This window comes from Mauremys reevesii, linkage group 5 (genome assembly GCF_016161935.1).
Source record: "Mauremys reevesii isolate NIE-2019 linkage group 5, ASM1616193v1, whole genome shotgun sequence".
Classification (NCBI taxonomy): Eukaryota; Metazoa; Chordata; order Testudines; family Geoemydidae; genus Mauremys; species Mauremys reevesii.
In genome coordinates, this window is record NC_052627.1 from 111,572,030 (window position 1) to 111,716,208 (window position 144,179).

The 144,179-nt window shown below is 41.1% G+C and overlaps 1 long non-coding RNA gene across 1 annotated transcript; it reads right to left on the bottom strand.

Moving 5' to 3' along the window:
- Positions 1-8,661: 8,661 nt before the first annotated feature.
- On the bottom strand, positions 8,662-103,106 carry LOC120405790. The gene is made up of 3 exons (XR_005598881.1): positions 103,048-103,106; positions 61,370-61,446; positions 8,662-9,072 (listed from the first exon to the last, which is right to left on the bottom strand). It is a non-coding gene; the product is annotated as an uncharacterized LOC120405790 (long non-coding RNA).
- Positions 103,107-144,179: the final 41,073 nt, after the last annotated feature.

Genomic DNA, 144,179 nt, shown 5'->3' on the forward strand with positions numbered 1-144,179 from the left:
TTTTTTCTGGAAACGGCAGTTTGAAGTTTATACTTTCTGAGTTTTGACGTAGCACCACAAGACATTGAAAGCATTCCATTGTGTTGCAGTCAGCATGTCGCATGACCTGAAATATGGCATGGAAGAATGAGCTATGCTGCCTTACTCCAGGACACACAGTGCCTCAAAAAAATGGAACATGGAAACTTTTCCTCTAATATGTTGATGAAACACACACACACACACACACACAAAATATCTGTTCACATTTAGTGAAGTGAACAGTGTACAAAGCCAGGAAAACAAAAATCCATTCTTTATGTCTTCCCCAGAGATATTAAGGACTGAATCATACATCAAACAACCTTCTATACAAAAATTTAAGACATGATTTGAAACACCATTTTTTTAAAAAAATCAAGTAATTTCAGATATTACACCTGCCCTGAATCTCACTGTCTAGTTTGTGTTTTGTGTTGGTTTTGTGGGGCGCTTTAAGGGAGAGGGGAGCTTGTGTGGGTTGTTGTTTTAAAATTTTATTTGTTATGTTTCTCTCCTCTGTGGCTGCATGAATGACACACACAGGGAATATAGGAAACTAGCTGACTGTAATAGGGAAACAGAGCACATTTTTTCACCTCTGCTCTGTTACAATAATTTTGGGTACTTCTTGTAACATTGATAGTTTTAAAAAAAAATCAGGTACAAGTGTTTTTTTTTAATGGTTTCTCTTTAATTTTTAGTCATGAATAACCACTCAGATGAATTTATAATACAAAGAATATCTGTGATGCATATCTGACCTAAATATAAGAACTCTAGCTGTGTGTCATTTCTTCATCTTCTTACATGTAAAAAATGGTGTGTTCTGAAATTAGGAAATGTCAGATTTATTTTAGTGCCCGGTTTGCTATCGTTCAAAATGATATCCCTGCATTTGACACAAATATGATCTTTATCACAACAAATGAACACAAGATGAAATATAATATGAGTTATTGAAAGTCAGGGAGCCTGCAGTTGACCCACAGTATTTGTACAAGCCATTGTGATATTCAAGGTTGGACACTGCCAGTTTAGATTAGTAGTTTATTGGATGGAAGTAGCTGCTGGGGGCTGTGGAGGGGAAGGATGATGAATCACATGACACAGAGTAAATGTAACTTTGATTAATGGGACATTAGAAAACAACAAAAAAGAGAACCAACTGTGCAAAGAGATAACTACCACCACAAAGAGCAAATTATTGTCTATGGTGATGTAATTAACTCCAAGCCTCTGCATGGCTTGTATGGCAGATTCCACTGAGGCTTGCTTTTCTACCGACAATAATGACAAGGTTGTGTAGTCTCAGTTTAAATACTACCCTATTAAGCTTCATTTCCACCTCTTGCATGGAAATGATAGAATGTCAAAGTTGAAGATACGGCAATTTGTAATAGTACAACTATAATAATAAACTATTGTGACTCATTCAACTTACATTCTTTATAAAGAATACAATTGGAAGAAAAGCTCAAATATGGTGTATTGTGATGTCTGGGGTTCTTCAGATACTTACATTCAAGTAGAAGGCATTCATTATACCTTTTGTCACTGTCTGAAGTCCAAGCGATTCCCAGAAAGTGTCCTGTTACAGTAGCTGTGATTAAAAGTGCTTTTTGTTCTTTACGCCTTGGACTAGTAACATATCCTGCCTGGACAAGTTGTATTTTTCTTGTTCTTTCTAAGTAAATAATTGCTTTAGCTCTTAGAGACTAGGGTTAGATTATTCACTCAAACATTGATTCATAAGATATCACTTGGCTCTCTTTAACTAAACAAAGCCTGGCTTGTTTGAGAGTGAGCCTAGTATATTAGCTTCCTTCACTAATTAGTTGTTCCAAACCTTTCCTGGGAAAATTCAGCTTAAGCAAAGGTCTCCCTTTGATTTAGAATCTGTTCCCTGTGGGTAAAATTTACTTCACTTTTTCATCAGGTACCTAGCACGATGAGGCCCTGAGCTCCGATTTGGGCCTCTAGGCACTACCTCTCTCTATAAGTACCGTATATACGACGACTCACTCTAGGTTACTCAGTACCATAAATTTGATGTAGTTTTTTAAACGCATATTACCCTATCCATGAAACTGCGCCCATTTACACAGCCTGATTTTGGCCTTGTACGTTTAACTGTGAAGGAAATGCTTACACAGGTAACTGTTGAGATTTGCTTATGTTTGCAGCATCCTCTTATGGAAAAAAAAAATTGCCAGTAAACTGTTTACTTGCATTGGTTCTGCACTTTAGTCTTCTGCATTATTAATAAACAGTGCATAATAAACATGATTTATGAATGACTAGAACAGCAAGTCTACAGCGGGGTGCCTTAGTGGGTAGGTGATGTTATGGCATGTGCACATTATGTACAGGATATAGAATTGTCGTAGGCATTTTCTTACGCAGAAGAGAAATATTCCCCCTATCGCAAAATTGACATGGTACAGATATTTTATTCATCAATCTTAAAATGAAACAAATGCAGCTGGAAATCCAGTAGATGATGGTAGCTGGAGAGAACCCAGTGAGTGCTGTAAATCATGCTGGGGAAATATTGGGCATTTATTCTGAGTATTAAAACAGTGCCCTGGGGCTGTTTGAAAAATGTCCCCCACTGCATACAGTGTGTGGCTAATTCAGAGTAAAATTTTCTCTGTGGAAGCACATGGCAGGGAGAGGGTAAACTGACAAGAAGTAGCTGCCCTGCATTTCCACACATGGGCCACCAGGGACAATATCATTCTCTGGGGGAGAGGGGAACTCCCATTGAGTTAAATGGGGCCAGGATTTTATCCCCCAGGGTTGGAGGAATACATGAATATTTGCTACATGCACCTTAAGAGCACACACTGTCCCAAAGGAGACAGGGAAAAGGATCCTTCACTCCAGACAGCAGGGGCTGAATGCGCTGGGAAAGCAGGATTGACTATCTTTAAAGGTACTGAAGGGATATTTCCTATATGTTGGAGAGCTCTAAAACAGCTCTGTCCAGAGTGAGGTACAAGACCTCCTACTCTAAGGGTATGTCTACGTACCCTATGCTGTAAGGATTTCATCACCACAGTATCTGAGTGCAGGACTGTGACTTAAAGGCACAATCAAGTTTACAATTTGATCCTCATTCAATAAATAAAATCTTTCTCAACGTTGTAGTCCAAAAATAAAATGTTGACTCATAGGCAATTACTCTTTAACAATCTTTTTAATGCTAAGTACTCACTGATATTGCTCCTAATTCTTTCCCTCCTGGAGTCTCTTCTCCTAGAAAACAACACAGTTTTTAACTAGGCATTCTCCTTCTTAACAGAATAACCTCTAAATCACTGGTTCTCAGCCTGGAGTCCAGGGCACCCTGGGGGCTGCGAGCAGGTTTCAGGGAGTCTGCCAAAAGAAACATGGCAAGGCTTGGAAAGGGAGCATAACCTCCACCCCCGACTCACCTCAGTAGGCCACCCAGCCTGTCTGCATTGGGGGGGAGGGGGGAAAACCCAAAATTGCAGCTTCTGCCTCCACCCCCCCACCATCAGAAGGGGTTGCCTCAGCCATTGGCTCCAGGAACTGGCAGCAGCTAGTTTTAGTGTGCTTGCGAACCCATGCTAGCCTGAGTCTGCTGACTTAGGCTGGGAGGCTCGCTGCTATGGGCTGTGTAGACATATCCTGGGTTGTTCATATAGTAATTTCCCCAAAACAGTTTAACATCATTAAAACTGCTTTATATAAAGAAAACATGTTTTTATTACAGGCAAAACTTCAGATTTAGTAAACTATATTGTTGCACAGGCAGAAAAATATTGAACCTAATCCTGCTCCCTTTCATTTGAAAGGCACAACCCTCTTGGACTTCAGCTGGGTCCAAAACAGAATGGTAGCTTCCAAAAATAGCATCAGCCACTTCTAACAACATATTTTTACCAAACCCCAAACCTCTCAGGACTTTTACATGCCCAGTAATTCACATATGACACTTAACCTCTCCCCAAACAGGTACATAGCATTTTATTTCCTGCTCAAAGGCTAAAGAGACAGGAATAGTAAATCTTATTGGTACACCTTCCACAACAGCACACCAAGTTTGTATGTCATTAAGTCAGTAGTGAATGGTATTTATCCTTAATATTGTATTTGTAGTTTAGTTTCTGGTTAAACTGGAAAATTCATGTAAGGGTACTTGAATTTTCCTTAGGGGGTTAAAGTTGCAAAGGCTGATGATCCTTAGGGACATAGATTGTAGAATGAAAATTTTCCAGAGTAAAAGCACCTATTGTGTCTGGAATGGTTAATCCACTTGTTCTTTTTCCAAATGCTATCTGTCATTTTTCCATCAGAAAATGAGTATAGATATGGATAACGTGTGCCCTTGCTAAATGCCTTTTAGAGAGCACATGGTCTTCTTCCACTAATACACAGATATTTTCAGCATTATTCTCTATCCCTTTCCTAACACCCCTTGCACCTTGTTTGCTTTTTTGACTTCCACTGTGTGCTGGGCAGATGTTTTCATTCAGCTGTCCACAAGGATGTCTTGGTCTTTTTTCTGTGTTGTTACACTTAATTTAGACCTCAGCAATATGAAAGGATAGTTGAGATTAGTCATTCCAGTATGCATCAACTTGCACTCACCTACATCTAATTTAATTTGAAGATAAAATTGTCTACTCACTACATGAGTTACATATTTTACAAATGCTGCAGCTTGCTTATTTGGTTTTCCCCAAAATCTGGACTAAGATGGCACATTATAGATGGAATTCAAAATGATCCAACCCCAGTGCCTTCAGAATCCATTGGGGGACAAATACTAAGCCAACTAAATAAACAATTTCAACCTCACTTCTCTTGTCCTGGCTTTAGAAATCACAAAGTAGCTGACATTCCTTAATGTGCACTTCAATGTTCCCATGTAAAACTGATTGTTATCTTTGTCTTCAGTCTTTCACATGCCCTCCTGCAATGATGAACCAAGGTTCCAGTCTTCCTAGTAACTAAGGGTGAAAATCCCTCTTTTGTACCTATTGGGTTCCGGGAAGTGGGCGGGCAGAAGGGGGGGATCCACAGGACCTGGAAACCAAATGTCAAAAGGTCCCAGTGTGGAATGGGAAACTGAAAAATATTAATTTTTCCCAGGATAGGAAAACAAAACAAAACAGACCCCTTTTTTACTAATGAAGACATAGCCTTTGATGCACAGATCTTTTGGTGGCCTTCTGCACAGGGTTGAATTTCAGCCAGGTTTCCTTTCCTGATAAGTTTGCAAAAGACGCTCTCAAAAGTGGGATGGAGAATGAGTAAAAGGCTCAGGCTGAGTAAGTACTTCCCTGACCAGCAGTATTTAACAACATTATTAACAGAACGTTTAGTCCATCTCTAATTAGATAGTCTTATGAACAACCAGCTAAGCATCACAATTAAGCTTGTGCAGCAAACAGCTACAAGCTTGTAGTCAAGACAAATGTTTTGATACTGGAAGTAAACATACCAAAAATAGCTTCAACAATCAGTGGGAAAAACAAGTTGCTGTTTAAGTCCAAGAAAAATAAAAGAGACTAATGGAAGGAAACGGGGGAGTAATTTGTCAAAAATGTTAGGAAAATAGGTGGATTGTCCTTCTCCAATCTGATGCTGTTTTCATTAATTTCTATTGAAATGCTGCAGGGATAGACTGAGTTGGCATCAAGACATTTCAGTTTGCACCTTCACCTGTTCAAATATACAAGTACATTCTTATGAGTCATGTGCTGCATGCACTTTTGTGCTTGTGGTGACTTAAATGTGGTAAGATTGGCTCACATTAAAGAAAACAGGATATCAGCTTCTGTTGAGTATGGTTTAATCTAACTGCAACTTCCTAAAATAAACTGTAGTAAATCAATATGGATTAAAACCCGGAATCTGTTATGTGACATTAATTCCATTTATCAAAACGATCTTTCCTTAACAGACTGTTCTCCTTTCCTCTACTGCCATCCTAATAAGAATAAATTATATTTGTACTGTATTTTATTTTTACATTCAGTAAACGTTACCTTAGACTGGCTTTTTCCGTAGAGAAAAATGTAAGGAAAGATCTTTAATTTTTTACTTCACTTTTGAAGCCAACATTTAGGTTCATATATCAAAATTTGAGTGTAGCTATAGCAACTTGACAATTCAAATATTCCAAGTAGGCACACAGTTATTTTGATGTTATATCATTCAAGCAGTTAAACATACACCTTAAAAGATGCACACTTCTCCTCTCACACAAGTACTATCTTTCTGACCCATTGTCTCTGTGGAAATAAACATCAGAAAGTAACATCATTGCAATAGACTGTAGGTTTATTCTGTTATTTGTAACGGCCCAAAACCTGAGCTGCACCTAGTTGTGTTTAGGGGCAGCTCAGGAGAGATATGGGGCACATTATGGTCCTCCAGTCCTGGAGGTATCCTGCCCCCAGACCAGTCCTTGGTATAAATTAGAGCAGTCAAGGGCTGCTGTAACTTACCCCAGCTGCCGGTGGCCCCCAGGAACCTTTCCAGCAGTTGGGAATTGCTAGGCTGTAGGGATGTCCTGACCACACCTTCTAAGAGCAGGAGGAGAAGTTGGTTGCTATGTCTGCTCTAAGCCACCTGATTGATGAGTCTCCTGTGCAGGTGGAATTATCAAGGCGCTACTTAAGCTAATTTACAGTTGTTTTGCGACAGTGGAGCAGAGCTGAAGATCTGGGAGAGCAGCTCAAAGCAGATATAATGGACTGGAGTTGTACGGGGAGACTTTGGCAAACCAGTAAAGTGCCTAAAACCACTATGGCTTATTGTTAAAAAGCAACCTAGTCAGCAAGCTGTAAATTGATCATTCAGCAAACTCAGCTTGACCAAAGCAGGAGGGGAGAGGGTTTTGGGTGCCACTGAAAGGGCAGCTTGACCCCGCATCCTTCCTGATAAGACTCGTCTTGAAGTTGTTGATACATGGATTTTAAAAAGAGCAGGAATGTTTATTGGGGTCTCAGAGCTGCAGACTCTGGAAAACCCACACCTGGTTAATCAATAGTCAGAAGGAACCTCTTGCTTGAAACTGCTTACTTGACAAGGTTTCTTTAAGGGATATGCCATTCTATTACTAATGTATAAATAAGGGGAAAAAGCTTGAGATAGTTGGACTCGTTTGGGGACTCTTTTGGACTCTCCCTCTGGATACATCTTGCAGTCCCCACCGGCAGACGGAAGATTTGGCCACCGGAAGGCTGCCGCTGTGTCACTCGGGAGCCACACTCAGCTTTGGTAATTATCAAGGGTTGGAGGTGTTTTACTGACTTGTTGCGGACATGTGTAAGTGCTTGAGACTAAATAAAGTTTAGCTTTAAGTGAAAGCACTCTTGTGTTGTCCTGTTTGTGCCAGCCATCTATCAGTCGGACGGCCGTGTCTCCCCTGATTTATTTCCTGACACCTCCTTGCACAGAGTAAAGTTACCAAGAGCTTTGGGTTGAAAGAACCCTGGGTAACAGAGTCAGGCCCTTTAATGCTCTATTTTCCATTTCTTTGTATGCCAATGAAACATTAAGTACAGTTTGTAAATATACAGACTATTGTTACATTTATAAACAGAAATCTATTAATAACTGAACACTTGAATACCTGCAACAAAACACAAATGACTTACATTTGCTGTAGTGACAGGAATTATACTGAAGACTAATCTTGCATTAAGAAGAGTTTCACTTTATATAAACACACTAAAAGTCATGGACTTAGAGACACTAGATTTATTTCTTACCACAATCTATAACCCACTGTCCGTCTTTTGTCCTTTAGCTGTAGAATTAACTGCCCACTTCTCCTTGAATGGTCTCTTACAATATGTTAATTCCTTATTCTAAACAAGCTTTTCCACCTTGTATTTAGCTGTGACGTCCCGAGTACCTTTCCCAGACCTGGAGAAGAGCTCTGTGTAAGCTTCAAAGGTTGTCTCTTTCACAAACATAAGTTGGTCCAATAAAAGATATTACCTCACCCACCTTGTCGCTTATACAGACCTAGTCACGTGGGCCCAGATCCACCAATGGACTTAGTTGCTATTGAAATCAATGGGAGTTAGGTGCCTAAATGCGTATTGAGGATCTGGGTTGTGATGTCATTCTTTAGTACTCTGTACATCTGAATGATATGACTACTTGAGGTAGCTAATGCAACTGCTGGCTCATATCTCAGACTCAGACATTTGACCTTTAGTAACTAAGAAGAGAAAGGAAGAATCAGAAGTAAAAGACAGACATTTAAGAATTGAGTTACTGCTTGTAATAGTCAGTGGTTCCCTTTGGTGGCATGGTTTTCACCAGGAGAATGTTCAGCCAACACAAGAAATAGGCCAGATCCGTCACTGTGTAAATCGGAATGGCCAGTGAAGTGAATAGCGCTACGTTGATTTACACCAGCTTAGATTCTGGACCAAGGTTTTATTTTTGACATTTGAAAAATAGTGGAATGCAATCATAACATTGTTGAAGTAACATTGCAGAAGCATTGTACAGAATCTGTAGATACAAAATATTTTATTATTTCGTTTTTTTATCTTAAAGGTCAACAGACACATGCCATTGAGGTTTTTTTTCCCCTGAAGATACTGTAGTTAAGCAAGTTCCCCAAACAAATTTATTGCAGGTGATTCATTGTATGCTTGCAACAGCACAGCAGTGCTTTAATTCTGAATGCAATCAATAGACCTCTGTTTCCATAACAATGCACAACTAAAATACCTGAGATACATATAGAGTTGTGCTCATGGTTAGTGACGTTCTCCATCAACAGTGTCTGACAAATATCAGTGTGCTTTAAATCAACAAACCCAAATGTATTGTTCTTTTTATTTAAAACAAGTAACTATTTGTTTGAAAAAATGTATAAAACCAAACCAATTACAATAGTGTTTATTTCTTACGGGGAAAATAAAAACCAAAGGCAAAGAGTAGTCTGTTCTAGTGACCAGAGTTGTGCACAGTAATGGTCTGGAGCTAGATGTCTATTTTAAATTTCTTGCACTCTTCCTTCCTGGTTTTCTTGAAGTTCACAGCACTTTTCTGTAAGCAACAAAGATAAAATGAAAAGTAAAAAGTAAGTAGATTTTATAATGTGCTAGCTGGAAAACAGTTTATACTGAGCGAGGTAACATGAGTATTTTAGCAAAAACAACAAGGAGTCCTTGCGGCACCTTAGAGACTAACATTTATTTGGGCATAAGCTTTCGTGGGCTAGAACCCACTTCATCAGATGCATGGAGTGGAAAATACAGTAGCAGGTATATATACATAGTACATGAAAAAATGGGAGTTGCCTTACCAAGTAGGGGGTCAGTCTAATGAGACAATTCAATTAACAGTAGAATACCAAGGGAGGAACAATCACTTTTGTAGTGGTAATGAGGGTGGCCCATTTCAAACAGTTGACAAGAAGGTGTCAGTAGCAGTAGGGGGGAAATTAGTATGGTAAAATCAAGTTTTGTAATGACCTATCCACTCCCAGTCTTTATTCAGGCCTAATATGATGGTGTCCAGTTTGCAAATTAATTCCAGTTCTGCAGTTTCATGGTGGAGTCTGTTTTTGAAGTATTTTTTGTTGAAGAATTGCCACTTTTAAGTCTGTTATTGAGCGACCAGGGAGGTTGAAGTGTTCTCCTACTGGTTTTTGAATGTTCTGATTCCTGATGTCAGATTTGTGTCCATTTATTCTTTTGTGTAGAGACTGTCCAGTTTGGCCAATGTACATAACAGAGGGGCATTGCTGTCACATGATGGCTTATATCACATTGGTAGATGTGCAGGTGAATGAGCCCCTGATGGTGTGGCTGAGTTCTATGATGGTTTCCCTTGAATAGATATATGGATAGAGTTGGCACTGGGGTTTGTTGCACGGTTTGGTTCCTGGGTTAGTGTTTTTGTTGTATGGTGTGTAGTTGCTGTTGAGTATTTGCTTCAGGTTGGGGGGCTGTCAGTAAGCAAGGACTGGCCTGTCTCCCAAGGTCTGTAAGAGTGAGGGATTATCCTTCAGGATAGGTTGTAGATCGTTGATGATGCACTGGAGAGGTTTTAGTTGAAGGCTGTAGGTGACGGTTAGTGGCGTTCTGTTACTTTCTTTGTTGGGCCTGTCTTGCAGTAGGTGATTTCTAGGTGACTTCTAGAGCCACAAAGGGAACGTAGGCCCAGTGTTGCCACACCTAACTTTGCGGTGCCTTGCTGCCTACTGGAATCACGGGGAGAGTTATGTGTCTAATAATGGGATCCACAAAAGCCAGCATGCTGAGTGTGGAGCCAGCTATGCCAGCCAACAGGAAATGCTGAGGAAAGGGATGTGGCCAAAGTCCCACCCCTCAAAGGGACTTAGACACCTAAGTCTTGATTGGAGGGAGGTTCCTATCTCTGCTTGGAATTCACAGCTGTGAATCCTCTCCTGGAGAAAAAAAGGCAGCAGCAATATGGTGCTCCTCCACGTATGCCTTTTAGCCCAGTGGTGAGAGTACTGACCCAGAATACAGGAAAGCAAGTTTCAAATCCCCCCATGCCTGAGGTGGAAAAGAGACTTGGAGCTACCTTTCCTGTTTCTTAGGGAAGTGCCCTAACCCCTGGGCTACAGAATATTCTGCAGTGATGGGCTCTCCTGTTGAAGTTGTTGCAAAGTGTATACACAATTAAATATTCATTGGTGCAGAGAAAGAGTGAGAATGACTCTCTAGCCAATGGTGAGGGCACTCACCTGGGATGTAGGAGATTCGAGTCCTTGTGTCCATGACTATTTAATTATTTATACAAAGTGGAACGGCACCAAGTGTCAGGATTTAGGTGGCTGTGTGCAGGCTCACTGGTAGATTTTTAGGTGCCTAAGGGACTTTATCAGCAATTAGGCACCTAAATCCCTTTGTGAGTCTAGCCCCATAATACTACTATTTTAAGATGTTGTATTGTGGGTCACTACTATAAAGTGCTGCAAGTGTTAAGAGGATGAGACAGAAAGGTAAATTGTAAGGTAAGATGACATCTGCCTATTGAAAAATTTGCTGCCATCTCCTTGGATCTTGGAGAGAAAAATGTGATTCCCATTCCTTTCTACAGTATGGGAATCTCTGTATTTTTGCTGGCAGGAGGGATGGGAGAACTCAAGGAGCATCAGAGAGTGCTGTCATGGTATTGTTAAACACATAAGAATCTTGGGAATTTACAATATTCTTCCTCAAGGATTTGTCAGATAGGGATGGCTCAGTAGTGTTCATGTGTACAGTGGAGAAGAACAATGCCTTCTACTGCAAAAACACTGAGTGAAATTCTATGGCCTCTGTTAAGCAGAAGGTCAGACAAGATGATAGTGATTTCTTCTGGCCTTTTAGCATATGCATCTTTTTTCACTGCCGGATAGTAAAGTATAGCCTTAAGCTCTTCAAGACAAAATATTCAAACATTCAAAATGAGCTAGTGCACATCAAGATATAAAGATGTTCTAAACGTACAATGACAATAAGTCAAAATTAACCATGATTTCAATAGCATTCCATAGAGTGAGTAAAAAGAGAATGGTTATATTGAATTTCTAAAGTAATACTATAATTTTGGCTAATGTTCTCACTGCAACATGTCATTTTCTGAGCAAACACAAGTCATCAGAGAAACATGAAATTATTTGTGTAAAACAATATTTTCTAACCCAGAAATAAACACAGCCAACTGTCTAATTATATTCAGGTCAGGTATCGTAAACAGATGTTACAAATAGGAATAATATCAAAATGTATCATGATATCCCACAGTTGTAATTATCATCTAAATAAGCAAAGAAAAAATAAATAAAACAAAGTTATAGACAAAGCAATTTCAGAAACTGTAATGCAACGAAGATGACAAGCACACTGTACTTATATAGGTTGAGCCAAAAAGTTTTGTACCAGAGATACATAGTTGAAATAACACACAAGAATCACAAATATAGTCTAGAAGGCATGAGACTAATCTAGAACTCAATATAATAAATGATCAGTTATGATACATTTAAAGTATTTGAATGGGTCCAAAAAGAGAAAAAGAACACAGAACCATAGTAATATAGTACCAATGGGTTGACCTGATGGCCCGGATTCTTGCTGGCCACTATCTCCACCTAAATGTACCCGAGAACAGATCATGCTCTCCCGCCCAAGCCACAGAGGAAGGCTTAATACCCGGCACCTCAAGCTAGGGGAGAGGCTTCAGAGTCGGCCTGCTCAGGGTGAGCTTGGGAGTTCACACTTCTTACAATAGCTGATGAACTTCCAGGTGCTTTCGCATCTGAGCCCTCCCCAGGAAACACCTTGAGAAGCTTCCCGTGGGTTGCCTAGTTCAGCTGGTCAGAGTGTGGCACTAATGGAGCCAAGGAGCTCCCGGGTGGCTGTGGACCTGGGGAGGATGGCTTTTGATTTTCAGCCTGACTGCTGTAGACAGCTCTACTGCTTGAGCTAATTCCCCACAGCTGGCCTGACTCCCAGGCACCAGGCAAAAAAGGCAAGGGCCCCATGGCCTTAAGCAGAACACAGCCTGAGATGGGGGGCTAGCCAGAGTCGGGGAAGGGGCCTGAGTCCCAGCCACGAGCCTCAGCACAAACACCAACACTCCTTCCCTGGAGTGTGTCATGGAAGTGAGACTTAGCCCCTGGAACAAGCACCGAACTTAAGAGGACAACGCAGGGATAGATCACTTGGTGATTGCTTGCTCTGGCCATTGCCTCTGAAGCACCTGGCATCGGCTACTGTCAGAAGCAATGATACTGGGCTAGACCGACCATTGGTCTCACCCAGGAGACCGTTCTTATCTTCACCACTTTCCTCTAACCCAAGCAAAGCCAGGAGCGGGCCCAGCTCAGGAACTCTAGCCAGGCTCACACAGGCTCCCTGGCCCAGCATACAGCAAAACAACCCTGCCTCCGCCAGGATAGACACCCACAGACTCACTGTTCCAGAGCAACGCAGCCCTTCCCCGCTTTGGCTTTCTCCAAGCTGTCTGTGTGCTCTGGCCCACGGCTGCCATGCTGGCTGAGATCAGGAGGCTGGGTGGTTTACATGGTCTCAACTGAGCTGGTATCACGCCTACCCCCCTCCCCGCCCATCTCTGCATTCCCTTCATGGACCCCTGGGATGTGAGTAATTCTGTATTTGAGTGGCACTACCTCCCAGCCAATCAGCTTTGTGTACACTGGGAGGGAGGGGGAAAGGGATCGCGCTCTAGTGACAGCTCAGCAAGAAAGGGGCAGGTCCCCCTCTGCAGCAGAGCAGGCTGGAGAATATGTGTATCGATCTCACTACTTCTCCCATGTTCTTCCAGTTGAGCTAACTTCCCCAACCTGTCTCCAGCCTCCCAGCCACCGCAAGGCGGAGAAGGGCTGTGGACGAACAACTTTCTGCTCCGCAAGGGCTGGCTTTTTGGGAGACCAATCGGGGAGAGGGATGGAGGCCACTGGAGGAGCTCATCCTGCTGACTGTCAATGGCTTCGAAAACAAGGGCAAGAGAAGGTACCATCACTCCCTTGCTGCTGGAGAACGTGGGCATTAGTCCTGCTACCTCTCGCATGCAAAGCAAGCACTCTATCACTTGAGCTAATTCCCCTATCTTGCCTGCAAGCCTCTTGATCCACCCATGTCATAGTGGAGGCCACACTGTCCCTGGTCCAGCCGGTGACTCCTTCCAAAAAGGTCAGGCAAGCACACACTTGCCATGGGCTGGTTAGCTCAGCTGGTTCAAGTGTGGTGCTAATAATAATAAAGTCATGGGTTCAAGCCCCAGGCTGGCCACTCTGTGTGCTGGATGGAGCAGGTGGTCTCTGCTCTTTTGGCTGACTGCTAGGGCTCAGAGAGGTGAAAAGGAGATGGGCTGAGCGACTTGCAGGGAGCGGGCAAGAGCCCTGGTTGGGGAAGGGTCCAGCCAACTCCGGCGCTGGACAGGAGGAGGCTCTGGCCACCTCCTTTCCTCCCCTCTCTGGGCTCCTTGCTCGACCTGCTGGCTGAAAGGGACTTGGGCCTGGGGAGGGGACGAGAAGGTTGAGCCTGGCCAGCTGCCTTCCCAGCTCATAGGAGATGAGGGTTGAGCTGGCGGCCCAGGAAGCAAAATTGCAGGGCTGCTGGCTTGCCTCCATTATCCCCAGTGGGTTGACCTGATGGCCCAAATTCTTGCTGACCACCATCTCCACCCAAATGTACCCGAGGGCGGATCATGCTCTCTAGCCCAAGCCACAGAGGAAGGCTTAATACTCGGCATCCCAAGCTAGGGGAGAGGCTTCAGTCGGCCTGCGCAGGGTGAGCTTGGGAGTTCCTTGGACCCCATCCTCCCACTGCCCACAGGCAGCCCCCCAAGCCCACACTGGAGCCCAGAGCCCAGACAGGGAGGAGCAGGAGGAGCACTCTGCCCAGAGCCACCACCACTCTAAGTCAGCTTGAGGTGCTTTCTCTTCTACCCCTTTTCTCCCAAATTCTGCTGGCCTCACAGTAGCCATCCCTGGGACACAGGGAAGGCGCAGGCACAGGACTCTACCTAGCGAAAGCCAAACACGCCTACCGAGAGTTTATCACAGACTATTGAGGCACTGGAGAAACCCCATTCAGACACATTGACATAGCTAAACTTTACTTCCAAGGTCCCTACATGTGCAGAAAGCCAACTTTCTTGTGAAACATACTCCTCTTTCGGCTAACCTTCCAAACTTTCTAATGGGAAAACACACACACACTGAAACAACCAAACAGTCCTTTGCTCCCCATCTAAAAAGAAAAGAAAGGAAAAGGTTTCCAAATGGCCACCTTGCCAGAATTGTACAGCTCCACAAATGAAACCTCTCTCTTCAGGGTGACCAGAGATTTTTAAAGGGACTATCCTGTATTTAAGCCCTCCTGCGGGTGTCCCCAGTGTCTCTGCAGGCTGGATCCCTGCTCACCAGCTGTCTGCCCTCCAGCGGTGAGTGTGGGGGTCCAGTGGCTACTATGGGGATGGGTATGCAAGGGTAGTGGCGGGGTGAAGAGGCAGCGTGCAGAGCCGGCTGCTCTCCCTGCCAGTCCATCAGTGCAGCTCCTGCTCTCAGCCAGCAGGACCCTCTCCCCCCATTCCATTTCCGGCCAGCACTGGCTGCGTGCTGCGAGCCGCATTAGTCGGTGAGTGCTGGCAGGCGCCATTCAGCAGCCAGTGATGTGTCGCCTCTGCTGCCCACCCATCAGCCCTTTATGTGCTCCCCATCTCACTGTCCTCTCTCTGCTTTGCCCCCTCACCCCTCCCAGCCCCGCTGCTCCTCCACGTTCCCCACACCCCGGGCGCATCCCGCTCCCAGTGCTCTGCAGAGAACCAGCCCCTGGTCAAAGCGCTCAGCTCACCAACAGCCTGGCCAGCAGGCTCCTTTCTTCCCCCACTGCCTCTGGCTGGGCCGGCACCATGGGAAAGTCCAAGACCCTCTGTCTCGGGACACTGTCCAGGAGGAGCCAAGCCCCGCATGTGCCAAAGCCCTGCACAGCACTGGCACGGGGAAGCCTCTCTGCTCCTCAGCTAAGCTCTGGAGTGGTGATGGGAGGAAGTGATTTCCAGCCTGTTCACACCCTGAACCTGCAGGCTCCACAGCAGCTCCCTGGGCAGGGGCTTAGCACCCTCTTCACCTGACCTGACCCCACCCCACTCTATCCCCCGGGAGCATGGGGCTGCTCCATTCCCTAGTGACCTTCCTCTGCTGAACCACCTTTCAGGCTGGGTTCACTGAAGCCCTTGCAGTCAGGTTCCTTGGGCCCTGGTGCACAATGAATCCTTAGGGCTTAACCCCTTCCTGCCTGTGCTGTAGCCAAGGGACAGGTGGCAGCTGGATTATGTTAGTGGCCAGCAGCATCCTGGAGGTGTTAGCTGCCTTTCGACACTGTGCCAGCAGGAAGGGACAAGTTGCTTCCAGCCAAGGGTGAGGCTGGAGAGAGAGGAGCTCTGCAAAGACATAGGCAGGTCATCCCTTCCCCCTCCTCCTTCTTTAGATTTAAATAATAATAGGAAATGCCCTATCTGTTAATTAGAATTACAAAATGACCAGACAAAAAACAATCACATACAAATAGTGAATTATCTCAGGCAGCTAATAAATCCAACAAGCAAAACTGCCCTTTTAGTCCCCACAGGAACATACCTTCAACCTGCCCCAGAAGCTTGTCAAATAAATGACTTTTGAAGCTTGCCTGGAAAGTCATCGAGTAGGTTGTATAGTTTGTGTAGGAGTAATTAAGGGTTATATAGCAAGAGGGTCAGAAAATATTTTTTTCCCTGTGAAAAATTTCAGGGACAATGAAATATTGTGTTTTCATTGACATTTTCCACTCATATTTTTGACTTTTTGTTGAAAAATTGAAAGACAAGTTTTAGGGTTTTTGGCAGAAAAGGTTTTGACAAAAGTCTCAATTTTCTGTTGTGAGCAGACACACTTAGCGAACAGATTTATTTAGTTTAAAAAAAATCTATTGAAAAAACACCTGTGCGGGAAAGCTATATATTCTTAGTAAGCTCCAGCCACTAAGCTGCAACTTAAGGCGTTCTTATAGAAAAGTCCTATAGAATTGAACAGAGATTATTCTTTCTATAGGAATTGTAAACCAACCTCTAAATTTTTATGACAGGAATATAATTGTTATATGGATATTAAAAATTCTACAGATTGGATATCATGCTCCATCAAATTCTATGGGCTTGTAGAGTAATATCTATGGGATACTTCTAAATGTCTTCAGACCCCTCCTGGTTTCATACTGATCTGTATTGTCTGTGCTGGTGTTCGAGTGTAAAGTTTTGGAGCAGGAATCATGTCCACCTCTGTGCAAAGCACAAAAACAAAGCTTAATAAACAGGGCTTGATTTGTAAAGAGGCTTACATTTATTCTCTTTACATGCATGCATAAAGTTGTATGTGGAAGCATCTTCACACACCTACTTCTGAAGCATTAATAGCTGTGTGCACAGTTTCTAGAATTCAAGTGCACAAAGAGCCATCAGGCTATACATGCACATTGAAAAGCATTGGTGTCAGAAAACTGCATGAAAGAGCAGTGGAGGGAGTTAGGGATGTGGAGATGGGGAGAATAAGTAACTTCTCAACACTTATCCTGTCCAATGTCTCAAAAAGCTATAAATGGAAACATTCATGTTCACCAACTGTCATGGTGGATTCTCCATCACTGGCAATTTTGAAATTAAGACTGGAAGTTTTTTCTAAAAGATCTGTGTAATGCCAACAAACCTCAGTTACTGGCAGGTGGAATTGAACCTGGGGTCTCAAGAGCTTAGTGTAGGATCCTCTACTGCATGCATAGGCACTGACTTCCCTGCTTTCCTGTGGGTACTTAACCCCCACTGCCCTGCCCCCATTCCAACCCCTATTCCAACTCCTTCCCCAAATCCCTGCCTCCTCCCCTGAGCGTGCCACATTCCTGCTTCTCCCCTTCCCTCCCGGAGCATGCTAAGGCTGCCAAACAGCTGTTTCACGGTGACTGGGTGGGAAGTGCTGGGAGGTAGGTGTAGGAGCGGGGACGGGCACATGCAGGGGAGGAAGAGGTGTGGCAGAGGGTGAGGGGAGTGTGGAGCACCCACGGAGTCAGCGCCTATGACTGCATGAGCTAAGGGCCAACTGGCTGTTAGCTAAGGCTATAGAGCAGACTCATAATATCTCTCTTTCTCTGTCAGTGGTCTCGGTGCCACTAGCTGGGACAGAACAGCACACCTAGGATGTCTGTGGTTTACATTTGCTCTTGGAATTATTTTGGAGAAGGTCTATGGCCTGTGTTATAGAGAAGATCAACCTAGGTGATCAAAGTAGTCCTTCCGGCCTTGGAATCTATGAATACAGTAGCATAAAAACAAACCAACCCAGCTAATCAAAGGTGTCTGACAGCTAAAAGAATTAATATGGACAATTGAACTTTGCCCAACCCAAGGAGATCATTAACTACAAGGCCACCATAGACTTCATACCACATCCAATCCTGAAACCCAAATGACAGGGATACAGGAAATCTGAGGAGTTTAGAAAATGTTATATCTGGCTCACTTCTGCCATGCCAGCCAATTTCTGTGTCATCTAATGACAGTTTAGGGAGGTATCACAACAGTGTCAAAAACTGGTATGTTGATCAGGGTCTTCTGAATCACTTATTTTAATTCTAAGGTTGCGCAAACATTCTGCGTCATCAAAATGGCAGAGGCCTCAGAGGGTTCCAAATTCTAAAGACAGACACAAACCCAGTATGCACATTGGCTATGGCTGGGGTAGTGGTGAAAAGCCTCCAAATATTTCTTCTGAAGAGAAGGAGTGAGGTACTTCTCTCCCAGAAGTCTCCTACTGTGGGAGATAAGGACATGAAGCCTTCGTCAAAGGTACTATGCAGGTACAGTAGTGAGGAGAACTGATAAGAGTATTCACTAGAATGTCTTGGCTAGTGCAAGAGCGTTTCTGCAACATAGAGAGGGGTAACATGTTCTGGTGGCCTGAGCAGAGGACTAAGACCCAGGAACTTCTTACCTCTCCTGGCTTCCAAAAAAGGTGGTGGAGAGGAAGCAGGGTCATGTCAAGTTGTCTCAGGCAGTGCATGAAGCAAACTGTGAAGGTTTTTAGCAGTAGGCAAGGCATCTTCCCCTTGTGCATCTGGGAGCTATGAGAGGCATTCCTCTCTGAGGTTAATGTCTGTCAGTGTGCCACCTAGGGACAATATGACTCCCCACCATATTCATTGTGGAGTTGTGTCTGAATGGCACAATCTGGAGCTCTGTTTGTGTAATTTTACTATATACTCTTTGAGGCACACAAACTGAGTTGGATGATTTATATTCTTTTTCAAAGTGCTTTCATTCAGGTGAAATGTTGTCTGTAAATGAAGAAATAACAATATATAATGATATTGTCTATTTTGTTTATTTTCGGTGGTAATTTATACAAGAGTTTGGTTTTGTAAAATAAAATGGAGATTAATCTTGAAACCCTTCAAGTGTCTCTTAAAGGATTGGAATAGTCAGGGTCATGTCTTCACTTTCACTTTTACTGTTTATCTTCTTAGACTGTTACAAAGTCAACAACCTTGTCAGTTTGTGTTAAATGTAATGCTGTGCTAAACGCTATCCTTTCACTGGAGGCAGGCGGTTTGATGCATCTTTCAATGTTGTCTGTGCGACAAAGGGCATAGAGGACTTTAAAAATGCTTTGATGCTGTTTCTTGACAGATATGTTTATTAAAATGACTTTGTCTTCCTTTCAAACATATAATCATAAATACAATTTGTCATCCCCAGTTTTTTAAGCTCCAGCAGTGGTGGTTCTATTTTGTTTCAAAAGCCACATTTGCAATTATTTCAGTATTGAGGTTTGTACTACAGTAAGCTGTGATAAGATAATGGTAGTACAATCAGATCTGGTTAGTCTGAATCAGTTTGAAAACCATTAAATATTAAAAAGAAAACCCTCTAGATTAACAAAGCAGTAACACAAAGTACTTGTTATTGGACAAACTGCCAGTGAAATGTTTTGGGTACTCAGACATAATCAAACACAGATAATCTGGTCTGACTGAACTTTATTCTAGTTAAGTCCTTATGTTCTGCAACATTAATTTCAAAGTCTACTTTAGTTATTTCACATATCTTAAATCTGCATAATTTGGGACCTTTTGAGTTCTGTAAATCCTTAAAATACTAGTTTATGCTTCTTTTAAGGCAAAACTTGTGCAAGGTGTGAGCATGAACTGCAAGGGAAACTTTTGCTAATTTTGTTTTGCTCACACGTGTGCTGATCTGATACTTACAGCTATCTGTATGTAAGTAATTGACCATTGTTTTCATTCAAGTATATTCTCAGGATAGATCCTCATTCTTGCACATGTGCTCTTGGCACCAAAATTAGGATTTTCTAGAACAGCTGTTTCTAAACTGTGGTCCATGGGCTACAACCTTACTTAGAGATTAGCAGATTTCTGAGCTGTTAGCTTTGCCCCTTTAATTCAATTCCATCCAAGACATGTATGGCACGAAGGAGGAGCTACCACAAAGGATCATTGCTTTTTTTTTTTAAAGGGCCCCTTTTTTCACCATTCCCACCTCAAATCAAACTGCTACCACCTCTGATATTAAACCCAGGAATGACTCGCCCAGAATAAGCGGCAAGTCACCAATCAGTGATGCTGGTGCCAGACATTATTCCTAGCTCAAGAAATTACTTTGGAGAACATAGGGACAATGGTCTGGGAACAGCAGGATGACTCAAGAAAGTCTGGGATTAGGGGAGACATGAGATGGGAATTTGAGGAGTGTGGGATCAGGCAGGTGGATTAAAAGGGCAATGAACTGTGGGTGTGGCCAAAATGGATTGGGAGTGAATTTTTCACAGGGGAATTTGTTTTGTGGAAGGGTGGAATGGATTGGCACATAAAATGATTTTGAGTCAGTGGCATTAATATTTGGGAGGATTGGAATTGATTTAGTGTGTGCATGGAGGAGAATACTTATAGCGCATGCTGTGTGAATGAGAAAATATTAACATAGGTAAATGGAGCAAAACGGTGGACACACTGTTGAAAGCTCTGCAACAACAGGATATTACAGTGTTGCCAATTTTGTGATTTTATCTTGAGTCTAATTGTATTTGGTCATTTTCTAAAGCTCCAGCTCCTGGAGTCATGTGAGAACTTCATGGTTGTGGAAAAACCTTGAACCCTAAAGGCTCAAAAAAAAAAGGCAAATAAAATGAACCCAACATTTATTTAATTTAAAAAATTTTTTTTAGTAAATCTCATACGTTTGGAGGCCAGATTAATGATTTTTGAATGACATTTGAAGGGTTTTTTGCTTAGTTTTCTCTCTCCCTTTGTCAAGTTGTCTGAATCACATTCTCTCTTTCCATTTCATTTCACACGTGTAAATCTTTCCAATTTGTTCTTCAAACCTTTCCCCAGATCTTCTTTATCATTTGACCTCTTTTTGACTTTTTTACCCTTCTTTATCTATTGCTCCCCATTGGTACCCCAGTCAGCCAAGCTCCCCAGCCATTTCTTGCAAAAGAAAAACAATATGCCCCATAACATGGCAAGGAAAAAACTCCTAAAAATATAGCATTCTTTACGCATCTTAGGCCCATTGTCAGTTGTATTTTCTTATAATTTCCCTCCCTCACCAGCTCCTCTGGTACAAGCATAAGCATTGCTGTTCATGCACCTAATATTTAGACTGAGATCAAGTGCTGCAGCACACAAGATTTACTTACATTTTAAAATGTTAAGTGAATTTATTGCTCATGAAAAGTGCCAGATTGATAGCCTGGAGATTAAAGTTTATTTGCCCTTAGACTAGATACAGATACTAGATATAGGCTGTGACAGCTTCCTTAGGGTAGGAGCGTTGCCATTTACTTCAGTGGGAACAGGCATGGGCCCCAAGAGAAGAATTTAGCATTTTCAACCTTGAGAATTCTAAAGGCAAAAACAAAGGAACATAGAGTTCCATAGCGTTGTTTGCTAAGTGCTCAGTATCAGAAGCATTTGACCTTCCCTAGGGAACACAGATAAGGATGAAAATGTTTAATTAAAATTATCCTAAATGACTGGATTTTGTTTCAATCCCCCATATTTATTGATTATTTGAAAAAGGAACCAATTCATTAGCAAGTTCATACAGTTATCTCAAGGATATTAGTGTTCTCAAAGAGAAGAAAGGCATATGATCACATTCAATATAGAGAAATAATGAATAGGTATAAAAAAACTACTGTATGTATTTCAAAGGCTGGAACATGAAGCCCTTACATAAGCAAACTTCTACTGATGTCAGTTTGAGTTTTGCCTGTGAGAAGACTGCAGGATCCAACCCTTACTTGAAATAATCACTGAACTCCTTGGTATCTTTTAACCGACTACCATCTGGACATTATTGGCAAGACTGAATTGTTTCCCTATAAGGAGTATGTAGGAATAAGGCATCGCATTCCACAATGCAATAAAGGGGAGAATAGCCTTTGCACACTGGTACTCGCTTCCTATCAGGAAGGTGGGTGGGGCTTTAGCTCTGCCCCCGAACACACCAGCAAGCAGAGCTGAGCTAGATAAAATAAGATAAAGATAAAATAAACTGCTACTGGGATTGGTTAGTAGCAAATACTTCACCCCTGGAACAAGTGAGGAAACAGGGCAATTGCGACTCTCAAGGTCAGGATTCCCTCCTGGGGAAACACAGCTGTGCACTGCCCCTTATTGTCAACTGACAATCTAATCCTATCAACTGAGGCATTAGGTTGGTTGATGAAGGTTCAGACTCTGTGGCTATTGAGTATATGCATACAGGTCAGAACTCATTGTCTACCCTTTGAAAAATCTTTTATATCCATCTAGGCAGGGAGAATAACAAGATGTTTTTCTGACTAGTTTTTAAAAATGCTGAAATATTAAAAATGCAGTGAAAAAAGTCAGAGGTTTAAAATATTAATTGCTCAATTTTCATAGCTCAGAACTCTGTTTCTGAGGAAACAGGAGCAGAAAGGCAGCAGGTAGCCAGCAGCAGAGAGTCAGGACTCTCACTTGTCTCTGTCAGCTGCCTGCTGAGCAGTGAAAATGCAGGGTCGCAACAACAACAACAAAAACCCACCACACAAAACCCAGCAAAAGCTTCAAGTAGGCAAATTATTCCTAAATGCAATGAAATTTTAGAACCAACCAGAAAAATTAAAAGGATGAAAAATGAATTGGTTTGTTTGTGCACCCAAAAGGGCTTTTCCTAAAAAATCCATTGATCTCTTTAATTTAAAAATAATTTGAAAAGCATATTTAAAAGCAATAGTACTCTTCATATAGTGAAGCTGATGCCTGCATTTCTCTTGTGGTTACTAACCAGGGCAAGGACAGACATACAGAATAGGGAGGATCATCTAGGGCAACAAAATGTTCCAAAAAGACAGATCCAACCATTGAAGTCAGTGACCCAAACCTGGACCCATTGAAGTCAACAGAAGCTTTGACATTGACTTCTGTAGCATCAGGTTTTAGCCAAGTGTGTGGCTGCTTTATGTCAATAAAGTGGTGTAATGCAGGTGTAGTGTACCAGTTAATCTAATGAGGGGCAAACCTCAAAAGGTTTCGGGTTTGTGGGTTAATTTGTCCCCCAGATAGGTCTCATCCTGATCTCTAATAGTTAGAAATTGGCCCGAACCAATGCAGATTATCAGAACGTTTTCAGTCTTTCCCCTACACCTCAGTCAATCATCATTCAAAAGATTTGGGCTTCCAGTGCAGTTCAAATAAACCTCCAAATAATATCTCCCATTCAGAGGTCCCCACACTGTGCTCCATGGTGCATTAATCTATACAGAGCACTTGTGGATGGTGCTGCTTCTCCCCCTTGTTTTAGCTTTTAATTGCATTAGAAGAGGATAAAGATACATTAAAAGGTAGGATTTTCAGAAACGCTCAGCGTTGGCCCAACTCTGCACACTTCTGAAAATTTCATCCTAAATACTCTCCTATTTTCCTTTTCTAAGTAAGCAATCATAGTTGCCATAGGGCTGTCATATGATTACAAATTACAGGAGAGGTGATGGGCAAGATAATCTGTCTGTTAAACTGTGGCCCATCCTATGAAAAAGTTTGGGAACCCTTGGCTTGATCAAGTTATTTGAGCCTTGAGTTGTTCCCTCATTCCCACAACTGTGTGACTCATCTTCCTAGATTCAGAGACTCCAAGGCCAGAAGGGGCCATTTTGGTCATCTAGTCTGACCTCCTGTAGGCCATAGAACTTCTGTTCCAAGAGGCTATCTTTTAGAAAAACATCCATTCTTGATTTAAAAACTGTCAGTGATGGAGAATGTTTTCTCGATTTCCACAAAAACTGGAACTTCCCTTTTCAAACCCCACAAAACCACTGTCTCCCCATGCCCAGTGGCGGGTTTTCCTGGGGTGCTGTTCTCTCTAATGGGGGGAGCACTGCACTTTCTAGCAAGAATCAGTAAATAGGCTTGTTCCTCCCTAATTCACCATTTCAGGGCCCATTACTTGGCCTTCTCCCCTTTGGGGTCTTCTGGGGTGGGTGGGTGGTATAGTCTCCAGTGTTTCACTGGATTCTTGGATAGAATCAGAACTGCTCACTTTTCTCAAACTCGTGGGCCCTATGCATGCCAATACCCAGCAAAGATTTTTCTTCAGCACTCGTGGTAGACTCCTGTCTTCTGCAAGAAGGAAAACTGGAAGTCTCTCCCCACTGTCAATGTGACATTCCAAAAAGCCATGTTGTGCAGCATAATGCCAACTGGGAAGTTCCTAGGAGTCCGCAGATTTGATACAGCATTCATAGTGTTGCCTGATTTCTGTTTAATAATCCTGCTTAAGGTGGCTAATAATGTCACTGGTAAATATTTAGATAGGTTGATACAGCTCGACAGGACAGTGCAAACAAGCCATGGTGTATAGTGTAACAGTCAGGTATTGAATACAAAGTATAATTCCTTATTTGTAAGGCAACAACATAACTTGTATCTTCCTCAAATCTTTCTTAAGGCTATTTCACACAGGTGTGTCAGGCAACTGTCACTTTAAGAAGCAGTTTAGCCTATCACATATAACACTCAGCATGAAGCATTATATTGTGCCAGTGACTGGAAGCAGAGATTCCCTTTGATAAAGCTCACTATATTATTTAGACTTTTCTATAGCTGAAGGACACCCCAAAGTTGTTACATTTTAATCAGCAGATATAATCTTCAGATTTCTAAACAGGTTTGTGAATGAGTCAATATGTCAAAGTTTCAATATGAATTTAAATATAAAGTAACTATATTGCCCATAGTTAGCTGACCTCTTCTGGTAAGGATCGATTACACACTTTCTTGTGTGCTTGTGAATGATCACATTATTGTAAAATCAGATGTAACAGTAAACAATTAATTTTGACTAAATGGACAGGAATAACATTCTAATGTATTGTTTTAATTCACTGAAAGAATGTTAAAGGTATATGAATGCAGAGGTAACTGAAATTTCCGTATGTTAAATTACAGCATTTGGGATCCTCAAATTAGAGATTATGGATGAGATTAAAAAAAAACTGAAGTGATTTAGGAGCCTAAATTCCATTGTCAAAAGTGATATAAGCATTTAGGAACCTAAATCCCATTGATTTTCAGAAAGAATTTGGCTTCTAAGTGACTAAATAACTTTTGAAAATGGGACATAGGCACCTAAGTCGTTTAGGTACTTCTGAAAAATTTACCCAAGAACAAGAATGGGCAAAAATCATAATAAAAAGTAAATGGATATAATTTGTTCACATTGCCTCATTTTTATAGCTACTACAGTAGAAATGTCAAGTCTATATATTCTATAAATAATGCAATGCATCTAATATAATCTTTACATGATGCAAATTAATGAATTATTATTTTGACCTCTTCAGCAATCTATAGCTTTACAGTATTTATTAAGAGTTAATTTCCTATCTTGATTGCATAATAAAGAAGAGGGGAAAATAACCATACCATTAACCTACTGAAAGTTTCATAACAGGGAAGATGGGGTTCGATGTTGGAAATAGCTATTTCCTGTGGTTGGTGAGCACTTTTCTGAATCAATAAGAGCTGTAGAGCTGGTCAAGATGTGACTTTTTTTCACCAAGAAAAAACTCAAGAAAAACTATGTTTCTCTTTTAAATTTCTCAGGTTTTCCTCAATAAATGCAAAATCCACAAATGTTTAGAAACGAAGAATATTTTTGTGAAAACAGAAAATAAATGCGTTGACATAAATTGTTCACCAGCTCTAGCTACAAGCACTGACCAATAATTGACCCATGGCTGATAACTAATTTTTATGAGAAACTGTAATGAGATCAAGCTTCACCCACCCTTTTTGTTGTGTAATCACTGGACCACAATGATATTCCCCTCTTCTGATGCTCTGCCTTCTGAACATGCTCAAATGTTTTGGCTACAGTCCAAATAACAGGGGAATCTGCAGAAAACATTTGGTTTATGACACTAATAACTAGAAAACAAGTTTGCAAAGAAAGTAACAGATGCTAATGTTAACAGAAAACAGACAAATGTGGAGAACATATTAGCAACACATGATCGGCTAGCATGAGTGTGAAAAAAGCCATCAACCAAAAAATAATTTAAATACCCTTTATTTAAACTCTGAGTCAAATTCCACCTTGATGTCTACTCATGCAGACAAACAAAAGGCATGCAAGTTATTGGAAAAGGAGTGCTTGGATATGTGCTCCAAATCTTATTTGTGGAGAAAGCAATGGCTGCTCTTATCACCTGATCCCCTCCAGTGGAGGTGTAACAGGGGAAGAAAAAAGAGTATGGGTTCAGAGGTAGCAAGCATGTTATATCCACAAGTCACCTCCTCGTGTTCTGATTTTGTCTTTCTAGCAACCACTTTCCAGCCCATCATTCATTTTATTACGCCTGGAGTCTCTTGGGAACACTTGTCTATATATTTATTGAAAATACAAGACAGCTCCTTTGAAGTGTGCATAGTATGCTGATTCATTTTAGTTTGTTGCTGTAGGACCTCTTAACTTATCTACTCCTTTGCTCAATTAATTTAAAATTCCTTTAAATGGATTCAGATTATGTGTCTAATAGTCATGATGCCAAACACTTGGGACCATATTCCGATCTCAGTTATACTCATGTGGACATGGCCTTTGTTTCTACATTACCTTTGTTATACTTCATTTGTTTTTTACCATTTTCTTCTATATAAACATTCCCATCAGAGTGGAACATCAACATTCATGGTTCATCAGATCTTAAAACTTCGTTCTAGAATTTTTCACTCTTTTGTAATGGACTTGAATCCATTGCTTGTGTTTCAGATATGGTTTCTTAAAAACTACTCTTATTAAGTCTTCATTCTTTATTGTTCATTGTTATAAAGAGGAAGACTTTATTTTTTAAGGTGATTTATATTTTTTCTCATTGTTTCTGCAGTGACATCAGCAATGATGGGTCCATTTAACTTGTTTTTAATATTCCAGGATCTGCACCTGTTTCAATATTACTCTTTTCATATGATCGATTACCTTGGTAACACACAGTATGTGGTTTTCATGGTCTACTTCGGTACTCAAAGCTGCTGGCTTATTTTTCTTAGACATGTGGTATTGAAAAAAAATGTATTACTCTGTTTCTCAGGTCAGAACTCAGTTTTTCTTGCCTGTGGGGATATCCACTCTACACTTGTTTTTCTCATTCTTCTATTTCAATACAGAATATGCCCCACAGTACATGATAATTAATACATCTGTTTCCCTTGCTGAACAGCTGATGCTTAAACTGTGCTTCACTTTTTTTCTTTTAACTTTTCAGCATAGTCACAGCAATTAGAAAGCAAATAGAAGTTTTCATTTTCAACCCACTATCTGAAAACTTTTGTGGGCAACAGTGTTTGCTCTATGCAGGAACATAAATTTTGTGGCCAAAATTGCAAAGTCTGTGGCTATTCAATACATAGCACAAGTAATTTCATAAGCAGTGGTGAAAATAAGGTGGAAAAATTCATTGCACTACTTCACCACATATAATTCTTTCACAACAAAGATGACACCAACCACAACTGCCATGTCCCTACCAACAGTCATAAGAAAAAAGAAACATCTGACTGGATACCCCAGCGCAGACAAAACCACACACTTATTCATTACATTGATTGCTTCAGGAAAAAGATTGACTGTGACATTCCTAACAAACATCACATCCACTACAATCCCGTAGCCATCAAGAGGACAGTGATACAGTCCCTGAAATCCAACCACCAGATAGTGATCAAACCAGCACACAGAGGGGACACCATAGTAATCCTCAACTGTGAGGGCTATGTCAATGAGGCCAACCAACAACTCTCCAGTGTCATCTACTGTAAAGAACTCAAAGAAGACTACACACCCAGAAATTTAAGGATATCATCAAATCCTCCCCTAAACATTCCAAGGCAAACTGTACAATCTCATCCCCCGGTGACCTACTACATGTTTCCCAAGATACACAAACAGGGGAATCCAGGCAGACCCATCCTATCTGGCCATGACACACTTACTGAAGGAATATTCAGGCTCATAGAAACCATCCTCAAACAACTCACCACATAAATGGCCAGATTCCTCCAGGACACAAAAGCTTCCTCCAGAAACTCCTTGACATTAACGACCTTCCTCAGAACGCCATCCTTGCCACCATGGATGCCTCCTCCTTATATACCTACATCCCTCACAATTGGAATTTCTGCCTGCCTCATATAGCTACAGGGCAATGAACAACACTCAGATATCCACCCCAGACACATTGCCAAATTCATCCATTTCATCTTCAACCACAACAACTTTACATTCAACAACAAACATTTTGTCCAAACCATGGGAACAGCCATGGGTACTAGGATGGTTCCCCAGTATGCCAACCTCTTCATGGGCTTCTTTGAAGAGGACTTTCTGGACAAATGCACCACAAAACCAGTGATATACCTGAGATACATGAATGATATTTTCATCCTCTAGAGAGACAACCTAAACTCCCTCATAGATTACAACCACAACTTCTACAACTTAGCCCATCCATCAAACTCTCTCTAGAAGACTTCAACACCAGCACCAACTTCCTGGACATCATGATCAGGTCCAACAATGGAACCCTACAGACTGTATAAAGAAACCACAGATCACCACACTTACCTCCACAGATCCACTAACCACCCCAAACACAGCAAGAAATCTGTATCTACAGCCAGGCACTCAGCTATCACAGAATGTGCTCTGAGGAGAAAGTCCAGGATACACATTTTAACATACTTAAAACTGCCTTCACCAAACAAAGACACTCCACCAGAGAAGTAGATTGCATCATGGAATGGGCCATCCAAATACCCTGAGAGAACCTGCTGCAATACAGGACAAAAAAACTTCTCTGACTGCAAATCCTACCACCACATGCTGGAACCCATCCAGGATATCATTTAACAATTACAACCCATACTCGATGGGGACCATGTCCTGAAATAAATCTTTCCTGAACCCTTTCTTCTGGTCTTCAAACAACACCCCCAACCTCACCAAGCTCACCATCAGATACAAGCTTCCCACAGACCAAGACACAACAACTCAAAGTGGCACTAGCTCCTGCCATAACAACAGATGCAAAACCTGCAGACATATCTCCACTGCTACCATGATCAATACCCCCTACAACACACCTTTCTAGATGAATGAGTCCTACACAGCAACATGTGGTGTACTTTCTCCAGTGCATTAAATGCCCCAATAACAACTATGTGGGTGAAAGAAGACAATCACTACACTCTCAAATGAGCTCACACAGAAAAATGATAACAGATTAAAACACCGTATCACCTGTGGGCAAACACTTTTAACAAAACAATCACTCCCTATCTGATCTCTGAGTCCTCATTCTCAAAGGAAATCTACACAGCATCTTCGAAATATGAGACTGGAAACTTAAATTCATAACTCTGATAAACACCTAAAACATGGTCTTAATAAAGACACTTGATTTATTTCTCATTACAACAATCTGTAACTCAACTAACCCGCACCTGCCCTGTGACTGCTGAGGTATTAACTGCCCACTTCACCTTGAATAGTCTCTTGCAACATGTGTTAACACCTTATCTATTCCACCTTGTTTTTAACTGTGACACTCCACATACCCTTCCCAGACCTGAAGAAGAATTCTGCATAAGCTTGAAAGCTTGTCTCTATGACCAACAGAAGTTGGTCCAATAAAAGATATTGCCTCACTCACCTTTGTCTATCTAAAGTTTTGAAAATCAACTCTAGCAGTAAGGAATGAATAAAATAGAGGAAACACACTGCAAGTGTATGTACAGAAAGTGTACAAATATTGCACAGATAAACTAATAAAGGGCCTGAGACTTTGAGTTATTGAGTATCTCCCACCTCTCATTAAAGTCCATTGCTGATGAGAATATTTACCCACCTTGAAATATTGGACCCATACTCTGCTACAGCTGCAGGCATTCAGATCAGATACTTTAGGGGACACACTTATGTACATAGATCATTATTGCCTTTGCTTATTGGCCAGCCTTTGCCTTCTTTCTTCAGAAGCTTCTTTTCTGAGGATTTTCTGTGTAGACATGTTTATGTTCAATACTGAAACTGTTTTTAACAACTGTAACATATTTGTCACACTTCTAAATTATGTCTGTTAGGTTTGGCACTGATATAGTGATTGAATTTCAAAATTATTCTGAATCTCAAACATCTGGGCTGTGATTCACTACATTAGCAAGAGTGTGAGACTTGGGACTTCAGCCCGTTTAGGAAGTGAAGCATAGTCTGATATGTAGGGCATGAAATAAATCCAAATTCTTCATTGCTTTCAGGAATCTGGATCCAGTTTGCTAGAAATTAATGATATCCCTCTCAAATGAGAGTTTTATTGATTTCCATATTGCATAATGTCAACAATAAACATTATTTACCTGCTGTGTTATATTGTGAAACTGTTAACCAAAAAATGTTACACCATATAACACTTGTAATGTAAAGCAAGGAGTTCTGGCTGCAGTTATATTATTCTATGCAATGTTTTTATGTTTCACGGTTCCAGTGAAATAGCAACAATGAAACGGAAGCTCCATCTTGTTGGATGAAGATCTGGTGACCTAAACTATTTGTTGGGCACATTTTGCCACATATAAAAGGTGGATATATCATTCATTGATTCCAAGGCCAGAAGGGTCCATTGAGATCATCTGATCTGATCTTAACTTCCCCCAAATAATTCCTTTTTCAACTAGAGCATTTCTTTTTAGAAAAACATCATGGAGTGTCAGAGGAAAAATGACACTCAAAAACCTCACTAAAATTTAACTTGATGCCAAGACTGAATTGCATACACTTTGAAAATGCAAAATGTCTAAATAAAACTGCTAGTACAGTGTCTGCAAAATAAACCCAACCATACTGTTAGTGCTGTCTGAATTTAAAAAATAGGCTGCCACAACTTGTCCATAGTACTCTCCTCGGTGCTTTCTTTCTGGTCCTTGCTAGTGCACACAAGAGGTGAGGCCATGGTTCTGCATAGACATCCCTCAGTCTGGGTACATCTGGCAGTGTTGTTAGGTCCTCACTTGGACTCCCCAGTGCAATCATCCAAACACTAGCTTCCTCAATCCTGCATAGGTGCATCAGGGTATGGTTGGCACTTTCTATACCAACTCCTCTGCTGTATCCACCAGAGTCAGTTTCCTTGGGTCTAGTTGTGATAAAACCATTTTAGATGCAGCGTGCCTTTGATTAAAGGAAATGCTATGCACATTCCTGCTGTCAGTACGTTTGCCTCAGTCATTGGGGTAAGAGGCTTTATGTACTGTTAGGTGTCCTTATGTAGCACCCAGATGGTGGACTGTTTGGGCACAGTCCTGATGCAGTGTGTCATGCATCCATACATTCTGCAAATTTACGCTGAGAGCTGGGTGAAAAATTTCAAATGAAACATTTTCCCACTGGGGTTTTGTCAAAACTGACATTTTCAATGTGATTGGGTTCAAATTAATATCAGTGTTGGCCTGAGACTCCATAGTGCCTTGTTGACATTTATCTTAGCTTTTGCTTTCTGCAATTTAAAAAAAAATGGCTAAATTTTTCAGAACTGCATACCATTTTTGTGTGCCTCAGATTTTGGGAGAACGTTAGAACCTTGGGCCAAAGGAAATTAGTGGTGTTCCTCTGATTTACACTCGTGTAGTGTCTGGTCCCTAACGACTGATTTTAGAGGTTTGAGGACTCCCCGCTACCAAGGTCCAAACTGGAGCTCTTTAAAAATCACAGTTAGTATTTTAAAGTGAGAAGTGAGCGTAAAGTGAGAGGTCAAAGGGCTGCTGAGGGGCAGGCAGGGTGGTGCAAATGAGAGGTGGGGATTTTAATACTGAACTTTTCCCCTCTAGGTCCTTCCCTCATGCTCCTCTTACCCAGGGCTCCTTTGCACTTGCCGTGGTAGGTTAAGTAAGCTACCAGCACAGCTCTCCGCAGGTAAAGCACAGTTTAAAGCACCTTCTTTAGTTCTTCTTTAGCGCTGCACATCTGGGCCAAGAGGGGAAACAGCAGTGTTCCTTCAAAATGCTGCCATTAGTGCTCCTGCTGCAGCGAGGCTTTTAAGGTGAAACTCCCATGTAGCTTCGCAGCCCAGCCACTGACCCCAGCAGCTCTTAAGAAGCACCTGGGCTGCTTTGAAGTGAACTTCAGAGAGCTGAGTTGGGAGCTTGTTTAAGGCTTCCAACTCAGTATTTAAACCACCATACAAAAGGATCACTGACAGTAAGATGATGATGAATGTGGTGGTAAGGGAAGGATTTGAGGATAAGCCAGGAGAAGAAGGAAGGAGTAAGTTAGGGTCTAGCCTAATTTAAAATGAGGAAAAGATAATTACTCTCTTTGGGTCCTATTAATTTCCTCCTTCCTCATCCCACATGAGATGCTGGGGTTTTCCTTTTGGGGCTGAGGTCTGAACCATGCACTATGGCACAGTGTGGCATGAGCATCACCCCAAAAGCCCAACTGACCAGTCAGAACATACTTCTGGTCATTCACTGTCCCTCTAACTGGACAAACTCTGAAAAACAAATGCATCATCATCATCATCATTTACTTTATTAATTTTGACATTTGTTATAATATACAGCACGGTTTTCATGAAATGGGTCATCTATAATTCTTATGGGAATCACAAAAGTCCCCTATTGTTGCTGTATTTTTAGCAAAGAATAATGAATAGCTGAGAAGATGAAATATAGTGCTACATAATTGGCAAATGGAGAACGTTTTGCAGAAATCACTCAAACTATTTTGAATTTCATTTTTAGTCATGGTTTATTTAACACCGGCAGAGTGCTCAAAGAGTTTCACAAAAGATTGATGATCCCCTACTGCAATTCCTAAGTGTAATATTATGTCTTAAAGAATTATGTCACTTTCTTTAAGAGTGCCCAGAAAGATATTACTATGCATCAATAAAAATTCAAGTTTTACCAACCATCTGTATTGTGTAAATCAAATAAAGGGTAAGGGTTTCTCCAGAAAACAATTATGGAATGGAATGAGGTTGCCCAAAAGGTATATACTGCACTAAAGTGTGTCAGTAAATATATTATACAGCAGCTCCAGTGAACTTCAGGATAAATTTTGAGGAGCACATTTCCAAGCATTGTGCCTAAGGCCCTGTCTATATGTGGGGAAAGGATGGGGTTTTTTTTTCCAGTTGCGTCAGGGCTTATCTACAAAAGACAAGTTAACTTTAGATGTGATTTTAAGTTGATTTACTTAAACCAGTGGAAAAGGCTATGTGCATACTCATTATTATGGTTAAACCAGGCTTATTTCAGTTTAGTTTGCATTGATTAGAAATTTGTTTAAGCTAAACTGAAGGAAACCACTCAAGCCAAAATGAAAGAGTCTGCACAAAGGGTTTGCGCCAGTTTAACTACACGAGTTTAAAAAACAGTTTAATTTAAACCCATTCAACTTTCTCATGTAGATGAGGCCTTAGCTCAGTCAGATTAGCATAACACAATTGGAAACCCTCCTAAACTTAAGTTGACACAGTTTAACATCTTTTCAGTCATGTTGGCTGGTCGTGTTGTAATGGAGGACGGCGCCTAGGCTACCATGCAACCAGTTCAAATTTGTATTATTATTGGTATTACAGTAATACCTAGAACGTCAGAGCCCCATCGTGCTGGGTGCTGTATAGTCAGAAAGACAGTATCTGTCCAGAAGCTTATAATCTTGTAATGTAAAATGGTTCCAATGTTATGCATCTAAATGTGAGTGTATGTATATGTTGCAGTGTTTGAAAATGTACTCAGAAATGTTTGCAGAACGGAAACCAAGGGCTATAGCCTTATTGCTTTATGTTTACTTTGCTCCTGCTAGGTTGCCACAAAAGGGCTTTAGGTCAGTCTGTCTCCCAAGGATTCTCCCAGTGCTGGCTCTGCACTGTCTCCACCGACTATTAAGGCATCCTGAGACAGAGGTGGGACTGAAGGAAAGGCAAGTAGATTGGGCTTAGGAGACAGTATGGTCATGGCATTTTTATGCACCAGCTATTCTGCACCCTATACTATCCCACTGGTTCACTGAAACAAGGGCAACATTTGGACTGCAAGTTTCTTCCCCCTCAGTCCTATCACTAGTGCCAGTGGAAGGATGACTCTGGCTCCAAATTTAAATTAAAAACATAGAAAGTAAAATCACACTATAACTGTACTTAAACAGCGGCCTTGGAAGTTAAAAAACAATGTAGATAGTAGAATGTACACAGTAGCATTTGTTGGCATCATAGCCTTGCAACTTAATTAATTCTGGCCCTAGGAGATCCTAAGGGATCCTAAGGCAAAAGAGCATTAGGCTCATTTGGGCTTTCTGTCACCAGCTTCCTTCCTGAGTCCAGTTCCAAATGACCTATCCCACTGCTGCATCTTTGTGGCCATACACTCAGGTCAAAGCCACGAAGTGAGGAAGGGAGTCACCCAGGCAGCACAGGTCAGATAGTTGCAATGGCGTTGAATCCTGAGGAAAGACTCTGCAGGATTTACTCCAGATAAGATTACACCTTGTCTTCCCACCTTAGAAAACTTTCACCACAGCAACTATAGTCCATAAAGCTCCCCCAGATCACTAATTTCATATGTGAGGGTTACAACAATTACTGGAACAATACACCTACATCTCTGTCTCCATGCTGTTTTAGACTACAGGAGTTTTGTTTGTACATTGAAATTAAAAACATCTCCAGTTGAGAACATACATGACAAATTTCCACTCTCCTCAATATTTATTATGAAACTAAAAGCCTTTGGGGTTTATAATTGAAATAGTGACTGAACCTTGTACAGTAGAAAAAGAGGCAATTTGGCATTGTTATCTAAATTCTACACACTATTTTCTGACTAATACACTTGTAAAGTCTGGTCAATAGTGTCTATGTTGGCTGTGCACAAAATGAAAGCATATATTTAGGAATGACAGGAATCACTCAGAGAGAATGTCATTTGGTTTTATAGATATTATTGATCTGGTATTTCCCAAGGGCTTTACAAAGTATAGAGTCAATTTAAAGAAGTGCAGTGACTATGTAGGCCAGCAGAACTGCCACTATCCACTCAATAGCAGATCACTATCATCAATGGGCATTAGAGCCTGTTATACTTTAACAGGCTTTTTAGTGCATATGTTAGGTACCTCACTGACAAGCCTGCAGAGAGAAGTCTGCTGTTCAGCCACAGAACTGACTGTGGAAGTTTCTCCCCACTAGGAATTTCACTAAGATCACAAAGTCATTTCACAGTCATCATATAGTAACTGCTTTTAGTCACTATTGATGGGGGCTGAAATTAAGCAAACATCTAAGTGACAAAGGGTTCTACATTGCATTATCAATACCCTGAGCCGTCCAGCCCTCTCTTAGAATACATTATGTCAACAGCTGTTTGTCAAATTCTTGTGGTTATACCCCACTCTTATTGAAAGTGTCATAGGATGCTAAACTTTCTCTGAGGCATCCACAGAGAGCTTATCAATCACATTTAATTTCCAGCGAAATTTCAAACCCACTCTAAGTGCCTACTGAAGCATTCCGTTATTTTAAGCAGTATTTATTCAGAAAAGATTACTCCACAATGCTGAAGGCCCTGAATGGCCTGTTTTAAAAATTCAGAATGTCGTTCTTGCTAATAAAACTTATTCTTAAAGGCAGTTATTTTAATATTAACCATTATCAATACTGTGCCTCCTGACATCCATTTACTGCTCACATGGATGCTCCACTACTCATGATAAGTGGTCTTGATTTCAATTATGCAGCCTCATCTTCAGCCCAATTGTCAAAGTCAGATGATAGATCAGACAGCTGGAAATTTGGACATTGTTTCAAGGTCATTTTCTGTTCAGGCAAAGAGTGACATTTTAATACGTTTATCCTATTTCTCACTCTTGTTAGCTCTGCAGAGCTAATATTGCTAAGAGGAAATGGACATGATCCTTGTCTAGACCATTAACAGAAGTGTTAATTAAATTCCAACTGTTGGCCAAAATTGGCCCCCATTTACATCTGCACAGTGCCATACAGGGGTTGCAGAGGTGAAGTTTACTGAGGGTAGAATTTGGCTAGCAGAATCCTTACTACTGGTAAAAATGTATGAACCAGTAAAACAATACAGCTTGACTTTCAGATTCCAGGTTGAGATTTCAAGGCTGGGAGTTAGAAAAACATCTTTTCATTTGTAAACTGAGCAAATCTGGTCCAGAGGTCACTGTGACATGATAAATATGAACCCCACTGTTCCATTTATTCGCTCTCATTTCAGAGCAGAGCTGAACTTTAAGATTTACACCAATAGAAACCTATCTGTGATTCCCATTTAAAGGTCTATTTGAACAGAGCTATTAAGAAGCAGTGCCATCCAAAATCTAGTTTACTTTTTTCTATGCTCTGAATAAAGAAAGTGACTAATAACCATGAAAACAAAGATGGACAAAGGGCCAGATGGTTTCCTTTGAAAGCAAAAGAAATTCTTAAGCTGGAAAATTTGTCAGCTACCAGTGTGCTCTAAAAGGAGCAGAATTTCTACTCTTTGATTTTTTCCTGCTCGTTGAATGAGGGTCTGGCTGTAGGAGAAATGTATAGATCCACACTTCAAGAACATGTATTTCAGGCAACAGCTAATAAGGGCGAACAAATTCTCAGTATGATACTTTATTAACATAGACAGATCTTTAATATAAATTAGATGGTAAACTCTTTGGGCGGGGGCTGTGTGTCTGTGTTGTAGCCAGCAAGATGGGATCCTGAAGTCAGCTAGGGCCTCTTAGCACCACCATAAGACAAATAATACTGATAATTAGTAATTAACAGTCTCTGACCCAATGATGTTATAATCTAATTAGAGAGGAAACAGAGATGAAGTTACAGTCCCAGCATCGGACAGCAGGTCTGTGACAGAGCCAGGACCGGAACCCAGGTCTCTTAGGTCTCCCCGTTCAGTGGCTGTTCTACCACAGCACACTGCTTCTCTAATTAAAGGGATCTACCAACATATACAAGTATCATTATCCTCATTATTTCAGCTAAGGAAACTAAAGTACAGCAAGATCAAGTGACTTTGTGATCTGCTCAGTGTCATGCATAACAGTTCTATGTCCTAATCCATGGACAATACTGCTTTGGGTAGTCCTTTTATTCCCTGATGACATGACACGTCCTTGTTACTCATTCAAAAGCTGCCAGCAAAGCAACCGCAACCTCAGGCATGAAGGTCTCCCAATTTTGACTTTTCTGGGGTAGAATGAGTGATCAAAAGTGGGGCATAGGAGGAGACTTTCTCAGTGTGACACAGATCCAGCAAATTGTGTAACTGCAAAATTCCTTGTTCCAAGATATAGGTGCCTTGGGGACTTTAATGGCAGAAACGTATGCACCTAGGGACTTCAAGTACCTACATTGTTAGCCAACAGGGTTTTATGAATGTCAGTGATGGCAAAATGCTGGATTTAGGTGCCTAAACTGGCAGGTAGCCACCTCAGTGCCCAGTAATTAATAAAATTTATGCATAATTTCAACTATTAATTTTGTAATTGTGTACAGTGATAAACACAGCATATACATGCAAATTGTAATTATTCTAAGAGAATAAGAGAGCAAAGTTTGCTCAGAAGAAAGCAAACTCCTGGTAATAATTATCTTGCTTAAGAAATGTCCAAATGTTGAGCCCCTAATTTTTCACAACTCTCAACTCCCCATTGAAACAACAGAATCAGATTGAAATAATTATTTTGGGAAAGTAAAGTAACATAAAAGAATCCATAAAAACAAATGGCTGATTATTGGCATTCTAGTCATCTTCCTATGGTTTTCCTCAACTACTCAGAATAAATGGTAACATATATTTGATAATTAACTTCACATGGTAAAAAGTACTGAAAAGGTTATATGGGTCAGAATAAAAGATACCAAAATTATAGAACTGTGGACAAGTAGACAAGCACATAAGACAATTTATTGCAATTTTCTGAAGTATGGGACATGGACTAAATGGATTGACCTTAAGGTTAGAGACCTTTTTTCCATAATTCATGTCAAATTAACACTGAATTATTATCACTTTACATTACTAATTCATATTCTTAATTTACATAATTGAATTATTAAGGTATAGGCTGCACTAGGAGTTATTTGAACATTTTTTCCAGCCAATCTCTGGGGCAATAGAATCCCTTCGCTTTTAGTCCAGGTCTCAGAATAAAGAGGTAGCTAAACTAAACTTTAAAGTGGGAAAAAAGGTGCCTTCACCTTAGTCTTGGAACTTTTCATACAATTCACACAATGTAAATATAGCATCATTAGCAGGATTTTACTGCTAATATGTCTGCAGCTGAAAAACGATGTATTCTCTCTCAACACCTAAAAGCTCATCAAATAAAATTTTTTATTACAGTGAGGATAGTGTGTTTGTACATTTCTTTACAGAGTCACTGTATTTCATGTTTTACAACATATTTAAAATTTTACATTTTAAGGGCAAAATTGTACACAAAGATCTGCTTAGTCAGTCTCAATAATTACCAGTCATCTTTCCTTCCTACATGTGTGCAACTCATTGATATGCAGGGAGTGCAGATTGTTGGACTTTGCCCTAAAACAGTGGTTTTCAACCTTTTTTTTCATTTGAAGACCCCTAAAACTTTCAAATGGAGGTGCAGACCTCTTTAGAAATCCTAGACATAGTCTGAGACCCCCAGGGATCTGTGGACCACAGACTGAAAAACACTGCCCTAAAATAGAGACTTTTGAAATGCAAAATTGCAGCAAAAGAACTTGCTTAAGATTGTTCATACCTTTCTGTAGATATATAGGCATATGTATACAATCACACATCTCCACTGAGCCTGTGAGTTCTGGGTCCTCCTGGGAAATTGGTAACACAGGAATTGCCAGACTCGATCAGACACAAGGTCCATTTAATTCAGTATCCTGTCAATGACAGTGGCCAGCTCCAGATGCTCCAGAGGAAGGTGTAAGAAACCCTGCATATGTCGGATAATCTCCTCCTCCCGCACCTGCCCCCCCCCATGAGGATCTCATCCTAATCCCTAATGGAGAGATTGCTTTAAATCCTGAAGCATGATGTTTAATATCTGGAGCTGTGCAGAGAAAGGTAATTCTGTTTTGTGGAGGATTTTGATATTTTGAAAAAAAATTCTGTGAAAGGTAAAGCTCCACGGCCCTTGGCTCAGATGCACTCTGCATGGCAGGCCATCTCTGAAGTATGGACCCTCTGAGTTCAAGGGTCCCCAGCCCCAGGCCAGTCTGTCTGGCACTGTAAGACCCAGCAAGGCTAGAACCTAGGCCATATGGGTTTTGGGCTACTGACATCCACACCACTAGGGTCCTACTAAATTCACAGCCGTGAAAAACATGTCACAAACCGTGAAATTAGACATCCTCCATGAAATCTAGCTATTGGAGGGGTGGGGCTGTGGGTGCCCCAGCCAGGAGCTCCTATTGTTCACTGGATTCCAGCTGCTATCCATAGGGCTGGGGAGGGGCGGGACTGCCTCTTCCTCTTCCACTGCAGGGCCGCTTTCTGGGGGAGATCAGACCCTCCTCCAGGTACCTCCTCTGACTGCAGGAAGCTTTGTGGCTGTGCTGCTTTCAGAATCCAGCTATGAAGGCAGCACCCATGGAGCGTCCTGCAGCCAGGTGAGATTCCCAAAGGTGGAGGTGGGTGTGATATCACATGCTGCTGGGAATGCCCCTGCCAGCAGCTCCTAGTTGCTAGTCCTGGCTGGGCTGGGGAGGAAAAGGACTTCCTATTTCGCTTCATGGCCACTCTTGAGGGGAGATCAGACCCACCTCTGGCTACCTCCCCAGGCCTCAGGAACCAAAATGGCTGCTGCCAGCTCTGAAGGCTCCATGCAATATGGAGGAGATCAGACCCACCTCCATCTCTGGGAATCTCCCCCAGCTGCAGGAAGCAGGACTAAACCCACTCCATCCCCACCCACCACTCTGTTCTCTAGCCTCTCTAAGACCCTTCCTGAGCCACCAAACAGCTGTTTGGCGGCATGGCCGAACAGCTGTAGCTGGTGGGTGCTGAGCACCCATTTTTTTCCATAAGTGCCCCAGCCCCGGCACATCCACAGAGTTGACAACTATGGACTGGTTAGAAGCTTATGGAAAACAGTACTGGGGTGTCATCATGATAACAAAATGGTAGAGACCTGGGATATGAAAATATACTGAATTGGATATCAAACTCATTTTTGGCTGAGCTTGGCTGCGGATGTTAAGGACCTGGTACTTTCCTGCCTTACTTGTCAAAAGAAAAGAAAGTGCCAGCAAGGAGAGGTAGAACTCCTTTAGGGGAAATGCCCCAACCTAGTAAGCCCTGGGAGTTCATACAGATTGACTTGACAGTCCACTACCAGAAACAGTAGCTGGAAATCAGTAGTTGTTGGCAGCATATGATGCCTTCTCAAAGTATATGGTGGCATAGCCACTGAAGGATAAAAGGACTGAGACAGTGACAGCTGCATTGATGAAACATGCAGTGTTGAAGTTCTTCCTACCACACTTAATCTGAAGTGATTAGGGGAATGGATTTCAATCACTGTTATTACATGAGATTTGTCGACAATTCCAGATAACCAAGGAGAGGCCCAGTGTCACCCAACCTGCAAGTAAATGTGGGGAATGGAAAAGCCAAGCTTAGAGTCTTAGACAGTGAAGACAAATGAGATTGGGCTATGAAGACATCTTTTGTCATCTTTGTATATAACACCAGCCTGCACTCAGCTGTCCATTACTCTCCATATGAGATTATTGTTGGATGCTGCAAATGCTTCCCTGTGACTTGATGTTGAGGCAGCAAAAAGTGGCGAGGCCCCTGCACCTACTCAGGTGAAAGAACAGCATTCCAGGAGGTGGAGGAACAGATGATCAGGTAAGTATGTTCAGCACAAGATGCCAGGAAGAAGGAGAATTACATGTTGTGATGAATGGGAATGTCTGTACAATTTATTAATTTGGCGCAAGATTATGAATCCTATGTTTGTGTCACGCTGCAAACTCCATTTTGAATATGCAGCCCTTTGCCTTATTTATGGTCTATTTTCCTCCATAATGGGTTGAAAATTACAAAGGCCGGTGGCAAAAGAATAATAGAAGGTAGTTGACTTTTAAGTACCCAATCATTATAGACAAAAGACTGGTCTCTCCCAGAAAAACTGGTTTAGCAGGAGGGAAGTCACCTTGACCACAAAGTCACCTGACAGGGGTGTGTACTCATTTGGGGAAGATGGTAAAGGTTTCACCTGATCCAGGGTGCTGAAGGTTTTAAAAAGTCAAAGGCTGGTCTGCTCAGGGGCCATTTTCTGCAGTCTGTGAGGGGGAGTCATTTTGCACCAGACTAAGATGAGGAAGGCTGCTACAGGGGCAGAGTAGGCAAGGGGGTGGAAGACCTTGCTTGTCTGACAGATCACAGATGATCCCCCAAGGACTTCTAAGGAAAGGGTGAGCTAGTGAGGGACACTGAATTTAGGACATTTTATTGTTTTATGCAATCTGTACTCTCCTGCACTTTACATGATTAAGTATAAAAGAGCGTAAACGTGTTTGTTTGGGCAAAGTATGTGTGATTGCTTCACAACAACTGCTTCATGATAGTTAAATTGTAACCAGAAGCTTCACACCTGTAAGGTGGAGGTCTGGGAGAGGGGTGTGTCTAAGTACCAGGGAGTCTGAAGGGTCAGCGCTGCTCCCAGAGGGGCTGGATACTGGGTTCCAACACTCGGGGAAAGTGGGGGACACCCAGATGGAAGGTCTATGCTCTAAATCTGCCTAGAGACCCTGATATTGGGGCAATGGCTGGAATCTGTTCAGGCTGCAGGAGCTTGAAACATCCCAGGGATACAAAGCATCTGAGGCTTGGATTCCCCTCACTTCAGTTCCAGCGGGTAGACGGAAAGGGGTGCTCACTGGGATCTGTGACACGTGCCCATCCAAGAAGGAGAAAAGGTGTGTCTACAAACTGGAAAAAGCAGCCTGGAAAAATCCCAAACTTATTCCTTTTGGGGAGGGAACCTTGCATGGTAATTAAAGTACTAAACAACTTATCCTTGCTGACACAAACCAGGAGCTTGCCCATTTGTATTGCATTGAGAACTGGTGCACAAATTCATTGAAAGATAGAGGAGGGCAAATGCCAAGGATACTAAACCACCATCTCAGAGGGATGCACAAGAGGATTTATAGATACTCTAGCAAGTTCCTGTAGCTTCCAAACTGTAATGTGATGCCAGTTTGGAAGAGGAATTGCCAGTGTGTCCTTAGGACCCCAGCACACTGAAATCTTCAACTTCCAGTCTGTTCAGAATGGATAGACCTAATCTGGAAGACATGAACCATTCATTACTGATAATCTAGAACCATCTAGAAGCATTGTCTCCATGGCAGGATAGAAGACTCAACCAGACAGACCAACATGTAAACCTGAGTGGATGGCATCCTATCTAGATTTCTAGTAGTTACTCTTGTATGTTTTTATTTAACTGGTGGGGAAGGGTGGTAAGGACCAGCCCAGATCTCACCTCTATCAATAGATGGTACTGCAGCTTTATTTTAGTGTTAAGTTGTTGTACGTTATGTGGTTGGATCTGACCTGGGAGGTTCACTAGGAAGTTCAGTCCTGACTGTCTGTGTGTTGGAGTTGTTACATGTAGTGTTTCAATAAATCCCTGTGATTCTACAGCATGTGTTAAAATACACCTGTAGTGATAGATAGATAGATGGACTAAAGTTGGCATTCTACAGTACATTAATTTTGTTACATTTATATATGATCTCCTGCCAGTAAATAAAATAAACATTTTATCTCACCTTTTGTTATGGCTTTCATTTATCCTCTTCCAGCTTGCTTTTTACATCTCTTCACTCAATCTCATTTATTACAATTCTTCTTTGTATTGCTTGTCTTTCTCCAGAATTCCTGTAGGAATCCAACCCTCTTGTCTTCTCTTTCTTTCTTCTTTCTGGGCACTTTATTATTTCTTATATATTCTGGACTCAACTTATAGGACACCACACTAAGAGTCACAAGATCTGGATTCCATTCCCAGTTTTGCCGCTCACTACTTTTGTGACCTTGGGCAAATCAGTTAACATCTCAGATTATGCTTAATGACGTATATTCAGGATACTTCCCTTCAGTTTACTAGATTTGACATAACTAATGAGCTCATCTTTCAGCATAATTGGGTCAGGATTATCAAGGCAATTTAAAAAATAAAGCCATGTCATTATTATATGCTGACATTTGATTAAGAAAAGGTTTACTTTAAGTTCATGATATGTATTAATGCTATATTATCTAGCAGACAGACATTCTTTCCCCCAACTCAGTGAGGCAGATCCTCGACATCATCATACCTCCAGTTGTCACAGTTCAATTTGCTCCAATCATTCCAGATGTGGACAGCTCCCATTAGGCTCTCGGTCTGTCTAATGCAACTGATTCCTTGCAATAAACCAGTTTTTATTTCTTATTTCCTTGCAACTTATAAAACCAGCATCAACTATATTTTGCTTTCCAATAATGTGAGAGTTCCAGTTAATTCATTTCCCATTCTTCATTTTCAGGCTGGTGTTGAAATGAAACACTAATTCACAGAGTTTTAGGAAGTTGCAGCAATAAAGTCAATATGTACGTTAACATTACTGCTAGCAAACTGCAATTTTTAACACAATAGACCAGGTCACCCTCTGGCAATAGATGTTGAAGGTAGTTGAAGGCTGCTATCAAATCCCCCCTCACTCTTCTGCAGACTAAACAAGCCCAGTTCCTTCAGCCTCACCTTGTAAATCATGTGCCCCAGCCCCCTGATCATTTTGCAACCAAGTAACTCTAACTTGAAAATCAACATTCAGTTTGAGGCAGCCTTGAATCCCAACCTTCGAAAAAGATTGCAACAGAAGGAAGTGGAAGAACAAAAGTTCCTTATTGCTAATTCTTCTGGAAAACAATCCTGCCATACATAACATTTTCAGATTACCAGAAACCAACGTTAGGGACAAGGCAGTTCATTTTTGAAGGAGAATGACCGAGGGTTCCACAATATGAATAAAACAAGGGAGTTTCCATGTTAGTTGATTTGGAAGAGTTAGTAGTAGTTCAGATTTACAATTACTTTTTTCTTTTCTTTTCTTTTCTTTTAATCTGGGTTGGTTATATAAGTTTAGTGACAGGGAGACAGTTTACTCATTGTAAATTGTTACTTTTCTCGGACTAGTTTAAGGTACTTATTTACTAAATGCATTAATTGCATGAAAAATAAATTGGATAAGTATTTTCCATATTTAATATTAAATGGGACCACTTGTACCAATGTTTCTTTTGTTGAATGATAACTGGGTGTTTTATTCCAAAACTTACTACTGGGATGTTGTTAGGAAATAAGATGTTCATGGGTTCTCTGGATCAAAGTGATCTGAATCATTTCCCACCTTTGCCCCCTCCTGTGCCCCCCCACCTCCTCCCGATCCACACACAGCATGAACCGCACGTTTGGATCTCCCCTCTACCATGGCATTGCTTCTCATGCAGATATATGCTGCTCTGACACTCCACAGGGTTCAGAATCCAGGCAGAGAAGTGGAGTAACTGAAGTTATGGGTGTGAAGAGATAGGGGAGAAGACATAATCTTCATATGATATTCTCCCTCATGCTTAGGTATCTTGCTGAAACAAGATCTCATGCAGTAACTGTTAAAACTGCCTGACATTTAATCCTTTCTGAGAAGTTATTTTTAAGACTGAAAAATGAGAACGTGTAATCTCAAAATACAAAGTCTATGGGGCTAGGGAGACAGTGGACAGCTAGCCTGGTCAGAGAGAGAGTGACAATTCAAACCTCAGAAGTATCCTAAGGGATACTAGCAGCTAATAACTTGGTAAGTGTCCTATAAAACTTAGCTGGTGCTCAAGCTAACAATTAATTTTACTATATCTGTAGATGACTATTTCAATACTGTTACTTCTTATGTCTGTTTCCTTTAAGCTCCATTTGCTATATTTTATATATTATTCATTGGCAGAAATTCAACACATCCTCTCCCAATAAATAAATAAATATATAAATAAATATAAAACTGGCAACAGCTATAAAGCAATATCAAGATGATATATTTGTGTCTGAGTCCAGCCTAGTGACTGATGTGAAATATATTACAGAGCCTGAACTCTTTGATGGATAGTATCACTAAACCATTGGAACTGAAGTCTGTGTTTTAGGGAAGACTTGAAATATTGCAGAATCAGCATAAAAGTTCACTTTCTATACCTCTCACCTTGGAAAAAAATCTTCTAGTTGAGGCCAAAAGCTAGCTTGAACGATGTAGTGGGCTAAGCCTTCACCACGTCACCTCCTTTCTCACTGCTATCATCTTAGAGTATAAATATAGAAATTACTTTCCAGCACCTTTCCATACTAATGAAAGTGTTCTGGCTGAACATGTCCATGACGTTTTGGAAAGGTGGTGATCAAAACAAACAGGAGGGGTGGGGGGAAAACCCCTAAATATAACATGCAGGCTGCCCATAGTAAACGAATGCACTGATTATTAATATAACATTTATTTTGCAGGGATAGCTCAGTGGTTTGAGCATTGGCCTGCTCAACCCAGGGTTGTGAGCTCAATCCCTGAGGGGGCCATTTAGGGATCTGGGGCAAAAATCTGTCTGAGAATTGGTCCTGCTTTGAGCAGGGGGTTGGACTAGATGATCTCCTGAGGTCCCTTCCAACCTTGATATTCTATGATTCTATGAATAAGAGGCTGATTGCACTAGGCGTTGTTAAACATGAAGAACAGTTCCTGCCTCAGAGTTTACAATTAAAGCAATGTTTGCGATTACATTTGGTCTATATGGCCCCTAGCCACCAGGTTTAACATATTGAGAATTCCCATTAACATCAAAGGGAGTTCTGTGCATGGAAGGTTTGCAGAATGAGTAGGCACCTGAGTTACTACAGCTCAATAGATCCAAATGAAATTAAGTGACACTCACCAGTTTACTTGTGATTAATTAGTCACACACATTGTCTCTCTCTCACACACACTTCTTCACCTCAGCAGGATTTGAAAAGTATTAGTTTTTTGTAACTCAAAATAGCTCTTCCATTGCTACTGAATTTGCTGGCTTCTGGTTGTAAAGTATTCATAAAACAGTGTTTATGCCCATGTCAGGAAGTAATTGATTATCTGTGAATACTATTATTTTGATTCTACTCTAATCTATTTAGGTAGCACCCACTGTGCTAAATGCTCTCCAAACATATACACAGATTCAGGGACTACCCCCAAAGAGGCAAGAACAGACATTGTGGGACACCTCCTGTAGGCCAATCACAGCGCTGGAATCGACCAGGATGTCTACATTGGCACCGCAGCGCTGGACCCCCAGCGCAGAAAGCTCTACGCTTCTTATCGGGGTGTTTTTTGTTTTTTTTACAGCGTTGCAACTGTACAGTTTCTGTGCACTAAGTAGCTTGGCAGTGTGTGAACCTTGGGAGTTACAATACATAAAGCTGCTTTACTGCGCAGAAACTTGCGAGTGTAGACAGGGCCTTAGAATCAATATGGCTAATATGTTAATCACAAATGTCTATCCAGGAACCATAAATATTAATAATGAAAATACAACAGTGTTACTGAATATATGAGTATCAGTGAGGTACAGGTTCCTTTTTATAGTCTTTGAAAAGAGATGTTGATTAACGACTTTCTGAAAGAATTATGAGCAAACACAACTGAATTGTCACTTATTTGACTCCCATAAATCCCAGAGAGGGACTTTTTAGAAATAAATTAGGGTCCCAGTTCATGGCCTCTGTTCAGGATGACATTTAAGCATGAACTTAACTTTAAGCATGTGATTAAATCTTTTTTAAATCAGTGGAACTTAAGCATGTTCTTAAATGCTTTCCTGAATATGGATCAATTTAAGCTCATGCTTAAGTGCTCTCCTGAACTGGGGCCTCGTTTAGCTAGAATATACATTATTTCTGGATTTGGCTTCATTGTTTTTTCCATTCGTTTGGAATGGTATCCCAAAGTAAATCATTGGGACGCTGACAATCAATACACTTTCTTACATATATTTTGGAATATTCCATTCATAGTGTGCATTAACTGCATTTGATCATCCATAGCTATGATGTGTGGCCACTCAGAAAGCATCAGACTCCCTTCTCAAGGTGTAAGGTTAATTAGTGTCCTGTCAAATCGATGCCAAAATTTTAAACCTCAACAATGCTCAATGCATTTAATGAAAATATGTTTAGAAGTGGCTGACCTAAATGAATCCCAAGTAAGAAATTGGCTGTTATTATGGACTGTGTTCTGTACTGAAAAATCAATCTTCCCTTCAGCCCTGTCCTCCACAGCTCATCAGATATTTAAAGCATCAAATGAGCCGTCTGGCTTTCACCATTCTGAGCAATTTATGCATTTTTCACAGTAGATCAAAAGACATTAGTGCAATTATTATAGAGATTAAGACTAGAACCATGCTGAAATGAATGTTATGTTTCCTTAAATGTAACCTTTTTCTACTCATTAAAACTGGCATTAGTAAAACAGTTTTTCCCCCTCCTGCATCTTACAAAGTAAAGCTAGCAAAAGATACTAAGTACCATTCATTATTGCCAGAATCTGTAATTGTTTGTATTATACATTATGAAAAATGTTATATAAAATGCCACTATTAAACATGTCAGCTCCATTACATAATTTCTGAGGACCAATTTGGCTTTTTTTTCCTGAAGGTTGTAATGAGCCAGGTTCCTTTTGCTTTCTACCATTTATCTTTTTCATGGTAATGGAAAAGTTTCCCCTCAGGCACAGCAAGCTATTCTTATCTTAGACAATTAGGCAGAAATGAAGGGGCTCATAAAGGTGAGATTTCTTCACAAACAATATGATGTATTTCATACAATTTAGCACTGAAGAATATCTGACTGAAATCAATGGTGAGTGTTTTCTGAAGGCGGCATGGCTAATAGCCAACACAGAGTAATGGTTCACATAAGAGAATGGGTAGGAAAACAGGGTCATCTAAAGATACAGTTCATATTGTTCTGCTGTTGACAAAAGTGTTTAGTTTTGAATAGATCTCAGAGAACCTAAACTTCACTGCAATATGTGAGACTATATAAAAGAAGCAAGTGAATGTAATGCCATTAGTTCATAACAAGGTAAGTGAAAAATATTAAGGCACTTCCATAACCTTCAATTCTTACATAAAAGCACTTAGTGCCATCAAGTATTATTTTACCTTGCCCTTTATCTGAATTTCTTGTATAGTTAAAAGTAATAAATCCATTGACTCAGGCTTTTGAAATCTTATTAGAAAGATAAGATCAGATCAACAGGACAAAATACATACTGAATGCCATATGCCTGCACCTTTTATTCAGCAAGTAAGGATATATTTATGCCTATTTGAAATGGATTCTTTTGAAAGGTGGAAATTAAACCTCTTTCAGTTTTCCTGTCTAGGACTCTTCTCCTAACATCAGACTACTGCTGCTGTCTGACTCCGTCACTGTTAAGAATTCAGGAGACAGAACATATGACAAAGTTGGTAGGCCTCAACTTTGGGTTCAGCCATTGGGTCATACTGGAGGTGATGTGCAGCAGGGAGAACATGTTCTTTGCTATACCACTTCAAGGAGCACTGGGCTATTCTGAGGTCATAGACACACCTCTTCCCACACCCTCAAGAGCCCTAGCAAGTAGAGTTCCTGCACTCTGCTTGGGGAACCACTTCTTGCAATCCTCCTATTCCTCCTTCCTTTGGCAATCAGGCCATGCCAAAACATGAGCTATCTCTTTAAGCTGTGTTAGGTTTAGTCTCAGGTGGAAGGAGTGAGTATAAGGATCACCCAGCAGAGGAGAGAGTGTGACTAAGAGCTAGCGCTGCTGAGAGATATGAGGGTAGCCTGTGGTCATTCAAGGAGAGACTCCAGCAAGATCAGACTTGGGAGTGACTGCTCCATTGAAGGAAAGGAGGTCAGCCTGGAAGGGACCAGTGACCAAACCTAGGAAGCAACTACAGGGCTGTTTGAGTTATAGGCCAGACAGCCCATTTGTTTAGAGTCCCAGGGCTGGGGATCTATAGTAGACAGTGGGTGCAAGATCTCCGTATGCTGTCACCTTGTGAAGTGATACAGCCAACTCTTGTCAACGAAAGAGGAGAGTGGATCCCAGCAGTGCTGGAAGCTGAGCTCAGAACAATGTCTAAAGACTGCTGTAAAAGAAGACAGATCCCGAAGAGGAAGGTCAGTGCCCAAAAAGTGTCTGGCCAGAAGAACGGTTTTGTGTTTTCTTCCAGACTTTAAACTCCAGAAGGTGTGGGGACTAATTCAGAAAGTCAGTGTATGTGTGTGTACACAAAGAAAAAGAAACATTCCAGAATAACTTATTAAAGATTCTATTAACAGCAACACATTATAATAGTTTTCACCTGGTATTTTTTTTAAAAAAATCAAATGATATCTAATATTATGTACAGATGCATAGCATTTAAACCCTACAGTGTAAGTTCATTGGGGTGTAGACAATAAGTAAGGCTACATTTTAGTTATGGGTATTTTTAGTAAAAGTCACGGACAGGTTAAGGGCAGTAAACAAAAATTCACGGCTCATGACCTGTCCATGACTTTTACTATATATCCCTGACTAAACTCGAGGGAGGGAGTTCAGGGGGGTGCCACGGGTGCTCAGGGGGGCCCGGCCAAGGGGGGCTGCTGTGGGTGCTTGGGGGGTGGGGGTTGGCGGGACTGGGGTAGGCTCCCTATCCAGACCCTGGGAAGTGGCAATCTCCAGCTCCTAGCTCCACATGCTGCCACCACTCTGCCCCAAAGCCCCGGGTCTGCTGGGAACCGTGGCCAATGGGAGCTGCGGGGGCAGTGCCTGTGGGCAGAGGCAGCATGTGGAGCTGGGAGCAGAGTTTCTGTCACTGTTCTTGGGAGCCCCCCCAGATAAATGCCACCCCACACCCCTATACACAGCCCTGAGCCCCCCTGCTGCTGGTGGGTGGAGGTGGGGGTGGGGCAAGACTGCCCCAGAATCAGCTGGTGCTACTGGCCCAGGGGCTGCCCAAGCTGCTCACGAGGCTCCCAGGCCAGCCGCACAGGTAGCTGCAGAAGTGAATCTGTGACAACGAATCCATGACCTCTGTGACAAACATGGAGCCTTAACCATAAGTGAAGTATTTGCCCCATTGAAATCACTGGCAAGACTCACTGACTTCAGTGGAGCTAGGATTTAACCCTTGGTCTGTGTAGGGATTTGTACGATACCGACCGCAGTGTCTCCCCCATCTTGGCTTGGCAGCTGGGTGCTACTGCAATAAAAACTAAATGTTAATGAATAATTAAAACTGGTTTAAATTGTATTTTTCCAAGCTTTCAAACTGAGACCCAACAAGGTTTATTAATCTTTGCATACTAATGTTTCTATTCTACTTTATGCCCTAAAAATACAGGAAAACCACTGCTTTCTTTTTAAATAAGAGTAATTGCTGCTGATTATCCCATTCTAGTACAGGCAGACCAGAAGCAGGCAAAGCATTTCAAAAAAACTAAAATCAAATAGAACAGGTTTGAACTTCCACTGGGACTATGTCAGAGCGGTGAGAGAATCCGCAACTACAATCGGGCCAAGTAATAACCCTACTGAAGTCAATGGCAAAACTCCCATTATTTCAATGGGAACAGGAATGTGCCGTAGAGCCGGCGAGGAAGGTAATTGGGAGAAGATGGACAAAGAGATGGGAAGCCAGCAAGAAGAGCTGCTGAAAGAACTGCTGGAGAGAGAGAGCTGAGAGTGCTGAGAAGAGCCCCACTGAAGAAAAGCACTTAAAATAGCAAAGAAAGCAGCTTCAGCAGCAGCCACAATATTGGCAACATTGATATAACTAATGGACAAAAGGACAGAGCAAGAGAAGCTGCCAGGAGTGAGCTTTAATTGTAACAACTGTGACTGAAAATAAACTGCAACAATAGCTGAGCAGCAGCAGCCGACGGTGATTAATAGAGGGATAGTACAGGATTTAAAAAGTAAATCTGCCAGTTTTTAAATATAATTTTTAGCATAGTGTAGGCTAGCATGGTATTCAATATGGGTATCCTTGAAATATGTGTCTGTGTTTTAATTGTATTTTACTTTTGTGAAACTCGAAGTATAATTTAAGAACTGCTGACAGCAATTTGTTACAAACTGACCATTTGTAGCAAAGTGGTTCGCTTAGAAACATTTAAACCAGGGATTGGCAACCTTTGGCATGCGGACCGTCAGGGAAATCCGCTGGCAGGCCGGGACGGTTTGTTTACCTTCAGCGTCTGCAGGTTTGGCCGATCGCAGCTCCCACTGGCTGCGGTTCGCCGTTCCAGGCCAATGGGGGCTGCGGGAAGCAGTGTGGGCCGAGGGATGTGCTGGCCACTGCTTCCTGCAGCCCCCATTGGCGAACTGCAGCCAGTGGGAGCTGCGATCAGCTGAACTTGCGACTGCTGCAGGTAAACAAACCAGCCCGGCCCACCAGTGGATTCCCTGATGGGCCGCTGTCATGGGATCTCACCCCCACTTTGAGCTTGTGGGTTCAAAGAGGGGACCCGCAGGTATTCTCCCCCCACCCTAACCCTTAGGGTAGGATTCCTTCTCGCTGCCACCAGTCAGGTTAACGTGTCTGACACACGGCCTGTCCCCCAAGCTTCCCCTGGGGAACCCAGATTCAAATCCCTGGAATCTCTACACACAGGGAAGCAGCCCACTTCCCCCCTCCCTCTCCTGCTCTCTCTCTGCTTGGAGACAACTCTTGTCTCCCCAGAGTGGCGCCTAGCTTCCTTCCCCTGAATCCACAGGTAAGGAACTTAACCAAGTCCTGAAATTAAAAGAGTTTATTAAAAGAATAAAAGAAAGAAGAGAAAAAAATACACAATCTCTATGAATCCAAGATAGACATTCATAGGGTCTAATCTTATTAATCCCTGGAGAAATTTCTCCCTTTTCCTCAGTACAAACAATACAGGCAAAATTACGAATAATCAATGCAAACACACAGAATTGCAGACACAGGATTCTTATATGCAATTACCCAGTTCTTCTAATACTCACTAGCTTGAATAGGAGAAATTAGTTCAGAAAGATGAGCAGACTTGGTTAAGCATCTGGTCTGGTGTAGGTCCAGACGGCTAAGAACTCAGAACAAAGAACACAGAGACCCAAGTTCCCGCTCTCTGGGATTTTCAAATTCTCTTCCCTGATTGGTCCTTTGGTCAGGTGTTTCACCAGGTCTGTGTTAACCCTTTCGAGGTATGCAACTGCACAGTCTTCCAATCCTGCTAGTAGACCATCCACCAGCCTTTGGAAGGTGGCAGGTGCATTCCGCAGTCCGAATGGAAGCACAGTAAACTCATACACCCCTGCATGGGTGATGAAGGCAGATTTTTCCCTGGCGGGTTCATCTAGTGGTACCTGCCAGTATCCCTTGGTTAAATCAATGGTAGAGATGAACTGGGCACGTCCCAACTTTTCCAATAGCTCATCAGTGCGTGGCATTGGATAGTTGTCTGGACGAGTTACAGCATTGAGCTTACGGTAGTCCACACAAAAGCGTATTTCCCCATCTGGTTTGGGAACCAGAACCACTGGAGATGCCCATGCACTGGTAGAAGGGCGGATGATACCCATCTCCAACATGTTGTCAATCTCCTGTTTAATAGCAACTTTGGCATGAGGTGACACCCTGTAGGGTGGGGTCCTAATCGGGTGAGCATTACCTGTGTCAATGGAGTGGCAGGTTTGCTCAGTCCGTCCTGGGTTGGCTGAGAACAAGGGCGAAGTGAGTGCACAGCTCCTTGATCTGTTGACGCTGCAGACGTTGCAGGGTTGTGGAGAGGGTCACCTCTTCCACACCACCATTTCTTTTACCTTCGTAGTAGACACCTTCAGGCCACTCGGTGTCATCTCCTTCCTGAACTGTAAAGTGACAGACCTGTAATTCTCTGGGATAAAAGGGCTTTAGAGAGTTAACATGAAACACTTTAGGCTTTAAAGAGGAATCAGGGAATGTTATGAGGTAGTTAACAGCTCCCAGGCGCTCCTGGACCATGTACGGTCCTTCCCAGGACGCTTCCATCTTATGGGCCTGTTGCGCCTTCAAGACCATGACCTGGTCTCCTACCTTGAAGGACCGCTCCTTGGCATGTCGATCATACCAGACCTTTTGCTCCGCTTGAGCATCTCTTAAGTTCTCTCGAGCAAGGGCCCAAGAGTCTCGGAGGGTGTTTTGAAGGTTGTTTACAAAGTCCAGAATGTTAGTCCCTGGAGGAGGTGTAAACCCCTCCCATTGCTGCTTTACCAGCTGTAATGGCCCCTTAACCTCATGGCCATATACCAGCTCGAATGGTGAGAATCCTAAACTGGGATGTGGAACAGCCCTGTAGGCAAACAGCAACTGTTGTAACACTAGATCCCAATTATTGGAGTGTTCATTGACGAATTTGCGGATCATGGCCCCCAATGTTCCATTAAACCTTTCCACTAGGCCATTAGTTTGGTGGTGGTACGGGGTGGCAACCAAATGATGCACCCCATGAGTTTCCCACAGGTTTTCCATGGTCCCTGATAGGAAATTTGTTCCCGAATCGGTAAGAATTTCAGAGGGCCAACCCACCCTGGTAAAAATGTCAGTTAAGGCCTGGCACACCGTTTGAGCCCTGGTGTTGCCTAGAGCTACTGCTTCCGGCCATCTGGTAGCAAAGTCCACAAAAGTCAGTATGTACTGCTTTCCTCTGGGGGTCTTTTTTGGGAAAGGACCCATAATATCCACAGCTACTCGCTGAAATGGGACCTCAATTATGGGAAGTAGCTGGAGAGGGGCCTTGACCTGGTCTTGAGGTTTTCCTACCTTTTGGCATACCTCACAAGACCGGACATACTTGGCAACGTCCTTGCCCATCCCCTCCCAGTCGAAGGACCTTCCCAACCTGTCTTTGCTTCGGTTCACCCCAGCATGGCCACTGGGATGATCATGGGCTAAGCTTAAGAGCTTTTCCCGGTACTTTGTCGGAACTAGCAACCGTTTTTGAGGATGCCAGCCCTCCTGGTGTCCACCATAAAGACTTTCCTTGTATAAAAGTCCTTGGTCCACAACGAACCGGGATCGGTTAGTGGAGCTGAGAGGCGGTGGGTTGCTGCGTGCCGCCCCATGCTTTCTTGAGGCTGTCATCGGCTTCCTGCTCTGTCTGGAACTGTTCCCTTGAGGCGGGAGACACCAGTTCCTCTGGAAGTGATGTAGGTGATGAGATTGTTTCTGTTGACTGTGAACCGCTCTCCGCTGGTCCACGAGGTGTTATTTCAGGCTCCGGCTGAGCCTCTAGGGTAGGGTTGTCTGCTGGTTTTTCCAGTTCAGGCCTGTTGTCGCCCTCTGGCGGTGGAGTTGTAATAGCTGGCGCCGGTGCTGGCGCTGGGTGCCCTTCCAGTTCCGGTTCTGGGACTGGATGAACTATGGCTGCTGTCGGTGTTGGCCTGGGATCCGGTTCCACCACGTCTGTCTGGGTCTCTGGTAACACAGACGGGGTCTTGGTGGATGGCTCAGGAACAGGGATGGGTGCAGCAGCTCGTCTGGCTTGGCTGCGTGTAACCACTCCCTCTGTTTCTGGCGGCTCAACGTGATGGGCCAAGTGGTTGCCCAGTATCATGGGGACAGAATAATTGTCATAGACAGCAAAAGTCCACGTCCCTGACCAGCCCTTGTACTGGACAGGTAAACGCACTGTAGGCAATGTTACAGGTTTTGACATGAAGGGGCGAACTGTCACTTTGGTTTTCGGGTTGATGAATTTGGGGTCCACGAAGGTTCGGTGGATAGCTGACACATGTGCTGCAGTGTCTCTCCATGCGATAACTTCCTTTCCATCCACTCTCAAAGTTTCCCTAAAGCATATGGGTATTTGAGAGATATCTAATCCCGGGTTTCCTTGGTGTGCAGGTGCAAGGAGTTGGACCCGGTTCAGGTTCTTTGGGCATTTGGCTCTGATATGCCCCAGTTCATTGCATCCAAAACATCGCCCACTTGATGGGTCACGGGGTTGTGTTGGTTTACTGGAAACTGGTGAGGTAGAAGAAGAGGTAGGGTGTGACTGTGCTTGGGTTGTAGGTGTGGGCTTGATTGGCCCTCGATGGTAAGGTTTAGTCTCGGTGGGTACCTTGTGTGATTCGCTCCCTTTGGCGGTAGCTTTCGTGTTGTCTACCGATGCCATCCATCTGGCTCCAATCTCTCCTGCCTCAGTGAGAGTTTTTGGTTTACCATCTTGGATGTAGCGTCTAATGTTCTCAGGAACACCATCTAGGAACTGCTCCATCATCATCAGGAGGTGTAGGTCGTCTAGCTCCTCAACCTTGGATCCTGATATCCATGAGAAATAGTGTTTTTCCAGGTAAGCAGCGTGCTCTGGAAATGACATCTCTGGTTTCCATTTCTGGGCTCTGAAACGCTGACGGGCGTGATCAGGGTGATGCCCATTCTGAGTCTGGCCTTGGTTAGGAACAGTGGAAAGTCGTCCATCTGGTCTCTAGGCATTTCAGCTGCCACAAGGGATAATTGTCCGCTGAGCTGTGACCTCAGCTCCATCATGTATTGGTCTTTAGGAAGACGGTATCCAATACAGGCCCTCTCAAAGTTTTCTAAAAAGGCCTCAACATCATCACCTGCCCTGTAGGCGGGAAATTTCCTCCGAAAAGTTTGATCAGTAGGTGGATGGGGTGGTGGATTATGCTGCTTAGCCTGTTCTACTTCCAGAGCCTGCCTCTGGATTTCCAGATCTTTCTCTCTTAATTCCATTTGTCTGATGTGGTCTGCCTCTCTGGCTTTCTGGTCTGCCTCTATGGCTGCCATGACCATCTTGTGTTCTCTCTCTTTGGCTTCCAGGATTTTTATTTGCAATCGAGCAAGCTCTAGTTGGTCACTTGTTTCCGTCATATCTGTGCCTTGGGGTGCTGGCCACCCCTCCCTGTTTATGATAACTTGAGTAAAGAAAGGGTAAATAATCCTGTGTATAGCAAATTGTGTGTTGCAACTCTCTATTGTTCTGTACTGAGCAATAGGGAAAATCTAAAAAACTCTCTGTCTCTCTGCGAGAAAAGACTAGTGAAAATCTCACTGGCTTCCTGGCTTCTGCATTTCAAAAGTCACAGGAAAAAAAAACTGGCTTCAGGAGCTATCTCTCCTCGCCAAACCTGTTTTCCCTGTTGGACGGGATGAGCTCGGAGGAGCACTCCCCCCACCCAAGGAATCCTGATCACACAAAGGAGGGACACACCTCCTTGCAACCAGAGCTAAAAACCTCTGTCTTGAGATTCCTTATCTCCCCAGCAAACCTGTGAGGGCACTTCCCCCCACCTAAGGAATGCACACACTTTCTTTTCCTCCAAGGTGCTTTTCTATGCCACCCGAAAGAAAACTGCTTTTTCCTCAAGCTGCCTGTCCAAGCAACCCAAAAGAAAACTGCTTCCAACAAAGCCTGCTGGAAACTCAATTCCCTCCAGCCAACCTGGCTGAAGATTTCTTCTAACAATGGGTTCGAAACTCCGCTGCCACCATGTCATGGGATCTCACCCCCACTCTAACCCTTAGGGTAGGATTCCTTCTCGCTGCCACCAGTCAGGTTAACGTGTCTGACACACGGCCTGTCCCCCAAGCTTCCCCTGGGGAACCCAGATTCAAATCCCTTGAATCTCTACACACAGGGAAGCAGCCCACTTCCCCCCTCCCTCTCCTGCTCTCTCTCTGCTTGGAGACAACTCTTGTCTCCCCAGAGTGGCGCCTAGCTTCCTTCCCCTGAATCCACAGGTAAGGAACTTAACCAAGTCCTGAAATTAAAAGAGTTTATTAAAAGAATAAAAGAAAGAAGAGAAAAAAATACACAATCTCTATGAATCCAAGATAGACATTCATAGGGTCTAATCTTATTAATCCCTGGAGAAATTTCTCCCTTTTCCTCAGTACAAACAATACAGGCAAAATTACGAATAATCAATGCAAACACACAGAATTGCAGACACAGGATTCTTATATGCAATTACCCAGTTCTTCTAATACTCACTAGCTTGAATAGGAGAAATTAGTTCAGAAAGATGAGCAGACTTGGTTAAGCATCTGGTCTGGTGTAGGTCCAGACGGCTAAGAACTCAGAACAAAGAACACAGAGACCCAAGTTCCCGCTCTCTGGGATTTTCAAATTCTCTTCCCTGATTGGTCCTTTGGTCAGGTGTTTCACCAGGTCTGTGTTAACCCTTTACAGGTAGACCTTAACCCTTAACTAACTACTTATGACAGCCGCGTACCAAAGGTTGCCACCCCTGATTTAAACTGTATGTTCTTGTGGTCTGAATGCTTTTTAACTTGCAATAAGGGATTTGTGACTGGTTTCTATTTTTAGATTATATTCTACTAGAAATTATAAATTACTTTAATAAAAAGTACTTTGTTTTGGAAAATATACTGCCCATGTCAATCACTTTATCAGAAGTTTATATCTGTATCTTTTAGTGTTTCCTTAACAACCCCAGAAACTCAGACCTCGGGAAGAACAGACAAAGGGGGTGATTGACAGGTTATTATAGGGGCTTCTCAAAATCCATTTTTTTGGGGGTAGCAATGACTTTGGCTTCCCAAAATAGAACTAGAGCAGTGGTTTTCAAACTTTATTCATTTGCAGACCAAATTTCAATTGGAGGTGCGGACCCCTTAGGACAGGGATCGGCAACCTTTGGCACACGGCCCACCAGGGTAAGCACCCTGGCAGGCCGGGCCAGTTTGTTTACCTGCCACATCCGCAAGTTTGGTCGATCACGGCTCCCACTGGCCGCGGTTTGCTGCTCCAGGCCAATGGAGGCGGCAGGAAGTTGTGGCCAGCACATCCCTCGGCCCACGCCACTTCCCGCCGCGGGGCCAAAGGTTGCCGATCCCTGTCTTAGGAAATCTTAGATACACTCCGTGGACCACAGGTTGAAAACCACTGAGCTGGAGAAATCCTTCAACTCCCACAGAAATCAAAAGTCTGCATATATATTACTTAGTATGGCTAATTTATAGAATTACTATTCTTGCCAGTTTTACATTTTACACTTCAAACAAATTCTCCCATAGGCAAAAACCCACTTTACACAGATTTTCTTACTTAAACAAAATGTCACCATGCGGAAAAGTCATGCTAACTATAAATTACCACTATCCTGTGACAGAAGGGAAGCTGAATTTCAGGATAGAAAGACACAGTTTCAATGTGCATATTCTTGCCTGTCATAAGTAGTGCTGGATCAGCTGGGGATTATTTGCCTGTGAGCACATTTAGCTTGTATAAAGTACATCATCTAGTTTTGCTAGACTCAGAAACCAAGACTGAGATAAATTAATGTCAATGAAATATTTAACAGGAGAAAAAAACAAGATAATAAGGAGTTTCTTAATTATATTGTGGATTTTCTGTTTTACTAGAGCTTCCTCTCAATCTATTTTAAGACAAAGTAATAGGCACATGACAGGTTCTATGTCTGCAGTGACACATGTATAGCTAGCATATAGAGTTGCCTTGACATTGGCTTGTTAATTTGCCTTAGTTTTGGGGGATTGGAGAATAATCACACAGAGAGGTAGAAGGAAGGAAAGTGAATAAAATTGAATGTCACTAAAAAGCCATCTCTGGAAGGGGTTCAGATCATGAATCCGAATCAGTATTTTCACTTCCACCCTGCCCTGATTCTGAGCCACTTTACCATTTGCCAAAAAAGTAGTAGTAGTAGTAGTAGTGTCTTAGTGCCTTACCTCAAGGAATCCCACTGAATCAATGAGACAACTCAAGGAGTAAGATATCACTCAACATTTGTAAGTGTTGCAAGACTCAAGGTATGTCTGCACTGCAGTTTGGAGGTGTGATTGCAGCACATGTAGACATATGCAAGCTAGCGTTGATCTAGCCTGATGAAAGCTAGCGTTAGTAACAATAGCAACATAGTTGTGGCAGCAGGGGCAGTGGCACAGGGCCCTGGACAGGATTGTAGTTGGTGGAGAGGGATGCTAACCGATGCCGCTGCTCCTGCTGCTGCAGCTACACTGCTACTGTTATTTGAGCTAGCTTTCATCTAGCTAGATCAACATTAGCTCAGCTAGGTGCAATCACACCTCCCAATTTCAGTGTAGACATACCCTCAGGCTGGGGCAATGATTAGTATGATTAGAATTAGATGGGCATAGCTGGTAGTATCAGCAAGGAGTTTGTAGCTCTGTTTACTGTTCTATAAATTGATGTGGTTATTCCCTGAATTATAGGGAACCTGATACATAGTTCTGGTGTGTGTAGCACAGCTGAACAGTTCTAGCCCAAGAAAGGTCAACATAAAATATACTGAAGCAAAATGAGACCATCCATATCTGTATTAAGTGCATGTTTTCATCTGTATCCGAAAATGTGATTTATGTGCTTGACTTTTAAGATTGGGTCACAAAGTATCAACATCACCATCTACAGAGGAAACATAGTCATTAGTCCAGTGACTTCAGCCCATCAAGACTGAATGGGTCTAACTGCCCAGGCAATGGAGCAACCATAACAGGGCCTTCTCCTGGGGAGGCCCTGCTGGATGCTCCTGCAGACTGGAGGAAAACTATTATGACAGTGTGAGTCAAAGACAACCAGACTGAGACCCACCAACTGTCATAGACAAGCAGGGAGATAAGAATGGCAGGGCACCCTGGGAATTGTGACCAGGGTGGGTCACAGCAGGATTTGGGCATGCAAGGAGAATGTAGGTTGGTTTGGTTCTGTTCATGTAATTTAAGAGGAAAGCATACCTAACAGCTTGTAGGGAAACATAAGATTAGATCACACTAAATATGTGTGCAGGCCATTTATTCCTTCAAAACCATTTTTTCTCTAATGCATTCAACTGTTAAATCAAATTATGTTGTTTTAAGAAGGCTGTTGGTGAATCTCACTGGTCATGTGTCAGGAAACGCAGGTGCCTGAAATCCAGTCAGGGTAATTAGCAGTTGATACATAGAGTAGTATATGCAGGCTCCAGTCTATAGGTGGAATCTTGTGATTCTGCGACAGGTAAGTGCAAGAGGTTGAATGCCTGAGATTGATGCACTCAGAAACCAGAAAGGGGTAGAGGTGCAGCTACTCAGGACAAATAGAAGTGCCCATGGAGCACCCAGTTCATGCTTTCTGTATGTTTTATTACTCTGTGAAAGATATCACAACTGCATACAATATCTTTGAGGACTATATCGTATGAAGTTTGTGAATGATGGGCCGTGGCTTGTCTGCAACTCCAAGGGGGCTGCAGTCTAGCTTGGGATATTTAATGACTAACATCTAATGACTTTGCAATGTAGATGTACAGCCTGTTCTGTAGTGGTGCAGGAGATCAATGTTAGCATACATGGACACAGAGAGGAAAAGGGGAGAGGGGGGAATCATCATTGAAGGCAGAAAGGAAAATGGAAAAAACTAGAGCTGGTCAATAACCAGCAACATGATTTAGAAAAAAAACCATCTAATTCAAATTACTTTTCCAAATCCTGTGAAAAATAGTCTTTGAAATCTGCAAAAACTTGAAAGTTCATCCATCCCTAAATGCAACTTTCCATCATAGTTTCTGTCCACCTTGGTGTAACATGCCATCACAATCCAGGGTGCAATCCAGACCAGTGAGGGGCTATGTCTCTACCTTCCCTGCAACCTTGGATGCATCACAATATCTTGCTTCCACCTGGGTCACTCACAAACAGCCTTCCAGCATGCCAGTAACTCCCTGAGTGTCTGTGTATAGCTGCAGCCTACCAGCCACACTCCAGCTGTACTCTGGCTTCCACCACCCTTGGTTACTACTTGCAGGCTGACCTCAACACATTCCCAGCCCTGAATTTCCCAAAAACATGTGTTCTGCACAGTCTAGCCCTCCTGAACAGTTCAGCTATTAGAGGTCCGTTGCCCCATAAAAGTTCAATGTACAACAATTTGGTACTTGGATTTACTAAACAGTTCAGTTTAAACACAACACTGGATTAGTTTTGATTAAAAAATAAAACAAGTTTATTTAACTACAAAGAGATAGGTTTTAGGTGAATACAAGTATATGGTGTTAAAGTCAGAAATGGTTGCAAGAGAAATAAAGATAAAAGGCCAAATAGTAATGAAAACTTAACAAACTAGACTTCGTTCAAGGTAAAATTCTTACCACATGTTCCCAGCAATATTGCTGACCAAATTCTCACGTCAGGTCCTTAAGGTCCAAACGGCCGGTTTCTTTGTCATCTAAGGTGAAAGAGCAAGAGAGAGAGAGAGAGAGAATCCCCTGGTGTATTTTTGCCCCTCACTTTTGTAGTCCAGTTCTCCTTTAAAGTGGATTCTTCTAAGGATTGATTACCTCTCAAGGCAAAATTTATTCAAACAATAAAGAAGGTGCAATGGAGTCTGGGAACGAAGGTGCCCCAATGCTTTTCCTTCTCCCCTGTGTGTGCTGAAATACAGATTTGCCTTGTCTCCTCTTACTGTCTCAAGGACCTTGTTTACTATTAATTAATATACATTGAGGTAAATACACATTCTTTGTTTAAGATAGCTTTGCTTAATCAATCCTGCCCATTCAAGGCTACATGGGTTTGAATATGTGCTACCAATGTCACATGGGGAAATTTATAACTTTACATATAATGTTGCCACACACATTACACCATGATACTATTGACCAGAAAGTTATTAGTTTTCCAGTGATACCTCATGAGGCTTATTTTGTACAAAGATTATTACAATGGTGTGCAGAGTGTGAATACAGGGGTTCATTTGGTCACCTATGCAATAAATTATGGGTCTATTTCTATAAAGCCTGTGACTGGAGTCTATGTATGATGCTGATGAGCATATAAAAATGCCACTATTTGTGTGAGAGGAACTTATCTGTTGACTCTGACTTTTTAAACTTCTCTCATGTGTCATGAATATTAACATTAATTTCACAGTTTTGGTGTCACCCAAAAACCATAATGATAGAGCCACTCCATGCCAAGGGGCTGTGAATCCATTTCACCCAGCCAGCTGAAGATTACTCTGTCTTCGAGAAATCCACGTGTCTGTGAGCCACGGTAGGTGGTTCTAGATCACCACACCTTTGCAGTCCCTGTCCAGACTATCACCAAGCAAAAGGGGGCACAGTTCGAGTGCCACTGTGCTCTGGCAATCCCCTCCTACTAGAATGTTGCTTCAGCAATCTCCTCCTACTGAACCACAACTATCTGTTGGCAGCCAGGCACAAATCAGAGCAACATTGAAGCTGCTCTGAGTTGCACCAGTGGCTAAATTTCCCCCCAACAGAACTAGAATTGGCAAGCTACAAAGATGGTAGAGCTTAGCAGGACCCCCAAAATCAAGCCCATACTCTGTTAGCAATTTTTCTTCTTGTAGACATATTTCCCATCTTTGTTCTACTCTCTGTAAAATAACATGCAATATTCCTTGGTGGCAAAGACAGAAATTTCTCCTGGAAGCTTAATTGTCTTCAGTGAGAGTATAGGTCCTTAAGGATATCCCATCATGTTTTTATAACTGAAATGTTAATAGATAATTGACCATGTAATTAAACTAGTCATTTCACAATCATTTGAGTAAGATAAAAGTTGGTGGAATTATTTAATATGACTTGCTGCTGGATCAGCGAATTCAAAGATATGGTTCAGGGTTAATGGGGCATTTGTATGAATGGGGGAATTGTTTTAGGAATAGAAGTCTGGGTGGCAATAATCATACATGGCAACTATTAGTAGCTACAGTCATCTTGGGGAGGGCTTCTGTAATAGGAACAAACAAGATTATAGGGATGCTTTAGGTATTATTCAGCATGTACTCTCATTCTAAGAGCTCATTCCGTTGGGAAGAGTGGCTGCCCAGCAGTCAGCTGTAGCTCTCCCTTATGTCTCATGCCTGTCAAATGCAGCAGCAGCAGCAGCAAAGTCCATTCTACCTTGCAACTATTGCAGCTCACTTTGTGTCTGTGGGTCTGTACGCTTCTCCATGTCTTCCCTTCGTGCTGCTTCTGTTTACCTTTTCTTGAGAAGGGTAGTGGGGCTGAAGATCCCTGTTAGCAGCCCTTAAACATCTCACCAATGAATGCATCACACACAGAACTGTACACACAGAAGGTGCCTTTCCCTGGATGTTCCTTCTTCTGCTCAGTGTCTGATGCTCAAAATAAGTGTCTGAGCTGCAGGTTGCAAATTGCCTCCCTCCCTAACCTCTCCCACACACACACACGCCCACACGTTATGATTCCATGGAATATTTATTCCACCTTTTTACTATTCACTCTGCTCTTGATCCATGCTCCCTTCCCCTATAGACTGTGCTGGGAGTGGCATGACCCCTCCATGGTGTGGAATGGAGAGTGTCTGGGAACATCTGTGTGAACACTTTTGATCTACCTTACATTTTTTACCTCCCTCAGACTGAGGCTGAAGTTCTATGTATGTGTTGGGCGGGTTGAAAGAAGGGTTCTTTGGGTCAAAAGTGATCACACACGCTGGCCGTGGCATCCAAGGACAGAGAGGAGAAAAGGAGGTTGGCTTGATGAAATTTAAAAATAGGGAAGCATGTAACAACCAGGTTCCATAATGATGGTCATGCCGCTTGCTTGTTTATTACTTTTTTGTCTGTGTATTTCTTTGTCTTATCTATTCAGATTGTAAATTCTTTGGGGCTGGAGCTGTCTCACTAATATTTGCATGTCACCTTCACAGTGGGCTCCTGATTGAAACCATTGGGTACTTCTCTAATATAAATGTTTCATAAATGGTATTTTTGGAGTACCCTGGATATATCGAGGCAGCCATGAGCACCAGTGGTGAGACTGTCTGTCTAAGCAGCAAGGTTCTGTTTCCAGTTTTATTGCTTATTTATTAGTTTGACATTTAGCTAGTAGGTGGGTTTAAATAACCTGAGATGACCTTGTTGCTTTGACACTGATTCAGAGAAAAGAGCTTCCAGCATCAAAAAGTAAAATGAAATGTCAAGAAATCTGCGGGTATGTTGTTGCAGAATAAAGCTGTCAGCTCCTGCTTAGAGAAACATCAGATTTACATTTACTTCAACAAGTAGTAAACAATACTGACAAGTGAAATGTTTCTTATGTTTTATCCCTGAGAGGATTTAGAGGAAGACAAATGTTGCTTTTTTAGAGGGGTTCAAATGCAGGTCACAATGCCACTAGGACAACAGCCACATTTAGCTGACATAAGCACATTGTCCTTTCAACTATTACTAAACATCCAAATCCTGTTTGCTTTACTCACACAAATAACCTATTGTCACCTTACTGTCACAAGTAGCCTCATTGACAACACCCTCTTGAACACCTGCCTAAATAGATTAGAGAGCTAAAGTCATGGGCAGTCAATGCCAATTTCCATCAATGAGGAACCTTTCTTGGTCCCCTTTGCCCTGGTAGCTGCCAGCAACAGGGCTGCCCAGAGGATTCAGGGGGCCTGGGGCAAAGCAATTCTGGGAGCCCCTTCTATAAAAAAAAGTTGCAATACTATAGAATACTATATTCTCGTGGGGCCCCTGTGGGGCCCGGGGCCTGGGGCAAATTGCCCCACTTGCCCCCCCTCTGGCCAGCAAGGCACTTCTCTCTCTCTCAGGGATGTACTGGCTGTGATTCCTCAGAGGCTAGCTGTTAATGTCATATGTAACCCAAACATAAAGATAAAAATATTTGGCTTTGCAAAAGGCAGAAACAATAATTTTTATCAGTCTAATTTTGTTTAGCCACAGTCCAACTTGGGTAGGGTGTGAGGTTCTGGATGTGGGAGCCAAATATAAATTACCGGTAAATACATTTGAATAATAAATTAGAGAAATTCTGCTAACCTGCTAAAACTGAATCTTGACCACAAGAACAGCTGTGGGCCTACGTAAAGCTGTGCTGGATTGCTGGCACTGCTCACAACTAATGTCTGATATATAGGTAATTTGTATTAAAAATTTGGGGAAACAGTAATGGTCGCTATCACTTAATGTGTCTTTCCACATGATTTGGTGAACTTAGTTAAAATGAAAACTTGTCCCCTACCACATACACCATTACTCCTAATTTAACATCTTGACTGTGGCCAAAAATTCTAAATACACGTGGCAAAGTATTTGGAATTTGGTTTCCTATGGAATATACAGGATGCTTTCTAGCATTTTCACTGGAATGGGAGCAGCACAGCAAGTGTTATAGGGAATCACCAGCAAAAATATCAAACTGGAGAAGTTTCAAAATTATAATCCCTTCACTCCTGCTTTTTGTGATAGGCACAGTTAGTAGAAGCTCCCATCCTCTAAAGTTCCTTTTGCCATCCATTTCCATCAGGCTGACTTAATATATTAGTTTTCACATCAGTCTGTGAACTAACTTGTTTTCTTGATGGTAACATCCATTTTTAATGTCACATTATTTTGCTTTCAAGACAACTTTTTAAAGTTTAGATTGGACATGTTGTCACACTGTACATAAGTGTGGTCTAAAGTGTAATTATTTCTAGCAGTGTGTCTGATCATGTTCTATGCACAGTAAGATCAAAATTGTTATAAAATTTCTTTATAGGAAAGTCCTTGATTTTCAAGAGTAAGAAGGTTTGGTACAGACTGGATGGCACCAGACTAAAATAACTTCAAGTACACTAATCTCATCACTATCAAGGCTGGTGATTATCTGAGAAGTTGCTTCAAGAAATGTTGTTTAAGGATGATCAGAAATGTAACTCACTAGATACTGGAATTTCTGGTGAATGACACTGCAGTATCAGCAAACACTGACTGGTTGACACTGGGACATCACAGGACAATAAGAATGGCCATACTGGGTGAGACCAATGGTTCATATAGCCCAGTATCCTGTCTTCCAACAGTGGCCAATGCCAGGTGCTTCAAAGGGAATGAACAGAAAGGTTCATTGAGTGTTTCATCCCATGTTGTCTACTCCAAGCGTCTGGCAATGAGAGGCTAGGGCCCCAGAGCATGGGGTTGAATGCCTGACCATCTTGATTACTATGACCTTCATAACATCCCCTTGCAATGAGTTCCACAGGTTGACTGTGCATTATGTATAGAAGTACTTCCTTGTGTTTGTTTTAAACCTGCTGCCTATTGGGTGACCCCTGGTTCTTATGTTATGTGAAGGAGTAAATAGCACTTCCTTATTCACTTTCCCCCACCACCACTCTAGGTTTTATAGACCTCTCTCATATCCCCCCCCCTTAGCTATCTCTTTTCCAGGCTAAAAAATCCTAGTCTTTTTAATCTCTTCTCATATGGAAGCAGTTTCATATGCTTAAACATTTTTGTTGCCCTTCTCTGTACCTTTACCAATTCTAAAATATCTTTTTTGCGATGGGGTGACCAGAATGGCACACAATATTCAAGGTGTGGGCATACCATGGATTTATATAGTGATGTTATATTATTTTCTGTTTTATTATCTATCCCTTTCCCAATGGTTAGCCTTTTTGACTGCTACTGACCATTGACTGGATGTTTTCAGAGAACTATCCACAATGATTCCAAGATAGACTCATAGAGTTTAATGTCAGAAGAGACCATCATGATCATCTAGTCTGACCTCCTGCACATTGCAGGGCACAGAATCTCACCCACCCACTCCTGTAATAGACCTATAACCTCTAGCTGAGTTGCTGAAGTCCTCAAATCATGATTTAAAGACTTCAATTTATACAAAATCTGCAATTATCACTAGTTTAAACTTGTAAATGACCCTGTGCCCCATGCTGCAAAGGAAGGCAAAAAATCCCCAGGATCTCTGTGTGACATTGCACCCTATAATGCTTTATAGAAAGATGCTTATGAGTGTAAATATGACATAAGTATCAGAGGGGTAGCCGTGTTAGTCTGGTTCTGTAGAAGCAGCAAAGAATCCTGTGGCACCTTATAGACTAACAGAAGTTTTGCAGCATGAGCTTTCGTGGGTGAATACCCACTTCTTCGGATGCAAGCAGTGGACCCACGAAAGCTCATGCTGCAAAACTTCTGTTAGTCTATAAGGTGCCACAGGATTCTTTGCTGCTTCAATATGACATAACTGGATTATGTTTTATGCTAGATATGCCATGTGACATGTCTTGCAAAGGTTATGATCTACTGAATGTATTCATCCTATTTGTATGCATGTATCATTTTTATATCTGAAGTTATGAGCATTGGCTCTATGCTTGTGTTTAAAGTGTTTGCTGTAGGAAGCACCTAAGGCAGATTTAGTCAACATAGTATGAAGGGGTTATTCAAGCAATTGGGAGTACTTAACTAACAATAGACTTTGGGAGATGCCAATCCACATCTGAGCTTTTCAAACTAACATGTAAACAATGGTGTCAGCCTGCAAAAAGCTGAATCATCCAGAGACATGTGACTTGCCCAGGTGGCTACAAACTCCATCTTGTTGTTGTGATTTTGAACAAGAGAACAAAGGGATTTCCACCCACAAAAGAGAGAATGTAAAAGGCCCTGGAAACTCTTCCATTTTGTCTTCAGATGGCTCAAAAGACAACCTCTCCACCCCAAAGAGATGCCTGAAAGAAACTGGAACAAAGGACAGTAACTATGGGGGTGTGAGTGACTGCTGGACCCAGACTAGGAAGGAGTCTAGTCAGTGAAAGAAGCTTATTGGAACATCTCTGAGGGTGAGATTTACCTGCATTTAGTTTCCTACTGTATTAGGCTTCGACTTGCATGTTTTTGTTTTATTTTGCTTGATAATTTACTTTGTTCTGTCTGTTATTATTGGAACCACTTAAATCCTACTTTTTATATTTAATAAAATCACTTTTTACTTATTAATTAACCCAGAGCAAGTAATTAATTTATTTGGGATTTGGACCCCATTGGGAACTGGGTATCTGGGTGCTGGAGACAAGAGTACTTCTTAAGCTGTTTTCAGTTAAGCCTGCAGCTTTTGGGGGATATGGTTCAGACCTGGGTCTGTGTTTGCAGCAGGCTAGCATGTCTGGCTCAACAAAACGGGTACTGAAGTCCCAAGCTGCCAGGGGAAAGAGGCTCAAAGATAGTCTCAGCACATCAGGTGGCAGTCCCAAGGGGGTTTCTGGGATCCAACCCGTCACACTCTGCCAATATGACTTGAGGGAAAGTTCCTTCCTGACCCTAAAGATGGCAGGATCTTTTTTTTAGTGGTAACCGCTAATTTAGATCCCATCATTTTGTATGTATAGTTGGGATTATGTTTTTCAATGTGCCTTACTTTGCATTTATCAGTATTAAATTTAATATGCTATTTTGTTGCCCAGTCACCCAGTTTTATGAGATCCCTTTGAAACTCTTTGCAGTCTGCTTTGGACTTAACTATCTTGAGAGCTGGCAAATATCAGGGACACCTGTCCCAGTTTTCTGTTGTACAATGAAACCTGGCACATCTAACTGGCTTTGCATTTCATTGTGCACATTTTTCATAGCTCTGGTAGATAGGCATGAAACAGTTTTTCTGAAAATACATAAGGGACAAAGTAGTAGCAGAAATGTATCTAATGGGCCATTATTTTTAGTGTCTAGATGACTTTCTATAAAGTTACATGAAAATAGTGAGTGATTGCTTTATTAAGGTGATACTGGCATCAGACTCAAAACTACAAAATAGAAGTGTAAGAAGTGAATGTGTTTCACTTTGCGGGAATTTTGGCAAAAATATAGGGCTAAATTCTGCCCACATTTGCACTTGTTACACACTACTGATCCCCTCCCCCAGGTTCCCACAGTGTTCCACAGGTGTAAAATGAGGGCAGAGTTTGGGACTTGGTTCCAATCCTCTCCCCATGCCCACAAAAAATATCAGGAAAACCACCTTTCCCTCCTCACGTTCTGAGACCAAAACCTGTAGGTCATTCTAGTTATAGTGGTTATCCTTCAGTTTGTCCATTTGTCACGCCTGAAATGAGGGCAGATAAACATTACAAGAGCCTTAGGTTTGTGAGATTGCTTCAGCTTTATAAAGTTTTGTAAACTGACCCCGTGTAGACTGTTACAGGATTGCCTGCTAAATCCTAGTGCTTGAAGGTGCACTCCAAACATCCATCTGTATTGAAATTCTGCTGTTTAATGTTGTCAAAAAATTGCCTCAGTAGTAGTTATCTGGAAAGTGGGCATTTTTCCTGTGTACCTAAGTGTCACTGATGCTGCAATGAGATCTTTGATATTATAGGCAGTATGATCAGAAATGATGTGTATAACTGTAACCACTAGAGACTGTGGATTTTCACCTATGCCATATGATGGAGTTATTTGTCTCAGTAGCACTGATCTAGGTTGTGTGGTTTGAACCAGGAAATAGTTTCAGTTTCTTATCAGTACTCTTGTATGTCAGCCCCTGACTGCTTTTTTATTTTAAAGTAATTATAGCCAAGAAGAGGTGCCCTCATGTATCATAATCTGTCTCCCTACAAATGCATGGTTACTGAAGCAATTATCATACCAGATTCATTTTACTTATTTTACTAAAAAGACTGTGTTACGTACTGTGCTTTGTCTAATCCTATTGAAATATTGCCATACTTAAAAGTGATCATATTCATATTTACAAAAATAAGCACATTGTTATAAAACAATAATTATGTTATAATATTTCAATGTCTATATTTAAACTTTAATACATATAGTGAATTTAAATACACGCGTGCAGAAAACAGAAAAAAAAAGTCATGCAATTTTTATTGTAGGCTATTCATAGTGGGTGAAATCCTAGCCCCGTTGAAGATTAATGACAGAAGTCCTATTGACTTCAGTGGGGCCTGGATTTCAACCACTGAACCTGATTCTGGCTTTCACTTACTTTACTAAAATCTGATGGTGTTATTACTGTATATTTATATTATGGAAGCATCTAGGACCTCTAGTCATGGACCAGGGTGCCAGGTGCTGTACAATGATGTGATCTACTATTTTAACATACATGTTATTCCAGTGGCTTTAGTGGAGTCTCTTCAGATTTACACTCTTATAAGTGAGTGCAGAACTAGGGATTTATTAGGATGTCGCTTCCTTTTTCTCTTTAACTTTTGTTATTGAAGTTAGGGCACTGAGCTGTGGAATCACATCTCTTTCAAATGAAATGCTGGGTTTCTCTCTTCAGAGCAGCTGCATTAGGTTTGAAACTTCTTTTGGCAGATGCAGAATTCTGTTCTGAAGCTGCCAATTTCAGCAGTCTATTCTGCCCTTAGTTGAGCATACATGATCTCATTCAACTCAGAGCTCTGTGAGTGAGCTCCAAAAGCAGATCTTTGCTCTAAAGGCTTTAAGATCCCAGGGCCTCCAGCATTTTTATTTATTTGTAATTAATTAAAATGGCAATTTCAGGAACATCTTTAAAGATTACTTTGAATAGCTATCTAAAAAAGGTTTACTTTTGCTCAGGAAACTGTTATAATGATTTAATTTAATTAAAAAAAATAAAAAATCAATCTCATTAAGTGGAAAAGGCATCCTAGGTCTGAGGATATTTCATGGTTCATTTTTCACCTGAGGTTTACCACATCCCAGAACAATCCCACAACTTGTCAAGATGGATTTAAGGATTCTACAACCCTTTGAAAGGGCAGAGAGTAACACAAGAGCCCTGACCAATATTACTTTTCTCAATAAAAATAGCTCCTTGCTTTATAACATGCAAAATGAATCTTGGTTCTGAGGAAGGCTGCCAAATTGCCAGTACTGGAGCTTAAAGTCTTCTAGATATCTTCCACTGCACATACTCAGTATGGGGAGCAGCAATGCTTCCCTGCACCGGCTAGCCACAGTGCCTCAAACCTGATTTTTGGCCACCAGAAATTCACCTCTCCAAGCCTGTTTAGTCATGAGCTTCCTGTTGAGTCTGACAAGAAATGGGCCAGTTATGGTGATAGCACTGGAACATGGAGATTTGTCCACCATGTATGGAGAACACCATCCTATCCCACATAAATCAGTAGACAACCTTCAAATTATAAGATCATTAACTCATTACCGACTTTAGAACTAGTTCTGTGCTTTCCTTGGACATATCCAATGGTTAGCGAAATTCCTTTTTTTTTTGTTCAGTCTCAGAGCTCAATTCCACCCATTCTACCAAACCAATGGCTCTGTCTTTCCATCGACATTGGTGTATAAGACACACATTTGAGCACAATGGGATTACTTGGCCTATTGTAGAGATTTGGGTAATTTAAGGGCAAACAGTAGTATACAAAAGCAAAATTTCTATTCAAAGTTCTATTTAACTATATCTTACGGTCTATAGGTATTGCTTTAGTGATGTTGAACAAGTAACAATTCTTAGTTTGCAGATATCTTGCTCATAATAAAGTAGCTCTCTAATAAAGCGATGGCAATAAAGCCTGCAGACAAAAGGCAAGACAGCAATAATGTGGAGCTATAATCCGTGTTCTTTACTCTAAATTGGAGTAGAGAGCTGTTAAAGGGCATTACTTCACTTTTTTTGGGGAAAAAAATCCCTCATCTCCAAAACAATAGTGAAATGGGGTGGACGTCAATACTGGATTTTAAATCCAGAATTTTTCAAAATAACCCAGGAGTGTGGTTCAGTAGATAGAGCATGGGGGTAGCTTTGTTTGTTTTGTTTTTGTTTTTTTGTTTTTTCATGCTACTAGCCTACATAGCTATGCTGGCAAAATTTTGTAAGACAGACAGAGTGAATGACCAAGAACAGTTCCTTGGGTTCTATACCTGGGGGCATTACACCCTGGTGCTTATCCATGCAGTGTATGTCTTATAAGTATCCTTCATACACCGCTTTAAAGGGACCATCAGGTATGCCTATGTTGTTCAGACCAAAGAAGTGGACTAATGTCAATATTGATTTGTAAGTTTGGGTCACTTTCCTTTGTCAATATCGTAAAGAGAGAAATAGATTTTGAGCCCTGGAAGTGACTTTCAGTGAATAATGAATGTGTCATGCATTTACAGCATAGTCACTATTCACAGGAAAAAAAATTGAACCATAAAAACTTAACTGGCCAAATTCAGCTCTAGCATAATTGTGTGCAGCTTCTGTTGAAGTCAATAGAATCACAGTGCACTTACACTAGGGATGAATTTGGCCAGTTATGTTTCTTGTCCTGTTAACATTTCTTTACACTTAATAAGGCATGAAATCATTATTAGTGGTATATGTCCTAACATTTAATCCAACGGTGTCATATTTTAATTAGGCACAAAGAGCATCTAAATGGCTCCAGTTCCCTCAGGATGTGATTATCTAGTGATAATCACAACCCTTGAAGCTACCTTATTGCTTTTATTAAACTGGAACACTTCATTGTTGGAATAACATATATTTTCTGAGTTGCATAAAAATTAATATCTGGTTTAAAAAGTCAACAACAAATTTAGTTGAGCTGTAATATGTGAGTGCACATAAATAATAATTTGTACAGCACCTTTCACCAAAGCTTGTAACTATAATAAGCTATTATTTCACATACTGACAAAACGTGATTAGAGGCACTGGGTAACGAGGGGCTTATGGGGCTAAGCCCCATACATGTGGTGCCAGAAGGCAGTCACATTATAGACACTGTGTAACATGGGTGGTATACTGCAGGATGCAGTACTAGCTGCAGTCACTGGGGATTTCCAATAGGGCTCCAGCCTTCTTAGTCCTTCCAGCACTAGCATGTGGGCAACCGGGACAGATAATAAAAGGGGAATTTCAGTTTTTGGAGGGGCTAATTTGTGATTAGCCCCCCCAGAGAGACAGTGTGAAGTTCTTCAATGCTTAGAATGCAACCATCTCTGAGGTGGAGTCTGGTAGTTATATGGCAGCAACAGCAGCAAAAGTAAACAATTTAAGAAAAGAAGTATAGTAGAACATGTGTAGCTGAAACTACAGGGGAAATTTAAGTAGATGGAAAATAATAAACCAAGTTAGAATATGACCAGAGACATCAGCATTGATAAATAATACTCCTCTTAAGGAAAAAGTATCATGAGATTTTTAAAGGCCACAGTTTGCTGGTTTTATGTCTCCTCCAGAAGATAGCTCTGAGTACAGTACCTCTTAACATCATGCTGGGGTATCAGCTCAAGTCAGAGCACCAGCTCGTGGGGTGTGCCCTTTACTTCCTTGTTCATTTCAGTGCATTAATTCTAGGCAGTGTTCTAATGTGAGAGCCAGGAGGGAAGGTGATGTTTGTTACAGGTCTTTATAAAGTACTAAAATGCAAATTTAAAATACTCATTACACTTGAGTAGCTCCACGCTACTTAAATATTGGCTCCAGGTTTATTTCATTATCCTCTTACCAGTAATTAAGCTACCTAGGGACAATCAGCAAATAATAAAATGCTGTGGTGGAGGAAATTAGTTTAGACTACAAAGCAGTCAATAAAATTATTGTGTAAAATAGAAGAAAGCAACAGTGTATAAAAGATAGTTAACTATCTCAAATACTTCCTGAGGGCTGTAATATTTCCTCTCTTACAAAAAATAAACATACAGATTTTGAGAACTTTCTATTCACTTCTTTTTGACACAGTTCATTAAGTGTTTGCTAACCTTTAATCCTTAATACCACATCACCTGAGGACTGTTTATTTCCCTAGGGTTTTGCTGGTTGTCCCCAGACTAAGAGAAGGTTTTTGGCAGTTGTGAGGCAGACTGAGAGCAGTGTGTTAGGGTGGAGCAAGCCCAACCCTGCACCACTCCATCAGCCAACATCTTTTCAGTCACCTATATTTTCTCTTGCAAGTCTTCCACTTCTCATACCTTAGCTGAGCACAAGTGGTGGGGGAAGGTTGGTCACATTAGGAGTTGAAGTCAGGAGAAGGGGAGATGGGTAGGGAACTTAAGGACATTGGCCTTCTGAGAGAAAAGGTGGGTGCATGTTTCTAAGATTAATCAGTGGAGCTGGAGCTCCCAGGGAGGGTAGGATGGTGGGAGGAGTCTAATTTTTTTGGGGGGTGAGGGGAATGTTACCAAATTTTCTGCCTAGAACAGGACTCTTCTGCTTCCACTGTCATCTTTTTATCCTCCTGGTGCATGCTCAGCATACTCTATCTTGATCTATCAGGCTCCCACTCCCTTCTTCCCTACCCTTCCTTATTTTTTTTAGCTAGAATAAAGAGCTAAGTGGCTTGCTTTAATGAACAGGGGAACATTTTCCTGATTATGTGTTTTAGGCAGAGCAGGGAGTGCTTATAATTGGACTGAGTGAATGACTGGGAAGAGAAGGCCAATAGTTTGTAGGAGTGTGTTCCATAAGCAAACCTGCATAAGGAAAAGGGAGGAGGGGGAAGGATTTTATTTCATTCAGCAGTAATACCTGCAGGTTGCAGTATTAAATTAACTCAGTTCACCCCTCCCAACAAGGGGTCAAGAAGCACAGAGAGAATATAAGTCCTAGTTCTTGATTCTCTCTCCTTCCTCACCAGGGGCGGCTTCAGGCACCAGCGCAGCAAGCACGTGCCTGGGGTGGCAAGCTGTGGGGGGCGGTGTGCCGGTGGCCGTGAGGGCGGCAGTCAGACTGCCTTCGGTGGCATGCCTGCTGGAGGCCTTCTGGTCCCGCAGTTTCAGCAGTAATTTGGCAGCGGGTACGCTGAAGGCGCGGGACCGGCAGACCTCCCGCAGGCATGCCGCCAAATCCGCATTACCAGCAGACCTCCCACAGGCATGCCGCCGAAAGCTGCCTGACTGCCGTGCTTGGGGTGGCAAAATGCATAGACCCGCCCCTGTTCCTCACCCTCCCCACTTACACTGGTATAAATTCCATAGAAGTCAGTCCCAGTGGTATACAAAGCTCTAATTGCTTTGTATAGCATGACAAGTGAGGGACTCTGGTACCAGAGTCCCTCGCTCTGTAGTTCTGCATTTCACAATGTAGCCACACTTGTCATGCTAGCTAGCAAACAGGAGCAGCAAACAGATGAATTTTGCAAGGGAATTATCCAGGTGAAGGAGGAGTGACTACATGACCCTGTAGGGTGCATTCAAGGCAAACAACTCATGTCCCTCAGACACTGAGCAAAGGCTCTTGAGACCAGAGTGGTTGAACTGAAGGAGGGACCAGTTGGACGGAAAGAACAGCAGGGTCTCAATGCATGGATGAGACAATGGAGTTTGAAGGAGAGATTTAGGATTATTAGAACTGGGGAACCTTTTGGGAAGGAGGAGCCTATACAGGAAGGATGAACTCCACCTCAACCAAAATGGAGCCAGATTGCTGGCATGTAAAATTAAAAAGGTTATAGAGGAGTTTTTAAACAAAAGGCTGGGGGAAAGCTGACAAGTGTGGAGGAGCACACAGTTCGGACAGAGACATCCCTTGGGGGGAGAGGGGGTGTTATTAAATGTGATACTCTATATCCTATTAAAGAGGAGAAAAAATCTGTCCAGGAATTGGTCCTGCTTTGAGCAGGAGGTTGGACTAGATGACCTCCTGAGGTCCCTTCCAACCCTGGTATTCTATAAATCTATGTTTAGGGATAGAAATTCCATGTTTGAATAACAAGGGTACATTCTTATGGAAGAGCCCCAGACTGTGCAATGACCTATGCACTCTTTAAGCTATCTAATGCTTGTCACTGTGTTATCTACCACAAGGGCACCTGAGGACCTTGTGCATCCTGCTACATTTTATATAAGACCCTGTGTCTAAACCTTTGATAACCTGAGTCCAATATTGTTAGCTTGTTTTCTCTAACTCATTAGCTACATAGAATAGTGTGGGACCTTAGATTTCCTGTTGGCAATTAGAGATTTGTATACATCATAGAAACTTTTAGTACCACTGAAACAATAGAAACTTTCCTCTGAGCAGACTCACAAACTCTTAGTATGATGCTATCAATTAAAAAAAAATACAACTACCCACATCGCTGAGTTTGGTCACATTCATACTGTTATGTGTAAATTGAAGACAGCTGGCTTTACTCTTCTGTGATTTTTTTGATTGATTAGTTTCTCCATTTCTGTGACAGGGTTTCAATGGCAGGAGAAGCAAATGCTGCAGCCAAATTGCTAACAATGTAATTATGTTTTTATTATTGTGCTGGTACTGTATTTCCTTAACTTTGTTTTCTATTAGCACATTACTCAAGCAAGACAGTGTGAAAACAAATGCCTCTGTGGCAGGGTATGAAGATCCACCTGGGTTTAGTAGCTGTCTGATTTAATATGCTACATGCTTTAAAACAGAGAAGACCTAAAAAGGAAGCCACAGCATTCCCTGTCTTTATGTCTGTATTATACTCTCCTCGGGATATTTGGGGTTGCCAACTTCCTTCTATTTTATTGTGTATATTGTGACATTGGGTGTATTTCTTACAGCCCCAGCTCCTGGAGGCATATCATTGTGAGAGCTTTCAATATCATTTATATTTTAAAAGTAACTTTTCAGCCCTCTTGGTTGCAGAGAAAAACTTGAAAACATAAAGGGCCAGATGTCTAATAAAAGAAACTAAAACTTACATTTTTTGACAATCTTGGGATGTTTTTAATCCAATCTTGCAATTTTCTGGGGGCCTGACTCATGATTTTTGAATGCTTGCAGTTGGCAATGTTGAATACTTAACCTCTGTTTGTGTCAATAGATTCGCAACCATATGAAGAGGAGATTATATACTTTTAAGAATAAGGTATATTCCCCTTTTGGCAAGGGTGTATCTCCTTATCTTGTATTTTGGAACTTTTAAAAAGTGACATCTATGATAGTGTCTGAATTGTTGGATACATATTAGTAATTATGTGATTTTTTTTTGTCAGTGGATCGTATTTGGAATACCTTGAAAATTACTAAAAAGTCAAGTATACTTTTAGAAATAACATCAGAAAACTGCCAACATGCTGCATGTGGAATATAATTGTATCTGGCATAATACAAGCTGAAACATTCAGATGTTTCAGATAATGATACAATAGTACACATTTCCTTAAAAATAAAAAATAGATTAACAAGCATGTTCCAGAAGTCATGAGATTAAATCCTCCTAAGAAATGAAGTGTTTTATGAAAACTCAATAGATGGGAGCAGTTCTTTGATTTAAATATAAAAACAAGACTTTCCTTCCTGGCACCGAAAATATAGAGAAATAATAGCTGAAATATGCTATCTTGCTAATCTCTTGATGCAATCTTTCCTTGGATAAATTTAATATTGCTATGTCCAATTAATACATCATAAATTATAATTCCATCAAAGTCTGTTAGGTGGCTTACTGAAAGGCTGCTATTCATAGCATGCAAAATGACTTCTCTTTCAGGAAGAATATAATTTCTTCATAAAGGGTTTTTTATTTTTTTCTTTCAGTGCACTGTGTTTGCAGTTCATTTATATTGTTTTCTTTTTAAAAAAGGAATGTAAACAGAAATACTGAAGGCCCAATGATAATCAAGATATATTATTGCACTATATTTAGTTTAGAATTTTTTTAGAAAAAGATTAATAATGAATAGGCGGCAAATAATTATATTGCTCACCAGCCTCTGGTATGCAGTGCTTTTTTCCGTACCTATTGGCATTTGCAGTAAAATATATCGGTGAACTTAGTTAATTAAAACTTTATTGTGAGTCAATAGCAAGTTTTATTGTACTTGTGGAGCTCTTTGGAACTTGGAAAGTTCACTACTGTTTGAAACTCTCATAAGCCCTTTGTTGATGTTGCTTAGGAAGCTTCATATTTAGAGATATAAAGCATATGGTTGGCTATCATATTAGTCCTGTCTGCGGCCAGGCTGTGCTTATGTCTTGACAGCAATTTTAATGGATTGACGAACTGAGTATCTGCAGATTCCTAGCATCTGTAGCTACACAAGCACATTTCCATGGTATATCTGATACATACAAGTAAACATGCCCCGGGGCCCGGCAGGGGGGGGGGGGGGGGCGGGGCGGCGGGGGCCGGCCCGGCCCCCCCCGCCCGCCCGTGACGCCCCCCGACCCGCCCGCGCCCCGCCGCGCCGCCCCGGCCCCCGCGCCACGCGGCGGCCGCGAGCGGGGGGCGGCGGGCGGTGGGGCGGGGGGGGCGGGGCGGGCGGAGGGTCCCGGCGGGTCCCGCCGCCGCCGCCCCGCGCCCGCCGCGGCTGCGCGGCGGGCGGCGGGCGGCGGCGGCGGCGGCGGCCCCCCCCCCCCGTCCCCCCCCGTCCCCCCCCCCCTCCCTCCCCGCCCCGGCCCTCTACCAAGGCCGCCGGCCGGGGCCTGAGCGCCGCCCCGCCAGAGGGCTGGGGGGAGGGGGGGGGGGTGAGGAGCACGGCGAGCCCCCCGCCCCCCCCCCCCCTCCCCGCGCCTGGGGGGGGGGGGCCAGGCCCCGCCCCTCGTGAGCTGGTGCTAGGGGGGGGGGGGGGGGGGGCGGGGGGCTCGGGTGGGGGGGTGGGGCTCAGGGCCGCCGACGGAGAGGGAGGAGGAGAGGGGGAGCGGCGGAGCCTCTCTCTCTCTTGGGGGCCCCAGCGGAGCCCGGGGCCCGGGGCAAATTGCCCCCTTTGCCCCCCCCCTCTGGGCGGCCCTGAAACATGCACCAGGGCACTTGGGCTGATTCTTCACTCAGTTACACTGGTGTAAATCAGAAATAACTGCAGAGAAGTCAGGGGAGTTTCACTGATGGACAAATGGTGTCAGTGAGAAGTGAATCCAGTCCATGCTGCTGGCTTTATACTCCAGGATACCCACAGATTGCATATGGAGCGTTTCAACCACTCAAAACAAACAGCTCATTGTTGACTCTGCCAAGGAACCACCAGGTTTTATTTATATCAGAAAGACTGGTGCAGATTGAATTGCATCAGGACATCTCATGGGAGATGTGGACAAACCCTCTTTAAATGGAAAATGAGGCAAACACCCGTATGCGACTGTGGTCACCAGGCACAAATGACGGAGCACATCATATCTGGGTGTCTCTTCATTCTTTTGCCAGGGACCTGAAGGACATTCACCAGCTCACTGCTACGGCAATGTGCAGGCTAGCAAATCTAGATATAAATTTGTAGTCATTTCTACCTACCCAAGCCATACGAAAGAAGAAGTAGTAGTTCCATTCTTGCGAATCTCTCTTCATATGCAAGCCATTCCATACCCTTGATCATTTTTGTTGCCCATCTCTGTACCTTTTCCAATTCTAATGTCTCTCTTTTTGTGACGGGATGACCAGAACTGCATGGAGTATTCAAGGTGGGAATGTACTGTAGATTTACATAGTGGCATTATGCTATTTTCTGTCTTATTATCTATCCCTTTCCTAATGGTTCCTAACTTTCAATTAACTTTTTTGACTGCTACTGCACATTGAGCAAATGTGTTCAGAGAACTATCCACAGTGACTACAAGATCTCTTTCTTGAGTGGTAACAACTAATTTAGATCCCATCATTTTGCATGTATAATTCTGATCGTCTTCCAATGTGCACAACTTTGCATTGTATTTACCAGCGCTGAATTTCATCTGCCATTTTGTTGCCCAATCACCCAGTTTTGTGAGATCTCTTTGTAATTTTTCACAGTCTGCTTTGGACTTATAATTTTGTATCATCTGAAGACTTTGCCACTTCACTGTTTGCCCCTTTTCCCAGATCCTTTATGAATATGTTGAACAGCACTGGTCCTAGTACAGACCCCTGGAGATCACCACTGTTTACCACTCTCTGTTCAGAAAATTGATCATTTATTCTTCCCCTTTGTTTCCTGTCTTTTAACCAGATACTGATCCGTGAGAGGAGCATCACTCTTATCCCATGACTGCTTACTTTGCTTAAGTAGGGACTTTGGTGAGGGTAGGGTGATCAGACAGCAAATGTGAAAAATCGGTACGGGGATGGGGGGTAATAGGAGCCTATATAAGAAAAAGACTCAAAAATCGGGACTGTCCCTATAAAATTGGGACATCTGGTCACCCTAGGTGAGGGACTTTGTCAATGGCTTTCTGATAGTACATTAAATCCAGCAACATTTTTAAAGCATTATGGAGTCTTAGTCTTAGTTCCATAGTTAAGAACTTTTGCATTTAAAGCAGAGATTTAACTGTTTTAAGATATTTATGCACTCCTTTTAATCTCGGACCATGAAGGGGTCTGCTCAGTCTTTGAATTAAGACTCAGGGCTTCTGTAACTATACTCTGCTGCCTATGGACTGTAGAAAACAGAGAATCATCAGGGGTGCAGGGACTGATGCAGAGCTTGTAGACCAACTCTATATCAGCCAGGAGGCCCTCTACACAGGGGGCTGTCAGTGGGCAATTTCTGCCTATTTTAAGGTCCCTTCATGCTGCCAGCGCAGCACAAAGCAGTTTTGGTGCAGCAGGGAACCAGGCCTTGTGCACAGCCTTCGTTTATCAATATCCATATTTACTACAACTGAAATTGCAATGTTCTTCCATGGCTCTGTTGGGCCTGTTCAGGCATAGCTGTGAGAGTTTGAGGAGCAGGATGTCTCTTATTTTATTTTTAGAATGGATAGTAGAGAAAAGAAATTTCCGACAGATGAAAGAGCTCCATTCTAAAGAAATCAGCCCATTTATCAATATTCTCTCTTTCCCTTTAATGTTGCCAGGATTACATATATACTTTTTGCTGAAATAAATCTCATCTCCATGAGAAAAAAGCAGCTGTGTTCCTGACTTTGAAGCAAAATAGAGCTTCATACAAGTGAGTACCACAAGAACTCACACCTTTATGATCTATAGTCATCTGATATTGAGTGGCAAGACCAAGAGCAGAAATAAAATATAAAGAAATGGAAAAGATTGCTAAAATAATATTTAGAAACCAAATGTCTCTAGAGGAATCAAACCCACTCTAAACATCCCGTATTTATTTCTGGTTCTTATTTCTGTAAATTCTCTTCCTTGCCAGTGACCATCTTGCTGGTGTTAATACCTAGGGGTTTTGTCACACTGAATGGTATATGTCTCTTATGCATGTAGAAGCTTTTTGCAAATTGACAAGTGTTTTTTTGATAATATATATGAAAAGTCATTCAAGGCCTTGAAACTTCTTTTGGCTGATTTTTTTTGAGGGCCTTCAACAGAGAGGAACATGAAGTGGAGGCTTCATTATATTATTTCATGCTTGTGAGATCCTCTTCTTCAGCACTTTCTCAGCTGACTAAAGGGTGTCACTGAAATGTTATCCATGTATTGTCATGGGGAAATAGAGGTATGCGGGATGCTTTTCAGTGGAGGGAACTATGGCTAAATCCCCAAATCTAAGCTCTTTGGTGGAAGTGCAGAATGAAGCTGATTCCTTGACTCAGACATTCATCTCCACAAATAACTGATCCCTGCAATGCCTGCTGAGCTTCTGCAGTCAGAGGGAATTATTGCATTATAAAAAGTCATATAAAAGCAAGGGTTAAGCCTAGAAGATGTTATTGCAAGAACTGTCCCTCTGCAGCATAGAATCAGAACTGATTAATCACGTATCATTAGAGTGGGTCAGAATTTATCCAATGGAACATGACGATTTGTCGAAATTGAAGTGTTTCACAGCAATAGTTTGATTGCGACAAAGTTGCTACAGAACCTGCCTGGTTTCCTGCCACCTCACCCTCCTAGTTCCTCAGTAGCACCCTTGGTGGATGAAGGGGAGCTGACAGCCCGGAAGCCCCAGCCACAGGCGTTGACTTTTGTTTTTGGTGGTGGGTGCTTTTGAAGAGGCATGTGTGTTTGGGGCGGGGAAGTGAGGTTTTTTACCCACGAAAGCTTATGCCCAAATAAATCTGTTAGTCTTTAAGGTGCCACTGGACTCCTTGTTGTTTTGGGGGGCGGGGGAGGCTCTGCCAGATTTGGGGGGAGGCTATTTTCAGCATATTTATACACTTCTTTCATATTCTAGTTATTGAACATGTGTCTATCACTGGCATCTTAATTATTATTAAAATAGTAATGAACTACATAATTACATTATCATAAATTACAGTATATTAAAATCATTGCACTCACCTACAAGTTGTCCTCACTAACATCCCAGTTTAAAGACATTACATCTCACTGTAGCTTTCTTGATGAAACTGTCTAGCAATACTGTGGCTTGGTCAGTACCGAGTTTACAATGACACCAAGGGACCGGGCCCACAAGCAGAAGGGGCCCCGGTGCCCAGTCCATGGCCCTGCCCGCTCCTGCTCCACCCACACACTGCCCCAAGGCCCTACCCCGCTCAGCCTCTTTCCCCCCCAAGGCTCTCCACCCCCTCCCTCCTGTGTGAGCAGCTGCGGGGCCTCGGAGGGGGAATAGGCCAAGTGGGGACAGGGACACCAGGTGGAGCAGCAGGCAGGGCCTTGGGGGGAAGAGGCTGAGTGGAGTCAGGGCCTTGGGGCAGAGCATGGGTGGAGCGGGGGCGGGGCCATGGTCTGGGCACCCGGGGCCCACAAAGTATTAATCTGGCCCTGGAGTTGGTGGCTATGGTCCCAGCTGCCAAGCTCCTAAGTAACTCAACTGGCAGACAGCCATAGAGTAGGCTCCCTGGCATCCTGGCTCCTCCTTAGTTCATCAGGCAGGATGGGGAGGGGAAGCTGGGAGTCTGAAAGCCCTCTTTGCATTGCTTCCAAATTATTCCAAATCATAACTAAATCAAATGTAGAAATATTGAAATCCTTCATTAATGGGAATTGTCTGTCTCACATAGCTCTGTCACGGGTCCTACATGCTGTCATTAGCTATGGTGATTCTATTTAGCCTAAGTGATAGGGCCAATGAGATGGAGGGGAAGCCAGTACAAATTACCGGGGCCCGGCGGTCTGGAAGGGGGCCCGGGGCCCGGCTTCGTTGGCCCTGTTTAGCTGGTCTGCCCTTGCTGGGGGGCCCGAAAATTTTTTTTCACCAGGGCCCGAACCTGCTCTCAGCGGCCCATAGAGGCCTCTGCTTTTTGGAGCAGGCAGACTTAAGTTCTGTTCCTACTGTGTTAGGGTATTTTTTCTCCTCTGTGTGACTGAAACAGGAAGTTCAAGGTGACTTGTTAGTAGTATTTATTAAACTAATGGCAGAAAGGAGGAAGTACACATCCCCTTTCCCAATACCAAGGGGATATATTTCCTGATTTTTGCATTTATTTATTACCAAACTATCTACTACTTCAATGTATTCCAGTGGAATTAGATGGGGTGTAATTTTTCTGCCCACGTAACTATGCCTGTTTATAACTGGTAGGTTCTGAACCACAGGAAATGGGGGAGATGGACCCTTGCTATGAAGATTCCTTTCAGCAATTAACTTCGGCCATATTTTCTGCCAGTTTTAACATTGCTGTATGGAAACATTAGGTTGGGACTAGAGGAGAATTCTAATAACTGCCAAGAAGAGAGCTGCTGCAGCCTGAAAGATGGGAACTTTGTTGGCAGTTCTGGTCTGTGATTGGATGAAGGGTGTAGAGTTCCAGACTGCTTCACAAGAGAAGCTGTTATGATCAAGCTGCAGCCCCAAGGTAGATTGCTGAAAAGGAGGATAGAATGAGGTCAAGGATTCACTCTGAGGCAGGCTGACTATAACACAAGGGAGATGGAAAGCAGCTGAGGGGTGGTGCCAGATTCTTCATCTCCTCTCCTATCACACCCCTGGCACTTGTCCATTGCTTATCCAGCTCAATGCCTTGATGTGCGTTAGGCTGTTTTTTCCCCCCTCTGACACAACCAAGGAGAATCCTTATTGAAGGAGAATCTTCAGTAACAAATATCTGGTTATAAAATAAAATAAAGTTTTGGTTTTTTTTAAAATACAAGGCTGCAATGATTATGCCAGGTCACAGCTGGATCAGGAAGGGAGGAACTACTGTGTAAGACTCTGCTGGAAACAGGAAATAGCGAGAAAGAATTCTCAAAGCTGAGGTGTTAGCTAAGTTCTCTGTTTGTTGTGGCACAGGAAAACACAGCAAATATCTGAAGGAATTTATAAAACTTGTTTGGTAAAATTCCAGAAAGAATAGGCAATTATGTCTTACTTCCTGTACAGTACCGTAGCATGAACCTCTTGTATTTCTAGCCTGAATCTAGGGATGCAGGACAGTGAATCTATTCATTCAGCAATCATATTTATAGAGCTCTATGGTACATTGTGTTTAGAAGATAACCCACTTGGAATGCTTTCCTCCAATGTGATATTTTTAAATGATATTTTAATCTTTTTTTTTCCAAATTGCATGTCGAGGAGGATAGCCCTTAAGCGTGTTTGTTTCACAGGTAGGTGAATGATAGATAGATTCACTCGCTGAGGATAGCCCTCTAAGCAAGAGACCGAATCTGCTGTTAGCCTCAAGTATTTGACATCTACTAAAGAAGGGAAAGGATATGATTTGAATTTTGCTGTTTGGGATGAGGATGCTGCTCATATTATAATACGCCTGCAATCGAGAAGATGCACAAAAGCTCAGTTGATATTAGCAGGAATATCAAGGGAATTCAAATTAGACATGCTCATTGTGGATCAAAGACTCCACTTACATTGCTGTTCTCTCATGTTGGGGAAAGCTGAGGATTCAATTTCAAGGAAAACAAAGATATTTCTTCTTCATTACTTTGAATCTTAGTGACCTAACTAACTGGGAGCACTAACTGTGAAATCTCTCTGCAAAAAGTAAGCTTCACATCTCTGACTCTAGATCATTTGAATTCCTATGCCTATGCTGCCAGCTATGCACAATTCTTTCTTATACAAAGCATAACATTTAAGACTAAAGCACTAAGCTGAATTGAATCTTTACATCATGATGGATAGACTCATTTATAGTATATTCCTAATAGGGTCTTGCCATCAAAAATACTTGCTTTTGTTAGAATGCTTACTGCCAGGAAGTTCAAAATGTAAATATCATTTCTTATCCACTTACAAAGGTGATGGAAAAATTGGTTATGAGACAGTAAAGGTGAACTGTTTTGCTAGAGTTCAGAAAAAGTCAGCACAAGCAGGATATTGAGGGTGTATAAACTAAAGCCCTGTTTCCTGATGGCAGAAGTTTGATACATACTGATACACCAGGAGGATAGCCTAGCATTAAAAAAAAAAAAGCTTATTTTTTAAAAAAAAATCTAATCAGTAATGGTCAAATTAACACAAGTTTCCTATTAGAAAAAGAGGGGATTCTATAACTTCTGCTTTTACAATAATAATAAAGACATGGGCTTGTTTAAGCAGCATCTGTAGAAATGAAATATATGTTTAATTTTATTACCAATTGCATGTAGTAGGCACACTGTACACCAGCACAGACAATTTGGCATGTACAGTATGTTACCTTCCAATCAGAGAGGACTGTTTTCAGAACTAGAACATAAGAATGGCCATACTGGGTCAGACCAAAGGTTCATCTAGCCCAGTATCCTGTCTTCTGCTTAGAAGGAATGAACAGAACAGGTAATCAGCAAGTGATCCATCCCGTCGCCCATTCCCTGCTTCTGGCAAACAGAGGCTAGGGGCACCATCCCTGTCCATCCTGGCTAATTGCCATTGTTGGACCTATCCTCCATGAATTTATCTAGGTCATTTGTGAACCCTGTTATAGTCTTGGCCTTCACAACATCCTCTGGCAAGGAGTTCCATAGATTGACTGCGTGTTGTGTGAAAAAATACCTCCTTTTGTTTGTTTTAAATCTGCTGCCTATTAATTTCATTTGGAGACCCTTATTTCTTGTGTTATGAGGAGTAAATAACACTTCCTTATTTACTTTCTCCACACCAGTCATGATTTTGTAAACCTCTATCATATCCCCCCTTAGTCGTCTCTTTTCCAAGCTCAAAATTCCCAGTCTTATTAATCTCTCCTCATATGGCAGCCATTCCATACCCCTAATCATTTTTGTTGCCCTTTTCTGAACCTTTTCCAATTCCAATATATCTTTTTTGAGATGGGGCGACCACATCTGCATGCAGCATTCAAGATGTGGGTGTACCATGGATTTATATAGCGGCAATATGATATTTTTGTTTTATCTATCACTTTCTTAATGATTCCCAACATCTTGTTTTCTTTTTTGACTGATGCTGCATATTGAGTGGATGTTTTCAGAGAACTATCTACAATGACTCCAAGATTCCTTTCTTGAGTGGTAACAGCTGATTTAAACCCCATCATTTTATATGTACAGTTGGGATTATGTTTTCCAGTGTGCGTTACTTTGCATTTATCAACATTGAATTTCATCTGCCATTTTGTTGCCCAGTCACCCAGTTTTGAGAGATTCTTTTGTAGCTCTTCACAGTCTGCCTGGGACTTAACTATCTTGAGAAGTTTTGTATCATCTGCAAATTTTGCCACATCACTGTTTACCCCTTTTTCCAGATCATTTATGAATATGTTGAATAGTACTGGGCCCAGTACAGACCCGTGGGAGAAATCACTATTTACCTCTCTCCATTCTGAAAACTGACCATCTATTCCTATCCTTTGTTTCCTATCTTTTAACTACCGTATCATAAGCTGGTTCGTTTATAAGCCAACCCCCCGCCCATCAAGATGGATAAGTAAAAATGGAAAATTTTTATGACCCGTTCATAAGCCGACCCTATAATTCAGTGGTCAGCAAACTTTGGCTCCCGGGCCATCAGGATAAGCCGCTGGTGGGCCGAGATGGCTTGTTTCCCTCGAGTGTCTGCAGGCACGGAGGTAATCCTAAGTAAACAAAATGTGTTGGCCCGCCAGCTGCTTACCTTGATGGACTGGGACAGCAACTGGTGGGGAATTTTTTGGGGGGGACAGGGGAGTAACCGCTGTGACCACCCCCCACATGACCCCACCCCTAGCCCGGGACCCCCACACTCTCCCCATCCCATCCCTTCCCACGAAGGCCAGGGGAGTATGTCTCTGGCCTGGCTGGAGCTGCTCCCATAGGCTGGGCAGTGTGGCTGCAGCCTGCTCCAGTGGGCCAGACCGGGCGGCGCTGCCACATCATGTTCCAGCAGGCTGGGCCAGGCGGCACAGCCGCAGCCTGCTCTGGGGGGTGGGGGGTGCGGCTGCAGCCTGCCAGCCCTGGAGCTGCAGCTGCTTCGGAGGCTGGGGGAGAGCAGTGTGGCCAAAAGCAGAGAGACTCTGACCCCTCCTCTTCCCTTCTGGTTTTGCTGGCTGTGCTGCCAATCCTTGCTCCCTCTGTTGGGGGGAGGGACTGTGTCCCACCTCTCCCGCTCTATATCTGTTCATAAGCCGACCCCCTTCTCTGGTGCTTCCCTTTTTTACTAAAAAAAATTAGCGTATGAACAAGTTACCAGTCCAGAAGAAGACCATCCCTGTTACCTTATGACAGCTTACCTTGCTTAAGAGCCTTTGGTGAGGGACCTTATCAAAGGCTTTCTGAAAGTCTAAGTACACTATAGCGATAGGATTCCCCCTTGTCCACATGCTCATTGACCCCCTCAAAAAATTCTAGTAGGTTGGTGAGGCACAATTTCCCTTTACAAAAACCATGTTGACTCTTCCCCAACAAATTATGCTAATCTATATGTCTGACAATTTTGTTCTTTACTATAGTTTCAACCAGTTTGCCCTGTACTGAAGTCAGGCTTACTGGCCTATAATTGTCGGGATCACCTCTGGAGCCCTTTTTAAAAATTGCCATCACATTAGCTATCCTCCAGTCATTTGGTACAGAAGTTGATTTAAATGCTAGGTTACAGACCACAGTTAGTAGTTCTGCAATTTCACATTTGGTCCTGGTGACTTCTTATTATTTAATCAATTTGTTCCAAAACCTCCTCTAATGACACCTCAATCTGGGGCAGTTCTTCAGATTTGTCACCAAAAAAGAATGGCTCAGGTGTGAAGACCGATGCAAAGAATTCATTTAGTTTCTCCGCAATGGCCTTATTGTTCTTGAGTGCTCCTTTAGCATCTCGATCGTCCAGTGGCCCCACTGGTTGTTTAGCAGGCTTCCTGCTTCTGATGTACTTAAAAAAAAATTGCTATTACTTTTTGAGTCTTTGGCTAGCTGTTCTTCAAATTCTTTTTTGGCCTTCCTAATTATATTTTTACATTTTGTTTGCCAGAGTTTATGCTCCTTTCTATTTTCCTCACTAGGATTTAACTTCCACCTTTTAAAGGAAGCCTTTTTGCCTCTCACTGCTTCTTTTACTTTGTTGTTTAGCCACGGTGGCTCTTTTTTTTGTTCTCTTACTATGTTTTTACTTTGGGGTATACATTTAAATTAAACCTCAGTTATGGTGTCTTTAAAAGGTTTCCATTCACCTTACAGGGATTTCACTTTTTGCGCAGTACCTTTTTAATTTCTGTTTAACTAACTTCCTAATTTTTGTGTAGCCCCTTTTGAAAAATTAAATGTACAGTGTTTTGAGTTGTTGTTGTTTTTCCACAGGGCTGCTTTATTTAAAAAATAAAAACTGAAAATTGACTTAACACCCATTAACTACTGAAGCCATTATATATTGAAAACTGTTGCTAAAGTATGCTGAAAAATGGCAATATTTGTTACAAACAATACAGGTACAGTAGAGAAGTATTAGTCAAGAAACTTCACAGGACTTCTGCTTTTAGAGCTGTTAGAAATTAAATGTTTTGTTTGTTTGAAGCATTTTGTTTTTTATTGGTTTTTTTGAAGTTTTTTTTGGGAGAGTTTGGGGAGAGAGAGAGAGAGAGAGAGTCACCAGAGAAATATAGCCATTATTGTGTGCTAGCCTCTGGGTCAAATGTGGGGTCAAGTCCTGCCCTCTCTCTGACTCCTGATTCTGTGATTCTACTTCTGATCTCTGATGAAGATAATAGAATAGAACCTCCTCCTCTCCCACCCCCCCCCTCCCAACAACAACAAACCCTCCCCTGAGAGCAGCAGAGCAGGGGGACACAGACAGACATTTGAGTTTCCATGAAAGTGTGTTTTTTTTTTTTTTTTCAATGTCAAAAAAACAAAAAAAAAACCAAAAAACTGCCCAAGTTAATTGAAATGAAATTGTCCAACTCGGTCAACTCTCAGATGATTTATATTTTTTATTGGTCATAGAAGATCAGTGTTGTTGACATATTAACATTTTATCCAATTTTATGTGAAATTGCCCACACATGGACACACACATGGACGACATTTTTTAGGGAACTTTCAAAAAAAAAATAAAATAAAACAAAAATAAACTAATGAGGGAATAAGCTGGGAGTTGCAGCTCCTCCTCTGAAATCTGCTGCCACTGTCATGACAACATCTGATACAATATCTCTTTTCAAATACAGGTCTGAACTGCACCTTTCAGGAAAATGGGGGGGGTGATAGAGAACAACAATACCCCATAGTGGTGGCTCAGGAAGGCATAGTCGTTTCCCCAGTTCCCTGGTATGTGACATGCCCATGCTGTTCATTTCAGGCTTCATTAGAGTCACTGCAATTTTGCTGTCTCTTATGCCGGCCATGCAGTGGGTGAGATCCCTTGAGTCCTCCCACTCTCTGCACACCCATTTTAAGGACCAGCCAGTTTGGCCACATGGGCCTTTCTGAAAAAAAATTATCTGTATAGTTCCAGCTAGATTCTGCCTTATTCATGTGGGCACGCTCTTATAGAAATCATCTCATTGACCTCAGTGGGACTACACGAGTACATGCTCGCCAGTATGAGTAAAAGCTGCACAACCATTGGAAGATTTTGTAATAAGCAGGATTAATGGGGTCAAGTGTTTTCCTCTCTCTACCCTGGTGTTCATGGAGTCCTGATCACCTAAATTCTACAGAAGATGGACATTTCCATGAATCTGAGTTGTCGTCATTCTGATGCAGAACTGAGCATTCCTGTCTTTGAGGAGTTTCCTATCTGTGTAATGGACAAATTTGAACAGATTCAGGTGCAAGTCAGCTCATTCCATCTGAAAAACTGAGGCACCAAATGCAAACTCAGTTATCAGTTGGCTTGGGACAAAAAGTACTCATTCCATAAATGCTGTATAGCTCGGTGTTACACCCTCTCCTCTAGAGCCCACCCGGAGAAAACTAAAGCTCAGGTTAGCATACTAAACAACATTCTCAGCGAGCTGGTTACATTAAAGTGGGGGGCAGACCCATCCACTCTGCGATCAATGGCAGTGTCACTTTGCTACTTTTCTGCTGAATACACCTGTGCAGCGTGGGCACAATCCCCTCACTTTAAGAAGCTAAACCCTATATTTAACTTGCCTACTGCTATATTGCAGGATGTCTTAAGCCACCCACCTCAACAGTCTCTATATCCTCACAGGTATTGATCCTTCTGATATACCCGGGGAAGTTGCTAATAGAGTCAAGTGCACAAGGCAATGTATTGATCCCAGACATCTGCAATATAACACGACTACTGAGTCGACTGAAGTCATGAAGAAGTTTTCTTGCCACCGATAAACCCCTAACACTGTCACCCAAATAGACATGGGCTCAGTTATGGCTATAAGAGTAGAGAATGGCCCTGCGCACTCTAGCTTCCACCAGTTGAGCTCCTACCACCCGGTACAAATCAGCCCTGGGCCTATGTGGCATTGCCTTAATCAACTCTGCACTGGAGTTGGCCAGTCTAGAGACAATGCTCAAGTAGGGCTACGTCATTGGTCTCAGTACCTGTTACTGCATCAAAGAGCCTCCAAATATGATGCAGCTCCTTAAGTGCCAGCTGCCTGAGCACGAATGTTCTTCCAGAGACCTGGCGGAGTGCAGTGATCAGGCAATTGTATGTGCATGGATGTGGCGGTGGGAAGCAGTAGGAGGACACGGCAAGCAGAAGATCAGATTCAGAACAAATTGTGAGCAGATGACAGGTCTGGTTGGGAGGGGAATATGCAATATCTTCTTTGCTAGGGGGTTTGTTCTGTTTTGCTCACCCACAGTGTTGTTTTCACTTCTCATATTTCTCTGGGGGCCAAATCCTGAAAGGTGCTGCACATTTAATGTGCTGAATAAACACAAACACACTAAAAAGCAACCATCTCTCCCTCATTTAATTCTCCCTCCCACCTCTTGTCATAGGCTACACCTGCAGATGTAGGGACATCTGCAGAAATATTCTGTATGTGATCCCTAGATGATGTTTCTCTAGTATGTCCCCACACACTTGCAATCCTTGTTCATGCTTTTGTCTTCTATTATTATTTTATTATTATTTCCATAGGCAGTGGTTTAATGAGTTGTATCTTATTTGGCTATTTATTTTTAGGCTAGGCTATGCAGTGTATAGGAAATAAACCCTCTGCTATTCTTTTTTCAGGTATGTAACATTACTCTGTGTTCTGCTCTCTATGTAGATGTACTTCCAAATCCTGTACAGAGCACTGCCACCAAACATACGCACTGTTGACTTGTTGAGTCTCATTACATTTTACCCTGTTTTCTGTATTGTATTATTGTTTGTTCTCTCTAAAATATTGTAACCATAATTGTGCTGTAAGTTATTATGCATCTCCCCAGATCAGTCTGTGAAGCTCAGTTCAACTTCTTGCTGACTCCTCTAATTCTGAAGGGATACAGACATGAAAGCACAGGGCTCACTTTTAAACACCAAAAGTAATGTATCTTGTTCCTTATGAGATTACAATCAAGTTCTCAAATTCCCTTCTGTTTCAACAGCTTTGTAGATGCAAACTCTTGGTGGCAATTACATTTTCTCCCAGTCTAATGGTCAGATTTTTAGCATCATTCACTGCAAGCCTAGAGGTTTGAGCTTTGAAATGAAGTATGAGCCTGTTGACTGCTTCAACGTTATGCTCTTTGGGTAGCTCATTGGTCAGAATCTGAAGCACTGCAAACAGCTCACTACTGCTTTACTAATAAAGCTTCATTATTCTCTGCTATAAAAAGTACCTGAAACTATACCAGCACAAACAACCATAAGGCTTCAGTTTCAGTGTAGGTGGAAAGGATGTGTTGGCACAGTCATAAGATTAGTAGATTTTAATCTCCTGTGTTACTTTTATGGAGATGCTTGCACACACATGCTCCTAGGGATTTTGGCCTTAAGTATTAAGGGCTGATCATGCCAAACTTTGGGTGCCTAAAATTAAGTACCTAAAAGCCCTGATTCTCATTTATACACTGATGGTGCTCTGGCAATGTAAAGGGACCATAAAGTGAGCACAAATTACATTTATTCTTACTTTACAGAGCTTTTCCAGAGTAGGCTACTTTTAAAGTGGCCATAGTGCAAATGTAAGTCAGGGCCCTTAATCTACATTAATTACAATGGGAATCGTGGCTGCTAAGCACTTTGGATCATCACTTCACTTATTTAGTGGCCCACATATGGCTTTAGAAGCTGAATTTTAGGAATCCAAGTGGCGATTTTTTATTTTAGTAGCATTTAGATTTTCAGTATTCTACAGTATGTTAGCAATCATTGGAGTTATTCCAGTTTTACAGGGGTTTAATTGAGAAAAGAATTTTGCCCCATTTTTTCATATGCAACTAACTCAGATCACACTTGGTCTTATAATAATTACGAACCCCTAAAAATCCTAATTTTCTAGACAGATTTGGACTCCATTCCAAATTCTTAACAGAAATTTATATACCTGTGATATGGTGGACTAGGCCAAAAGGCTAAAGGCCCCAGGGCTCTGCCACACCCATCCCAGGAAAGGAGCAGTGGTGAAGTCCTCCAAGCAGGCTAGAGTGGCTAGAGGGGACGCAGCCAATCAGGGCCCAGGAGGGCCATATAAAAGGAGCTGTAGTTAGTTGCTGCTAGAGTTGAAGAAGAAAAGGTTGCAGGCTTAGCTCCCTGGAAGAGCAGCAGGGCCATGGACAGCTCAGTGTGGGCAAGGATCCAGGGAGTGAGAGGTTCCTGGCTGGCTGGTAGGACTGAGCCAAAGACAGTCTGCTAGGAGGGACTGGGGGAGAAATGTAGCCCTTGAGTAAGGACTGAGCTTGGGGAGGGCCACAGGAAGATAGCCTCCCCATACCAGGGCTGGACTGTGGATACACCCAATGAGAGGTGGCACTCCCAAGAGATGGGTGCTGACCCCATTACAATACCACAGTAAATATTACAAGTCAATATACAGTCTTGCCACAAGTATTCCATTTACAGCTAACCTATTATGTAACATAACACTGATTAATAAATATGTACCTTAGTAGCCAGTTCAGGCAATGCTGCTAAGCCAAATGCAAAGCTTCCAAACACTGACTTCAGCTCATTGCATGATTTTCCCACCTGCTGTGGATTTAATTACATTGGCAATAATGATGCTTTCTGAGGATAACTAGAATATCAATCAGTTTTAGGTGTTGGCAAAACTTTCTATTTCAAGACAACAGAACTTCCCATTGATTGTATCACAAATGCTGGAATAAGCCAGGTTCCTATAATACATTGCACAATACAATCTTATAGTGCCTAGAAAAGGAACAAAACCTGGCCTTTTTCCTGTTTGCGTTTTAGTTATATCATAGACTATATAAACAATTATCTTTATACTTATTATGTTGCAGTCTTGTGGGCTGGGTGGTGGTCTGAGAGGCTTTTCAGGGAATTTAAATGAACCTAAGCTTGCCATTGACTTTAATGGGTATTGGATCAGAACGACAGTGAGCAGCAAGATTTCATGATAAAACAATATGACTATCCATGATAGCCAGGTGTGGGTCCAGTGGCAGCAAAAGCAGATCTAAAACAATTTCCAGTTTTCTAAATTAGCTGGGCTATGCTTATAAGGTGATCAGATACCACCATGCTGGGCACTGTGCATAAACCTAGAGAGAGAATAACAAGACCCCAGGTTGAAGCAAATGTTCTAGATTCACTATAGGATTTTTTTCTAAGAGAAAAAAACAGCCACTTGGTCTAGTGGATTTTTAAATTAGAATCTCCTTGCTTTGTCTTCATACATACATTTACCTGTTGTGATGATAATTCCACTACCATTTGAGGTGTTCAGGTATGACAGTGGTGGGGAGCCATTTACACAGTAGGTAGATGGGTACCTGTTTACAAAGCAACAGAAGTGTTGTTGATACTATATGCATAGTAATAATGGCAGGACAAGCACTGTGGTCTAGTGGTTTTATGGAGGTATCAAACCTGAGTAGACTTTGATCTAGCTAAATAAAGCTGTGGCTTCATGCTTCCCTGGTTATTAGTTAATTGCATTTGACCTACAAGGAAGTTTGTTACAGCTTGTTGTCTCCATGGAGTTATTGGCAGTCTTGGGTTTTCCTAACTGAAACCCTGATTAATGTTAAACTCCCCAAACCTACTCAGACAAGTGTGTGATCGTTAACAGCATTTATTGACATCAAGACAAATTAAGTTTCAGCATTTTCTAATTTCAAGCACTTTTCGCTGTGATATTGCACACAAGCAGTGATCAGCGGCTGTGGGAAAGGTTCTTGTCTTTTAAATGAATGCTTTAATTACTTGTCTAAGCAGATCTTCTTTCCCTGGTGTATTCCTACCTACGATCTGACACTGCTACTTTCCCCATACGAGATACAGTATATCATAGTGTTTTACTTTTAATAGGCTTTGTATAACTTTTTAATATATTCCCTGGAGGAAAGATCTTATCTTCTATATGAGCTGAGTTTACATTTCAGTCTGGTCTATTAAAAAAAAATCTCTGCTAACACCATAAGGATGGGCCAAATCACACCAAAACATCTTGAAAAGGGTATTATTACTATTGTAAGAATATTTTAAGTTATGAATCTAGGATGGATATACATATAACTAAATTTACCGATATGAATGGGAAATTTGGAATAGAACTTTCTGTGGGATACCAAAGCATGTGCTATACATGAACCACGCTATTGTAATTAGGACAGAGCAACAGCATTTTCAATTATGTTTCTTTTCCCCCCTAACTTCTAATCCAACAAGGCTCATGCTTCAACATTCACCCTGATACAGCCATGCATACATATGTTTTAGCACCATCTAGCTAACCCCCAAGGTAATTCATGTCAACACATATTTTCCTTGTATAAAACAGGTCTATCTTTTCAGCAGAAATAACAAAAATATGCAATAACTCTGATAGAGTTCCAAGCATAGTTGTAAATGATAACAAATAATAGTTCAATATTAAAAGCATAAAAATATAGAAACTTCAAGATGGCTGTAATAAAGCAGTGAAAGACTTGATATCTATTTAAAGTTTCTTGCCACAATCATTGGTCTGTACAGATGGTCTTCATATTACAATGATGCATTAATGTGATGCAATTTAATTTCACTGGGGCACACAGGTGGTTGGGAAGCATTGTATCTCAGATTACACATCTAGAACCAAAACTATGGCTCTGTTGTTCCTGATGTACCTGTGTGAGGTATATATTGTACCATTCCAAATATGCTTAGCTGATAACTTAAATGTAGAATGTTGGTAAGAAAAATGGGTCATTAATACTAGAGAAGGTTAAAGGGGTGACTTGATCAGTGTACCTTCCTGGTGAACAGAAATTTGATAATGGAAGGCTCTTCAGTCTAATAGAGGAAGGCATAACAAGAACTAGAAGTTGAAGCTAGATATATTAAGATTAGAAATAAGGATCCAATTTTTAGTAGTTAAGGTAATTCATCATTGGAACACTTTGTCAAGAGTTGTGGTGGATTTTCCATCATTGGAAATTTGTAAATCAAATTAGTGTTTTTTTCTTAAAGATATGCTCTAGTTCAAATACAACTATTAGATTTGCAGCAAGAATTAATACATGGAAATCTTATGATCTGTGTTATGCACAAGCTCAGACTAGATGATCTGACTGGTCCCTTGTGGCTGTAAAATCAATATGTCCATGAAGACTGTTCTTTCTCTCTTTATTTTCAAACACAAAGGCAGGCTTAAACATAGCTTGTATGGTAGTGCACATTTATTTTTATCGTCCTTTCCTGTACCTATGTTTTGTCTACTCTGTGGCATTAATGTGTTGTTCATTTCAGTCAGCCTTGGGCTTTGGATAACAGCTGATTGGTGGCCCATAGACTACAGTTTGGGAACCATTGCAATAGACAATTCTTTTTTTCAGTTATTGTGTTTGATGAAAATGTAACTTTTTCTTTTTGACTAATTTTTCATGGATCTAAATAAGAATTGGACATGATCCAAACCATCTTTAATTACAATTGTAGGCGAAGTGGAATAAAAGGCTTATTTATCAAACAATTCTTTAACTGCTTCAGAATTAGATCTGCACTTGTCCAGAAAACACTAAGTGTGACATCTTTAAGGTAAGTCTTGGAAAAAAAGATAAAATGGCCATTTGGGTGTGTGGCATGAGTGTTTGCTGTATAATGTGTTCTTGGTCAGGAATTGTGCCTGTCTCTGAGATACCACCTCTCACCCCCTGCCCAAATAACTTTATCTGAAGTTTTCAAACCTGCTTTATTATACATTTTAAGCACAACTATCAAATTTTCATCATGTTGGGATGGTATTTTTCTAGAGTATATTTTCCAAACAACACCGGAACCCCATACTGACCATTGAAGATTATAGATACCATCCTTTGGAAAGTACTAAGTATAGATACAAATCCATAAGGCACATGGCAAAGCTGAAAGAACCACCCATAAGTAATAAAGCTTGTAAGATCCCAGATGTCATCCTATAACAGTATCTAATTATCTGCACTGCAAATTGAAGGAGAAAAAACTTTCTCCCTCAAGTATCAGAGGGGTAGCCGTGTTAGTCTGGTTCTGTAGAAGCAGCAAAGAATCCTGTGGCACCTTATAGACTAACAGACGTTTTGCAGCATGAGCTTTCATGGGTGAATACCCACTTCTTCGGATCTTTCTCCCTCAGACATCCTAGAACACTTGTAGTTTTTGTGTCACTCACAACTGCCTTAGACTGATATAGATCCACATATCTATGAAAACCACCTGTCTGCCTCCAGGTAACATCATCCCTTCCTAAGATTTAATTAGTTCCATAATGTTTTTCCTAAAGTAGTTACAGAAGATCACACATCACAAAATCCCACCCTCACGGAGACAAAGACAACCTTAAAACTGCAGCTGGTTGCCTCTTTCAGATTAAAAGGGCCAGATACCAAAGGCAAGCATGGTGAGAAAGGCCTCTATAAAGCTGTGAACCCAACCTGGAGAAGCAATTGGTCACCAAGCAGACAGACAACTGTTGGTGAAAGGATCTAAATTCCCACTTCTCTGAGAAGCAAGGGTTTAATATTTGAGGCCCTGATATTTTCACAGCTAAAGTCTGATGATGTATATAGAATATTTAGCTATGGCTTCTGTTCTATTCTGCTATATCATCAATTTCCTTCAATGGGAAATCCAGATTACTATGGATGATGGCAAAAAGGATATGCTTTACGTGCCCCACTACATATTAATGAGAGGCCTACACACATCAAATATTTATTAGTTCATCGGGGTTGTCCAAGAGTTGCTGCATCTTGAGACACTGTAATAATAGATGTTATTTCAGAAATGCATTCATTCCATTACCAAGAACTGTGACTATTGTGTGTGAGATGGACCTCATAACGGAAATTGATACTCTCTACTGCTATTACATACCTGACCTTGCTCCCATTGAAGTAAATGGAAAGTTTTCAATAGGAGCAGGATTGGGCCTTAAATCTTATATGTAAACTGTGAAATGATATAATAAGATTAATGGGTGTCAGATTTTCACAACTATCTGCCCAATAAAATATAGCTGTTAGTCATCTTGTAACTTCCCTTCTGTTTCTAAGCTTTTGAAATATACCACTGTAATATTTAGCACTGAATAGCAGTGTGCTTATTATAGTATAATTTAGCAGATAATTTATGAAGTAACATTAATGGTGACAGCCTAATTCAATATGAGCATGGATGTTTTCAAATCTGTTAACAGTTGTATTTTACATCACTCTGGGCTCTGATAAGAAGCTATAGAATATGCATAATATTTTGATATTTGTTACTTGTTTCTCCATCTCTTCTAGCAATGCTTGCAGACCACCAGAAAATTGTCAGCCTAGATTTGTTTAAAGCATTAATTTAAGTCACTCAGGATTTTTAATATATCTGTTAATAAAAAAGGCATTTCTCCTGAGAAGGCCTAAGTCTTCCATATCTTCTCCGTGTTAAATAATTAACAGCACTCACCAGGCCAGCAGTTATTAGGAGACATATCCTCGAGCTGGCCTCTTGCATTCGACAAACATGTTGACTAATTTTGACAAATGTCATTGGTCCCAGAAGTGTGCTTATTCCTGGTAGCAAATTTAATGATCTGCCTGTTGCAGACCTTATCCCCTTGTAATGCTCAACAGTTATAGAAAGTACCTCCTACACACTGCAATTAAAACATAGTCTGTAAAATAATTAGTCATGAGGAGACTGCTAGACAGTTACAAGTGATACTAAGATCACAATCATTTTGGCAATAACTATTGAGGCAGCCATGGCTGTATTCAAAGAGCTGCTCAAAGACACACATTCAGTGCTGAAATTATTTTACAGGCAGACTTTTTATTTAAAAGCAGATGAAAGAAAAATTGCAAAGTGGGTGACTTTTGTATGACATGAACTATGGGGCTTGGATATTTACACAGTAAAGATTGTGAAATTAGAATTCTATAAGTTTCTTAAATATGACAGGGGTTTAAAGTAGGCTCTAGTGAGTGAAATAGTTGGTTAATATACCCCCCTCCTCCCAAAGAACCATGTTAAGATCATGTTTCATTTCACAGATTCATTTTAGCACCTGCGTTCTTGCCCCATCCCCCCACCGTTCTACCCCAACACTAGATTAATGTCATATGGTTTAGTCAATGAGCATAGGTCAGATCCTGCAAACCCATACTACATAAAAGTAGCACTTACTGTGTGAGCAGTCCCACTGAAGTAAGAAAAGACTACTCTTAATGAGTAAAGAGTTTGCAGGATTGTTCCCTGATGGTCTGGTACCCTTCACCTTGTTTAATTTTCTCTGAGTGCACGCTAACCTATGTGATTTCTCTTACAACTTTGTGTGGGTGCCCAAGTCATTACTTCACTCCTTCCACCTCCTTTTGACAGTCATCTTTCTTCTCTCTGAAGCCCTCAATAGCCATTGTTACATCAGGCAATCTATACAATCAAACTGGCCGTATGCAACCAGTTTCAATGAGTCTTTGGAACACTGTGTGTAATGTTTCAGCAAAGTTTTTGTCATCTCCATTAAGAAAAATCTTGTCCCAGTTCTAGTTGAAGTGGAAGTGAAATTGTTAACCAATTCAGTCTTCTATTATGGAGGCGCTCCATTGACCTTAGAGTGCAGGACAGTTTCTTTTTATTGCTGAGAAGTGGTTAATATTAAAAGTAACATGTGAAATTTACAAATCCGCCAGTAATAAAAATCCTTACAAACACGTTATTGCTGAATTAGCAATAGTGACTGATTGTATCACGCTCAGAGCTGGCCATAAAACTTCCACCGATAAATTTCAATGAAAAATGGAAATTGTCATAGTTTCCTCCCCCCTCCTTTTCTAATCAGCTATACTCATGGTACTTTGGATATGCAGGCAGCCCATGTGTGATAACTGAACTAAGTGCTAGTGTCATGATGGTCAGCCAGTGCAGTCCTCCGTGTGAGTATGTCCAATCAATCATACCAACCCTCATATAGTTAAAACACTTTTGGCTTCTATTTCACTGTTTGTTAAAATGCTATTTTACTTTTACTAAAAAGGAGTTTCCCCCACTTCCAAAGGTGTTTGAGCTAATGAAAGGCAAGCAGCAGATGGTTCGTATAACATCTCATTAGCCTTTTTAAAAGAATGCCTCAACGCTATGTGGGTGGAAACATCCCCCTCCTTTTTTTTTAAGACTAATTGTAATATGGCATAATATGTAGCACACAACATTAAACTCTTCAAGTTTTATATAGTAATTGCAATTCAGCTGTGCCAGCAAGGGAGGCAGTGTGGCCTAGTGAATAGGACATCAGATTGGGAGTCAGGAGAATTCTGTTGTATTCCAAGTTTTACACCCCTGATATGCAGTGTGAACTTGAGCAAGTCCCCTATGCCTCCATTTCCCCTCCCACCCTCTTTTAAACTGAAATCTCGTTGGCACAGGGATCCTCTCTCGTTATGTTTGTGTACAGTACCTAGAACAAAGAGACCCAATCTTGATTAGGGCTTTTAGATGTTACTGTAATAAAAATAATAATAAGAAATAATCCATCATAGGTCTTTATCTTCCTAAGGTATTCACAGCCATAACTGGCTTAAACTGGAATCTGTACTAGAGTAAGGGACTGTGTGTGAAGAATCCATTTATAGGATCTTGGCCATAGTTTGTAGAATACTTTGAAGCTGAAGAGAAATATATAATTACTAGGTATTAGTAGAAGTAGAGCTGAGCAAATGAATAATTCACACTTAATAATTTACTTGAAACATGTCTTGTCTGACCAGAGCAAAACATTGTCAGATTTAGCTCCTGTTCAAAGCTGCTTATGAATAACCTTTGGTCTGATGATAATTTAAGGAATATTTGCAATGCATTCTGTGCTGGCGAGTTACAGAAGACGTGGTAAAGTTTCTGTTCCCTTTTTAGATAATGAATATAGCTCACATTGCAAAGCACACATTCAAATATACTATTCAAAATTTGCTTTTGGTGAATATTGGACCTTAACATTTGTCTTTTCTGAGTATTGGACACTTGAATATTCATGGAAAGTGAAATCAAGAGTGTCACAAATAAATCAAAGCAAATTTCAAGCATATTCATGGATTTTTTTCCTTACTACTTGTTCAGCTTTAGTTATTAGGCTGTGTCTCTGCTCACAGTACCATTGTGATAGCAACACTGAATGCTAGTACAGTGCTAACATATACATAGTCAAACTGCCCATATGACAGTGTCCGCCTAGTGTAGCACCACCCTGCAATTTGCCTTGTGTGCACATATGCTACCAGCACTAGTGGCTTATATTGTAATGGCTGCCTGCCCCTCCATGTTAAAAAGCTTGCCATTTTAGCAGATCTAATTATTTCTGTGGCTCTTTGGGTTAAAGTAGCCCTACTACAGATGTGGAGAGGATGCCAGGTCCAACCTAACTAGTCACAGATTTTTTAAGATTATTTTTTCAATATCATTATTTGTATAGGAAACTGATTTTTTTGCTTTGTTTTAATTTCCTTTTTCTAGAAAAAACACAAAAACAAAACAGAATGTCCCTAAAACACACATAATCAGGACCTTTTCAAAAGTTTGTGTCCTTACAGGAATACAACCAGCAACCTCCATATCTGTACTAACAAAATGGAGTGATAGCTAAAAATCTCCAGATAATCTCTAATGGTGAGATAGTCACCATGGTAACTATATGGAGATTGGTATGATTGATTGGACATATCCACAAGAAGGACTGCACTGGCTGACCATCATGGCACTAGCACTTAGTTCCTCTTCTCCCTCCCCCTCCCCCGCTTTTTAGTGGTATTTTGAATATGCAGGTAGCCCATCTGTGATGATAGCACTATGACAATTTCCATTTTTCATTGACATTTATTTTCCATGGAAATTTGATGTCCAACTCTGAGCGTGATACAATCAGTCACTATTGCTCTTTCAATAATAAGGTGTTTGTAGAGGTTTTTATTACTGATGGATTTGTAAGTTGTCTAACTTAAGTTATATCTAAACATCAAAGACTGTTGGCCCATGAGTCGGTCTGGATAAGTGTGACACTTTTTATATATCTACCATTATTTCAGACTTTAATAATTTATTCTTTCCACAGTGCCATTCAACTGCTGTCAAAATGGCAGTGTAGCAAAATTTTGTCTGCCCACTAACTCATTAAGCCTATCTAGACTCCAGGGTTCCTTACTTGTGACTGCTTAAAGCAGTTCCTTTTGACTGTATCGATTTAAATCAGCTTCCTGTTTCTTCCCACATGCTCTGTCCTTATTGTGAAAACTTGGGGTTCATTTAAGTGTATTTTCTCCAAGCATATATTTCCTTCTTTGTGACAACTGACATTTATTAGTTTTTCACATATAGCAATGTAAAAGTTTCAAGGTTTGATTTCATACAGAATGTTAGTTTCCAAGCTATCCAAATACACTGTAACAGAGAAAAAATATATTCAAACAAACCTCCAAAAAAAGAGGAAAGAAGCTCAAAGTGGTGAAAGCTTGTGAGAATTATTTTTTGAGAAAAACATTGGAATGAAAAAAAAACCAACCCACAAACGCTCTTCATTTCAGATTAGACTCTAGCACAGCTATAATGAAATGTGAACTGTAGAGCATTCTGGGTACTGGCATGCAAATAAGTATATTGAATTTTCTGCTTTGCCTGAGATTATTCACATTCATTACAGTCACAAGTTGGCTCCTAAATTGAAGTAGGTCAGGCCAGGTATATAGACAGTCAACACCATGGTTTGCTGTGTTCAGATAACAAGTTTTAAAATAATTCGTTCAAAGGTGAATTTCAAACCTGTAAAAGGTTCCAGATTGATAATACCCATAAACAAAGCTTTCTAACTACAGAGCAATGCTAGGCAGATTGTTGGGACTCCGTAATAATAAAATAATAGGTGTAGCACAGACTACAACAATTCAGTGTATCAATAAATAATTCTTAGCTCTTCTCCAGCACTATCCACCTGACAAATGTGGTGGGACACAAAATGTCATTCCTTCGTGACATCTTAAATGCCACGGGATTCACTTCTTTCATGTAAGTGACATTTTCTGTAACCTCGCTTTCATTGTTCAGCATTTCTGATCATTTTCAACACAATTCCAAATTTATGTAGAACATATGTAATTTTGGGAGTAAAATGAATGGTGTCCATCATAATGAGAGAGACCTGGGAGGGTTGGCACTTTCCATCTTTGGAAATCAAAGAACTTCATTAAATGTGAGGCAAATATTTCCATTTTACAGAGTGGAAAACTGAGGCGCAGAGTGGTTCAGTGATTTGCCAAGATTACATAATACATTTATGGAAGACCCAGGAGTAGAACCCATGTAAACCTGGCTCTTTACCTTATTCTTTAAGCAGAATATCATCACTTCTTATTGTTGAATGCTTAGATGACGTAACTGTTTGTTAAGAGAGAAAGTTACCTTAATTTAGTATTCATGCTCAACCAAACTCTAGGCTCTTTGCTGAGACTACTAATGAGAATGATTTTTCTTGGTATAGCTTGAAGGCAACACTTTAAGATGAACTGTAGAACTGTAGTTCCTAGTAAACAGACTAGGCTACAGACTGGTTTTCAGCTGGTATTGTCTCTGTCATTACTCTGCTTGGATCCCGGAACCTAAAGATAGAAGGCTTTGGATCCCATTACCATTCTCCTGACCCATCCATTCTCTAACTTTGTTTTTCAGTAAAGTCCTGATCCCTTTGAAGTCAATGGAAAAACTCCCATTAAATTCAATGACACCAGGATTCCACCCTTTGTTTTTAAGTTCTGAGAAAATTTTCTGGGAGACATGTTTCTGCCTTTGATTTTTCTGAAGGAGAGTACATCACAAAATGTCATGGTGTTGCAAACACATACTGTACTTATTTATAAGTTTGCCATACACGAGCTGCATTTCAGTTGCCTGATATTTCAACTGTTTTGGGCAAATAAGCATGAGAGTAATATAAAATACTGATAAAACGAAATGTCATTCATCATTCACTATACATAATGTTTTTCATGTTACAAAAAGCACCGGGCATAGAAATCTGTGTACTGAAGCCAACATTCATCTTCAAAAAATCAATGTGCTAAGCAATAATAACTAACCTGAAAGAAAAAAAAAAGTGTACAGGTTCAGCTATGTTACATGAAGACAATGGTGCCAAAGAGATACAAAGGATCAGGCAAGGAATACTACTGTTGCTTTTTTAAATATACTTAAGGTTTCCTTATTGAAAATGATACTAAAATGTGTTGTTCAATTGAAATATTCTAAGTTATACCCAAATCATATAAAATCTACTCTGCATTTAATAACATGTACACTTTAGCAGCTCATGGGTTTACCTTCCCATTAAATCTGTTCTATAAATTTTCTACAAAGATATAGGCGAGAAGAATCCCCTATAAAATAGCTAGAACATCCAAATCAAACAGTGATTTGCAGTGACATGGCTCAGGGAATAAAAGATTACTACTAGATTCTACGTACCATTATGCAAACCGGTCACAGCAAACATTAATGGTACTGCATTATCAATCAATGAAGGCATAAAGAGTTTTCAGCAGGAAAAAAAAAGGAAACTATTAAACCTTTTTATCAGTCCCCAAATTCTACCTTTCTCTCAGAATAGACCCAATGTCCTCTCTCTTTAATATCTACACAGCCTTTTCTCAGGCTCTCTCCACAGTAATTAGGACTTCTATATTCACAGCTCACTGTCACACTACACCCCACCCCCCTCTTTTGAAAAGCACGTTGCTGCCACTTGAACGCTGGGATAGCTGCCCATAATGCATCACTCCCAACAGCGCTGCAAATGTGGCCACACTGCAGCGCTGGTAGCTGTGAGTGTGGCCACACACCAGCGCTTTCCCTACACAGCTGTACGACCAGCGCTGTAACTCCCAGCGCTGCAACTCTCAAGTGTAGCCAAGCCCTGAGTGTAGGAGAAGACAAGGCTATCCACTGTCACTCTTACATTTTGCTTTGTCTCTAAGGTTACTACCATAAAAAGTAGAACAGACATAAGACCATTGGGGGGAAAAAAGCTTCAGGACTGATGACCTCAGAAAATGTATACTCTGCCAAGTTTGGACAAAGTAGGAAGAAGGGAAAGCCCCAGAATTAAAATTATCACAATATCAAAGAACAGAGGAGGAAACATCCTCCCTCATTTCTGACCATATTATTGTGCAGTACACCTAAAATAGTTACTGACAGGGCAAGGTAAGAATCCCATGATGCACTGCAGAGGACCAACCATAGGGGAGTAGTACAGCCAGAGAGCCCAACCCACAGAGGCAAATGGGGGTATTAGACACCTGAATTACAGCTTCCATGAGGCACTGTGACTGTTCAGATGAGCACAGATTAACGTTGGCCAGACCAAAACCAATATATATATATATATATATACATATATATATATATATATATATATATATATATATGTATATATATATATATATATATATATTTGGTTTTCAAAATGGGAAAATGATGGATTTATTTAGGCAAAATCCAAACAGCATCCACACTGTTCTGAGAGGGGTTAGCCTTCATAATCATGCAGGGAGATATCAGGGGACGGTCAGGGTTTAGCATTGCATTTGTGACAATGCAGATTGTCTACCTTTTCTGTGAGAGCATAGAGTGGAGAAGCATCTGTAGCTACGGTTACTGAAAACTGGAAGCGTCAGTATTTGCCAAGGAGCACATCTGCTGCCTGTATGTACACTGGGTGTAGCAGGCAAAGACTCTCTTTAATCATCCTGTATTTTTCCAGTGAAGAGTTTATTGAGAAGTGAACTTCCTCAGAAAAATTGTCTTTAAGCCAAAAGCAATATTTGAATTCTAGCTTAGTTTTATTATGCCAGGCTCTGGCAATGAATTTAATGCAAAATGCTGTGTGTAGATGTGCTAAGTAGACTATGTAGCCTGTTTGTTTTGGAAAGGTTTATTGAAAAAATATATAGCAGACTCTATGGAAAAGCTCTGAGGTAAGTTATAGAGAAATCTATTGAGATATAGAATTTTATTATAATGGCTTTCAAATTTGTTTACTGAATAATTGAATACCTTTAATTCTGGATTAGGTACCATGAACTATTGATCCTAAATGTTGCCCTAGTTATTTATATGGGCTTTAAAAATATTTATTTTACTATCTTGAGTGATGCTTATGTATTATTTACAAATAAAAAGCTATGGACAAGAGGCTTTTTGTAGAGCAGATGACGTCTAACTCATTGCAAAAGTTAGAGAGGATGCCTTGCCAATTAAATTGCAACCAAAAGTTTAATACTTTGAGCTTCCATGGCAGGTATGATACTCTAGTTATATTTTGATTGCAGGTTCCTTCCTTAGAGGTTATTACCTCTCAGTTTCTTCTGAAGTAGTTTGGATTATATGAATACGGAACATAATGAATGCAAGTTACCTTTGGTCCCATAGGACGGTCTTAAAAGCAGGATGTTCTCTTTTTCTTTGCTTGATCTTCATGTTTGCACTTGCTTGAGAACAGCATCCAACTCATTTAAAGAAAGTATTTTTGTAACTGGAGGGACTGTTGCTATGGAAGAGCTGTAGACTACTTTCATGTCATTTTATGACAGGCAAATTTACTTCTTGGTACCAGTGGTTTCAATGACTTTACATTGGCTCTGCATGTCACATCAGGAAAAACATTCTGTCATGAAAAGATTCAGAAATAAACTTGGTGATACAGTTAATTCCAGTGTCTTAATGCGATCTATTAAAAGTAGCTATGATTTAAGGGAAATTAACAATCAGCTACAAAAAGGCTGTTCAAGCATCATGTGAATGGTGACTGTCTCAAGAAAAATAATAATTGCAACATTTGCCATAACTAAGCATGAAATCAGAGACAACTGCAAATGCACAAATTCATGATGCTGTATATTAAAGTACTCTATGCTAGAAAGTGGACTTTAATTAGGACAATGCTGGTGTCAAATTTCTAATAAAATGTTTATAGACAAATGGAGATAACAGAACCATGGGAACTCTGGTAATATAAAAGCTGTTGTTAATTGCTAGAGATTTACATTTTGCATTAGTACAAAGTCATAAAATGCATAAAAATGATAAAGGGCTGCATACAATTTGTGTGTTCTTAAATTTGATTCACATTTGCAAATAAATGGTGTGTTCAGGTGATGTTAATTCAGTATCCTATGGTTCACAAAACCCTCACTAATTACCCTCATACTGGGTTAACTCAACGGGATTAATACTCACCTAAACACTTTTTTGTGATATTTTAATATTTATATGCACAGTTTCTCCCAGACCAAGGATTAGACTGTCCCATCTGCTGCTTCATTTGGAGGGGACCCAGGAACACAGAATCTATCTTAGTGGGACTGGAAGAGAAGGAGGGATTGCTGTTTCAAGAGGACCATTCCTTTCTTCCCTTTAACATGCAGGATCTCTTTCATTGGCTTTGGAGTACGGAACTAGCTACTCTCTCAGACGCCCATGGATTTCCAATCAGAAATCTGATAATGAGCTAGTGCTTGTCTTTAGTGAATGGCCTGCTCTCTCATCTGGGAACTGTAACAAAAATCCCTCTTTGCACTGCACTACAGAGCAGTGCACAGAGCCACACCCTGCTGCAGCTACTCCAAGGGAATGGGCGAGCCCAAGCGACTTCTGCTGTCCCTCCTAAATACATGGGGTAAGGTCAGCCCAGGAGGAAAATAAAACCAATGACAAGTGGCTCATGTGACCAAAACAGCTCAAAATTAGGGGAGGAAATGCAAAAATTCAAGGAAAAATGTTTCTTTCATATGCCAAATATGAAAAATAATCCACAAGAACCTTTTCTCCCCTCTGAAAACAATTTTTATTCCATTTTATGGAAAGTTTCACAAACCCCAAAACAGGCACTTGGGGTGACAAGGGTCTGCTAGAGAAGGGATTCAGACTGGGGGTTTGTCACAGCAAGCTGTTCTGCAGCCTGTTTCCAGGGGAAAGAAAAAATGGAGCGAAGCCCCTTGCTGGCGGGGAGGGGTATTTATATTCAGCACAAAGATGTCTCTCTTTGGCATTTCTAACTGGTGCACCAGAGAGCTGAGCCAGGAAGCTGGGTCTATATTCACAGAGACCTGGGCACATCAAGGGGGGGGGACAGGGTAGTGAGTTGGGAGGTTGGGGAGTATGGCGACCATTCATGTCACTTCTCCCCCACCCCACCCCCCAAAATTTGTCCTGGAAGGTTGTAACATTCACACCAGCATGAGTTTCAAAACATCAGCTGTAGTTTCAGTCCAAATAACTTGCTCAGGTCCCTCTACCTCTATTCCACCATGAACCAGTTCTAGGTATTACTAATTACTACTACTACTACTACCACCAATAGGGACAGAGTGGCGGTAAAGAGAAGGCAGAAGCTGAGGCTCAGAATACCTCAGAAGCAGACCTGTTGTGACAGCAGTTCTGTCAGACGGCAATGTCTTTTCAGGAAGGTTGTATTCTATAAGGAAGCTTTGTGGTACTTGGAAGGGAGTTGTGGATGGGCTTTTCACTCCCCCCCCATCCCTGTACATACATACACACACACACACACACACACACACACACACACACACACACCTGCTGTCTCATTAAAAACAGCTAGAAGAGCTCTTGGGTCACATGAATTGTATTCCTAGCTGCTGTATATATAATAATAATACCTAGCTCTTATATAGTGCTTTACATCAGTAGGTCTCAAAGTACTGTACAGAGAAGGTAGGTATCATTATTCCTATTTTACAGATTGGAAAACTGAGGCACAGGAAGGTGAAGTGACTGTATGTGTTCTGTTATTTTGTTTGTACAATCTGATAAGATTAGCATTTACCAGTTCAATGCAGTTGGGATGTATTTCTTTTCACCTTCCATGGTGATTTTTCAGTCCTGTGAGCTAAGTAAAATAAGCTATTTTGAATGGTAAATTTTCCCCTCCATTTACAATCCTCTATAAAGGACTAAGAATTGTAAAGCAACTTCAGTTCATTCACAAAAGGCCTCTAAAACCAAACTGAGTGTGCTTTCAGAAGGTTGAGAAGGCTCGGAAACCCTGATACCTCACTCTGTTGTAAATAACAATTAGACATTTTTAACAAGTGTTGTTAATTCAGAAAGAAATAATTAACACTTGCACATTAAAGTGAAAAACACTTCTGAGATGAAGTTCATTTTATTAAGCCATTTCAAACACTAGATTTTATTACAACATGGAGTTTTCACTCCTTTAATTGAATTTCAGGCACTAAAAGCCCGGTAATTTAAATCCCTAAGTGATCTGTAAGGAAAGAGTTATGTCTATTTTTAACATGATAGTAAACACACTAATGCCACACAACCGCGGGCTAGATTATGGATTTAGCTCAGTAGTTGCTCTGTCCCAGGAACAGGCCAGGGACTCCATGACTCAGTCACCGGTTGGGCCTTGGCTCTCCTTGCTCAAGGGGCAAAGTAAGCTGCACTAGCCCTATTCCTGGTACAGCCTATGTCCTGCTCCACGATGTTTGAATTGTCCTAGCTGGTACATTAGAATCAGTGCTCTGCCCACTCCCCAACACTGCCCTCTTGGTGATGTGGGATAATTTCCCCATTTTATAACCCATGGTGCAGGTAGCCAGTTAAGGGAGGTACAGTGTGCTACCTTACATCTCATTTCTCCCCTATGCAGTTTAATACTGCAAGTCACAATTTGGCCTTCTAGTTGTAAAATTTTAATTTACATTTTAAGGTATTAAAATGTGTGTTTACTTCAGTGGGGCTAAATTTCTCCAAACATTTTGTAACAAAAACGGCTTTAAAAAAAAGTTTAATGTTTTCATTTTATTGGATTTTTTCTATTAACTGCCCAAAAATTGAATACTGGAAACTGTTTCAGTTTTTCAATTTCTCTCTCCCCCCACCCAACCTTTTTCTGTGCCTGTTCTCTTTTTTGTCCAGAGAAGGGAGGTGAACAGGGGAAGGGAGTGAAAGAGGACACATAAATAAACAATGAAAACTAAAAAAATTTCTCATTTGGTTTTTCAATGAAAGGTCAAATTAAAAAAAAGGAAAATTTTGAAGAAAAAAATTCCAGTGGAAAACAATTAACATTTTTGCTAGCTCTAGTCTTTGTCTGATACTTATATCAAAGTTACAATTTACTGTAAACAAGCTTTTTTTGTTTGTTTGTTTTTCATATTGAATCTTGTATATATAACAAAAGTTCCTTTACTGGAAGTTTGACCAAATGAGGATAGTACTATTGAACCCAAAAGTGTGTGTCTGTTTAATTAGGAAATAAGTATTTAGATGGTAGGAAAACAGATCACATTAGTAAATTTATTATTCTGTAACACAAGCAAGTACAATCATATGGAAGCCCAAAATCCATATAGGCATTGAAAATCTCATAGCCCCTTTTGCAAGAGCAAGGGTGTTCATTGTAGTTTCCAGGCCAGAGATCTAATGAAGTGATTATATTCTAAATTATCCTTGCAGTTTCAGATGGGTAGATGGAGCCACTAGCAGAATCTGACCACAAAGCGCATGTCCCATTATGGGAGGGGCATGTCCCATAGTATAAGGGGATTATCCTGTAGCACAGAACAGCATACTGCGTCCTATAGCATGACCCCTGTTGGCAGTGTAGGGAGCATGGTGATCATAAAGAGAATATCTGAGATGCCCTAGGCTTCACTCATCCTCAGTTTCCATTTCAGCTAATGGGGACATTAGCAACTTGGGTGAACAGATGAGTAGAGCTTCGGGTGAGCACTAAGATGTGCTTACTGTATACCACTATTGAACAAATACACATCCTGACCATGTACATTTCAGTTGAGCACATTGATTTGGTCTGATATTCTTTTTTGCTGTCCTGATATATCTTATAGTGCTGCTGTGTGCTTTTAACTAGCTGGCATGTTTTCCTAGGAAATAATGGCAACTGTGAAATGACAGCTACTTTATAATCCCATACACTCTCAGGAATTATTTTGTGATAACAGGGAAGATTTATGAGTGTTACTGTCTGTAGCAATCTGGCAAAAACCACAGAAATAGAGTTTCAGTAAAATGAGTGGCTGGAAAATGCCAGTGTAATGCTGACAGACCCCGGTCGTCGGCAGGCAGGATTGAACCTGGGACCTCAGTGCATGAGCCTCTACCGCATGAGCTAAAAGCCAACTGGCTCTTAGCTAAGGCTGTTGAGCAGACTCATTTGATCTCTCTTGCTAAGTAGTCTCGGTGCCACTAGATGGGACAGAACACCACACCCAGGAGGCATGTGGGTTACACCAGGATATGTGGAGATTCACAAGCTATACTGACAGTAAGGAAGTAAATTTAATCCTTAAAATAAATCTGTATAATTTCCAAACAAGTAAACACAGTTCATGTTCTGTTTAGCATGCAATATCTTTGGCCTGCCAATACTTGGGCACAAGTCTAAGGAGTTACTGTCAGTACAGAATGTACTATACATAGTAAAATTAATCCTTCTGTCGCTTTGTCAGCCCAGTGTGAAATCAACAGTATTGAAAAGCCATGAGGATGCCATAGTGTATAGTACAATGAAGCATACAAAAGGCTGGCAAGATAAAAAGAAGTTATCCTGATTCCTATGTTATGCAAGAGTAGCCAAAAATCAATTAGTGTAGTTATTAGAATTAAAGATTATTGATGACAATAAGGGAGCTAGACAAGGGAGATATTTTCTATCCACAAAAACAACAAGGAGTCTGGTGGCACCTTAAAGACTAACAGATTTATTTGGGCATAAGCTTTCGTGGGTAAAAAACCTCACTTCTCCAGATGCGTTCTATCCAGGCTACCATTTGACAACAGAATATTTACATGCCTACAGTTACTAAGTAACAAATTTATACCCCAAATGCTGTGATCTTTAGTCCTAAAGACAACTCAGTAGGCTTCAAAGAGTTTTGCTGGTTGAAGGACTGAAAGATTTGCCCCTTAGCTTTCAAATGATGAAACTCTCAGATATTCTTGATGATGCAAAGTCAAGGAAATGGTAAAGCATAGATTAGTAGGGTTGGAAAGGACCTCAGGAGATCTTCTAGTCCAACCCCTTGCTCAAAGCAGGACCCATCCCCAAATGGCCCCCTCAAGGATTGAACTCACAACCCTGGGTTTAGCAGGCCAATGCTCAAACCGCTGAGCTGAGCTATCCCACCCTCTAATAAAAGCTCTTTGAAGGATTAATTGTAAAATACTTTACACTAATCATTGCTTATGAAGTAATGACCTTCAGCATAAACAGAACTGTTGAGATGTCTTGTTTAGCCAAAGTCACGTCAATAGAAATAGAACTAATGGGGAGCAACATCAGAAATAGTCAATAATCAACATGGTTTCTGCCAGAATATGAAAAAAGTTGTTACATCTATCAAAGTAGGCATATGGTGGTGAAGTATAAGAAAGAATAATTATGGGCTAAGCTGTGGCTTAGCTACCAGGCCTGAGAAGGGACAGCATGTAGCTGCAGTGCTCAAGGAGAAGTTCTGAAACCAGATTATGCAGCCACAGAATCACCCTGCTCCCCCACTTAAACTGAAGGGTGGTTAGAGAAATAATATAGAGGCCAGTCTGTGTTGGCTGGTGTGCAGAAAGACGAGAGCCAACACTCCACCCACTTCCCACCCACATCATGAGAGAGGACATGATGCCAGCTGATTCCCCACTACCTCCTTCTGCAAAGAGAGATCCAGATGCACAGGTCACCTCTGTAAAAGGCAAGTTAGTAGCAACATCATTGTGAAAATGACCAAATATAAACTACATAAAATAGATGCACAATTAAAAGATAATTTATTAGCAAACAATTCTTTTCTTTGTCTTCACTCTCACATTTTCCAGGGAACACCTGGACATTGTTACTACTGTATTTTGGATACCACAGGTATTGTGCACTCTGAATCATAAACAACGTATAAATGAAAGAAAATTAAAAGCCAAAGCTTTCTTCCTGTCAAATGTCAGGTATGTAAGAAATAAACAGAGTGAACTAAAGGTGAGGTTAGGAGCCTGATCCAAAGCCCACTGAAAGCAAGAGAGTCTTTGCAGTGAGCTTTGGCGAGCATTACAGAAACATGTTTTAGGACAAATTATAAGATTGGAATAGGAACAGTGAAGGATACGATCTCGGAATAGAAAAAGAAAAAAGGATGTAGGGTATAGTGTTCCAATTATCAAGATAATTTATATCAGTCATGATGTCAAGTATCAGAGGGGTAGCCGTGTTAGTCTGGTTCTGTAGAAGCAGCAAAGAATCCTGTGGCACCTTATAGACTAACAGATGTTTTGCAGCATGAGCTTTCGTGGGTGAATACCCACTTCTTCGGATGCAAGCAGTGGAAATTTCCAGGGGCAGGTGTGTATATATAAGCCAGCAAGAAGCAGGCTAGAGATAACGAGGTTAGATCAATCAGGGAGGATGGGGCCCTGTTCCAGCAGCTGAGGTGTGAAAACCAAGGGAGGAGAAACTGGTTCTGTAATTGGCAAGCCATTCACAGTCTTTGTTTAGTCCTAAACTGATGGTGTTAAATTTGCAAATGAATTGGAGCTCAGCAGTTTCTCTCTGGAGTCTGGTCCTAAAGTTTTTTTGCTGGAGGATGGCCACCTTAAAATCTGCTATTGTGTGGCCAGGGAGGTTGAAGTGTTCTCCTACAGGTTTTTGTATATTGCCATTCCTAATGTCTGATTTGTGTCCATTTATCCTTTTCCTTAGAGACTGTCCAGTTTGGCTGATGTACATAGCAGAGGGGCATTGCTGGCATATGATGGCATATATTACATTGGTGGACGTGCAGGTGAATGAACCGGTGATGGTGTGGCTGATCTGGTTAGGTCCTGTGATGGTGTTGCTGGTGTAGATATGTGGGCAGAGTTGGCATCGAGGTTTGTTGCATGGGTTGGTTCCTGAGCTAGAGTTACTATGGTGCGTGTGCAGTAGCTGGTGAGAATATGCTTCAGGTTGGCAGGTTGTCTGTGGGCGAGGACTGGCCTGCCACCCAAGGTCTGTGAAAGTGTGGGATCATTGTCCAGGATGGGTTGTAGATCCCTGATGATGCGGTGGAGGGGTTTGAGCTGGGGACTGTATGTGATGGCCAGTGGAGTCCTGTTGGTTTCTTTCTTGGGCTTGTCTTGCAGTAGGAGGCTTCTGGGTACACATCTGGCTCTGTTGATCTGTTTCCTTATTTCCTCATGTGGGTACTGTAGTCTTGAGAATGCTTGGTGGAGATTTTCTAAGTGTTGGTCTCTGTCTGCGGGGTTAGAGCAGATACGGTTGTACCTCAGTGCTTGGCTGTAGACAATGGATCTTGTGGTGTGCCCGGGATGGAAGCTGGAGGCATGAAGGTAGGCATAGCGGTCTGTAGGTTTTCGGTATAGGGTGGTGTTAATGTGACCACCACTTATTTGCACCGTGGTGTCTAGGAAGTGGACCTCCCGTGTAGATAGGTCCAGGCTGAGGTTGATGGAGGGGGGAAGCTGTTGAAATCATGGTGGAATTTTTCTAGAGTCTCCTTCCCATGGGTCCAGATGATGAAGATGTCATCAATGTAGCGTAGGTAGAGAAGGGGCATGAGTGGACAGGAGCTGAGGAAGCGTTGTTCCAGGTCAGCCATAAAAATATAGGCATATTGGGTGCCACTGATCTGGAGATATATATTGTCATTAAATTTGAAATAGTTGTGTGTGAGGATAAAGGCACAGAGCTCAGCAACCAGTTGTGCTGTGGCATCATCAGGATACTGTTCCTGACAGCTTGTATTCCATCAGTGTGTGGGATGTTTGTGTAGAGAGCCTCTACATCCATGGTGGCTAGGATGGTGTTCTCTGGAAGGTCACCAATGCATTGTAGTTTCCTCAGGAAATCAGTGGTGTCACGGAGATAGCTGGGAGTGCTGGTAACATAGGGTCTGAGTAGGGAGTCCACATATCCAGACAGTCCTTCAGTGAGAGTTCCAATGCCAGAGATGATGGGGCGTCCAGGATTACCAGGTTTGTGGATCTTAGGTAGTAGATAGAATAACCCTGGTCGAGGTTCTAAGGGTATGTTGATTTGTTCCGGTGTTAGTGTAGGGAGTGTCCTGAGTAGATGGTGCAGTTTCTAGTGTATTCCTCAGTGGGATCTGAGGGAAGTAGCTTGTAAAATTTGGTATTGGAGAGTTGTCTGATGGCCTCCTTTTGGTAGTCAGACCTGTTCATGATGACAACAGCACCTCCTTTATCAGCCTCTTTGATTATAATGTCAGGATGGTTTCTGAGGCTGTGGATGGCATTGCTCTGCACGACTTAGGTTGTGAGGCAAGCGACGTTGTTTTTCCACAATTTCTGCCTGTGCACGCGGCGGAAGCATTCAATGTATAGGTCCAAACTGTCATTTCGACCCTCAGGAGGAGTCCATGTGGAGTTCTTCTTCTTGTGCTGTTGGTGGGAGGGTAACTGTGTATCAGTGCGCTGTTCAGTGTTGTCCTGGAAGTATTCTTTGAGTCGGAGGCGAAAGTAGGCTTCAGATCGCCGCAGAACTGTATCATGTTGGTGGGGGTGGCAGGGCAGAAAGAGAGTCCCGAGATAGGACAGACTGTTCTTCTGGGCTGAGTGTGTGGCTGGATAGATTGACGATATTGCTGGGTGGGTTAGGGTATCACGGTTGTGGCCCCATGTGGCAGGTAGGAGTTTAGACAGCTTACAGTCCTTTTTCCTTTTAGAGAGGTGAAGTGGGTAATGTAGATCTCCTGTCTTATTTTAGTGAAGTCCGTTTGTATGGAAGTTTGGTTATTGATGAGAGTCTCTAGGTTGGAGAGCTCTTTTTTGATGTTTTCCTGTTTGCTGTATAGTATGCTGATCAGGTGGTTCCTCAGTTTCTTAGATAGAGTATGGCATAATCTCTCACTGTGGTCTGTGTAGTATGTAGATAGCAGTGGATTTTTTACCTTTAGTCCATTAGGTATGATGTCCATCCGTTTACATTTGGAAAGGAAGATGATATCCGTCTGTATTTGTGCAAGTTTCTTCATGAGGTTGATGGATTTCCACTCCATACGGCTAAATGCAGTGCCTTGCATGGTGTCAAGTATCAGAGGGGTAGCCGTGTTAGTCTGGTTCTGTAGAAGCAGCAAAGAATCCTGTGGCACCTTATAGACTAACAGATGTTTTGCAGCATGAGCTTTCGTGGGTGAATACCCACTTCTTCGGATGCAAGCAGTGGAAATTTCCAGGGGCAGGTGTGTATATATAAGCCAGCAAGAAGCAGGCTAGAGATAACGAGGTTAGATCAATCAGGGAGGATGGGGCCCTGTTCCAGCAGCTGAGGTGTGAAAACCAAGGGAGGAGAAACTGGTTCTGTAATTGGCAAGCCATTCACAGTGACTGATCAATAGCAATGACACTATATCAGTGATGCTATATACGTTCTTACAAGTGAGAAATGGAATGAAGGAGCTGAAGATGATTCTTGATTGCCAAGTCAGAAGAAATGGCAAAGATGAAACATTTGTATGGTGAAGATGATAAAGACATCAAAATCCAGATCTAGGGGGGTGGGAGATTTATGTCAATACTCATAACAGGGAATATCAATTAAAATAATCTGATGTAGAGGATAAACTTCTTACTCCACAACACTGAGACCACAACTAGAAATGAGGCAATTTTAGATTTGGTGCTGATCAGTAAAGAGGAGTTAATTATTAAAGCTGGTTGAGAATTTTCTGAAGAAACATTTTGTCACAAAATGCTGATGAACTGAAACAGTTTTCCAGATCCAGGATGGAATTTCTGAATAAGATGAAAACCCAGAATAGGCAGGGCACTCACATGGGCTGCAAGAAACGCACATTCAACTCCCTCCTCTGCCTGATTCAGAACAGGGACATGAACCGCTCTCCTGCATCTCAGGGGAGGGCCCTCACCACTAAGCTACTGATTTTGGTGGGGCTCTCTGCTTTTTACAAGCATTTCCATCCTGGGCCTGAAAATCCTTCATGATGAAAATATCATCAAAAAACAATAGAATGGTTTTAAGAGGGATTTTGAATCTGGGTCTCCCACCTCCCTGGTGAGTGCCCTACCCACTGGGCTAGAGAGTCAGTCTCTCTCTTTGGCCCACTGAATATTTAATTATTTATACAAGATAGAATGACTCTAATGGGAGTGTGGGAGAGAGAGAGCGAGAGAGCGCAAGCTTGTGCACCTGAGTCTTATTTTATAATCCAGTGGATAGGAGTGTGGCTTGTTTCTGCATTTTTCAACCACTTCTGGATGTGGAGGTTCAAGGGAATCATTGAGCGAGTCACTATAGAGGATAATGGTATTCTAGAATGTGTTTACAGGGGTCTCTTGTGTAGGACAAGAGCAGAAGTATTGTCTCTATGTGCAGTTTTAAGTACCTCTTTGTAAAAAGTGATAGAACTTCCATCATATCCATGGAAGACTCTTTCACAATCTAATAAGTACCTCCATTAGGAAATCACTGGTTGCCAGCTAAAATTTCCCTTTTTTAACATTTTATCATATTAATCATTGTTATCTTTTGGTTTACCATCAACAATTATTTTCCATCCTTGAGATTTAAATTGCTTTTATCTACCTTGCAACTCTATGATTATATCACAATGTGTTGGTTCATTCAGTCCAAATATTATCCATTGGGCTGAAATGGATAATGACTTAATTTTGCTTGGGAAGTTTAAATTTAGTAAAGCAAACTGGGCACCCCTGTAGCTATTGGAACCCCACCAGCTTAGTAGGTGGTTTTTTTTTTTTTTCGCTTTGAAATTTTAGAGAAATTGGAGCTGATCTCTAGAAATCCGGGGAGGGGAGAAAAGGCCACAACAAAGGATTTGTGAGGTCATGGCAGAGTTTATGTTGGTAACTGAACATTTGGAGTGACTGGAGAAGTTAGTGCGGATGTCTCATGCAGACCCGTGCAATGTTTATTTATTTATTTATTTCAAAAAAAGTTTATTCTCTGAAAGATGGAGTTTGGGGTCAACCAAAACTATTCACAAATTCACAAATGAATAGTTTTGGCCAAAAAAAAAATTCCCCAAAAGTCAAATTGAAATGTTTTGACATTTTAAAAATTAAATATTTTGAATTTTCATTTCAAAATGTTGTCTTGATTCAAAATTTAGCTAAATTTAACTTTTTATAAAAGGGATAAAATACCCTAGAACAAAATTTCATTTCATGTCAAATGAAGCATTCTGTTCAAACTGGACAGAAAAATCAAAAAGTTGTAAATTTTGGGAAAACCCAAAATGATTTTTTAAAAATTTTTCACTTCAGCCACCAAATCAAAAACTCAATGATTTGCCCCACAAATCCTACGAATTCTGTATTATGCAGAACTAATGATGGTTTGCTAGAGACTTCTGAGTTGTAAATAAAGTGGAAGAGTTTCATGTCAGTAATTGGGTAGCACAGAGTTATTGAGAAATGGGCTAAGAAGGCATGCTAACATGCATGTAAGCTCTTGCACAATGCACATACCTGAAAGCAGTACAAAGTTATAACTTGTCTATGATGGCCTATTTAGATAGTCAATGAAAAGATGGTGTAAAACAGAGATAACTGATTCCAATTTTATATGTTCAGGTTTCTGTCAAGGAAGTGAGCTGAAATCCATCATTCCGTTTGCAGTGACAGCTTGGTGAAACAGGAGCAGAGCTTGGGGTTTAATTCCTTCATAAAACTTGTTATAAAGCTGTTATTTTGAATTATCAAGATTAAGAACAGAGACTCACTAAAGATCACACTTGGGGCCAAGTACTTCCTGGAAGAAGGAGTGGGCAGGAGATAAGAAGAGATGGCAGCATATTCTAGTGCTGCTAAGAAACACTACAACTGTATATGGAATAACATCTTCTGGGTGTGGTATAGAGAGCTCTATGATATTTCCAGCACAACCATATTTGATGTACAGGGAAGGCAGGGCTGTGACACTACCTAGAAGCCCTTGAGGCCAAGCAGTGCTTCCTGGAATCTGCTTCGCCTTGTGCAATGGAGTGTTGGAGTCAAATTGCAAGTTCTTTCTGCATGGAATGTGGAAAAAAGACTCATTGTACTTTGCCCTAAAATCAGACCCACTGTGCAACTCCACTGAAATGAAGCCACTCGTGTGTCAGAAGTTAGCAGCCAACTGGCACACAGTTTGCACTTCTGAAGACTGCATGCTCAGATTTATGGTGATATTTTTTCCTCTTGTCTTGGATTAGAAAGCAGCTTCCCTTTAATGTATTAGCATACAGTTGAATAAAACCGCATACAAGAGGCAATGTGTTATAGTTATTGATGACGGTAGCCTATTACCCTTAAAATGAAAAACACTCAGGAAGAATTTAAAAATCAAAGTAGTTGGATACTTCAGGATACTTGAGAGCACCAGACATAAGAGCATATTCAATATTCCTACTGCTAAATGAGTACAATACAATACTGAGAACAATACATAAACTGTACATTTTGCCTGACAAGTAGTGTGCTTATGTCACCACCTGATCCTGCAGACACCTAGGCATGTTTAACTTTGCACATATGGGTAACCATGTGGGCTCTGCAAGTAAACTGCATATGTATGTTTGCCGGAGCAGGGACATAGCTGGCATAAGATATCTTGTTCCATCTTTCCTACAGATCTAAGTCCAAATTTCATACAAGAAGTGCTGAGAAATATCTGTGTCCATAGAATGTAATCTGGGTGCACAGAATGAAGAGAATGGAAAAGGGTGGTGGCAGTAATGAAGGTATGATTTCCCCACCCAGCTGTATTCTTTTCTCTTTTTCAGCTGGAAACACTGAGGGAGCAGGACCGTTCCCCTCTACTTTAACACAGGAAAAGTTCTGTGACCAATATAAGCAAAGTAGAACCTCTAGAAAACTCCTTTAAGGGTAATAAAAACAACATAAGATTGGTCCAACTGTTTTCTCCTTTCAGTGATGATTTTGTAGAATCACTTGTATATGTTTATTCCTTTTTCAAGATTCTAAGAGTGAACAAATTATGCTATCATTTAATTTGCCGTTATTTTACAGTCCATTTGTTCCATGTTTGTTGTTGCCCACACATGGGAGATTTTGAGAGACTGGCTTTTAGTGCCAAAAATGCAAAGAATAGCAACCTACCTGACTTTTCAATGAATTCATTGGCTTCCCTTCCTCCCTCCCTCTCCCCGTTTTTTTATTTATTTAGTTATGCTGTGTTACACAAGAAAGAATGTATAAATACATTACCATTTCCATATGGTATCAATATTTCATTGACTGAACACTTCTAAAGAGATTTTGCAAAAAACTTTCTTAAAACCAGAGCATATCCTGGTCAGTGGAGTAAAATTCATGATTTATTTATTTATAAATCAAATTGAGAATGTCACCTGGAAAATTCAGCTTTGAAATGATTCATAAAACAGCTGTTTGCCTCAACTTTTTGGTGCTGATAGTCTCTTTAGAGGGTTCATGTGAGTAGGCTGGCAGAGGTTCTCTTTCCATTTCTCTTTGATGTTCTGGCGTACACAACCACGTGTCTGTATTTGGGGGAGCATAATGTCCCCCGTGTATTTAGTTGCAGAGAGTGCCCTCTTCCCATGTTACACATCTGTGTCAGGCCATCTACAGTGTGGCCCTTCGTGTAGGACAACTGGAGGCCATTAGTTGTTTATCAAAACGGAATAGGGTTTCCTGCCAGTTCTTGGAAAGGAAAAGGTGTTGCTTTCCATTTTCCTTCTTTCGATGATTGTTGGCAGGACTTTAGGAGAGCCTGGCTGCTTTAAAAACAAATGACCCTGCTTAATTATAAAAATAAATAAATCGTAAAAATCACTGATATTTAACAAAATTTACTTGTTAAAATACAGATTTATTATTTGTTCCTGATAAGGCAGTTTAAGAAATGAGTTGTTATATGTCAATATGGTTTCTGTTAGTGGCCAGTCAATACCCTGGACTAAAGAGAATGTTTGCTGGACAGGTTGCCTATCAGGCTTCTTACCATATCAGCACAGGTATGGCCCAGTGTATAAATTTAATTGTCTTTTTTAAATTATGAGCTCCTCAAAGCACAGATTGGGTCAGTGTTTTATATAGTGCTAAATATACTTTTGATCCTTAAAAATAATAATAATGTTTGCCAGTTACTTCCATTTGAAGCACAACCTCTAACTCATGACTGATGTGGAGAATATAAGTACTGTTAAATTAGCAACCATTAGCTCAGCTTAGCTTGTGCTGACCACCTGTTTCAGTGCTTTATTTTTAAAAAGCTGTAACTAGATAAGAAGGTTTCTCTTAATAGATGCAGGGTGGGAAACTCCTGAACTTAGTCTCAGAAGAGCCTATATTTTCCTTGTAAATATTCTGTTGATTAAGAGATCTTGAAAGATGTATCCAAGAAGATCCCATTGGAATATAATTAAAAATTGTAACATTTCTAACAAATTAATTTTGATGTCTGGAGAAGAGGATTTCCTGGAGCATTTTTAGAATACTGTGCAGCAAAGAATAGGTGGAGATTTCCTTTGAAAGCCATTATCCACTTTCATCACATTTCTATTTGAGTTATGCATGATGCAAATCCCTGGATTAGATCATTTTATAATGTAAAGTAAACAATTCTATAACGGTATTTGCCAGTTATATGCATGCAACAGCTGAAAATAAATTAGTGCAACTTAAGATACCATTAACAAATCCTCTAACACTTCTTGCCTTGGAAGGGGAAAAGCTCTTCTCAAGCGGTCTAAAATGTGAAAAAGTTGCTTTTTTGACAGGATGAGGAACAAATAAGTTAATTAAATATAACACCCCAACTAGATACATATATTTCTATTTTAGATACAAGTTCTAGTAAACGGGATTTCTTTGGAGAGGTAAAATGGGGACCAACAACAATAGAATAGAAAACAAAATCCAACAGTTATAATGAAATTATATAAAGTTAATTTATCTTCTTTGCAAAAGGAACTGGAGTGCAGTTACATATACACTATAGGAGGGGAAGATGAGGGAAGAAAATAGGATTGTTTTGCTTTCTTTATGACTGTATCTGACATTTTCTCACCTGATTGCTCTTTGTGTTTGAGTTTTTGTGCTGATAATTTAACATTTTGTTTAGCTTGGCTGCTTGACTGTTTTGTCTGTTCCTTGGCACTCTCAATTCAGACTTTGCCTGCTTTTTCTTATCTGGAATCTTTACACTTCCTTTTTTTTTTTTTTTTTAAAGAAATATGTCAACTACATAGGGTGTGGCACATTTACATTCACCAGTACAAGAATGCATATTGAGAGAGGTAATGAAGTTCAAATGCTGCAAAAGGTTCAAACACCTGAACTCAATTTCAACAAAAAGGTTCACAGACTCCAGCTTTCCTGATACTGCTAAGCTTAGGAGGCAAAGACAGTGCCTGTGGCAGGAGGCAAACAAAGGGACACTCACTCACTGAGGGACAGATTCTGATACCCTTACTCACATTGAATAGAACAGTACTCCATGAACCGTAGTCCCACTGAATTCTTATGGATAAGGTGCTACTGAACCTGAGTAAGGGTATATCAATCTGACACTAAATTAGTAGACCTGAAGCACCTCACAGAGGTGAAATCTGTGAGCACTCGGGTTTAAATGAGAGACTACTTTTTTATTATAAACACTCCTTCACTTATACAAAACATGCTTGCTAACACCCTAGCTTTGCAAATACTTACATACATGCTTTACTTTAAATATGTGAATAGTCCCATAGAAGTAAACCAAGTTCAGATCAGAGTTTGCACCTGAAACCTATTTACTATGAGTCCAATCTGAACAGCTTTGAGCCTTGGGGTAACTAAGATTTAGACCTAGACTTTGAAACACTACATTTGGGAATATTCACGCTTGTGGTTCAGCTTGTTACAGGAGGCACAAAGCCTGAATCCAGGTCTCAGATCTAGAGTTTTCTTTCATGCCTCCCTACAAATAAGTCTACAAAAATCAATTAAAATAGAAGTTATCTTACACCAAGAAAAAAGGATCTAGTATAACACATCTAGTGGAACAGAAAGCTTTTAAAAGAGAGACCTTTAGGACAATAGAACAGACTGCCTAGGGAAGTCATGGAATTGCCTTCACTGTGGAGGTTTTCAAAGAGAAGCTGGAGAGTCATCTGTCTTGGATGGTTTAGACACAAAAAAATCCTGCAACTTGGCAGGGGGTTAGACTCGCGGTCCCCTCTGACCCTACAGTTCTATGATTCTATCTCTCTTGTGACATGGACTTCTCCTGTCAGTGGATCATCCCTTCCCCTTTGCTTTCTACTTCTAAAGTACGTATATTTTTGTGCGTCTTTTAAATGATTAAAAGTCTTGCTGTAATAACTGGGAAATGTGTTAACCCTGTTGTCAGCTGACCTAATTAATGTGGAAGTGTGACCAGATCCTACATAGGGTGCGTTTTCCCAGGTGAGTCTTAGGATAGAACCACTCATTTGAATGACAGAACTAAACCAGGTATCTTTGTGAAAGCGGGTTTAAGCAGTTCACAATTTTGGGTGGAAAATAAAGCATGTCAGAGCACCTACAACAAATGAATAAAAAAATAAAAGCCCCAGCAGAGCAGCTTGGAGTAGGGATGAGTCTAGCAAATGAACCCCCTGTACCTGTGCAGAAGCCGATTGAAATCTCTATGTGGAAGTAGGGGTCAGCCTGTGTGGAGCTCATATTCAGCTCCAAAATAAGTTCACGATTAAAGGCAAATCCTCTATATTGAGCATCCACATTTGGAAAGAAGGAAAAATGGTTAAGCTTAACATAGGTGTAAGCCTCTATTAGAACCCTGGCAAACACTCTGCTAGCTACATGGATCTTCCTGTGCTGGAGTAAAGTTAAATGCACTTAAAAATAATCTGAATAACCAGGAAAGAAATTATAATGAGCCACGTCTCAGAGATCACATTTTTCCCCTATTGAATTGATATCCCACTTTAAGAGTATGATCATAATTGCTCAAGTCATTTGTTGAGATGATGTTTTACCGCATTTGCCCTGTCAGTTATAATTAGAAGTGTTAACATGGAGAATAGTCACATACTACTGCTTCTGCCTAGATCATGCAAATAGCTACCAGGAATTGGAATTAGATAGTAGCTGAAATGTCACAACTGCTTCAGGTGAATTAGGAGATGCTAAGACATGTGGTTATAATGTTATGTAATGCTCAGATAAATCTGAATCCCAACTATGTAGACTCTACTGTGCTACAAATCCCAGACTTATAATGGCTAAGCAGGTCATCAGATGGCTTAGAATAGTTGAGAGGAGAGTATGTTTTGTGTAGGGCAATAGGTTGATGAGAGATTAGAGTTCAGAAATGTTTAAAGTGGAATAAAGGCAGTTCACTCCAGAGTGGAAAACGTGTGGGCTGTTTGGTGCTGAGCTGTGAACTAGAAAGACAGATGGTGTAATGGCAATGCAACCAAATGCAGTGAATGATGTGGCTCAAATCCATACATGTAAATAAGTCCAGGGCCGCCCAGAGGATTCAGGGGGCCTGGGGCAAAGTGGGGGAGCTGCGGTGCTTGTACTACCTGCCGGCGGTCTGGGTCTTCGGCGCCGTTTCGGTGGCGGGAGGGCCTTCAGTCGCTCCGCGTCTTCAGCAGCATTAAAGGCCCCCCTGCCACCGAAATGCCGCTGAAGACCTGGAGCGCTGCCGGGCCAGGGCTCATGGGGTTCTGCTGGGCTTGGGGCCTGGGGCAAATTGCCCCACTTGCCCCCCCCTCTGGGCGGCCCTGAATAAGTCATAGCCATATATGATATGATATGCCATGTACTCACCAAATAGAAGTACTAAGCTGAGAGCTACATGCACCTGGTGTCCAACTGACAACAGGACACCTACAAGGGAATCATCAAGCAGCTGACAAGACACCATAAAAGCAAAATGATTATGGTTATGAATTTCAGCTGAGCTTCAAACCAGTCTCAAATACCATGGACACAATTTTGCACTCACAATTGTAGGCACAATTATTCACACTACTCCCGGTTAGAATTCTAACCACCTGACTTACAGCAGCAGAAGAAATGAATTGCACAGCTTGTGCAATTGTGACTGCAGTCTGAAAATTTAGACCTAAAAGTTTCTGTCATGTTCAGTCTTCTCCAGGAAGGAAAAACACAGCAGGAAACAATACTCACAGTATCAAGGTATTATCATAAATAACTCATCCTTGGCACAATAAGCATCCTTTTTTCCTAATCGGCAACATAAATCAACCAGGCCCTTGGCTTCTAGAAGCATGAAAAAGAGAAATAAGTTAAAGTTCTTTACTTCAGGAAGTAACTGAGCAAACCTCTCTCACAGAGAGGGAAATAAGTAAGGTGCACTTAAGTGGGAGTGGAACGCACAACTGAAGGCAGGATTGTTCCCTAAGAGGTGGAAGAGCTGATCTGCACAGGCAGTGGTGGCTGGAGGTATGTTTTTGTCAGGCATAGTGCCTTTGGGAGAGCTGAGGCTGGGATGTCATGTGTGCACATGTTCAGTAGCAGTTGGTAAACCTTGGAAAACTTGTAGCCAGAACTCCTTCAATACTGCTGTGTTGGGGTGGGGTGGGGTGGGATGGAGTGGGTATGGGAGTAAAGCCCCTTTCCTGATTAGATCTCTCCATTCTGGGCCAGTTTGGAGTGCTAGTGCTCCACAACACAGCTGTGCTAGTGAACAACGAAGGGTTTCCTGTGCCCATTCTTTAGTATTCCCAGATGGGAACAGACAAAGGGTCTGATCCATTGGGTGTAATGCCATTGATTTCAGATCAGGACAATAGTTTGATCCTAAATCCTTATCCATCCAACACCAGGAATGTAACACAGATTTGACTGATGTTCTGGAGAATGACAGTTCACATATAAACTCATATCTCCCAGAATTCTAGCAGTTTCTTTGAAAGGTGTTTGTTTTTACAAAGCATTGCTAATGTTGGTTCTGATGATACTCACTCATAAAGCCATGCTGTTGTTAAGTGACTAAATAAATAAATAAATAAATAAAATCATTTTTTGCAAGAGAGGCGCTAGCTCTGTTATCCTGGCCAGATTCAAATTTGGGTAATTACCTTCTGCCCCTGCAGTTTAAATAGCATATCCATGTCTGTATTACTTGTCCTAAAATTGTTATTCCAGTTTCCTGTGCTCTAGTTCAACAGCTGGTACTTTCCACCACAGAAAAGGCTTCTTTTAAGTCATGAGTGAGCTGGTTTTACATAGATCAATAGAGAGAGTTAGCTAGATAGATTGATAGGTAGAGTAAAACACATTGGAATCCTTTGAGATGAACAAGCTACATGAGCCTAAGTTATTTTTGTTTATGTCAATCCTTACAATGAATATGACAAGATAGTCACATTTAATATGCTGTTTGGCAGTCATTGTTTTATAAAGATTACCATATGGTATGTGTTCAGCACCTGAGCTATCTCATATAACAATGTAACGTTGACAGCATATGAGTGTTTGATGTTCATTTTATTTGGGGCTGTAGTGAGATCATGATGCCAGGTTAATTAAAACACTACAAAGAATTCTGCACGATGGGCTGATGCTGAAACAGGAGGATGTGTCAGTTTTCAGTGAGTGAAATAACAACCATAGATGGTAATTATTTGCTGTTGGTTTGTAGAGAGAAACCAAGTATATTGCATGCTTTGGAAAACATCTCCAGAGCTAATAACAAAGATTAACTACCTGTTAAATTTGTTCCAAATTAGGCAGCAAAAACAACAGTGTTCAGAACACAGGCATATAACAGGTCATGGGGAGCAGCATACATGAATAAACAGCACAGAAGTATATTTCCGTCAGGGCTAGTGTTCTTTAACTTAGCAATATTGCCACTGATAACTTGAATTTTAAAGTGCTCCCCTACCTGAAGCTGGAGCACAAGCTATTAAAAATCACAAACATGTACATTAGTGAATTCTATTAATAATAAAATACTCAGAGGAAGGTGAAACCTGCCTATACTGTTACTGCTAATATTCCCTAAGCAAAATTCCTTCCATAGCCCCAAACTTGGCATTCATTTTAACTCAGTAGGCTCAGTTCATCATTGTGTTACTCCAGTTTTATGCTGGTATAACTCCTTTGATTTGAATAGACTTGCTCCAGTAGAAAACTGAAGTCAGTCAGTGGTGAATCAGAGCCAGTATATTAAGCAAGAATCACCAAAGTTAAGATCTCTCACTAGTTATACAGATCGTGCCTTTTTGGTAGCAATACCAAAAGAAACCAGAATGACATTTCAGATTCTGATTCTCATGTGAAAAGTACAGAGATATGATAATCATTTGGCACCTAATATAAACCAGGAAAGTACCTTGAAGATGAAGCATGATATTATTAAACCACTTCATAAAATATTGGGGCCCTTTTTACCATGACCTTGCAATTTGTGTAATCATTCATACTTGTGCAAATGCTACCATGTCAGATTGGTGGTGTTTTAATGGTGTAAATGACAGCACAAGATACAGGCCAATGAAAAAAAAAATCAGGCCTCTGAGGGGACAGAAATACCTCAAGAGCCAGTGTTATTAGAAGTGATTTCAAACTTGAAGCATGCCAGCAACATCATCCGCTGTAGACAGAATGGCACTCGGACCACTCAACTAAACAGGACCTAACAGAAAGGAGACTGGAGCCATGGATTTAGTCCAGGACTTTGAGAAACTTGTGACTGATGGCTACATCCTCTACTCATATAAAGTGCCACAGCTATTCTAGAGTCAACAGCAGAGAAACTGGACCTGAGTTGTGTAGCAGTAAAAAGTCTAGTGACATTGGCAATAAAGTTTTTAATGGACTTGCCCAAATACAGGAAAACATCTTTATCTTTAGGTCTTCAAAAAACCAAGTGCATCACTGTATGCCATTTACCTCTCGGTTTGCAAGATCGAAAAGTTTATGCTAATAACTAAAAGTGGTCAGTCTTATATGACAACATGTACTTGAATGGTTATGAGATATGTTTTTTCTTTAAAGATTTGACTATGTGATTGATATATTCCAAAGTATTATGGCAATACAGTGCAACTGTAACATGATCACTTTCCAAAGAATATTGCTGTTCTTTTGACTGTTAGGGAGGTTCTTTCTTCCTTTAACCAGGGTGGGAGTCTATTATGAACCTGTCAAAGCTATGACTGGGTTATAGCCACTCAAATTTCAGAGGCATTTGGGGACTGAGAATTTGAGCCAACCTATCTGTTTAAAGGGGAATAGATACTGTATGTTAATGCCACAGAACGGAAACAATTTTTTTTTGTAGATGAAGTCTGCCCTTTTCAGTAAGCACAAAGCATTCCTATATGTTGTATAACATCCAGACTTAAAAGATTGCTAACGATGTAAATTAGCTTTTGTTTACTCGAGAGTAAGAGGAGCATTTTCTATTCTAGTTATGTAAAAGCCTAAATAAACAAAACCTAAGGGAGCCAAAGGAAAAGGGCAAGTCAAATAGAATGTTTTCTGATTGTGTTGCCAAATGGGATATTAAAAGACAGAGACAGAGATGAATCTGAGGTCACCCTATTTCCTTCCACTTATTTAGCACAGTCATTTTAGGTCCTATTCTGTTTATTCCTTATTAGTTTCATTGTGATAGTCCCTGTCCCAGAGAACACACTCTAGGAGTATACAAGCTTAAAGTCACAACTGAACAGGAAATGTTGGTCATAGTTGATATGAGAGTCATGAGGCCCATGTCTGTAGTCATTTGGACTCACTCACTCTGCAAGCCTGAAGCAGATTCCAGAGGAGCCAGGTTGGCATTGGTGTCAGATGGCAAGTTTATTTGGGGACATTTTATTGTATGTCCATCTGGTGTCATTTCTGGTGGTCATTTTTGCAGGATTCTATCATTTTGCTCCAACTGGCTTCTACGGGCATTCTTATGCTCAACTGATCAAAGCTTCCAATCAGAGTAAGCACAATATAAAGCTTATAGCTGGGAGAGAGAGAGCAGAAGCTGTGTCCATTTGTCATCACTTTCTAAAGGATTAATTTTTACATTGAGATACCTAAATTAAAACAAATAAATAAGTTTAAAATACCCTAAAGAATGTGCCCAGACTGACAGAGTCAGGATTTTAAACCCACTTAACTACTGTACTCACACTCACAAATAACAGTGTAGCTACAGCTCAGCACTATGGGATGTCATGCAAAATTATAGAACAGAATATATTGCAAATTTTGGAATAAACATGCTATTCATCATGTTCAAATTAGCTTTGTGGCAGGTGTCCAGCCCATATTTTGTTAATGATTTTGCAAAAATTAAAAGCGTACAAGTATCAAAACACCTACTCTTTACTCACAGGCTGGCACATATAGTTTATAACATCTAAAGATTTCTAAGCCACTGAAAATCATCTATTGTGTTCAAGATTGTCTGTTTGTTGGTTTCATTGCCAGGCTCATTATAACAGGCCAAGTAGAATCAGTGAGGATGACATATTTGTTATAATGTTCCTTAGTCTGAAAGACAGATTAAAATAGGGTAGTTTAATTTACAAAAACTGCCTGTTGGGTCTTAGAAAGTGGCTTTCCTTCAAGTCTCTTGTTGAATTGGAGAAGAAGTTGAGGGCCTCTAATTATAGTCCTGGTCAAAGGGAGGGTTCAACTCTTTTGTAAACTGGGCCAAATGACAGTGGTCACAACAAGTCTTACTCACTGTCGTATTATTAGTGCAAGTGTAAACTTCTCTCATCTCAACAATTCAGACTTCTAGTTACATTGTCAAGTGGATAGGTGAGAGCTATAAATCAGTGGCAGAGATAATCCAAGCAGGACAGAGAACAAGGCAACATTTCCTGGTCCCTACAGCCCCCTTCTGCTCCAACTCACTCGATGGATAGCGAGGCAGGACACTCTCACAAAGTGTTGGCAGAGAGTATTTTCTCATTGTCTTACCACCTAAAGGACCTAACATCATTCTCTTTTGCAACAGAGGCTTTAAGACTGCTCCTTGCAACAGTGGGTAGGCTAAGGTTCTGTGTTCCAATCCAAGTTTGAACCCCATCTCTTTTTGTACTGAAATGAGAGGCATAGTCCTGTGCACAGAGTGCCTCCTTCACAAATAAGACTAAGAGGTACCTTTCAAGGTCTAGAGAAAGAGACATGAAGAATTTTAGAGACCTCAAAGCTGAGTCATGTGGCCCAAGAAGTTTCCCTGCAACTGATTAAAAATTCAGGGGGTGGAGAACTGATTGGTGGATCTGTGCATGCCTGCGTGTGAGAGGGCTTGTCTATACTTATGGCTAAATCAGCACTGCTGCGATTGATGCAGCGGAGTCGATTTAGTGGGTCTGGTGAAGACAAGCTAAGTTGATGGCAGAGCGCTCTCTTGTCGACGTCTGTGCTCCACCTCCCCGAGAGGCGGAAGGTAAGTAAGCATCTTCCGTTGATGCAGCGCGGTGTAGACACCACTGTAAGTCGACCTAATTTATGTTGACTTCAGTTATGTAACTGAAGTAACGTAACCTAGGTTGACTTATAGCTTTAGTGTAGAACAGCCCAGAGAAATAAAAGCACCCAGAAAGTGAGCAAACAAGGAGAGATGCCCAGTACCATGGTCCTGGGAGCAAGCCAAGAAAGAGATCTTCTTTTGGACAGAATTGCTGGAAAGAACAACCTGATTAGTATAATCAGTTTCACCTCCTATTAGAAACAACCCAGGTAGGTCCTGAATGACGGTTATCTGCTTGGGCCAAGGGATAACACTATATAGAGCATTTTTCATTAAAATGGACATTTCTATAATTTCATATTCAACTGACACTGCTTACCACATGGATGGATTTCACCTTTAAGGATGCTATATAGAATAAAAGAAATGGTTCTCTCTTATGCTATATGTAATGCATGAGTAATGTAAGATATTCTAGCACTAAAATACATAGGTATTCTCACTCTCCTTTGAAGGGTAGTGTGTAAACAGGTTCAATAGATTTATTATTTACAGTGCTGCATCAAACAGCAGATTTATTTGTTCAGGAAAATTTGTAGTTACCAATAATTCACTTATCTCAGTTATGTGAAACCCATTAGATGCCAAATGAAATGGGGCTTTAATACCTCTGCACATAGCTTCTAAAAGAAGTGTTGTTTACATATAATTTTGCATCTCAACCCTGAGGAAAATATTTTCCTCCTTCCAACAGGTTTAAGTTTGAATATTTCATATAAAACTATTATGAAGTTTACGGTAATGTATGAGAGATTCCCCTCTGTACGAGGGCACAGAGAGGAAAAATGCCCACCAGTGACACAAGTGTGGCCAGGGAGCACAGAGGAGGAGTGCAGTAGCTATGCTCTTTGCTCTCTCCTGATTCTGCCAATCAGCCAGCAGCCTGTGTGAGGCCACTCTGTGTATTAAAGGGTGTGTGTGTGGGAGGAGAAGTGGGGCACAAAGAAAGCATAGTGGAGGTGTCCATAGCAAAGGGAGGATGGTTAGGATGCTAGCCTAGAACATGGGAGATTTGAGTTCAGATTCCCTGCTCTACCACAGACTCTCTGTGTGACCTTGGGCAAGTCACTAAAGTCTCTCTGGTCTTTAGTTCCCCCATCTGTGAAATGGGGATCATAGCACTTCCCTACCTCATTGCGGTGTTGGGAAGATAAATGCATTAGCTATTATAGCAAGGGGGGGGATTATAAAAATCTAAAATAGATAGCAACCACCATCAAATTGCTATTTTACTGCTTCAGGGAGCTGCATCAAATCCCACTCTGTGGCTTCTGCACCTCCCAGAGTGGGAGGTAATGCCAGCATGCAACAGTGTGCAAGTGACAAATGGGAATCCTAACCAATGAAGCAGCCACTGAACAGCAAGTAGAAGTGCAACATATTTGTGAAAGTAGATTGACACCTGTAGCATTGGGCAGTGAGTGTGACTCTTGGTGAGTCCTAAAGATCAACATGCTTCCAAGGCCCATGCTGTGCCATATCACGCTGTTCGTCTTTCTGCAGGGAGGGTAAAGGCTTTGATTCAGGAAAGCATTTAAGCATGTGCTTAAATTCATCCATATTCAAGGCAACAGTTGTGCACATGCTTAACTTTAACTCCTGTTCTGCATAGAGATACTTTCCTGAATCAGGATCCGATCAAACTGCAGTGCATGTTCTTTATCGTAATTTCAAAACATTATTCTATAAGTTTTTCCATGGAAGGGAAGGTGTTTGCCCAGTGTTCATATGTACAATTTTAAAATATACTTGGACAGCAAAAGAGTTGCATAAAATCATGAACTAGGTTTTTTTCTCTTCAAAGAGCAACATATCTCATGTTTAACAAAATAAATTTCCTTTAGGAAAACCTAGGAAACTGTTTACTAATCAATTGATTTTCTTATTAATTTCTCTACTCCAACTGCCTCACCATAATGTTCTTTTTCTGTATTTTTTTTCCTATACTCAAGTCTTCACCAGAGAAACAGGGAAATTTCACTTGATATTCTGGTTTAATTTACTATTTCAGGACTTCTGGCTGACCAGGGAGAGGCTTCTCCTCTGACACGAGATGAAATTATGGACTGGCTGAAACAAATCTCAAGTAAACAGACTATATGTTAAGAAAAATATCTGAAGATATTACTGAGATCAAAAATATTATTCACACATAAAGCAGATTTGCAAGGTTTGGCATCAAGACCAGAGGAAGCTGAGAACAGAATCTCCTCACTAGAAGACACAGTGAGTACTCTGAATATAACTGCAGAGCAACAGGAAAGGACTATTAAAGCACTGCAGGAGAAGGTTAATGAACTCCAGGGAAGATCAAAGAGAAACAATCTCAGAATTGTGGGTCTCCCATAGGGACTGGAAAAGAGGGAGGCCTGTGGGATTTTTTTCCACCATTTTGTCAGGACTTTTGTCTCTCTCCTTCTGACCACAACTTAGATATGGAGAGAGCCCACCACTCCCTTCCACCCAAACCCTCTCCAAATGCAAAGTCCTGGGCCATAACTAAGATTTTTAAAATACAATGTGAAGGAACTCATTCTTTAAAAAGCCTCTGAACTTAAAAGTCTAATATGGAACGGACATCGGCTGATGACATTCCCAGATTACATCAATGACATGGTGGAAAAGAGGGTTACATTCAATAGACCATGAGCCCTAGCCAAAGGATTGGGTTCAGACTTCATTTCCTTCCCTGCTACTTGCAAAGTTAGAAAGGAAGGTAAAATGCCTAGTTCTGTGACAGCAGAAGAAACTGAAAGGACTCTGATCTCACAAGTAAAGACCCCTGCAGAAGATACAGACAGGCTGAATTAAAGCAACTTTACCAGACTAGTATCAGAGGGGTAGCTGTGTTAGTCTGGATCTGTAAAAAGCAACAGAGTCCTGTGGCACCTTTAAGACTAACAGATGTATTGGAGCATAAGCTTCCGTGGATGAATACCCACTTCGTCAGACTAGTCACTGCTTTGCTGGAATTCAGTTCTAGTCTAGCAACAAATGGCACAGTGAAAACTCACCACTTTGTCTCCTCCCTCAGTTTTATTTCTTTGAACTTTCCTAGATTCACCAACAGAGGGATCTGGCTTGCAAGACAGCTGGTGGGAAAAAGGTTCTCACCTACCTTGCCCAACCCACCATGATTCCAGGGCACTGAGAGTGCCTACCCTGCCCCATTTCCTGTGATTTCAGGGCCTCGGGAGCACCTACCCCATCCTGGGAGGCTACTTGTCCAGTTTTCTATCAAACAGTCCTCTTTCTGGCTGATTTGTCCCCTGTCCAGTACTGGGACAAAACTGGATGTGGCTTTGCCCATGTGGATTTTGGTATTGAATGGGGGACTCATATGCATGGTGAGTGTGAGGTCACACCAGCAGAGCAGGGCAATGAGTTCCACAGATTGACTGTGTGTTCTGTGAAGTAGTAATTCCTCATGTTTCTTTTAAACCTGATGCCTATTAATTTCATTGGGTGACCCCTAGTGTTATGAAGATAAATAACACTTTTCCGTTCTCTTTCTAAACTCCATTCATGAGTAAATAGACCTCTGTTGTATACCCCCTTAGTCATCTCTTTTTTAAACTGAATAATCCAGTATTTTTAATATCTCCTTGTATGGAAACTATTTCATACCCGTAATCATTTTTTGTCCTTCTCTGCACCTGTTTTTCTAATTCTACAATATCTTTTTTGAGATGGTGAGACCAGAACTGCATGCAATATGGATTTATATAGTGACATTATGATATTTTCTGTCTTATTATCTATCCCTTTCCTATTGGTTCCTAACATACTGTTAGCCTGTTTGACTGCTGCTGCACACTGAGCAGATGTTTTCAGAGAACTATTCACAATGACTCCAAGAACTCTTTCTTGAGTGGTAACAGCTAATTTAGACCCCAACATTTTGTTTTTATAATTGGTATTTATGTTTTCCAAATATGTTGCATTTATCAACATTGAATTTTGTCTGCCATTTTGTAGCCCAGCCACCCAGTTTTGTGAAATCCCCATTACTCTTTGCAGTTAGCTTTGGATTTAGCTATCTTGAGTAATTTTGTATTATCTGCAAGCTTTGCCATCTCACTGTTTACCCTCTTTCCTAGATCCTTTATGAACATGTTGAACAGCACTGGCCCCAGTACAGTTTCTTGGGGGACATGGCTATTTACTTCTCTCCACTGTGAAAATTGATCACTTATCCTACCCTTTGTTTCCTATCTCTTTAAAAGTTACTGATCCATTAGAGGACCTTGCCTCTTCTCCCATAACTGATTACTTTGCTTAAGAGCAATTGGTGAAGGATTTTCAGAAAGTCTTTGACAGGGTCCAAATACACTATATCCACTGGATCACCCTTGTCCACATATTTGTTGACCCACCCCCCTCAAAGAATTATAATAGATTGGTGAGGCATGATTTCCCTTTACAAAACCATCATTGACTCTTCCTCAACATATTGTCAGTTTTTTTTCCAATCATATCAGTTCAGCTGCTTTTCTTTAGTTTTTATTTTTGTTAAGGGAGTTGAACTAAATGTTACACTGATTTACACTGCTGATATAACTACTGAACAGTGTCTAGTGGGCTGGCATCAATCCCAAAGAACTTGAGCAAATGGCTCAGAATAGGACTCTCTGGTGGTATCTGACACCAGAGCAGGATCGACAAATTCATCTCCAGGCTGCATGTGAAAGGCGCCACAGAGCCGCATCATAAAAAACAGGCTTCCCATGCCCTCAGTGCAGCCGACTCTGTGCATCAGGGTTCGGACTTTGGAGCCATATGAGTAGCCACGGATGAGAACTGTGACAATATCATCCTCACTGTCAGCGATGGACTACCAACATAGCTATTGGGCAATGGTGTTCACTCTACATAATCTTGTGTGGACAAGGCTCTATCTAAGGAGCAAAGTTTAGGCAGAACTGTTCTGCCAATGAACCCTTATCTGCCAGTGATCCAGTTATGTAAGAATAAGGTAATTTAAACAATTTGTATAACTTTCTTATACATCCACTGTAAACATGTTCTTAAGTTTACACACTAGCATTCTTCCCCCAGTCCTTTTGTCTTGTTGTGAATAGTGCAGAAACCATGCCCTCCCTGGATATTCGATTTTTTTTCTTTATAAAGCTAAATAGAATCCAATTATACCCCTGTTTGGGTATGTGGGGGGAGTGAGTGAGGCAAGGCTACACCTCGTAAACCTCCTGAATTTAGGTCCTATTTCTGTTTGGATAAGAGTTATGTATTTTTTTAAGTTAGCCTTCATCAATTTCCACCACTTCTTTTCATCCATCTGAAAACACTGAGAGTAGATATTATCGTCCTACAGAAAACTTACCTTTCATGACTTGAAGGCAGAGAAATTTAGGAGGGGGATGGATAGGAGTAGGAGTGTTTAACAATTTCTCCTCCAAATGTGTAGCAATATTGTATCACAAAAGACTCAATTTACAAACTGTAGATGTAAATAAAGATGAGGATGGTAGATTTGTGCTGGTGAAGGCTAGGATCTCTGATTCTATACATACCCTAATTAATATATATGGACCCAATAAAGGTGATCCAAGTTTTTTCCAACAAGTATTTTCCAAATTAATTAATATCCCACTAGAATCAATCATTATAGCAGGAGATTTTAGAGGGGTGTTGGACCCCTTTTTAGACACTTGGCCATCCCCAGCCTACACAATCACATGCTAGAAATATTATAGAAGATTATATAGATAAATTGGGGTTAAAATATGTATGATGGTTACAGAACCCTATAATGGAGGATTTTACTTTTTTCCTCCCCACATTTCACATAGTCAGAAATAGATTTCTTCCTGATTTCTATGAATCTGGTGGACTCAGTGCCAGAAATGAAATCAAGTCTATCATGATCTCTGATCATGCACCAGTGATATTATAATTTTCTGCTCCTGAGACAAATTTGACTTGTAAAAGATGGAGACTGAACTCCTCTCTTTGGAAAGATAAAAATTTAAAAACTATGTTACTGAAGAAATGTTTTTGTCTTTGAAACAAATGACTCACCAGAGATATCCTGATCCATCCTACGGGATATACTAAAAGCTGGGGCAGGATCATTTCCTACTCAGTAGATAGAAAGATGATTATCCTGGCATGGCTCCTGGAATTAACCAAACAATTTAAAGCTATGGATTTAGAATGTGCAAACTATCTCTCCCAAGGAAATCTTAAAAAATTAATCAGTCTTCGGTATGAAGTAAATAGATTGACTTCAACACAAGCTGAATTTACTGTTTTAAAGATTCAAACAAACACTGGGAGTCGAGGGAGAGAGAACAGGGAAAATTCTCACATATAGATTTAAAATGAGAGGTCAAAGGTAATGTAATAATTGGAGATATATCTATCTCCTAGAACTGGAAGGGACCTTGAAAGGTCATTGAGTCCAGCCTCCTGCCTTTGCTAGCAGGACCAAGTAGTGATTTTTGCCCCAGATCCCTAAGTGGCCCCTTCAAGGATTGAACTCATAACCCTGGGTTTAGCAGGCCAATGCTCAAACCACTGAGTTATCCTTCCCCCCTAAGAAGGTCCTGAATAGTATCACTCAAGTCAGAACAAGGGTGGGTTATTACTAATCAAATAGAGAAGATTAATTTTTGAAATTCTACCAGCTCTTTACAATAATGATTCACCTCCTGACCAAGAAGAGCTGAATAATTCTGTTAGAACTCCTAACCTCTCACAAATCTCAAAAGATCAGCAGACTGGCCTTTCCCTTACAGTCAGAGGAAATAAGGCCATGGAGGAAATGGATCCAGCCATCCACCCTGATGGAGTACAAATAGAATTCTATCAAAAGTCTCTAAGAAATTCTGGAGCCTAAACTGCTATACATTTACCAAGATGCCTTAAAGAAAAGTATGTTGCCTCCAACTGTGAGGGAAACCCTCATTACTGTACTACTTAAACCAGGTAAGGATGTGCAAAAGTGTAATAGCTATAGCCCTCTCTCTTTAATCAATACTGATATAAAAATACTTTCAAAAATATTGGCTAAGCGGCTTTAAAAAAAAATAAGTGACCCAATCAAGTGGGAATTATTTAAAAAAAGGCATGGTTCAGATAACACATATTAGTTGATTAATGTTATGACATTCTACTAACATTCTAAAAATGCAGTCATTTCACTCGATACAGAGCAAGCCTTTGACAGAGTGAACTGGCAGTATGTGTTTCTGGGAAATCCTTTATTTTGTGGATGAAACTGTTATAATCTAATCCCAATTCTCACATCCTAACAAATAGCACACTATTCCCCTACCCGTTTGATCTGTTTTGGTGAACTGGACAGGAAGGCTCCCTCTCTCCCCTCCTGGTCAATCCAGCATTAGAATTACTTGTAGTACCAATCAGGGAACACCGAGGGATTCAAGGGATCAAATCTGGGACTCAGGAGACAAAAATTCTTCTATATGTAGATGACATCACCCTATTTATTAAAAACCAGGATTAATCTATTTTATGTATCCTACAAACATGAGCTAACTGTGGTAAATACTCTGGCTACAAGATACATTGGGATAAATCGGAAGCAATGAAGATCTCATTGGATCTAGCTGGAAGTGGCTCTCCTACAGGGACACTAAGATGGCAACTGACAAACCTCAGATATCTTGGCATCCCATTCCCCAAGGATATTAAAAATGTAATCAAGGTTAATTTAGCCCCATTAATCATGCAGTTAGCAAACAATTTAAATAGATGGCGCACACTGCCTCTCTTCCGTGGGGGCGGGGGGAAATGAACATAATCACAGTGAATGCCCTTCCCAGGATCCTTTTTATTCTGAATTCCCTCCCTGTCCATGTTCCTCCCTTTTATTTTATCAAAATCAACATGTTGAGGACCTTCTTGTTGGGTTCTCATAACAAACCCAGAATCTCATTACAAAGATTCCAGCTCCTTGTCAAAACAGGTGGGTTTAGATTTCCCAACTTTAAACTTTACCATCAGCAATAACTCTTAGCTAAGTAGCACAGGGCCTTGTTCCCTCATGCTGTAGAGCCCTGGATTGTCTCCAGTTGGAAGCAGAATGGGTTGCTCCTTTACCCCTTCCCAATGCGCTGCACCCAGATTATTATAGATTCCCTACAGAACAATTACCAGCTATTGTGGCAGCCAGAAATACTTGGTACAATGTTTACGAAATATAAAAATCACCCCCTTCTACATACCAAGGCCTCTGTCTGGGGCAACTCAAAACTCTTTATAGAAGGCAATCCCATTATCTGGCCAGATTGGATTAGGAAAGGAATTTTGACCATCAGCCAATTAATTGAACATACCTTCCTCCCTTTTGCAATATTACAAAAAAGGCTCAGTCTAGAGACTTAGAAGGAGTGGCAATATATCCAGTTTAAGCATGCCATCTCCCATCTGTTTGGCCCCAATGCTTGTGCTATCCCTGACCCAGCTGAACTGCTTTCATTTCTCCAAGAATTATCCAGTTTGCCAAGACCTATGGCAACACTAGACACACTTGGCCAGCAAATTTGAATTAAACATGGATTCCCTGAAAAAGAAATAGGAGGAGGAACTAGACCAATAGGAACAAATTTTAGCCAGTGCACCAAACTGTTCCTTGGACCTCTGTTTCAGATTAATCCAGCAGAAAAATCATACGGAGGATGCATTGGAACTCTCTCTGATTGTTCAAAACAAGCGCTGCTAAGGCAGACAAATGTTGGCACTGTGATTCAGCAGGTGCTAATTTAGCCCATATGCTCTGGGACTGCCCCTATACCCTTATGTTTTGGGCAGAACATAATTACAGAGTTAATTTTATTTGACAGGAAAAAAAATATCTTACAAGCTAAACATGTAATAATAAACCTAATGGAAGTTAATTGGAAGCTGAATAAATCTGAAAAAAATACTTTGGCTAAGCAGAGCACTAATAATTGCTAAAAGATTAATACTACAAAACTGCAATCCAAAAAGAGACCAGCAATTGAAGACTGGAGCACAGACATCGTAAGTTTAGCCACCATGGAAAGAATTGTGTACTGTAACAGAAATACCCAAGAAAAATTCTCAGAGATATGGGATGCTTTCCTGGAAGTATCTGAATGATCCTGTTGATTGTATGGGACCCCCCTACCTACTTCCTTCCCTCCTTGTCTCTGTCTTGCTCTTCTGAACTTTGCTTCTAATGTTTTATGTTATCTTAATAATTTGTGTTTAGCTACTTGGATTTTTATAAACGTTTGTTTATAAATTGCGGTAATAAAAATAACTGATTTATATGTTAACCATTCATGTTGAATATGTAATAAAATGTTTCAAGTATAGCCAAGATTAGGTAGCAAATGATGAATGCATTATGAGAAGTTTATGTATCATTTGCTATGTTTGTTCTATTTTGTGTATATATATGTATAATAAAAAATTAACAGAAAAATAATTTACTATATCAGTAAATTACTTTCAACAATACTTATACTGGAGTTAGTGTAAGTAACACTGGTAACAGTTGTATTGATTACTTGAAAAAGGAAAGTAACTGCAACCTTTTTTCCAGGAATGAAGGATTTCTGTGTGACAAATATAAAGAAAGGCAGAATGAAATAAGCCACAGCTATAAAGAGGAAAATTAATTCTAAGCTCTTACAGATGGCTGCAGCTGTAGTACTTAACATGCATGTCAGCTAGAGCAGAATGTTTAAAAAAGGAGATTCAGCTCTATACAAACAAATTAGAAACATTTCACTAAATGGACCAAATTAATCTCTTGTACAAGTGCACTGAAGATAGTTACACCAAGTCTGAATTTAACCCAGATGTTTTTTCATAGGTGTCCTAAAATAAAAACGAAAGGAAGTTACTTACCTACTACAGTCATGTTACCATTACAGAGTCTAATGACAATACATCAATATGAAGGTGAGAGTGAACCAATGTGATTCCCTTTTATATTTGTGTATTGCCCTGCATTTCAAAAGCACTATGGGAAATTTCAGTAAGAAGAAGAAACTCTAGCACTGGAATGACTGGGTTTTGATATCTATACTAATTTCATTACCAGTTTCTTTTCATCTGTAGATAACTGCCATGATTATGACTGTTACATTCAGCATCCTGAAATGAGCTCAGGGCAGATAGAGTGGTCTGCATGCGAAAAGCTCATTGCTGGATCGGGGTCAAGAGGCCAAATTATGGTCTAAGCTATATAAATCCAGGGTAACTCCATTGATTTCACTGATGTAAATGAGATTTGATTTTGCCCAATGTCTGTAAGTATATGGCAAGTAATGTACAAAAGGCATCTATGAGCTGCACATAGTAAACTTTTGGAGATAGTTTTATAATTGAAATATTTTGCGATAAGGAAAACTTCTTCGGTGCTTGATTTGGCAAAAAAATATTTCTGGTTTCCCTCAAACAAGTAAATCCAAATACGCTTCTATGGCATATTAAATGAGCATATTTTTATTCTAGCAGAAAACTTATTCTTGATACATTTCACATTATTACTGATGTGTTCATTCAGCTTAACACTCTTATTTCAGGGGTCAGAGCCAATAAAACAAACAAGTAAAAAAACAAAAACCAGAAATTATTTGAGATTCTAAAATGCTGAGAACTACTGAAAATATCATGAGACAAAAATGATCAGGGAACTGTGAATTTTCCATTTTGGGAGAGAAATGAGAGGGCACAGAGAGAGGCATAATCAATCATCAAAATGTGCACAGTTTCTTCAGATCATGGATACATTTTTCAAAAGCTCCTAGGTGATTTAGGGACCTATGTCCCATTTTCTGAAGTGATGTAGTCACTTTGGCTCCTAAGCCCTACTAATTTCCACAGAAATCAGGCTCCTTGGTCCCATTTGAAAATGATTCTTAGACTCCTAACTCACTTAAGTATTTCTATGGAAAATCCACTAGGCACCTATCTGCATCATCTTTTTTTGCTGCCTCTGTCACTGACTTGCTCTGTGACTTTGTGCAAGTCAGTTCACTTCTGTGCTTTCCCCCCCTACTCTGTTTCATAGAATCATAGGGTTAGAAGGGACCGCAAGAGTCATCTAGTCTAAACTCCTGCCAAGATGCAGGATTTATTGTGTCTAAATCATCCAAGACAGATAGCTATTCAGCCTTCTTTTGAAAACTTCCAGTGAAAAAGCTTCCACAGCCTCCCTAGACAGTCTGTTCCATTGTCCTACTGTTCTTACAGTTAGAAAGTTTTTCCTGAGATTTAATCTAAAATTTGTTATGCTGTAGTTTGAACCCATCACCTCTTGTCCTACCCTCTGTGGCAAAAGAGAACAACTTTTCTCCATCTTTGTTATGACAGCCTTTCAAGTATTTGAAGATTGCCATTGTATTCCCCCTTAAGCTCCTGTTTTCCAAACTAAAAATACCCAGTTCCTTCAGCCTTTGCTCATATGGCTTGCATTCCATCCCTTTGATCATCTTGGTCATTCACCTCTGGATCTTTTCCAGTTTCCCTGCATCCTTTCTATAGATTGGTAACCAAAACTGAACACAGTACTCCAGCTGAGGCCTAACCAGCGCTGAGTAGAGTGGTACTATCACCTCCCGTGAGTTGCACGTGCAACTGGAGTACCAGGGAGCCACGCTGTTGTTGCTCAATTAGGGTGAATTGCAAAAAAGGGAGCAGACAATCCGATGGATATTCCAATGCTTAGATTTACCAAATCACCACAAAACAGCTTCTATAATACCTTACTGGTTACCCAGAAGCCAACAACACAGTTCCCTTAAAACCACCCAGATTTAAGCCTCCACCCAGACTCCCAAGTCAAATATGATGAGGATTAATTAATATCTTATTCATCATATAAGAAAGTTCTACCAATCCCAAAGGATCGGACACATTACCTCCCAGGTTAATGAATATTCCAGATCTTACCCAAATACATGCTTACAGCTATTTCTTATTAACTAAACTAAAATTTATTAAAGAAAAGAAAAGAGAGTATTGGTTAAAAGATCAGTATACATACAGACATAAATATAGTTCTGAGATCAGATTCATAATAGAGATGGTGAGCTTCATAGTTGCAAAGAGTTCTTTCAGAATTAATCCATAGGTTATAGTCCAAAGTTCATATTCAGGATGATCCAGATAGTACCGGAGATCACAGCCTTATGACTTCAGCTTCCTCTGAATGAAGCATCAAACAGATCTGAGATGAAAGGATCAGGTCCCAAGACATTTTTATACAGTTCCAGGCCTTCTTTTGACAGCTCAGAGTCCATAGGTGAACAATAGAGAATCATGGAGACTTTGAAGTAGACCTATTTCCTAAGCATCACTGGTAATTAGCTACAGCGATTAACATAAGGCAATTGCCTGTTTTCCACCATTGGCAAAGGGATGAATACAGTGATATCACTATGTTTACAGTTCCTTTAAATGTTAATATTTCCTTTTGATCTCTGAATTAACAGAATAAAGCATAGACAGGGATGGCTCCATCACATCTAACTATATGTAAACACACAAAAACACAAACATTATCTACCAATATGTCCCCAAAGGTTGAATCTGGGTCAATTAGCCTGCAAGCTGCTTAACCCTTTCTGGCCATGTGTCACAGCATGCTATGCCTGTTAGGGCTGATCTATGCTGTACAGGGAGACTTTTGCAAACCAGTAAAGTGCCTGAAATCACTATGGCTTATTGTTAAAGACAGTCTAGTCAGCAGCTGTTAAAAGCAAGTCTCAGCTTGACCAAGGCAGGAGGGGAGGGGGGTTTAGGGTGCCACCAAAAGGGCAGTTTGACCCCACAGCCTTCCTGATAAGAATTGTGCTAAAATTGCTGATATATGCATTTGAAAAGAGCAGGATGTACCCTCAGAAATGTCTATTGGTGTCTCAAGGCTGCAGGCTCTGGAAAGACCCACACCTGGTTAATCAATAATCAGAAGGAACCTCTTGCTCGATCATTAAAACTGCTTACTTAACAAGTTTTCTTTAATTACTAATGTATAAATAAGGGGGAAAAGCTTGAGACAGGTGGGACTCATTTCGGGACTGGCCTCTCCCTCTGGATGCATCTTCTGTTCCCCAGCTGCAGACGGGCTGCCGCTGTACCACTCTCAGCTTTGGTAATTATCAAGGGTTGGGGGTGTTTTACTAACTTGTTGCTGATGTGTGTAAGTGCTTGAGACTAAGTAAAGTTTAGCTTTAAGCGAAAGCACTCGTGTTGTCCTGTTTGTGCCAGCCATCTATCGGTCGGACGGCCGTGTCTCCCCTGATTTATTTCCTGACACCTCCTCGCACACAGTAAAGGTACCAAGAGCTTTGGGTTGAAAGAACCCCGGGTAACATACACTACAAGTTTATATCAAATTTAGCAGCGTTAAATCGCATTAACCCTGCACCCATCCACACAACAAAGCCCTTTATATCGATAAAGGGCTCTTAATACCGATATCTGTAATCCTCCCCGATGAGGGGAGTAGTGCTGAAATTGGTATTGCCATTTCGGATTAGGGTTAGTGTGGCCACAATTTGATGGTATTGGCCTCCGGGCGCTATCCCACAGTGCACCATTGTGATCGCTCTGGACAACAATCTGAACTCAGATGCACTGGGGCCAGGTAGACAGAAAAAGCCCTGCGAACTTTTGAATTTCATTTCCTGTTTGCCCAGCGTGGAGTGAAAGAAAAGGGAAAAAAATCGTTTCTCACCTTTTTTCAATGTCACCGTATGTCTACTGGATGCTGCTAGCAGACGTGGTGCTGCAGCGCTACACAGCAGCATCCCCTTGCCTTCCCTTCCTTATGGCAGACAGTGCAATATGACTGGTATCTGTCATCATCCCGTGAGTGCTCCTGGCTGGCCTCGGTGAGATTGGCCGCGGGCGCTTGGGCAAAAATGAGAATGACTCCTGGTCATTCTCTTCTTTAAGCTTTGTCTCCTGGAGATTCAGCTGGAGGCTG